Source organism: Corapipo altera, unplaced genomic scaffold (genome assembly GCF_003945725.1).
Source record: "Corapipo altera isolate COAL_440 unplaced genomic scaffold, ASM394572v1 71, whole genome shotgun sequence".
Lineage (NCBI taxonomy): Eukaryota > Metazoa > Chordata > Aves > Passeriformes > Pipridae > Corapipo > Corapipo altera.
The window spans coordinates 7,061,472-7,191,807 of NW_020884916.1; the positions used below are offsets into that span (position 1 = coordinate 7,061,472).

Genomic DNA, 130,336 nt, shown 5'->3' on the forward strand with positions numbered 1-130,336 from the left:
TCCATGGGATGGATCCCTCCATGTCCCCATGCAAAGCCAAGTGTCACCTGCAGGGACTTGGAGATCAGAGACAGGACAGGGAGAGGCTGGAGAAATACCCCAGGGTGGCTTCAGCACCAGCAACTCCTTCCCCTCACTTATCAAATTCTCTATTACACACAGGAAGGATTTTTGAACACCAATTCCTGGCATGCTGGAGAGTTTATCTATTTATAAGCCTGTTCTCAAGTGGCTGACAAAACAGGATGAAAAAAACAACCTCAGTGCAGTGAAACAAAATGATGAGATTAGAAATATATGTCCTACATGGTCCCTCTGAACCTTGTTTGGCAGAGGTGGGCAATGCCAGCTTTCCAACAGGAATGGCACCGCCACCTCTGCCACTTTCCTTTTCCTTGTGAAGTTCTTGCTTTATTTATTTGCTCAAAATGAAAAAAACTGGGGGGAAGCTAGAAATCCCAACCCCCTGCCAAGTGTTTTGTAGTTCCAGCACAAATTGCCTTTTACATGCAGAGGTGCATAGGGGAAAGGATAGAGAAAAGGTCAATTCTGCTGGAGGAAACCCCAAAAATGCTTTGAAGAGATGAAGGGGCTTTTCATTGTACACACAGTCCATGGAGGGGCAAAGTGCTGGGTGGATTTAGGGGAAAAGTGATGGGAAGGTTGGATAGGAGGTGTTTGTGTGGTTATGGCTCTAGCTCTGTCCCTGCCAGAACAATACAGTCTGCAAGATACAATGCCAAAACGGATTGGGTTGGAAAGGACCCTTAAAAGCTCATCTCATTCCACCCCCTGCCATGGGCAGGGACACTGTCATGGTTTGAGAGCTCCAAAATCCAATTCCCTAGTCCAAACCCCCTCCTACATCTCAACCTGGTGTGATATGGGTTTTCCAGACAACCACACGACTCAAAATGGGGGAAAGGGAATATATTACAATGACTGTACAAATAAATACTACAATACATTATATACAATCTTAATTATCTCTACCATGACATGAGTATTTACAATGGATCAAACCTCTTCTCCCCTCCAAATAAAAGTCCAGAAGGGAAGAAGGAAAGATCCTTCTTCAGAGCAACAATGTCTCTAAGGCAGCAGGCATCTACTCTCTTCTCATGCATGCAGCAGCCGTAGCTGGATCTCTGCCAGTACCCACGAGGGGGTATCCAAGCCCCCTCGGCCACTCGTCTTTCAAGCAAGGGTCTTCTTCCGTGGGCTACGTTCACCCAGACAAGGTCGTTTCACCATGTCATACCACGAAGCTCAAGGGTCTTCGTGACGGTCTGTATCTTCAGGGGATTCAAGCCCCTTTGCAGAGCTCCTGTGCTCTGCCTCAAGCAGCAGAGGGGCCAAGGTCACCTCCCTCCACATTCTTTCTCTGAGCTTTTTAGCTCCTCTCTGCAGTGCTGCTGCAGTTTTAGGACTTCCATTCAGTAGGAGTCCATCACCCCCACTTAAGAGGGGTCTCAAAGGGGTTTTGGGGGGTCTGGTTCAGTTCTTACCCCCCAAAACTCTCTCTCTGCTGCTGGCTCTCTCTCTCTATCTCTCTCCTTGCAGGAGTTCTTTCTGTGGTGCTGCATGCCTTTGTTGCTGCTTGGTCTTATCTGTTGGCTCTCTGCCGTTATTTCTTCGGTCAGTGCAGTCTCGCCGCTGCCGCTGCTGCTCAAGGTGAAGAAACATCCCCCAGCTCATAGCTACAGACACATAGTCCAGTTTAACACTGTTCCAAGTCTCTGTAGCCCCCAACTGGGGCTGGGGGGGGGGGGGATAGCTAGAGCCCCCAAGGGGCTCCGGGCCCCTCAGCTCGTGGTTTTCACAACATGGCTACTTCTTCTACTACAAACTACAACAACCTTCTCTTCTGTTCTGGTTGTGATATGTTTATATTTTGCAGAAGCGCTCATTGGGTAAAACTTCAAAACTTCAAGGGTCACCACCCCCTGGGGTTTTACCATTTTATAACTGCGGGGGAAAAACTGTTTCCCCCCACCACAGACACCTTCCACTAGACCAGCTTGCTCCAACCTGGCCTTGAACACATCCAGGGATGGGTCAGCCACAGCCTCTCTGGGAACCCGTGCCAGAGCCTCACCACCCTCACAGTAATAAAGAATAAATCTTAAAATTACTAAGAATTTAAAAGCTGCAATCAAAAAAAAACACCTGCCTAGAGCAGACAGAAAGCTGCCATGGACTTTCTGAGTGATGCAGTGTGTCTGAACATGGAGATACTAATTATTCCCATTAATGTCCTTCTTCAGCTCTTTAAAGTAATCACAAAACCGCTTCCATGTCCTCCAGAGCTCACTCCCCTCTTCTGCCAAAAGGATGCTGCACATCTGGGGCAGTATCCGTCTCTCTGCATGTGCTTGCAAACTCACAGAGTCAGCAAGATCCCTTGGGAAATTATGACCCCAGATCTGGGAGGAAAAGAACCTTCCCTGGTGCCACAGGATTCTGAGAGCTGCAACCAGGAGCAACACACAAGCCACTATCATGCACTGAGTGGCCACGGGGAAAATCCAGATATGTTGGTGCCTCCCATCAGGCTGGAAGGGTCAGGCTGCACTTCCACAGAGCTCCCTGGGGGCTCAGCTTTCCACCAGCCGGCAGAGCAATATGTTGTACCTTGTTTGTGTTTCTATAGAATTACCCTCCCTGCTGGCTCCCATCCTGGATCTACATCTCCATGAGGTTAATTTCAACATGAAAAATGGCCTCCTAGGAGTAACTGCGGTTGATTTAAAATAATAAAAATTAAAATATCAGGTTTGATGACTAATCCCAGGAGAGCGGCGTAAATTAGTGTGAACCAATCAGCCACAAAAGACCAGGGGAAAATTCCTGCTGGACCTCTCTCCTCAGTCCACTCCCTGGCTTCATTTTCCATTCCCAGATCCTTCCAGCCTGCAAACATATACAGTGTTGCCTCGGCAACTCAGAGACGAGATATATGTTCATGAAAAAATGAGACAATCTCTTTCCTCTGTGATTGCCTGGAAGGTGGAAAATGTAAACCTCTTCTAGTCTTAAAGCAATGTCAGCTTGGACCAGACACAGCCCAGTCTGCTCCTAAATGTGCCACCTCCTACATGAGCGTAAATTAATCTCCTCTTATGGGGATCCATCCCCAGACATCCTTGCTCCCTTATCCCATGGGATGCTCAGGACAGACAGACTCACCAAAAGATGTGCTTTGCCCAAAGGTGTTTTCTCTCTTGCACACACAAACTGGTTATTCCTCTGTCTTCCAGCAGCCCAGGTTCATTTATGAGCTCCTGTTTAAGAAGTAAACATGCTTCCAGTCTCATCTGCCCCAGGACTTTATTCAGATCGGCAGGGACACCATCCATGGGTGCCATGCCCCATCCACGTTATGCTCGGTCTTTGGAAAGATCCTACATCTCAGGACTTGTGTGTGCATGGAAGATCAGCAGGAGCTCAAAGCAGAGTACCTGAGCCGTATGGTATCTCATACCAGCTTTAAATCCTTCTCTGAGTTCCCATTGCTCTGCACAGCATCACTCTTTGTAGCCCATGGTGCCCTTCGCATCCAGCTGGGATCAGGTTGCCCTGCAACAACACAGGGATATGCATGGAGATCTCCCACAGCCATCCCCACCATCCCCTTCGCCTGCACAACTCCTCTTTGGAGCAGCATCTCTACTGCCAGAGGTTTTTCTCCCTTCTCCTTGTGCTGAATTAATCCCCATACTGGGAGTTCCATCTGCATTATTAGCGTTTTTCTCTCTCCAACCCTACACCCCAAGGACCTGCTTGACTCACAAGCAACGAAAACACTGGGTCTCACAAACTCCCCACTTGTCTTGGTTGCAAAAGAACACAATGACAAGCCCAATTCCCTCTCCTCCATCCTGGCACCAGTCTCCACTTCCCTACAAGCTCTGTTGTAAGCTGTGGCTATTGCTCCTTAACTCTGACGTTTTCCATCTGTAGTTAATCCATGAGTCCCCTCAATGGGTAGGAATCCTGCAGCACGTGCCTGATGGATTAAAACATGTACAACTTATTACAAATAACAAGAGGGCCCCAAAACAAGGAAAACAGATGGATGAAGAGGGACATTTGTGCATGTCATGGGTAAAACTGGCTTCCCTCCAGACTTTCACAGTCTACCAGCTAGGGCTGGGTCCATGAAGCCCTATTTCTTTTCTGCCCAGCCATACAACTTTAATTCAGCAGGAAGTCTGTGACATGGGAATGGGAAAGCCTGGGCAGGCAGTGCCACTACCTTGTGATGTCCAGCTGCTCAATAGTTCATGAGTTGGAGATATCCTTCTACAGGGGTGGCAGGAGGATGGGAGACACTTTCCTACTGCAAGTGAGGAGGAGGATGGACTGGTCAGGGACAGGGATTCAGGGGCTGCCATCATGGTGGAGCAATAAGAACTAAATTCCATTCACTACTCTACCATTCACTACTCTACTACAGCTGAGCTTCAGCGAAGGCTGGAGACTCTTGGGGAGCCATTCCTTCAACTCAGCCACTAAGTCTTTTGTCTGAAATGCCATAAAAAACCTTTAAATTTTGGCTTCCGCAAAAACGGCACAGGTTTTGCCACAGGTCTCAGCAGAGAAAAGAAATACCCCCTTGCTTCCAGTCTCATGAGCATCTCTTTCAATAAAATTCTTCGTCTGTCATATCACAGAATCCCAGAATGGTTTGGGTTGGAAGGGACCTCAAAGTTCATCTTGTTCCACTCCCCTGCCGTGGGCAGGGACACCTTCCACTAGACCAGGTTGCTCCAAGCCCCATCCAGCCTGGCCTTGAACACTTCCAGGGATGGGGCATCCAAAGCTTCTCTGGGCAATCTGTGCCAGGGCCTCAACACCCTCACAGTAAATTTGCCCCATCAAACAAAGGATGTGCCTGTTAAACTCCACCATTCCCTGTTCCGGGGACATAGCCAGATCCATCTCTGCACCACCTGATATTCAATAGCCTCATTTAATGTTGAAATTGTCATTTGCAAAACTAGGACAGCAGCATCACCACTCCCCTGAGCATCCGGAAACTTCCTTTGGGGGTGGCTTTGAAATGCAAAACTGGGATAACAGAGGACAGCAGATCATTACTTATGAAGACAAGGTGTAATACGCTTTGCCAGAGTGCAAAAAATATTTATATCCAAATGCAAAGTGTCTCTCAAATTTACAGTTCCCTGCATGCTCCAGAACCTGAGCTGGATTTGTGGGAATGGAATGAAGGTAAAGCAATTCCTGCCATTAAAATATACCAGTGCTGGGCTGCAGAGTAGATGAAGTGAAAAAAAAGGGTGGGAAAATGGGATTTGATCTGCTTTTTAAAGCAATAATAGTTTCACTGAAAAGCCTCACAATCTGTAACATGCTGGGTGGAGCAGGATTAGGATCATAACTAACTCCCAGAGAGGAAAAATTATGCCCTTTCACGCACTGGTAGCATGTTATCTTTAAAACCAAAAAAAAAAAAAAAAAAAAACAAACCTTCAAATATCCTCATTCTCCACCCAGGAGGATTGTTTTTAACTTGTTTTACAGGGATCATTCTTTTCTATGGATTCAACATGGCCTCCTTAGGGCTGGAATGCAGCAGCAGCAGAATCCTGCTGTAGGAGGGAATGGGTATTTATCCCATTGAAATGATCAGTTATTAGTGATAACAACCTCTGGAAGGGTAAACAAACACTGTTTTGGCAGCCTGGAGTAGATATGAAGGTCCAAGAGCATCTCCTACATTAGAAAATAGGGATGTGACTGGAGTGGGGATGTTGGGTCCTCCCAGCCCTGCTAGTTCCTTTCTCCCTCTATTTTTGATAACTAAGCATCCCAGGTTTCCACCACAAGACCTGTTCCACCTCTCAACCAGCCTAAAGATAAAGGCTTGAGATCCAAACCATAAACTCTACCCCAAAAGCAAGCAGTTTGCTTCTCCCAACAGGAGAAATGTCAGATTCCCAGTTGATCATGATAAAGTGGCTCCTATTTTCTCACTGGTAGCACTGGGGAAGGGCAGAGAAATTCATCCCTATGGATCCACGATTGGCAATACAGACCCAGTTAAAATGCAGGTGGAACTTCAGGTACCTGGGATGCATTTCCTTAAATTGGAATCTAGGCAGGAATCCAAGACTAACACCCTCCACCTCCCCTCTTGCAAGTAGTGCCAAGGGCTCTTTAACAACCACAGTGGTTGAGACCCAGGTTAATGTCTTATCCATAAGTTATTCAGTATTTCCTTTTAAAGACAAAATAGTTGGAATACCTCTCTTTCTCTCTTTAAATTGCAGTTGCGGCTGCTACAAAAAAAACCTCTCTGCACTATTTCCATATGTGGCACCAGGCTGGGAAGTGTCTGTTCCCTGGGAGTCCCACCTCTCAGATTTTATGGGAACTGCAGCATTATCGAGTTTATAGTGGCGTTAATACCCACAGAGATAAAAGCAGATCCTTGGTACCATCAGAGCTTGATGGGGCTGGGAAAAAGGATTTCCCAGACTGCTGGTCACATCTCTGTGTATCCCGGGGTAGGTTTCTGGGGCAGGCATATCTCCTGGTCCTTCCATGAGGGGATATCAGGAATGATGTCTAGGGGGAAACCTTGAGGAGTATGAGCTGCACTCTCTGTCCCAAACCAAAGCCTGAAGACCAGCCAGCTGTGAAAACCTAATTTTTATACCAAAACAATGCCATATAATCATGGAATCACATGATGATTTGAGTTGGGAGGGACCTTAAAGATCATCCAGTTCCAACCCCCTGCCATGAGCAGGGAACCTTCCACTAGACCTGGTTATTCATATATATGTCCTATATATAGTTAGTGACCTGAGTATGTCCTAGTCCAGTCCTCAACAACTTGGAAAACTGCCTGGATCCATCCAGCATCTCTAGCCTGCTCAGGAAATTACATCTTCTTCTCACAGCAAAGTTTGATTAACATTTTTCCCCCTTTCCTTCAAGTTTTTCAGCCCTTTGTTGAAAAAATGAACAGAGAAAAACCAAAAATATTTTGTTCTGGCATCAGAACTCATCTTGGGAAGCAAATTCCCGTGTAATGGATTGTTGCTTTAGACAGAGACAAATGGACCAGGCCAAGCACTGCAGTGCCTGGAGCAGATGGGGTTTGGCCAGAATGATGACGAAGGGAATCCTTTGCTAAGGCTTGAGGATGCAACCTAAAATCATGGTTCTCTGGTTCCCGAAGGGTAAGATTTTCCCAAATACCTCAGAGCCTTTAATCCTAGTGGGATTTAGGGTTTAGCAATTTGGAAACTTGTCCCAGGAATGATTTTCAAATATCACTGCAAGGCTTTGTGTGTGGACTAGTGTGGATTTAGGGACCCTCACCCTCCCTCCTGCAAGAATTATTTCGCATGGCTGCTCACAGGTACCATGAGCTGGATCTTCCTTAGATGGTCCCAGAGCTCCTGGCCCCTCTTTGATATTAGTAGCTAATGGATATGAAAATGTTACAGCTACCACAGAGGAGCTGGACAGGAGAAGCTTTCCATCCATCCACAGCACAGACAGCAACTGCATTTTTTGAATAGTTCAAGAGATAAGGCATTAGGAAGGGAAACAAATGACGTGGGGTTTGATGTCCTGTGCTGCATGTAATGCTATAAAAACTATATATATATCCATACATATGCATACACACACACAAAACAAAGGAGATCCCATACTCTGGAAAAAGTGCTCAGTAAATCCAGCTCACCTTTCAGCACTTGGTAAAAACATCGGGCACAAGGTCAGGCAAATTAGAGCAAATAGGACTTTACACAAATTCCTGTCTGGCTTTTTTCCCCCTTAAAAGAGACCTATTTTCTGGTCTTTCTAATATCATTGGTGTGAAGAGGAAAAAAATAACAAAAAATGGGTACTTTGAAGTGTCAATCTCCATGATTTTTAGGGACAGCCTCTGCCTAATCCCTGCCAGACACAGCAAAGGTCCTTTGGCATGAGCTTGGAGTTCAGCTTAACTGGAATGGCTGATAAGGAGTTGCAGAAGACTATCCCTGGGAAGGAGAGAGGGATGTTTTAATAATGGTAGTTCCTCTACAAGAGTTGTGGAATGTGGGTTTACAGGCTGCTCTCATTCCAGTACCAAGGAGCACAAACCTTCCCAGTGCACTTGGAGCGACTCAAAATAAACTCCCCACACTGTGATTTAAAACTGCTCCAGTTATTTCCAAGTCATAGCATCCCTCTGACAAAAGGTGGGGGTTGAGAGGAAAAAAAACTGTCCCAGAGCATAGTATTCCCATGAATTTTCATGAAACATGATCAAATGTTCATGCTGCTGCCCATTTTTCCTGCCTGCCCTGCAAGTGTTTCCAATCTCCAGCAATACATGATGGGTCTTCTCCATCTCCCCCTCCAGTGCAAAATTAATGCAGACATCCCCTCTCCCAGCAATTTGGCAGCACTAGGACATTTTGGAGACACTTGGTGCTTGTCCTTTTGTATCCTGCTCCAGTCTTGCTTTTCCTGGGATATGGGAAAGGTTGCCAACGGTGCAATGCAAACGTGACAGGGCTTCCCACTCCATCTTCCTCAACACTCTCAAAGAGAATTTTTCAAAGGCTCCTAAAAGCAAAACCACCCAAATCACAGCCAAAATCTTCACCATCATAAACCCTGCCATTTCAGCCAGCAAAAATACTCAGGAAAAGGGATGTAGAACACCAAAAAAACCCCACACAAGGAGTCATTTTCCCTCCTCTATTTTCACATTTCTTATCGGGAACAGCAGCGGCTGCAGAAGTGGAAAAGAAAAGCCTGGCCTAGAGCTCTTTGATGTGTTGGTAAGGGCTCCTAAACGTTCATTTGCATTTGGATTGAGGAGCTGGGTCACTTTGCAGTCTGTCGAGAAATATATTTTGGTTTTGTGAAAAATGTCAGAGAAAGAAAAAAAATGTTTCCTTTGATTTTTCTTTTTAAAAGATTTCAGACTTCCTTTGAAAAGAATCTGCCAGAACCTTGCAACAGGAGAAATATCCAGTTTGGGCATTTTTAACAGAAAACTTCCATTTGAAAATAGTATTTCCTCCTCCTCCCCCACCCCTCCACCCCCCTAGGATCCCTCTCATCTTGTCCTTCTCCTCCCTCTGCTTGAAAGGCAAATTGTTTCCATCTCCAGATCAGCGTGTGCTGAGTCCAGATTAATTCCTTCATTCCTGCCAGGTGCAGCTTTAGCTCTATTGCAGAAGCTTCTGGATCTAAAGGAAGATCCCCCTGAAAAATGTTTCATGATTCTAATCACTGCCAAAGGTACCTGTTGCTTTCCAAAGTCACCTCCCTCTTTTTTGTAGGCTGATAAAGACACAGATAATTATACACTGAAGGTGGCACATCCTGGGATAGGGTCAGGACTGATAGAACGGGGTTCTGAGTGAGGGTTAACGTGGGGCTGGCTGGCATGTTGTTCAATGTCAGCTGGCAGGGAGGTGGTAATTCACAGTTTAAGTTCAGCTAAAATGAATCTGTTGCTCCGCTCAGGAGGTTGGGTGCGAAATTGTCCAGCTCCCTTTCCACCTGACTCCAGCCAAGGATCTGAATATTCAAAGGATTTTGACTTGCAGATAATCTCACCCGGAGGCTGCTCTGTGCAGGACCTCTCTCCAGCCGCCTGTTTGACTTTTAACAACTAAGCATTGTTTCATCTCTATTGTCCTGTGGAACCCAAATTCAGATCCTGGCTTTATTAACCCAGAATGGTTTGGGTTGGGAAGGAACTGAAAGCTCATCTCATTCCACTCCCTGCCACGGGCAGGGACACCTTCCACTAGACCAGTTTGCTCCAAGCCCCGTCCAACCTGGCCTTGGACACTTCCAGGGATGGGACAGCCACAGCTTCTCTGGGCAATCTCTGCCAGGGCCTTAACTCCCTCACAGGGAAGAATTTCTCCCCAGTATTCCATCTAACCCTGCCCTCTGGCAGTGGGAAGTCTTTCCCCCTTGTCCTGTCACTATATAACCTTGTAAAAGGTATCATAGTGCCTGCAAGGGTTTAATCCACACAGGCAGGGCTGGAGAGGTGAAACACCTTCTCTGGTTCTTGCTTTGCTTCCATAGCCCAGGGATTCATGTGCTCCCTTCCCTGGACACCTGGCATTTACCTCCTCCCAGGTTGCTCCAGCATCTGAGCAGAGAGGACAAGGATAAAGCAGGGGTGAGACCAGGGCTGTTCCTCAGCTGTGCCACCTCTCCTTTCCCATCTGGAAGCACAGAGCCCTTCCCTGAAAAGGGCTTCCACATGAATGGCACCATTGAGCTGCCTGGTACCGAACACACCTCTGTCTCCAAATCACTACACAAACGATATTTTTTTTGGATGCCTCGAGTCACCAGTAAAAGTTTCCCTTGTTTTCATCTTCCCAGCAGCTCCTAGCCACAGTAGAATGCTCTTCTCCTGCCAGCCTAGACAGAAAAACAGGAAAGGCCAGGAAAATCACCCAAAATATGGGTGGCACAGCACTCACAGCCACCCCTCCACCAGCACACACGGGGTTTGCTGCACCACCAGAATATCGCTGATACCAGGAGACTGACAATGAGAAATAAAGTCAGGCGCACCTATCCTGGGTACACCTGTATGCCATTTTCCCCTGAATTCTCAAAGATCCATAAATAGCACAACTTCAGGCTGGTTTTGCAAACCATTCCAAAAGGAAACAATTTGGAGGAAGTAAAAATAGTTGCCTTGAATTTTTTCAGCCAAGTCAGGCACAGAGTTGGTTCCTCCATGGTTTTCCAGTTCCAAGGAGACTGCCACTTTGAAATCTTCACCTTTTAAATTTAGTTGAAAGAATGGGAATGGAAACAAAAAATCCCCTATGGACCAAAGCAAGTCTTGATTTGATAAGAAACCCTTCAGATTTTTTACTAGCTGAGAAAAATCAACAGAATTATTTGGACTGAGCCACAAGCACTTTCTTAATTATTAAGCTTTTAGGAGCTGTCTGCAAACCACAGAAACCATTATTCACACAGGTCAGGCCTTGTGTACCTGACCTGGGAAACCTTGCAGAAGGCAGAATTTAAGACTTCCTGAAAATTCTGTCAAGCCAAGGTTTTCCAGTGGGTCCTTAGAGTCAGCAGGCACTTGGGAAGAGAGCTTTAGCCTCCCTTAAAGAGGTGCAGATGCCACGAGGGGGTTGGTCTGGAGCTCATTCTGAGCAGAGGCTGAGCTTTAATGAGACGGCAGCATCAGCTGCAGTTTATAACACAATTTTTAATCTCTCTTCACGTTTGGGAATGTGGGAAGCACAGATGGGCTGGAGACTGAGATTTGCTCATCCCTGCGACGCATGACTTGGACATGGGTGTCACTTGCCCTTTGCATCCAAACCCGGGGTGTGGGAATTGGCAGGGAAGGAGGTGGAGCGGGGGAATTTGGGTGGACTCCAAAGGTGGATTGGCAGCTCAACAGGATTGACATCACCCCACTTCCCTGGGCTGGGCTGATTTAAAGCAGGCGTGGGGCTGAGTTGGCCTAGGGGCTAAGTCAGGGGATGCTGCCCAGAGGAAACCTGACTGGAATTACACCCCAGGGATTGGGGATGAAATGTTCCAACAGCCTCCAAACTAGCCCTGGAACAAGCAGAGACCCAGGAGGTAAATCCTAGAATCCCAAAATGGTTGGAAGGGACCTTAAAGCTCACCTAGTCAAACCCCTTAGAACACCTTCCATCAGCCCACGTTGCTCCAAGTCTCATCCAAAATATTTGGGAAATATCCAGAACTCCACTAGTTTAAAGGTAGCACCTATAACCAGGAGTAATTTTTAATTGCTATTAATTTTTTTAACTATTATTGCCTCTAAAGGGAGTTTGCCCAGTCAGAAAAGAAGTTAAAACATGGAACGGTGACCAAGCTGGATTTTCTTGGAGAAGTAAGAAAGGGAAGAGTTCATGACTATAATTTGAGAGCAGCTTTTCTGCTGAACATAAGAGGTTTGTGACCTCGATGGTTAAAGAAGGGGAAGGAAAACAAATAAAGCAGGAGAAACTTGCAGTTTGGGTCAAAAATAACTGATTCTTGGGAGAGTTTTCAGGAGAAAAAGCCACATAAAAATAAAACTGGGTCAACTTAATATTTTCACTGATTTAAACCAGCATTCTGTTTCACTTTGATTCATTATCTTAATTTGGTAGTTTATTCTTTTAATTTAGTAGAACATTTTATTCTCTTAATTTGCTCAATTCTTGAAAATCCCCTGTACAAAGAGAAAGGTCAAAAGGGTTTATTTTGAAAATGTCAAAGCAAAATATTTCTACATTTAAAAAAAAAAAAAGACCCCTTTCTGGCCAAAATGTACTTGCCAAATGAGACTGGAATTGGTGAGTCATTTCTCCACCACATTTTTTAGTGAATTTACTATTTGTCAGAAAGAAAAAAGCAAGGTTAAACCTTCCCCTAAAAAGAGCATGTATATGTTGGGTTCATATAAATGTATTTAGGAAGAAGAAAAGGGATTGGAAAGACCTTCCACTTACTGTGCATTTATTTCTGCATCTGTCCCTGCACAAATTGGGTGTAAAATAGAGGTGCAGAGATAAAATCCAGACATACTCACCACCACCCTCCTTTTCCCTTCCTACACATATTTCTGCATCAAGACCTGGAGAACCACAAAGCAATGCCATGGAGCAAAGTGATTTAAGTTATATAAGCCAAGAAATATGCTTTTAGGTTCATCTGAACTTTAGAGTGGGGCACAGTGGATGAGATTGTTCAGGAAGAAAAGGCACCAGTAGTGCTGGTGTCTCTCTTCCACCCATGAGCAGGATCTTAATTCTTATTTTTTTCCCCTCCTTTCCTTCACATTGCTCTGAGGTCCTTCTATTTTGGGGAATCTTTCTCCTCCCTTTAAATGGTTTTCAAGACTTCAGTAAAACCAGCACAGGTTGCCCAGAGAAGCTGGGGCTGCTCCATCCCTGGAAGTGTCCAAGGCCAGGTTGGAGCAACCTGGTCTAGCGGAAGGTGTCCCTGCCCATGGCAAGGGGTGGGACTGGATGAACTTTAAGGTTCCTTCCAACCCAAACCATTCTGGGATTCTGTGATTAAATCTAAATTAAAAGAAGACACACGGCAAGTCCTTCCAGGTTAGCTGCAAAGTGCCACACCTCGGTCCCTCCACTGGGGTGAAAGCGGTTTTTTGAAGGAGGAAAAAAATCATAGTGAAAACAACAACAAGGGTCCAATGAACAGTGTGGAAAATTTAAGCATCTCCAGCCTGTAGAGTTAATAAACCACAAATTTTCACACTTGTCATCCTTGAATGACTCTGAGCAGCTGCAGGGGATGAGATCGGCCCATGCTCCTGTGCACAGGAGAGCTGCAAATCCACACTCCAGTGTGTAAAATCCTGCTCCATTCCTATTCCCTGTATTCCCATTCCACTGCACGGCATTTCTGGGGAGACTCTGCTCCCATTCACCCCCCAGGAATAATCCACCCGTTTAAACCAGCCCTAAGTCTCATGGGATGAATGTGGCAAAGCTTCCAGTTCCCCAGGCTGGGATTTACCCCTGGGTTTTACAGGCACCAGTCCGAACCCTCCAGAAAGAAAATCACTGGGAGAATTCAACACTAAATGCAAGAGCTGTAAGTACCGTCTGATAATGTTGCACTGTCCTGGAGTTCCCAAGATCTCCTTTGCTCCATGTTTCTTCTACAGAACTTCCTCCCTTTAGGCTGAACTGCAAAAATCCCTGCTAGGACATCTTAAAAAATGTCGATTAAACCATTTTTCCAAGGGAAGATTGTGGTTTTTATTTAACTGAAGAAAGTTCCCCAAGAGCATTTGATTTCCTTAAAAGTGTTGGATTTGTTTCATAGGAAAACAAAAAGATTAAACCCTGAAAATTGAAAAATATCATTTTGATCAAGTTTTGGTCTCAAATACCTTTTTTTTTTTTTTTTCCTGTCAAGAGTCAACATTTCCCTTTTAAGCATGGACATTCTCATAAGAAAGGAACATCTTCCCTGGACAGGCAGCACCTTAACTTTGCATTCAGGCATCTCCGTAAGAGCAGAGACATATAAGATTATGGTTTTAATCTGTTTGGACAAGGATCCAAATGCAATTCTTGAGCATGGTCATGTTCATGAGACCACCAGAATGTGTCACAAGGACAGTTAGACTCCACAGATCTGCTCCAGAACGTTCCAGCAGTTGTGCTGTGTAAGGCAGCAACAAGAGGAACTCCCACAACCGTGTGGGGTGACATCAACATCTACCCCCAAACAGGCAGCTCTTTAAAGCTTCGTTGGGTTTATGCCACATTTTCTGCCTCAGATCAGACAGAAAACAGCTCAGTTCCTCGCAAAGGAGGAAGGACAAGACCTCTGTGCCTACAGAGGTGGGCACAGACCCCACACTGCTCTTCAGCTCTTCTGCTCTTGCCTCCACTAACCCACCATATAATATAAACACACACATCCTTCCTCCAAATCCCCCTTCCCAGTGCTCTGTTCAAGAACAGAAATCTATCTTCACTAAGACTGACTCAACCACCCACATTTGCAGGGTTAATGGCATGAAAAGCTTTAGATTCAGCTGTTCTGAAAAGAAATTTCCACCTCCCCCAGCTCAAGCAGCCCTCTGGTCTCCCCTGAATAATTCATGGCGTTTCTCAGAGTTGTCGGTTTTCTTCTTTCCATGGAGGTAGGCTCTGAATACACCTGCTTGTTTTTGATTTTTCTAATGAATAATCCTGAATTAGCCATGAAATGCTAAATGGCACCATGATCTCATCACGCATTAACCAAGCCTGAGACAAGCTTAGCAACAAGGCAAAACACAGCAGCCCAAGCTGGAGACCACTTCAGACAGGGATGGACTTTCCAAGTACATAACAAGGCAGGAAACAGGAATATCTTTTCTGGAGATAAGAACATCAGCACCAGAAGAGATCAAAGAGGTTGGCTGTGTTCCCCCCTCAACAAGCTGAATCAGAAATGTTTAAATCCCATTTTTCTCTTTATTCTTATTGTTTTCCCTTCTCCTCCTTGTTGCTCGTTCCCTTTCCCCCTTTTCTGCGGTGTCTGCTGCAGCAGAAAAATCTGTGGGATGAGGTTGACATTTTCAGTCAATGTCTTTGAGCAGAAACAGCCTCAATTTGAGGAAATTTTTTAGTTGAGAGAACGGGAAAATCCTGATCGCTGGTTGGTTGGGGGGTATTGAGGAAAAAGGCAATAAAACCATCTTTCTTCTCCCTTTCATTCCCCTATTTCAAAGGAAAGACAGCACAAGGGAAATCTGGGTAGGATTGGTGTGGGAGCATTTCATTTTGGCATGAGCAAAGCAGGGCTGGAGGGCTGGAGGAGGGACCTGCAGGTGCAGGACCATCATATTCCACCAGTGAGGAATCCAGCAGCTCCTTAATCCATCCAGCATCCCTGAGAGATGGGTGTTTGCAGATGAAAAAAGCAGGACACAGAGTCATGGAGTAAGTTTATACCAAAGCCAGGATTAGGATTCAGGAGGCCCTGGCACCCACAGTGGCCCTCTGCCCACCCAGCCTCAGCTTTCCTCTCCAAAGGCTTGGGGTTCCAACAGGAGCACCCCACCTCCTGCAGGGCATCAACCTCACCCCATCCTCCATCCCAGGAGATCCAACAAGGTACAAGGCAAACTGCTGCAATCCTGGCTGGAGAACATCAGCCTAGAGACGGTGGGTTTATGGGCTCTCCAAATCCCTCGCAGACACTCTCTTAATGTAAATAAAGTTGCTGGAGCCCTGGAGACTCCCAGTCCCCACTGGGTCTCTCCAGAGCAAGAGGCAAGTGAGATGCTCGTCAAGACACTTTTTCATAAAATCCCAGAATGCTTTGGGTTGGAAGGGAACTGAAAGATCCAGTTCCACTCCCTGCCAGGGGCAGGGACACCTCCCACTGTCCCACATTGCTCCAAGCCCCGTCCAACCTGGTCTTGGACACTTTCAGGGATGGGGCAGCCACAGCTTCTCTGGGCAACCTGTGCCAGGGCCTCACCACCCTTACAGGGAAGAACTTTTTCCTAAAATCCAGTCTAAACCTCCTCTCTGTCAGTTTGAAGTCATTTCTCCTTGTCCTGTCACCCTTGTCAATAATCTCTCTCTGTCTTTCCTGTCAGGTCCTGGAAGGCCACAATTAGGTCACCCTGAAGCTTCTCTTCTCCACGCTGAACAATCCCAACTCTCCCAGCCCTTCCTCCCAGCAGAGCTGCTCCAGCCCTCTGATCATCTTGGTGCCTCCTCTGGACTCGCTCCAGCAGCTCCATGTCCTTCCTGTGCAGGGCCCCCAGGGGTGGAGGCAGCACTGAAGGGGAGGGGGGCACTGAACCAGCAAAGCAACAGCACTGGGGAAACTGAGGCACACAGGGAGTCAGACTTCCCAAAACCAGGAGCAAACCTGGTGTAAGATCGGGTACTGCAATTATCCAAGGCTTCATTTAATCACAAGCCCCATTCTCCCCTCAGCCCAGGAGCCTGGTGTGCTTCATTCCCCTTTTGATCAAAGCCAGAGTGAGCTGTAAAACAAGGATGGTTTACTGTTATCTAATCATCAGCTTTCCAATCCTTAGACATGCTGGAGCCAAAGGTTTGAATCCCACCAGGATTCCCAATGTTGTTTCAGTTTAGGAAGTTCTCTTCTGAGGAGATATCTAAACTCCAGCTCTGTCCTGGGGAGATGTTTCCTCAGAGGGATCAGACAGGTAGAGAACTGCAGCCTGGCCCTAAATCATGTCTTTTTCTGCACTATTTGAGGTCCATAACCTCCATCCTCTGCTCAGACATCCTCATCCTCCAGGTCTGGATTCTGCAAAGTGCTTTGGGATGTTTACATGGGAAGAGGCTGCTAATTTAAGCAGGTCCTGATCCCAATATCCCATGCTCCATGTGCTGCCCCAATAGCTTGCACAATACTTCTTGATCAGGGAGAAATGGAGTGATAAATGCTAAAGTTGTCAGGAAAAAGTGACTATATGAAGAAAGACTTCAAGTAACTTCTGATGCTCAGCCTTCACAGTTAACCCCAAGTGTACCAGGAGACCCTCAGACCCATCCTACCCATTCTGGGCTGGGAATCCCACTTAGAGCTGGGAATCCCACTTAGAGCTGTGCTAACAAAGCCCAAGAAAATGCAGAAACTCTTCTTGCAGTGAACATGGCCCTAAAGGCATGAGCACACACAAAACATCCCACTCACAAGCCAGTTGTTCTCACTTCTCACTATTTTGGCCCCTGGCCTTATGGAGATACCCGAAGAAAAAACTTTAGGAGTGTGTTCACGCTTCAGGGCTTTGTCACACAGCCAAGCCCTGCCCTGGCATCCTTTGAGATGAGAAAGTGGCTGTAAATCCCCCTTTTTCCTACCTGCTCCCTCTTCAGAGCAGGGAGAAGGATTTTGTGGCACCCTGCCAGGGGTTCTGATCTCTTTGAAGCCTCCGGCTGATATTTCAAAGCCTCCCTAAGCTTCCATTGGTTCATAAGAAAATTGGAAGGGGGAAGAACCCAGCCATGAGGATGTTTTTATATATAATATTTATTTTATTATCTCAGAAGAGTCTAATGCCACGTCTACACAGCAAAACTGTTTAGGGATATCATTCCCTACTGAGGCTTTTCTGCTGGAGCCAAATATTTACCATGTGTGGAGCAAAGAGCTTGTAAATGCAGAGGTGGGAAGTTTGTTTTTCTTGAATAAGTTTTGAGGCAAATTGCCTTTAGCCTGGTTTGTGTGCAGAAAAGTCCACAAGAGGTAAGAGGTACTGGATTTAACATCCACATTTTGACTGGCGCTGAAGAGGTAAACACATAGATCCCCCACATTTTAGGCTACAGCAGGACAACCGCCCAATTTCAAGCACAGGAACCCAAGTAAATAAACTCCACTTCACCACAACACTAAGAATATCCTCAAAATCTAGTCTAAAACAGCAATACAAATAGCTTCAGCCCAAAATTACTTTTTTTTGTTGTTTTCAGTTCCCCCAGTCACATTTCATAGAATAACAGACCAGTTTGGGTTGGAAGGAACATTAGTCATCTCGTTTCATTCCCTGCCATGGGCAGGGACACCTTCCACTAGACCAGTTTGCTCCAAGCCCCGTCCAGCCTGGCCTTGGACACTTCCAGGGATGGGGCAGCCACAGCTTCCCTGGGCAACCTGTGCCAGGGCCTCACCAACCTCACAGGGAAGAATTTGTGCATATTTATCCTAAATTTCCCCTCTTTCAGTTTGAACCCATTTTTCCTTTCCTATCTCTCAAACACTGAAATATTGGGAAGAAACATTTCATACTTTCCAGCCAATTCGAAGCAATACTTTTTACTAAAACACACACAACCAGTTTCTCCATGAAGTGGAATATTCAGGGAACCAATTCAACAAATCCTTTTTGCTGGATCCTGTTCACCACTGGCAAGGAGCCAAGGGATTCAGGGAGGAATCTGGTTCATTTTGTCCCATTAGAAGATAGAGACGTTAGAAGGAACAGACAGAACCCCTTCACTGCCCAAATCTCTTCTCACAGCATCATCACTATGTCAAAGTGTCCTCAGAGCTGCCAAGAGAAATCAGAGCTCAGACAACGTCTGACATGTTGGGCTTGCTTAGCTCAATTAACAAGTATATCCTTCAGTACAATTTGTATTTAACACTGGAGGCACAGGCATCCAGTTATAGGAAGTAGAGGGAAATGAGAATGATGTGAATTCTCAAAAGTAAATTAAAAAAAAAATAGCTGGAATATCAATGAAGCAACAACATACAGGCACGTCAGCCCAGATGGTAAGAGAAACTGGAAGAGGGCAGAAAGGGCTGGCTAGGGATCCAGCTGGGATTTGGAGGATTACAAGGCACTGGGAGAGGAGCAGAGGGAGTTCAAAGGGTCCGGGTCAGAGGGACACACGACGTGGATTTAAGAGAACAGAGCTGATGAAAGTCCTGTGCTTTGGGCTTGGGGGAAGGTCTGATTCATACCAGCTCTGAGTCATTTTCCTAGGTCACCCTGAGGTCTCTGGAAGCAGGATGACCAGCAATCCTGGCATGCCTTTCTGTGCAGGGATCCAATCTGGATACAGGAGAGGTCTGAGCTTACCTGCATTGGGCCATCTCCAAAGTCAGCTCTGTCAAAACAAAGAGAGCGTTGGAGACACGACCCAAAAACTGCACAGCCAGAGAGATGAATTTATGGGCTGGATATCCTGGGAAGGACTGGATCTGATGGTTTCAGGCTTGAAAATCAGTTTGCAGGAGCAAGCACAAAATGTAAACTAACCTTTCTAGGAAAGGAAATTGCAGAGCTCAGCAGTCACAGGGAGGACGCAGGGATGGCAAAACAGCAGTGGACAGGATACAGTAAATAGCTTTCCAATGGCTTGGGAGTTTGTTGTAGGTCATCCTGAGATTCTTCCAGCTAAACCTCTGTGCTTAATGTACTTTAAATATTTGTGCCCAGGTGTTATTGCTATTTTACCATGGTTTTATCATCAGCTGATAAAGAGTGGGATTCCTTTTTGACATCCTTCACTCCTGCCTGCTCCTTTGGGTCCCAAAGCAATGACTAGTCCTTTGATTGTTTTCCATACTTACTGCTTACAAAACTCAAGGATAATGGGAGAGGTACCTGATCCCAGATTGCCAACCCAATACCACACAGCTCTGGGCATAAAATCCATCCCCATGATTTTGGTAGACAGGGGTCTAAAAAATCCTGCAAAAAAATCAAGTGCTGTTTATTGAAGAATTCAAGGAGCTCCAGCTCCCACAAAGAATTAAAACAGTGTGGAACAGGCTGTCTTCATGCAATACCCACCATGGAGACACGACAGGACCTAAATATTGCATTGCAACACCCTGCTATTGCAAGGGAATGAGCATTCCTTGGGATGCTACAGGGGAATAGAGGGGAAGAGGCTCTGTTCCATCCCATGGGCAGGACAGCAGGGTTAAAACCTCTCCCCTATCCCAAATTACTATTGCAAGCAAGGCTTAGGCAACATTGCAGAAACCTCAGCCAGTTCTCTTACCCTGCCCCAACATCCTCACTGAAATAGTGACTGGATAGTGAGGGATCACACTGGATCCCTCCTCCAAAGGACACTCCGGTGCCCCAGTACTGAAAGAAGCTCCACAGACAAACACAGATCCTAGGGCAGGACCAGACCATCAGGGAATGCATCCTTCCCCCCTCAATGACCTGCTCTTGCCTTAAAAAAAGCCAAATTCCAGTATATTCCATTACGCCATATAATATCAGCTTAAGGTTTCCAAGCATGCCTTTAATTTAAGCTTAATAAAGCTGTTATTGTCCACTCATTAATGAGTGCTTACTAAAACCATATTTATTGCACATGGTGCTGAGAGATCTCGCAGAGAGAGCCTGAGGCAGCAATCCCTCCCTCCACCCCATGGTGTTTAATGAGGGATCCATGTGGAATTCCCAGCAAACATGTTTCCAATAAGCACTTGTCTCAGCTGAAGTACTGTGCACATACCTGTGCATGCACCCACACAGGGTGCAAATGAAACGCAGATTTAGAAACTGTGTTTTCACAGCACCAATGTTGCTTTGGGACAGGATGAAAACATGTTACAGTGTTGCAACTAGCAAAAATCAGGGTTGTATGGATTAATATTTTAATTAAAGATGTTTAGTGGTGGTGGTGGGCAGCATTTAGACCCTCCTGCGTCCTCCCTGTTGGCCAAGAATTGCCCCCAGATCAAACACTGTGGCCACAACAGGCCTGAAAGTTAATCTTGAGGTTGAAAGGCTTGCTGAGATCCAGAGATAATATCAATGCCAGAGGAAAAGCCCTATGCTAACAGCAGGCCTTTTGCTTCCCATAGCCCAAGGATGAGGAATAATCTGCTACTGATGTGAGGCATCTCTCATTCTTATGAATAGAACTTCCAGAAAGCAAAAGCCTCCTGCATCCCAGAAATTGCATTTTCAATTCCATGTGTATAGACAGAGACTCCTGATTTTGGTACCCGATCCCAATTATTGAAATATCAAGAGTTTTAATCACACCGCAGATAAGGAAGGTACACAGAGGAGGGAGGTGGAGTTACCAGGAGTCTGTTGGAAAAAGGCATCTTACCTTGGCACCCATCCTCTGCTCTGTGAGCCATCAAAGGGAAATCAGTCCCCAACAGAACTGTTTGGGATGGGGATTCATAGTGAATTTTATGGGCACTCTGTGCCTGGAATGCCTTGGGATCCCCAGCCAAGCGAGCCACCACCTTATTGTGTGACAGGGGCATTTGTCCCTCTTTGGGATTATTTTCCCTATTAAACGTCTTGGATGCAGAAATGATTGACCCCCACCAGCAGCATTTCACCCACCTCCCCAGAGCCCCCCAACCCACTCCCCCAGGTTGGTTAGCTCAGTTCCATGAGCCTCACTGTGTGTGTCAGTAGGGGTTTTTTTGAGGTCTGATTTTTGGAGCATTCAAAAATTCTTCCCCTCCTTCCCTGCTCTTTTTTTCCCTCAGAGCAGCTTAGCCAGAGGTTGGGGGTAGGAGGGGAAGGAGGGGAAATGCTGCCAGAAAAGCTCCTAACAACCCTCTTCGGAGACAGGCTTTATACACTCAGCTGTCCCTTGTAAACTAAGCCCTGTGTGAGATTTTTTCCCAAACCTTTCAATCCCCCTCCTTGCCATCACCCCTCCTGCTTTACTCACGCTGCAAATATGCAGAAAAAAATACTTGGGGACAAGAATGTCCTTTTGTGCTGCAGGAGAAAGAGGGTAAGAAGAAAAATAAAACAACCAGGGCTACAAAGAGGCAGAGGGGGAGCATCAGAATTGCCTTGGCTATCCTTTCCTGGAGGGCTCCAGCAGATTTTGTGGATGGAGAAAAGTCCCTCTTCCACACTCAGGTGTTCCAGACCACAGAGTGGCGAAAAAACCACCACAGCAACTTTATCACTGGGATCTGTCAGTGGAAGTGACAGCATGGGGAGGTTGTGCTGGGATTGTTTTCCTGCATTCTGAGGGCTAGGGAGGTTCAAATATTACTTGAGCAGACATGGTCAAGCTCTACAAATGGAGCAATCCTTGGTGGGCATTACAGATCCTGAGATGGAGCTGGAAAGGGGGGTCCCATGTAAGGTGGGAGATGCTTTTTCATGGAAGCAGGGATGATTTTCTTGTGTTAACTGGGTGAGATCGCTCTTATTTTAGCTGGAGAAGGAACCCATCCCACTTGAATCCCTCTCCGAGGCTTCTGGTGCACGCAGGAAGGAAAGAACACAGCCACATCCCTGCAGGACCTGATGTGGCCCAAACCCTTTGGAAAATGGAAATATTAAGCACTTTCTGGTTTTGAGTAGTATTAATAAAAAAACAACAAGCAGGATTTGCTCTGTTGTGGCTAGAGAGGATGTGTCAGCACAGCAAGGCTCCGGGGCGAAGGACTCCTGGCTCCAGCTGGGACGGACTAGGTGCAGAAAAGAGGATCCTGGAAAAGCATGTCCCTGCTGACCAGATGTGTGTTCTCTGCACGCCTTGGAGAAGAAACTCCAGCTAATCCTAGCAAGCCAGGGAACTGCTGTCACTTCCCTGAAGCACTGGGAATGGCAGCAGGTGACCTGGAGCAGCAGGACCATGCCAGGAAGCTCCGTAGTAGGAAGTTGGCAGCACTAGGCATTACTCAGATCATCCTCAGCACATCCCCACAATGAGCTCAGGAACAGTTCAGGGCTGGGTGACATCGTCCTGGAAGCCATCACATCACAGGACGGCATTACCATTCTCAAAGCAGGTGGGAGCTCCACCCCTGGGTGCTGCTGTGCTTCGGCCTCGCTGATATCCCTGTGATGGATGAGCATCATGACTCCAGCACAGCCTGGGCCCCAAGCCTGGGATTTCATTCCCAGAGTTAATGGAAATATTATACACATGGAGCTGGCCCCTTCCCAAAGACAATCCTGCCTTGCAGAGGGAGTCACTCCTCACATTGCTCTGCTCTGCAGATGGATGCGCTGGAGGGGACAGAGGGAAGAGGGAGCCAAGAGCCGTTCATAGGGATGTGGCAAGGAGCACTTGTCTGTCCTCCTGGTGCAGGCTGTGTAAGGCAGGAGGCAGGAAAACAACCAGCCACCTCCTGCATCCCAGAAAGGCTCTTTTCAAGATGACTGTGCAAGGAGGAGCCCAGGGCTCACCCATCCATGACGTGCAAAAGCCATGGGACTCATCCCTTCCCTGGTTGTGCTGCGCTGAGCTGCCAACCAAGAGATAAAACCCCCAGGGTCAGAGGAGGTTTTGTTGGATATTAGGAAGTGGTTTTTCACCTAGAGGGTGGTTGGGCACTGAACAGGCTCCTTAGGGCAGTGGTCATGGCCCCAAGGCTGCCGGAGCTCAAGGAACATTTAGACAATGCTCTCAGGGACAGGGTGGGATTGTTGGAGTGTCCTGCGCAGGGCCAGGGGTTGGACTTGATGATCCCTGTAGGTCCAACTCAGGATATTCTATGAACATCCCATGAGTTTGAGATAAAATTCAAGACAGATGAGGTCAAGAAAGAGATTTCTGCCCTGGTGCCTGTGGCTGTTTTCAAACCCCATGCAATGCCCTGGCCTTCCATCCCTTTACAGAGTCCAAACCCAAGGAGGGTCTTGTTTTTATTAATATGTTTTACATCTTTTACAACCTCCCTGCCAGCTGGACAGCTGCACTCAGGGCAATTATATGCATCATCTAAACATCATCTAAAATGAAAGGGCTTCATTTAATTGAGTTATTTAAATGACACATTTGATGGAAAAAGCCAAGCAGACTTAGGATATTTAATGCTCATGTTAGTTTGCATGAGTACAAAACATTATCTGAGAGCCTTGGAAATGAAGGGCAAAACTTCTGGTGACTTCACAGGCTGTGGAGCAGATGTTGGCAAAGAAAGGATCAGGGAGATGATACAGGGAGCTGTCACCTGGAAAGAGCAGCAACACTGCCCTGCCAGAGGTTTCCAAAGGGAATTCTATTCTCCCTTTGGTCACCAGCCTGTGGTTTTTCCTCCCCTACAGAAATAGTCCTGCCACAAGTTTAAACTGGTTTTTTCTCCTGCTTTTCTCCTGATTTCCTCAGTGTGGAAAAGAAAGTAAAAAACGGTTTTAAAAAGTGAAAATTCCTTCCCTTCAGCAAACCCAAACCTGAAAGCGCATCTGTTGTTGAAAAACAAGAAAACTGGGATTTTGTACCAAAACCAAGAGGTGTAGTTCTGATTCTTTCAACTCCCTACTCAAATTTGGAAGCCTAAACTGGAGATTTTAAGCTTATTTTAGATGCATGACAGAAAATACTTCCAATTTCCTTACCTTCTAAAACACACACTCAGCAGGTGCCAAAGGCAGAGGAGGCACAGGGCACCGCAAGAGGGAAGGTACAGACTCAGGCAGCACAGCATTAAAAAACAAACAAACAAACAAACAAAAACAAACAAAAAACCCCCCCACAATTAAAAAAACCCAAACCAAAACAAACCCACTTTGCACAGACAAGTTGTATTTAAGTTTTTCAGGTCCATTCTGCTGGAATACAGATGCTGAAACAGCTCTAATCACTTTCTATGCAGAAAAAGAAGCTAAGAGCCAATTCCTAAATGCCATATTCAGTATTTTTCCACTGAAACACAGAGCGGCAACAGCAGACAAAAAGAAAAGAACACACAGAATTATCCTTGGAAAAAAGACGGGAAAGATACAGTGTTACATCTGTAACACTTAAATGGGGAACTACTGGGAAATTTTCAGGTTTCACAGACTGTGTAAAGTGTTTCAAAATATCTTTTTTCCCCAGTTTCTCAGGGAGAATGAGACATGAACCGTTCATTCTTTCCTAAATGCAGCCCAAAGTTATCACCATGAGTAATGCAGCATCTAAAACTCCAAGTGCTGGACCAAACCCTTTTCACCATGCATCAGAAGGCACCAGGAATCCCCCCGAAATGCCCCTCTCCCACAGCCCTTTACCCAGAGCAGGGAGAGTTCCAGTAGCAGCTCCATGGCTTTTCCCCGTGCCCCTTCCAGCCCAGGAGAGTGGCCAAAAATGTCATCCAGTGAGTCACCAGCCCTGGAAAGACTTGTGCTGCTAAGCCCAGCTCGTGGCTCTTCCAAGTGACACAACCACTCTGGCACTTGGCCTTCACTATCTCTTTAATCTGTGGATCTATAACCCCGTCCCTCTGCTCCATAGATCTCTCATCATGTCACACATACATCTTAGTCCCCAAAACTTTGGGATAAAACGGTCCATGGGGCTGAAGGAATAGAAACAGATGTGCCTCTTGAAGCTGAAGGAGCTGGTCTTAAATCTTGACACTTTATGAGGGCTTTGGAGGGGAAGAACCAAGTTAAGGAAGGCAATAAAAACCTCTTTCTTGTCAGGAGGGTAGTAGGGAGAGTAATGTCCTTGCAAATTCCTGGTCATGGGCAGCCTACAGCTGTGGGAATGGTCTTTAAAATAGGTAGGAAAGGTGTGGTGCTGAAGGCAGTGAGAGCAAGTGAAATGGGGAATATCCCATACAGGTAATCCCCACAGACAGGGAACTGTGTGGGCAGGGAAGGGATACAGGCACAGTGGCAGAGCCAGAGCTGACTCATGGGGTGCAAATATCCCCAGGAGTCGCCTATACCAGGGTGCATTTTGGTACCTGCTAGATTTGGATTTGGACTGGAAGCACAGATCAGTGAGAATGGGAATGACATTAAGACTCCTAGCATGCCACACAATCCCTGTATAAAGACATCCAGAGACAGATCCTTACCACTATATCTTTATTAAATTATGATTTTCATTACAAGGCCTGGAGTGACAGGACAAGGGGAATGGCCTTAAACTGAAGGAGGGAAGGTTTAAATTAGATATTAGGAAGAGATTCTTTACTATAAGGGTGGTGAGGTGTTGCCCAGAGACGCTGTGGCTGCCCCATCCCTGGAAGTGTCCATGGCCAGGTTGGACGGGGCTTGGAGAAATCTGGTCTTACTGGAAGGTGTCCCTATCCCTGACAGGAGGTGGAACTGGATGTTCTTTAAGATCCCTTCCAACCCTTCTGGGATTCTGTGATTATCCTCTAGCACATAGACCTGATTTGATGCTCTACCCCACCTGCTGTAGTCTCTAACCCCCCTCCCTGCCAGGACAATTCCCTGACTCCAGTTGTGCTGGATTTAACTTCAGCACTGGCTCTTCCCAGTCCATCTGTGAGAGCTCAGCATAATCTGTAAGGCCTGTGCGTTCACACGCAGCAGAGCTTTAAAGAGAAAATGTTTCCAGCAGATTCAGGCAAGTCCAACACATCATTTCTAAACCCAGCAGCATCCCAAGGAAAAATGCCCATGGCTGGACCTGCAGTGCAGGCTCTTTGGGAGGTCTGTGAGGAGGAAAAGAGCCCTGGAAAAAAATAAGTCTGAGAAATTTACTGAGTTTGGCTTGGTATGTGGGTGTGCATCAGAGCTGGGCAAATGAAGATCTCAGAAAAAGACTGGTTTGGCTCAAGCCAAAACAAACTTCTTCCAAAAACTGAATAAGGAAACCGAAAATCAGATCCACGAATAGCCTCAGTCCCTTCCCTGCTGTTTCCAAAACTCCACTTCTTTTGGTGAATTAACTTTTTGGACCTCCTACAATGAAACAGCCACTGCTGAATACCAACAGAGGAACCCAGAGCACATTCAAATAAACACTCTGCATGTGTATATTTGAATCTTTCAGTGTGCACTAAGTTTTGTGTAGGACTTATTTGTGTTTGTAAACTTTGAGATAAAGGTACTCTGAGAGTTTACTTTTATGTAACATCACACATCCAAATAAATCAGAGCACAAATCCCATACAGACCTGTTGACCTTTTTCCCTAATTTCATACATGAATATCCTCCTGCCCAAAACCACCAAGAACAAAGTAAATGGAGGAAACTGAACACCAACAACCTGGTTCACACAACACCAGGCTGCAAAAAGCTCAAGGATTCTGTCTACAAATCCAGCCAGAAGATTCCAAATATGATTGTGGGATTGGCAGCAGCAAGAGATTAATCACGTTTAATGATACTTAACATTCCCACCTCAAATTAATTTAGGTCTTCACGAACCATTTGATTTCAAAATGGGTGAAGGAAACTGGCAGCAAAATACACCACAAAAATGGGACTGTTGGGATCAGTTTAACCCGTCATTGAGTGTGATTCCTGCAGGACCCTGATGGGACATGGTTTGAGATGGAAGACGACCCAAGTAATCCCCAAATAGAGATGAGAGAACACAAAGTGTGTCCATCTTCACACCTTAAAAAGCAAACTCTGAACAGTCTGAGGTGCACTAGGGAAGAAGCACATCAAGGCCTCCAAATTTTCCACTCCACCACCCCCTGAAAACACAGATGTGACCAAAAGCATCCCAAAAATTGCATCCAGTTTCATTTCACCTGTCAGCAGCTAAATAGGGCTCTTATATTTTTGGTGTAACAACTGGTCCAAGACACATGCAGATCTATTTCAAGTGCTCCTTGCCAGTGAAAAGTGATTTCCACCATTTCCATCTCACCTAGGCTCCTCCCAGATCGTTTTCAGGGAAAACCCACAGGGTGGAGGCAATAATAACCTCCCTGAGCAAAGAGGATGCAAAGCTCTTCCTGCAGTCTACTCCCTTTCTGTTCAATACTGGAACAAGCAAAAACAAAGGACGCAGGGAAAAAAACAATAATCACAGTCCTCAAAAAAACTCCTCATAGAGTTTCTTTGTGATTTAAATGCATAGAAAATCATTTCTGTGGTTTCTTATTTTATCAAAACCATCCCACCTCCTACGTCAATAAAGGGCCATTACTGGCTACATGATATTTCTGGCTTGTAACCCAGCGTCTTGCCCATGTTTCTTTGCACTGGGATCAAAAATGTCTTGTCTGTGAAGAACCAGTCAAATAATCCGAGGTTTTAATAGTTGTTGGCAGCTCAGAGATTGGTGGTTTTTTCCTTTTCCTTCATGATTCCTTGTTGACTGGTACACATCTCTTGATTATCTCTTCTCTCCAGCAAAGCAACCCCCAATGAAAACCCATCTAGGACAAATCTCCATGAATTGCAGCAGGAGCCACAGGCATGGAAACCCACCTTGCAGGTATTTGAGGAGAGTGTCAGCAAGGAATACGACCAGGGACTTACCACATTCCTCGATTGCTTGGCAAACACCTTGAACCACACTCAATCCAGGGGCTGACCCTGTCTCAAGAGACCACTTCCTTCCTCTTGGATACACAAATCAAGAGTCATTTCCCACAAACAAATGGGATTACAGTAGTGTAGAACTGAACAAGCAGAGGGAATACAAGCCCTGCTGCATTCCCTGCTCTGGAGCTTGTTTTCTGACCACTTCAGCTCCGAGATGCAGCTCCGTAATGAGTTCCAGTGGTGTGTAGCAACAAAGAGGTTTTATTAATTGCACTGTAACTACCTCTGCACTCATGTTGCTTTCCCTAATGGCTTCTTGGTCTCTGGGAGCTGCTGATCTTGCATCTCTCCCTTCAGGCTCTTTGATATCCTGATCCATCTGATCCTCCTCAGCACCTTTCCCTACTGATTCCAATCCCTCCTATCGCCTTTGTAATTCTTTACCTCTGTGCATCCTCTGACTTTCAACCAAAGCCAAAATTGTCCTTGTCCAGCTGGGTCTCCCATTAGTTTTATTTTAATTTCATGTCCTGCTCACTCCTGCATGTGGAGATGAGGCGGATGCTTTGCTGTGGGGCTCCACACTCCTTACTTTGGGAAGCACCATAAGCAGGACCAGATTATAAATTACTTCTGATTGTTTTGAATCTGGAAGAAGGAAAAGCGATTCCCCCCTTGAATCCTAGTTTCGCTGCCTCAGTTTACAGTTTGAGGGAGAAATAAAGGCCCTTGTGCTATTTCACAGCTCTCCAGAGGCTCTTTCAGTGCTGCTTTTAGTGAAAACAGATGAGTTAAATACACAAGCCTCTTTGGGACACTGTCTCCAAACATCTTGGAAGTCAACATCCTTGAAGAAGCATCTAATTCCCTGAAAGGTGAGGCTATTCCTAATGAATCTCCCCAGGGGAGCTAGAAAAGGGAGGGGGAATTTTTGCACATGCAACTGAAAATCTTGGAGATGGCTTTTGGCTGGGCTATGCTAATAAATAAGGGCTAATTTCTGCAAGCATAACTCATGCTGGTGGGAGATAAGAAAAGAATGCAAGTTCCCTCTGAGACCAGCTTAGGAAAGAGTTATCCTGCAGGATCAGAGCAGGAATCATGGAGTCAATGGCAGAGGCCAGTCGCCAATAATAAATCCAACCTCAGCAAAGCAGACCCTGGATTGCGCATTTCCACCCAGCAGGAGAGCAAGAGGAATGCCAAGCTCTCCTCCTGGAGCAAGGGCTTGGTGTTTGCAACACAAACTCCATTTAAACAGCAGGCAGCTTATCTGGGATTGGAGGGGAATGCATTCCTCCAAGGTGAGGCAACAGGAGACAGCATCAGTCCTTCCAGAAGTGGTTTCAGTGCCACTCCTGTTCATGGAATCAGCAGGGAGTGGGGAGCTGGATCCAACTGGTTTCAAGCTGGACGGTGTCCCAAGCAGCCTAGCACTCTATGCACTCATGGAAAGAGAAGCAGACCTGGTTCTCTCTGCTCTTGCACAACTTCTGCTCCACCTGCTCCTCAGTTACTAAGGGATGGAGGTTCAACCGGCACCAGCATCACTGCTTAGTGACCCTCATATTTCTTCTGAAAAAAATCTCTCTTCTTTAGCTCTCTTAGTCAAGATGTTGAATTGATTCAAAGTATTGTCCACTTTGGATCTCAGTGATGCCAGGTAACCTTTATCCTGTCACCTGCATCATGCTATGGATGTACAATCCCCATTCCTGATCATTCAGTTGTTAAGAAACCTTGGATAATGTGAATTAACCTTCTTGCCCTTTTCTTCATGCTCTGGCTGCCTAAATTTTCCCATCAAACTTTCACCATGGATTCACAGAATCATGGAATGGTTTGGGTCAGAAGGGCATCTAATTCAACCTCCCTGCCATGGGCAGGGACACCTTCCACTAGATTTGTCTTGCATGATCATGCAGCTCTGACCTGCATGGCTGGTTTGTCCCACCTCACTTTTAACAAGGTAATTCTCAAACCCCTGGCTAAATCCTCTCCTGATACATATCCACGTGCCCAGGATACATCCTGTACGGAGAAATTAATTTTTAGTTGGCAATCCTGACCTAAATTCTATAATTCCAGCCTAACACTTGGGAAATGCTTAGTCTGTCCTGACCTTCACAAACCCAAATCTGAATTTTAAAGGAATTTAGATCTAATCCTGGGTACACACTCCAAAGGCTGCCAAATGCAAAACTGCATTCAGTCCACAGATGCAACAAAAGCCATTCTGCAGGACATTTCCCATTCCCTGTGCTTTTCCGCAGAACTTCTGTTCCCAGTCTCTGGGGGCTGCATATGCATCTCCCTCCTCACCTGCTGCAACATTTTTTTGTCAGGCAAGCCTTTGCTGCAGCAAGAAAAACGGACCAACAAAATTCCTAGTGTAGCCTCGTCCCTTCCTGAGGTTCAGGATACTCACAGAAGGGTTTGGGTTAGAAGGGAACCTAAAGCCCATCCAGTCCCACCCCCTGCCACGGGCAGGGACACCTTTCACTATCCCAGGTTGCTCCAAGATCTGTCTAACCCGGTCTTTGACACTTCCAGGGACAGGGCAGCCACAGCTTCTCTGGGCAGCCTGTGCCAGGGCCTCCCCACCCTCATAGGGAACAATTTCTTCCTAAAATTTATTCCTTTTTTGCTGTACATGGAAGATGTTTGTCTCAACTCCCTTGAGGATCCTGCCCAACATCTAGTAGGGCTTGTTGACACAAGACACTAGGGAAGAGCCATATTGCGTTGGCTTAATGGAATTAAATTTCTCTGTGGTGTTATGTTCAAGCCTTGATTCCCTGTGGGAAGCCGAGGGTATACACAGTCCTCTTGTCTGCTCTGACTCTCTTGGACTACCACCTTCCAAAAGATCTTCCTTTTGGCGCATGGAGACCAAGAGCTTCACGTACATAACACAGTGTCAGAGACACCAGGATACGTCAGAACAGTGTCAGTGGAGCAGTGGATCTTGTGCTAAGTCACATTCTCTCCCCATGTGGATCTTCTCTTTGATGGGAGCAGGATCAAGCAAAGCCAGAGAGACCAGAAATCCCAACTTAAAATGGAACACCTGCCTGTCAGGGATAACAACAAAAAGAGCTGCACCAGAGGACTCCCAGTTGTGCAGGGAGAGGAGGGCTGGGGGCTGAGTTTTCCTCCTGCTCCCTTAACCTGTCTGTACTGGAACAGAGGGAAAGGGACACCACATTCGTCTGAAAAGGGGGAGCTGAAGCCCACAGATCAAACCATGTTCCCAGAGAAATCTCCACCTGCTCTGTATTTATAGATGAGAAAAAGTCAAAAGAATGGATCTGTGGAGAAAACAGGGTAGGAAAATCAGATCTCAGCTATGCAACACTGCATTTTTCTGGGAGTATATTAAATAAAATATATATTAAACCAAAGCCACATTGTTGAAGTCCTAAGGGGCTAATCCAGTTTCCTATCTAATCCTGCATTTCCCCAGCACATCTTCTAACAGGGTCTCAGAGATGTGCTCTTAATAAACGGAAAAAAAAAAGTGGAAGAAATTCACAGCAATCATTTAATGTCTTAAAAATTACAAAGGAAAGTGAGACATTTGGGGCTTTGCTGGAGTTTTTACATACTGTTTTTTTACATACATGCTGTTGTGAGACCCAAATTGCCAAAGACAGGCAATTCTGCCACAGCAGGGACTGTGAAATCTGTTTCTGGAATAGGGATGCCTGTATTAATGACAGCTACAGCACCTACGAAGTGAACAGAGTTGCAGCATCAGCTTTCCCATTTATTGGCAGCCCCAGGCTCTGCTCCACACAATAACTGCTGCTCAGGAACAGGCATGCAGAAAGGGCTCATTTCAGTAGAAACCCCAATTTCAGAGTAGCAGGCTTTTCTGGGAAACTCAGCTCCCAGCAGTGACTCTCTGTGGCCAGATTTTGGAGGCCATCAGCCAGCACATCCCGGCTGATGGGAAAATCACCTGCATCTTGCATTGTGTGAGGCACATCCCTCAATAAGAGAGAGTAAGAGGAATAAACTCATGTGAGAAGAGAGTCACAGAATCCCAGAATGATTTGGGTTGGAAGGACCTTAAAGCCCATCTTATTCCAACCCCTACCATGGGCAGGGACACCTTCCATTATCCCAGGTTGCTCCAATCCCCGTCCAACCTGGCCTTGGACACTTCCAGGGATGGGGCAGCCACAATTTCTTGGGACACATACCACTTCACACATACCTTGGGCTCACTGGACTGCCTCCCCAGTTTCAAACCCACCTAGTTAATTCCAATGGGATGGTGCCAGTATGACTGAGAATCCGACTCAGCTCTTTACCTGGTTTCCAAGATCTCCAAAGTAATTTATTCCAAAGCCCATTTTCCCTATTCCCCACCCCATCGTAAAAAACCTGCAAACACCCAAAATTAAAAACCTGCTGGGAACACACTGGGATTTGTTGCCACAGAAGTGACAGACACATCACCAAATAACTATGCAAAGAGCTCTATTTTTAAACCTTCGCCTTGGCTACCTATTAGCTCTTTTCCTCCTGGGACAAGTCACAGAGATTCCTCAATCTGCAGACAGCAACAGCCCCAATTCCTGCCTTTTAACATTTACGATTTGTTTTCATCTCCAAGAGGGAGAACTTCTCCCCCTGGGCTCCATCCCAGGCCTGGCTGTGTTAGTTTTGGCCTGGTCCTGAGCTGTTTCATACTTGGCACTGGCAGGGATTTGTTCCACCAGCTGCTCAATAACAACACACCTGTAAGCAAAGCTGGGGTTGGGGGCTGCAGGGGAACCAGGCAGTGGGTTTAATTATTGCAGGGTGCCACGGTGATGTAGGCATGACCTCATGGTTTATTTTAGACTGATGAGCCAACACGATGAGCCCATGTTTGCTCAGCTGTCTGAGCTCCCTCCAGGAGACCTAACTAACCTCTGCTCCCAAGGTGGGCACCTGTATGCAGGAACTAGAGCCATTCACCCATCCTTAGAGAAGTTGCAACTATTCCCTGTTGATGGATAATCAATTTTCCTCTAGGCAAGTTTTAGTGAAAGTGGTTTGGGGGTTTGGTTTGGCTTTCCAAGCTGATGAAAAAAATTTAATTCTCACTTTTGGAAGTCTGGGCCTTACTCCGGCTGCCGACAGCAGGCCAGGAAGCTACAAACCCAAAGGCATCCACATAAAGACTGGGAAAACACCTCTATGGCAAGCTGAGGGCTTGGGCAGGAAAATATGAGGCACATTTACGTAATAATTATAACTCACACTTGCACAGGACCTTTCAGCAGGGGATTAAAAAGCACTTTGCGAACATTATCGACCACAACTCTGCTCTGAGGTAGGTATGAGTCCTCCTTTCTCTACAGGAAGAGCCAGGGCAGAGAGAGGTGATTTTCCAGCCCATATTTTGGGAAGGCAGCTGGCATGTTTGGAGGCCTTGGTGTTTGGATGCTAAATATGAAATCACACAGGCCTGGTGTCCCCACTGGATCCAGTGCCTGTGTTTCAGAGTTGACAGCTCAGCTTGTTGTGATCGGAATCCTCACAAACCTGCTTTAAAGTCATAGAACATCCTGAGCCAAAAGGGACCCACAAGGATCATGGAACCCTAGAGTGATCATGCTTGGAAGGGATCTTAAAGCCCATCTCATTCCATCCCCTGCCACGGGTAGGGACACCTTCCACTATCCCAGGTTGCTCCAAGCCCTGTTCAATCTGGCCTTGGACCCTTCCAGGGATGGGGCAGCCACAGCTTCTCTGAAATCAAGTCCAGCTTCTGGCCCTGCACAGGACTGCCACAAAAATCCTACTGTGTGTCTGTCTTGAGAAAGGTAACTAATGGGTTCATGTACTCAAGAGCAGCAGCCACTCTCACAAATAATAATATATAACAAACTCTAAAACTAGGATTAGAGCCCAGGAGTTTTAGTTACCAAGGCCTGATATAAATGCATTATCTCAACATTATTATTGTGTTAGCTAGAAGAAAAAGAACATGTTTTTTACATTCTTCATGCTTTAAGGAATAGTCAGAACCACTTTGGAGCACAGTTCACTCCATCCTCATTAATGTTTGAGTTTGCAAATAAGATTAATAGATTTTTCCCCAAAATTTAAATATGGAATTGAAAGATACAAGGCCACACTGAAGTCAAAAAGAATTTGTGATCAACTAGTAATGCTCTAGATCACCTCATAATGCTCTAGATCACCTCCTTCCTCTTCCCTTGAAAACAGGACATACTCAGGAGAAGGAAGAAACCAGGAGCTGCCAACACGAGATGCAGGAGTTGTGACCTTCCGAGCCACTTCCTAGATCCACAGTCACATCATGGCACCAGGCTTGGGAAAGGTCCGTTACAAGCCCCAGAGAGGGATTGTTTCCTGGAAACCTTGAAAGACCATAGGAAATCTTACCTTTACACACGTTATGGCAGGAAAAGAGGAAAGGTGGCCCAGAACTGGCTGCAAGGGTTAACTCACTAACCCTGCTCCAAACACAAACACATACAGAGCTCAATTACTCTATCCACATTTTAAAAGGACCATAAAACATATATTGCATTGGCAAGATAGTCAAAAGCACCCTTGGGATGTGTGCTCTGAACTGCTTAAAGAGGCTTTGCTTGAGTTGATTTTTATTTTTTGGTTGGGTTTGGTTTGTTTTTTGCTTTATCCAGCCCATGTGCAGCATTGTGAGGTATGTGCATAAACTCTGGGAGATTAAAGAGTTTCTGTCTCAGTGCTCTACCTACATAAACAGATCACAATGAACCAAAGGAATCAATTCCCCAAATATTCGAGGATCTGTCATTTATCTCCCACTGACTTTTAGCACAGCACATGCTCCCAAGTCTCTAAAGCTGTGCTTAAAGCAAGGTATGGACTCTCAATTCACCATTGGTTTCCAGAGCTTTGCTCTGGACCACTCCAGTCTCAGTGGTTTTCCCCAATTTCAGCCCAGCTCCTCAGGCATGCAATCTAGCCTTAAAATGTGGCTGCATTCAGAGGAGTAACTGTACAAAAGTGACACCTCATCACCACAAACATCTGCCCAACGTGTTCCTGGTGACTCACATTCACTCCACTTAGAGAGCAGAAACACAAACACATGTTTTTACTCCTCTGACCAACATGGTGCCAGTGGGAAAAGCCCAGGAGGGTCTCCTTTAGTTCCTGTTGTCATCACAAAACAACCATCTCTGCAGTCCACGTGGTAACAAAACAGCCTTCTTCCCACACAACACCCTCTGCTCTGACAGATTTCTTCAACAGGTAGGGAGAGGGAGGTTCTGGGGTACGAAAGGGGGGTTTTGAGATGGAGAACAGCCTGATGAAAGTGCTTTTCATATTCAAACACTGATGTCTGGAGAAAGAGGAGTCGCAAAGCTTCAAGTACTTTGTAATATCATAAATTTGCAGCCTCGAGGTGTCACCATTCGTGGTTTAATAGTGTTATTGCATTAGACTAAGTATGAATAAAATGGAAAGAGGCCTGGTTAGCTTTTGGAGCAGCTTTAATTGCCATTTGAGTGGGGAAACTGAGGCACAAGCCCACAATGAGCCCACTGTAATTTAGAAGGAGTTCAGAGCTCAATATACAAAATGTGTATATTGAGTGATGTCAAAATACAGAGCTAAACCTACACACAGGAGCTTCTGCTTGAGCAGAAGATGCAGCTGCTTCAGTTTAGGTGAAACAGAAGCACAGTCCACACCACCTGACAAAGCCATAGTCTCCTGCCCTGTGATGGAATTGAACTGATGCTTTCCCAAAACAGGCAGTGAATGATTCATGGGATCAGAAAGCAAGTTCTCCATCCCCTCAGTAACTTCAAAAGTACTCTCTGGGTAAAATGCAGCAACAAACATAGTTTTTGTAATAAAACAACTACTCCAATCTTGATCTACACCATGGACACCAACAAGAGCAGACTCTGAACACAATGCCTTTGATGAAGCTGGGAGAGCCACAAGAAAAATGGACTCAAATTCTGATTAGAACAATCCAGGTGTTTCTAAACCGCTCTTTACCACAAAACCAAGGGCTGAGCCCACAATTGCAGCAATACAGGTATTGCAGCTTGGGACCACGTTGCAGCCATGTCTCAGGAATTGCTTTGCTGACTGTTCACATTGCAGGGCCACAGCCAAGCAGGTGAGATTCCCATCCCTGGAAGTGTTCAAGGCCAGGTTGGATAGGGCTTGGAGCAACCTGGTCTAGTAGAAGGTGTCCCTGCCCATGGCAGGGGGTGAAACAAGATGAGTTTTAAGCTTCCTTCCAGGGCAAACCATTCCATGATTTGCAATTCTATGAGATACCCTCTGCTCAAGTTGAACTGAGTCATAGGAGCTTATTCATCATTAAAATGTACCCAAAGTGTCTGTTTCACTCCTAAGAAGATTTTATCTTAGAGTGCCAGGAACCGCAATATCACAGAAAAAGTCTTGAGAAAGGAGTTTTGTTTCAGCAAGATACTCAGGACTTGCAAAACCTCACAAAACAAACCTCATTCAGCAACAGGCGCATCCCGAACTCTGGTGAAAAGCAGCCTTCAAGTCACCCACTGGAGAACCAGCACTGCAGCATTTTGTCCCAGCTTATCACATCAGGTCAGGTATTATTTGGTAAGAGAAAAAACACCTCTGGTGCTCTAAAAACACTGGGTGAAGGCTCCAAGCACAGTACTGCCTTCCACACCCAGACACGGCATCACTGAAAAGCAAGTCAGAGCCAGGACCAGGCAGTTTTTCACACTGAAAAGGGCTGTACTTGGAACTCAGAGACACTCCTGACCTACACTTCATCTTCCTAATTTTTTACTCCCTCCACTTGCAGTAGAGGGTGGTCACAACCCCTGAGCTCTGATTATGCTTTGTCATCTATTTCCAGACCATTCCAGCCAGAAATGGCACAAAGGGCACAAGCTGATTGGGAAAAGCTGTTTCACAATGAAATGCAGATACAGGACAACTGGTCAATTCTGCCAGGGAGAGTTTATTTTGTTTTTTTCAAAACTAAACTAAAGCAGAAAAATGTGTGATTTTTATTGCTGGTGAAAGCAGCTGGATTTCCACTCAAAGGAAGCCCAGGACTGTGAAATGAGCTGGGGAGAACTGATTGCCTTATCTGATCAACTTTTGCAATATCCTCAATTTCTTCACCTCCACATCACAGCAGCAAGAACTCAGAATTACCTTTTTTAAGGATTTTACATTAGCTTGGTTGTAAATCAGAATATCTGACTTAAGAACACTTTAATTTTGACAATTCTTATTTCTCCCCTATGATTTTTCAGTAGAAAAAAAAACTCAGTTTCCTACAGGAATTTTCAAGGACTGACAAACATTTAACCAAAATCCCTCTGGAAGAGGTTAGTAACCAGCATGGTAGAGGAAGCCCCAGCAGGGGTTAGATCTTAAATTTCCATCTGCAGATGAGGACACCACGAAGAACAACTCACTCTTAGCTTAGATTGTCTTTCCACCTCTGATGCCGTAATGGTTTGTGGGATTACCCCAGAAGCTGTTAAAAAAGCCATCTGGATTTAAACACCCACCACCCAACCAAAAAACACATCAGCTAATACAGAATTTGGGAGAAATGGGGAAAAGGAAGGAAATTTGTGCACTGATAGTAAGGTGGTAGAGAAGATGAGGGAGGTGAGGTAAAGTACCTCTAAACCCAACACTTTATTTAAAGCATCAATGACTTCAGCCTAAGAGTCTGCAATAGCAGCTTCATCTGAGAGCTCTAAGTAATCATGGAATCATGGAATAGTTTGGGTTGGAAGGGATGTTAAATAACATCCCGTTCCACCCCCTGCCATGGCAGGGACAGCTTCCACTAGACCAGCTTGCTCCAAGCCCCATCCAACCTGGCCTTGGACACTTCCAGGGATGAGGCAGCCACAGTTTCTCTGGGCAACCTGAGCCAGGACCTCACCACCCTCACAGGGAAGAATTTCTTCCCAATATCCCATCCAACCCTGCCCTCTGGCAGCTGGAAGTCATTCCCCCTTGTCCTGTCACTCCAGGCCCTTGTCCAAGATCATGGCATGTGCCAGGAGTTTACTTGCCCTTCCATCACAGAGGGAAAAGAGCATCTAAACAAAGAAAAACCCTGTTCTATGGGAAAGAAAACATAAATGTTCTGCTGCTTTCAACACAAATCTTGCATGTCTCCATGGCAGGGTCTTTGTGGTCCCTTCTCCAACACCCCCAGGGTCAGTCAATGCAGGAGCACCAGCCAAGCATAGAGATCTATGGTTTCAAAGCAAACACAAAGCTGAGGTTGCTTGACACCATCAGACAATGTTCTCTCCATCATTTATCTTGGCCAGGGAAGGCCTTGCACGCTTGATTAATTTTGTTTGGGGGAGAAGCAGCGAACTCCAGGCCATGGTGCTCTGACAGGACATCACTGCTTAGCACGCGAGGAAGGTCCTCTCCAGAGAAGTCCCCAAAATTGCTTAACCATTCCCAGGTTCCACCAAACCTTTAGTGTCACTTGGTAAAAGTGCAAAGAATAGGGCTGGGAAAGATTTCAAGCAGTGCCAGTTCCAAAGAGCTCCAACCACAAAATAACTTCCCCGATCATGTACAAAAACAATCCTCTTGGAAAGCCTCCTGTGAGTATATACACTCATTTACACTCTGTTGTTATTGTTATACATGTTATTCTCTGTTGGTGATGAAATCCATATGTCTGCTTTTCCCTTCATTCTTTTTACGTTATTATCTGAGGCTTTGATTTATTTCCTGGCTTTCCAAATTGATTATGCAGAGCCATAAAGGAGGGAAAACATGATACTGGAGACCCAGAGACAAAGCCATAAGCAAAAACAAAGGGCAGAAAAAAGCATGATTGCAGTGCCAAGTCTCACACATCTGTAGTGAGGGAAAATATGGAGTTGTTCTCCAAAATAAGGCAGACAGGGATTTATTGGGAAACTACACTAAACTAAACTTCTTGGGCAAGGGTTAAGAAACTAAGGACTCAATCTTATAAACACTCAAGCACACATTTAAATTTATTTCAACATCAAAGCTGCCCATGGAAGGTGTGTTTGCAGGGCACGAGGTTGGTGTTCCAGTCATAAAAGGCCAAGGAAGCTGGGACAGAGAGGCAACAAGCAAGGATTAAAAACACCCAACAACCACAGCAAGCTGGCAAGGAGCTCTTGGCAGCTAAAATAATAAATAGTGAAAACCCCACAAACATTAAAACATTGTTATTATATATGCGAAGGATCCTCAATCTGTTTGTTTGCCATAGCAAAAACTGAGATGGTCTTGCTGTTGGGACCTTTGTTCCGCATCACCCCCTTACTGCACGTCCAAAGCCCTAGAGATGAGAAAACGTCTTTATTTGCCTACAACTTCTCACCCAAGAAGAGCAGGATGACAACAGAATCAGCACTGATATTCCCAGAGGGTTCTTCTCTTCCTTGATGTGTTGTTTCTGCTCTGACAGTGCCTGGTCCAGCATGCAGGTGGAGCAAAATGTGGTTTAACGATATAATGATAAATCAGTTTATGTCTTATCTACCTGGCAAAAGCCAAGTTGAACACTGGTTCTATTCCTCTTGCATCATTGGAAGATCACCTGCAATTCCCATCACAGCAGAAGAACATACATTTCCAGAAACCTCAGCCTCAGGGTACACGTTCACTGCAGTAAGGGCAGATCTAATCTCAAATATTCCTACAGGTACAACTGTGAGTCACCTCACCCTTTGAGGGGCCAGTTGCCATCTTCTGGAAAACCTCAGGAAAAAAATATGTTGTAGGAAGTTCAAAAATGTACATTTTAATGTTGAATTCCCACCTCCTTCTCTATGGCAGAGAGAAAAAGGGTTTTGTCAAAAAAGGGATTTTTCCCATAACTTCCTCTCTTTCAAGAGTTGCTGGAGTTGCAGCCAGTTCTATTCCAAAGCTCTTCAGTTTCCAGTACTAGTCTGGGAATATAATAAAAATAAGATTCTTTGGAAGAATTCTGGTATTTCTAACTCCTTAAAGAGCTGACTTTAGGACTTTAGCATGAAGAGCCATTAGTAGTTTTTCAAAAACTGTCAATGGGAGATAGAGCAGCACAGATTAAAAATGTCACTAGGAGCTTTGGAGAACAGTTTAGCTCCTGTTCCCTTCCCCAAGCTATTTCTTTCTCCATATTTCTCAGAGACAAATTACTAATTACTCTCAGAGAGGAGAGGGAGAAGGAGAGGGAGAGGGAGAGGGAGAGAAACCCTTCATAAATGTCTCTGCTGTTCAATGTCCACTTAAAGTGTGGTCTGACAGACTTTGGCTGAGGAGCTTGATCACTTCTTCAGCCACCTATTCCTCCCTTGGCTCAGCTATAAACACCTATCCAAAGCCAGATGTCCAAAAAACCAAATCTGACATACAAACCTTCTACTGATGGAAGTAGTGGGAACTACTCACTGTTCTGGCTGCTGGGAAGAATCCCTGTCCTTGTTTCTTTACCTCCTTTCAGGTTGATGTGAGGTCTCACCAGCTCCACATTGGGCTGTGGTGACCCTTTGGAAGAAGATGTGCATTAAAGGCAGGTTCTGTTGGTTTATCACACATCAGCAATTGCTTTTTCTGAGCCGCGCTGTTCCACCAACTCAAGCCAGCAAGTTCCATTTTCAATATTCAAGGCAGTTAAGGGATGAAGCACTCACAGCTCAGACTAGGGAACAGTCCTTCCTCCATTGCTCCCACTGGAAATGACCAGCAAACCAGTAGCGGTTGACAAGAGAAGGAAAGTCACATCACTGTGTTAAGGATTTCACCAATTTGTTTAGAAGTTCCTTCCCACATATATTCACACATAAAATCAAAGACAATTCATATGAATGATGTTATGGACCACATGCTTGCTCCATAACAAAAATAAAAGTGAAAGAAAGTGAAGCGGACCATGAAAAGAAATTAGGGGATTTTTAAAGTCAAAATTGTGTTTTCCTGGTATGATTGAAGTGATAATCCCTCAGCACTGCATTTCAGTAAAACCCAAGGCACGTTTGCTAGAGCAGCTGATCTCAGATAGTCTATGATATCAAGGGACCAGATCAGCACAAACTACAAGCAACAAGGAATGTGGGGCATTTTTATCCCCAACAACCATTAACTTCCTTCCTCCACTCTTGAACTGTCTGGGTTTTCAGCATTTGGTACCACATTCCACACTCGGAATTGGCAGGAAGATTGAAGGAGTATGCAGCCCTTGTCTTCACAGAGCATTGCAAAGGGATCATGTCACAGCCAATCCCTCCTCCCCCCCCCCCCCATCACTGATTATTAGAGAAAACTAAATTGCCTTGGAACCAGGAAAGTCCTTTTTTTTTTTTCCATCTTAATATCGTCTCCACTTACAATGTCCAGCGTAACACTAAACCTCTCTCTCCAGGAACACAGGCCCCACTGGGCATCTGAGCTCACCAGCCAAGAACTGTCCTACCAAGGTAGACAGAAATCCAGGATCTAGACTGGGACAGTGAGACTGCTTTGTTCTGATAAGACAGAGCAGAAGAAAGACAGAGCCTCTGGGATTTTCAAGAGTCAGTGAACCCTCACAGCTGGATGAGAGAGAGCAAACACAAGGCTCAGTCCTGAGACCTGAGGAGCTCTTGCAAGAGAGAACATCTTCCCTTGGAGAGCGCATCTGGTCCAGTAAACAGTAACTTGAGAGGGGCTGTGGTTACTGAGTGATGCCAGATAACACCCTCATACCATCACCAGGACCTAGACCCACCCTTCCCCAATCACTTTCCCAGAAATCCAACCTTTTTCCAGGCATTGTTTTATTTCTTGCAGAAAAGCTTGTTTGCTCTTTTCCTGTGTATAGCTTGTTGCAGAAAAGCTTGTTTGCTCTTTTCCTGCATATAGTTGGTTGCAGACACACTTCTGCACCCACACTGATGACCACTCACCCTCTGCTCCTCCATCAGCCATTGCCTTTTCCAAACTCCCTGAAAGACTCCCTGCAGCACCCCTTGACTTAAACGTCTACATGTACGAAGCACAGGGTACCAGCACCATTCAAGTTCACCAGTCCTTATCCAGGGAAGAACCATACACTCTCCATCCCTCGAAGTATTCAAGGCCAGGTTGGACAGGGCCTGGAGCAACCTGATCCAGTGGAAGGTGTCCTTGTCCATGGCAGATAGTTGGAACAACACAATCTTCAAGGTCCCTTAAAACCCATTCTGTGATTTTATGATTCTATAAAGACAAGCTCAGGATAAACAGAGGGAATCTATTAGCCCCTCATTGCAATGCAGAGGCATGAGAAGACATCAGTGACCCCAACTCAGCCCTGAGGTCTGTCCAGCCTGGGAATACCAGTAATTTTGGATGTTCTGTGGCTTCTTGCCACAAATGAGAGCAATCATGCTTCAGGGGCTGCGTTTTCTTCCCATATCGGAGCTGCTTGTGCACATTCTCAAACAAAGCATTACACCATGTGAAAAGAAGGCACAAGCCCTGCAAAGCCCATCCCACTGGCTAAAACAGGAAATATCTCCCATCATCTCAGCTAATCCTCCACCAATACAATAAGAAATTATGTCCAACAGCCTCCAAAAGATTATTAAGTGAAGAACAAAACCACTGCACTGCCCACCACGACAGAGCCAAAGGCAATAAAAGGGAAAAACACAAAGTGCAGCCAGTGGCTGGAAGGAGGAGGGGGTGAGGAGAAGCAGCAAACAGCCGGGAATGCCTCCAGCAAAGCCCCAGAGATGAAGCACATACAGAATCATGGAATAGGATCAGAGTGCTTTGGCTTGGAAGGGACGTTAAAGATCATCTTGTTCCACCCCCTGCCATGGGCAGGGACACCTTCCACTAGAACAGATGGCTTCAAACCCCACTCAACCTGGCCTTGAACACTGCCAGGGATGGGGATCCAAGATGTAACAGCTTCACCTCAGCTCCCCAGGAAACAATAGGTCTCCTTTTGCTGCTCCAGTGCATCTGTTTGGCTACAACAAAAGGGTACACAGGTCAGGGTTTGAGTTTAGGGCACATCCCAAAACCTGCCTCCAGCTATCACAGAGCTTCTAATAACAGGAGACATCGCCAACAAGGTCCTAATGTGCATCTCACCAAAAAAACTCTTTGCCCCCTTTTATCAGCACATTCAATTGACAGATGGGCTTTAGCCACAAAGATGTGACTTGAAAAGACATTTGCAAACGCTTTGCTGATAACATTCAGCAAACTGATGCTGCTTAGATATTTCAGCACTGGGATGTTAAAAGCTCTAGGTTACCTATAATAATCATAAAATCCCAGAATGGTTTGGCTTGGAAGGGACCTTAAAGCTCATCTCATTCCAACCCCTGCCATGGGCAGGCACACCTTCCACTATCCCCAGGTTGCTCCAAGCCCTGTCCAACCTGGCCTTGGACCCTTCTAGGGATGGGGCAGCCACAGCTTCTCTGGGCAGTCTCTTCCAAGGCCTCACCACCCTCACAGGAAAGAATTTCCTCCTGATATTGAACCTAAATTTCCCCTCTTTCAGTTTGAACCCATTCTTCCTTATCCTATCACTACAGTTCCTGATAAAATAATGACATATAAATAATAATCACACATAGCACAGTTAATGCATGCCAGCTCCTTTTAGGAGTAAGGCATTTGGATGCTCAGAACATAATTCCTGAAATATCTTCCCCTGCTCCTCTTCCTTGTGCTCAAGAAGGTCTGTGAACTTAAACACAGCATTTGGATGGACAGCACTGAGGGAAACTAGGCATCTGCTCCAATACCAGCCTCCAAAACACTGTTCCCAGGCTGAATAACTTGTTTTGAAAGGCACAATTCCTCAAGATATTTTTGTGGTTTTTAACAAGTGCATTTAAGGCAAATAGATTTAACTATTGCAAAAGCAGTGGAGAGGAGCCTCCTTCTCTTTGACTCCTCTTGGAGGAAGACTTCTACTTCTAGTGAAAGAGTTCACATATATGATCCCATCATGCCGTTGACACAGGAAATCTTAGTTTGCAGAATTTATCAGGAAGTTATTCTCCCCAAGAAGTTTTAGATTTGATTTATTTCTTTCCGTGTGACATAAAGACCTCTAATTTACTTCTTGAATTCCCATTTTCAGTTCAAAGCACTGTTTTGAAGTTTCATGTAGAAAACACCCATATTGTCAAGTCCACCCTTACAATTCAGATCTTCCATTTGACCTTCTCGACATCTTGCTCCATCCTTCCTAACAACCCTTGCCCACCATCTGCCCCCTCTCCCACCCTCACAGCCAAGGAAGCTCCTTAGCTGGCAGTGCTAAGTGATGCCAGACGATCCTTCAGCCTCACCCACCTGCACAGCTGTTGACAGGGAATATAAAAAACAGAACATTTTTCTGGGTCCTGCAGCTTGCAAACACCCCTAGATCCCCTTGCACACCTAATATTTCATCAGCACTTCTCTATCTATGCTGGTTTACACTTCTCTTCCTTTAATTCCTTCCAGCAATTCTTCCTTGGCCACAGAGCAGAATTTGAGTTTAGCTCCAAGCTGAGCTCTGCCCTTTGCCAAATCCCAACAGCTGAAGCCAGACTTAATCCCCTGTATAAACAGGCCTGGGAAACACAGAATTGGGTTTAATTTGTTGTTTGCTGACATTTTTGATAACCAACACAGGCACCCTGGAGGGCACAATCTCTCCTTGGTGAGCTTTTCACTGCTGTCTCAATTACAGGCAGGGATATTAATTGATCTCCTCACTTCAGGAAAATTGTTTGTGTGTGCTGGAACGCGCTGGTTTATAACTGCTTCACAACACCACCAGGTCTCTGTGTTCCTCTAAAACATCTGGGAACACCTATGGATCAGTTTGGGGTCAATGAAACAGGATAAAATCATGTTGAGAAATTAAGATATAAGTAAGTAAGTCTGCATGAACCCCACATGACATGTAGACACCTAAATCTGAGCTGACTCCCCCAGAAATCTTCACCCAACTAGACTGGAAGACAACCCAGTTTATTTTATTCCATCCCATTTTGCAGTCAGATGTTTGCAGAAACGCCTGGGGAGACGCAGGGACCAATTTTCTTGGAGCAAAATAAAAACCTGGCTCTCAATTCTAGCCCAGCCAAGCTCCTGTTGACTTCATCAATAAAGTTTGGTTGTTTCATTACAGTTCAGCATAACTCACGAATATTTGATAAAGGCTCTGACTGGGCCCCCTCGGTGGGACCACAATTATGCTAATAATGATAATAACAATAGAGGACATTCCCTCCCAAAGAGTTTGGAGCTGGGAGAGGCAGCCAGATAGGAACAGAGCAAAGGATTACCATTATCACTGCTTTCTGTGACTCAGAGGGGCTCACCCAGAAATCACACACAAATTGCAGGAGTGCTGGGAAGGAGCAATTCCCACACCTCCCATGTGTTTTACTTCAGCAGCTCCTCTCCCTCCATCTTCCCCCCCAGTGGCACCATCTAGGTTTGGAGACTAAAGCTGTCTTTTTGAGGGAAAAGTCCTGCAGCTGCTCACATTATCATCACATCCTCCAGTTTAATAAATCCCCCAGACTCTTGACATCAAAATCTGGTTTATGACAACTCTTAGCTCAGACATCTGAATTTCTGCCCACAGGACATTGCAAACTGTTCTACGACACGTCGTTAAAATCCTGTGGGACACTCAAGTGGTTGCACCAGAATTGAAACACCCAACACGTTCCACCAAAGGTGTTTGTCTTCAACATATTCAACAAATCCTTTAATAGAGTGACCTGTCCCAGATTTTGGGTATGTCTCAGTTTGAGACAATTTGGAGGGGCAGAGACCTCAAACGAAAGTCTCCTTCCTCCAATTCAATACCCTGCGTTCTCTCCCATAGAGAGAGAGAGAAAGAGAGAGACCAAACATGCCCGGATGTAACTGAAAAAACAACTCTTTGTCAAGAAGAATGCTAAACAACAATACTGATAAAACTGGGTTAAGCTAACCAGAAAAATTCCCAAGCTCCCGCCCCCCAGACCTGAAGGAGATGGCGGCTGGCCTCCCCTCACCCACTGAAACCCGGCAGAGTGGTTTGGAGGGTCAGTGCTGGAGTGAGGCTGCAGTTGGCAGTTGGAGCTGGGCTGCGACTGGAAGGACTCACAAGACACCCGCCAGATCCAGCGATGAGACCTGGTCGCTGCCACTCCGATGGTGGTTGTAGTCCTGATTCGCTAAGGTGGTGGGGGGGGGTAGTAGAAGTCCCGTGGAGTGAGGAAAGGAAACCCACAACCTACTAAGTGAAGTTCAAGTGTGGTCTTTTACTGAGCTCAGGGTAGGTGGGAGTGCATCTGGTGCCTCCCCTGGGGCGGGGAGTTCTTCCCTGGATGATTAATACTGGATCATGGGATATTTCAAGAGTCTTTGACACCTTCTAAGCACAGGTGGATTCAATATGGCCATCGGCAGAGGTTAATGTCTTCAGGCCATGTGTGTGAATTGTCCTGATGTCTTCCGAAGGGGAGTTATGACAGATGGGTCATTTGTGTAAGGACAAAGAAACTACCCAGCTCATAGCCTGAGCTGGCAGGTGTGCATGCCCTCTGAGCCATCAGCCTGCCAGTCTTTTCACACCACCTGTGGATATATTCTTCTCCTAGGAGAGTACCACCCTTAAGTCCCTCTCCACAGTCTAAATTTGTAGGCATAATCGGAGAAAAGAGAAAAGAAAAGGTGGATACCAGAGTCTTTGTGTAACCCAGGACAGGGTATTATATTCCAACCGTGAATTGCCAAATTTTCCACATGAGTAATACTGGGTAGGAGGCAAAGAGGGAAGGAACCTCCTCAGTTACAAAACCTGCCACAGGCTCCAAACTGGCAGAGTGAGGCATAGGATCCCAATTCCCAAGTCATCTGCTCTCTGAAAAGGTACGGAGAAAACTGGAGGGTGTGCAAATCCTGATGCTCTGGGTGCTACTGGCTAACCTCACTGCTTGGATCTGCTGAGAGTTCAAATCCCACTGAACTGTATCCTCACCTAAAAGCTTCTCGTACTGTTCAACAGAATAATTTTCTCCTGGTAGGTTTAAGAAGAGGGTGGTTCCCAGTGGAGGCTGCTTCCTATTAAACTGTGAGTTATTTCAGGACTTGCAACACTAAAAACAAGTTTACCTCTTGGGAATTGCTTTTGTTCCAAAGCCTGATGACTCCTCACAAAGAAGCTTTACCTATTTAAAGCTTCCAGAGGAATCACTGGAGAGAGGAACGGTGCCACCAGGCAGGGCACACCTTTGTTACTGTCCATCACTCCTGAAGGTGAGTCTAGAGAGAGATTAACATGCACGTGTTGCTGGCTCTGACACCGAAGTGAATATGCACGTATAGCACATTTGAAGACAGTCCCCCACCATCCCAGCACGGTTAATGTGGGGTCTGAAGGCTTGAGAGCCCTGTTTATACATCCCAGCAGGACACTAGCCCTGTTTATACATCCCAGCAGGATACTTATCTTCTTATTTGCAATACAAAAACCACATGAGACCCAAGCCTAGGTCAGCTTCAAACCTCCCCAGGCACAGTTGTTGGCTGGCCATTGTTTATTCTTCCTCTGTTTATGCACCTGGTGATTTATGTGCAAACCTTATCCATGACAAATCATATCCAGGGGTTTGTTCCCCACCCAGAAGGGAGGGGGTTTCTCTCCACTGCAGCAATCACCTCAAAAGCTCATCCCATCCTCCAGCAGCACCTTCCAGACTGGCAGCACTGACACATGTATTCCCTCTTCTACCATCCACAACCTCAGGGATTATGAAACACTTTGGGTTTGAGTGGGGTTTTTTTTCAGGCCTGGCAATATTTCACTTAATAAAGTTTGCTGTTTTGGCAGCCAACCATTAACAACTGTTCTGTGTCTGCTTTTCTCCTGCTCACATTTGCCTTTTCACAGCAGCCTCCAGACTCAAGTGCTTCCCAAGATAGGGAAAGGTCCACGACACAACGCCAACAACCTGTAAGTTGAAGATATACAAATTTACTCTTCTCCATCCTCATATCTGGCTACCCAGGAGGAAAGGCAATTAAATTACCTGGTGGAGAATAAATCACCAGAAATAGCCACTAGTCCTTGACACTGACTTGTTTTCCTCTGTGTCACAGCAAGTCCTTGAGTAAATATCAGGCAAAAAACTACATAATTCAAGGATTCAATTTCAGAAGAGTTTCTAGAGTGCCCACAAATAACACAGGGTACAGGGGTTGAGTTTCTTTGCACTGACACAGCCATATGTTTATTTACAAGATGATCACAGAGCAGATTGATGGGAATTGGGCTCTATTTATGCTGAACTTGCCCAAAATTTCTAACTCTGGATCTACTAAACAGGCTAAACCCTGAGGTAGCACATATTCCATTAACATGGGATCAGATAAGCCAACAGAAGCATGCATGGGAATTCTGGGTGTTTTTTATTCCCAAACAGCTCACCTGTTGCAATCTAAAGCTTAAAATCTCTGCACAGGTCTGCAGGAGTTGGTACATAGGCTAATTTTAAACTGTCTGAAACAGGGAAAGTCATCATTAGAGGAACCTGGGAGCCACCTCTGCTTATTATTCATGGTTATTGATCTCCTATTCTGTGCCCAGTTGCTTCTCACCTACCAAGACTGGCAAAAAAAGATCTCCCACATTGGATGCAGCACTTGAAGAGATTCAGAACATGACTGTGATAAAGCAGAAGTAACAACAGAAGTGACCCAGCAGCTCTTTCTCTGTGATACTTTTCCAAAACAATGCTCATTTTTAAACAACCACCCATATCCAGAGCACTCTCCCCTCTCACCACTTTGGCCAGACAGCATCACACACCAGTTAATATCCTACAGCCCATTTCTTGCAGGAATCACTGAATTTTCCATTAATAGAGGAAACCTAAACACCCACATTGTATCATTTTGCCCACTCCCTGTCTGTGGTCAATGATGTTCTGCTTTCCACTCCTGCAACCCTTCCCAGCACAGCCTGGGCAGGCTCAGATGTGCAGTGCCAGTTTCTCACTGGTCAGCCAAGCTCTTCACATCCATGTGGCAGCAATTAAAGGATGACCTCTGTTTGGCCTCTGTTCCTTTGCTCCCCTTCTCACCCTTTTATTTCCATGCTAGCAGCATCTCTCCAAGGAGAGTCTCTCTGAGTTTTCTCTCTGGCTACCCCTTCCACATATGCAGACGTTTTTTTGTGCCAGTAATCCCCACAAATCTCCCCTCAGTGCCATCCCAGTTGGCACTTTTCAAACCTCCTGCCTCCATCCGATCATCATCCTGCAGTGAACCAAGAGCCCTTTCTCCTGGGATCATACACATGGCCCATATCCCACCCTCGTATCTCCCAGAGGTTTCCTCTGGGAGGTTTCTATAGGACAAGGGCGAATGGGTTTACATTCTTCCCTATGAAGGTGGTGAGGCCCTGGCACAGAGAAGCTGTGGTTGCCCCATTCCTGGAAGTGCTCAAGGCCAGGCTGGATGGGCCTTGGACCAACCTGGTCTAGTAGAAGGTATCCCTGCCCATGGCAGGGGTTTGGAACAAGATGATCTTTAAGGTCTCTTCCAACCCGAACCAGTCTGGGAATTCTCTGATTCCTGAGCCTGGAGGTGGATACAGCCTTCATCCTCCCGCTATGCCACTGCAGAACAGCTTTCTTGCCCCTCTTTCCCTTTCTCCCTGCCCCTGGACTCTGTGCTATGTACAGTTCCTCATCTCATGGCAATGATTTTCCTGCCTGGAAACAGAAAATTTCTGCATCATTCCCCTTGGGACAAGGGTAACTCTACAAGAACAAATCCCCCCAACAACAGTATTGACTCAACACAAAAGCACAACCACACTTAGCCAAGGAGAACAGCTCCAAGGTATTCCAGCCACCAGAGCAGGCATTCTGTACTTAAGAGGAAGCCGTGGGATTTCTTTGTGTCACACAATGATGAAATCCAACAGTAACTAAGGAGGATGTTAAGCCACAGCCAGTAAATGAGGTCTTTTGAAATCAGCAAGCCCAGAGAACTCGTATTTGAGATTTAAAAGGGACCTGGCCAGAGAGTGCTCTGGATCAGTAATGTTGACTTTTAATAAGTCTTTGGAACACTGAAGGCTGGAAGAAAGCTTATGTTGTGTCAGAGTTTTAAGAGGATAGAAACAGGATGACCCACATAATTACCCACCTGTGACCCTGACTCCTATCCCAGGTGAAATAATGGAACAGCTGTACAAGAACTTCATTAATAAAGCATTAAGGGAGGGTAACAGCAAATGCCAACAGCTTGGGTTTATAGGAAGCAGATTTGTCACTAAGTTGAGAAACTGTTTTGGAGTTGAATATGTTCCTTAAGCGTGTGGGCTGGAGTAAAAAGAGCACAGAGCTTATACAATTTAAAGCCAGCTGAGGCCTTACAATGAGCTCAGCCTTCCTCTCCCTGTAGAAGGGCTACCAAAGCAGTTACAGAATCCCAGCAAGCCAGGAAATTGTGGGGTAAGGTGGGCAAGTGATCCTTGAGTCACCACATGCTATGGGAAGACACAATTGTATGGGGAAAAGAAAAGGAACAGCCGCAGCAGGAATTTCTCCTGTGTCAATCCCTGCTCTGGATTTCCTTGGCTCTATACTTCCATCACTGAGAAGCCCATTATCTTTAAATAGTTTTGTTTTCACTGCAACCTCAACATGACATTCATAAAAAGTTCATTTATTTTTATCCAAATTCATGAAGTGAAGCATGAGGATGAACATCAGGGATGCTTCTAGGTATACAAAGCTGTGATCCTCTGAAACAGCAGCAAGAGCTAGGACAGAACAATATTCATTGGTAAAGGACCAGGAAGTTCATTACACATCAGGAAGGGTTTCGGTTCTTGCCCAAGAGTAAGAGGAGAAATGTGGGGGGAAAAAACCTGCTGTTTGTGTCATCTTCTGGAGTGAAGCAATGAGTGATGAACAGCCAAAAATACTTAATGCTTTTGGGTTCCACTTTACCCAGAGGATGCACCTCATCCCCAGCAGCATCACAGCCCTGCTCAAGGCAGAGCAGCAGTCCCTGCCTGGGAGGTCAGTTATATTGTGACCTTCATGAAAAAGCCAGTTTTCCAACCCAGAAGCCAAAAATCTCCAGCCACAACCCAGTCATCTTCCCCCTTGATTTGCACCAGCTTGGGATTTCCTGCCAGCTCCAGGTGGGGCAGCAGGAAGTTGGGGAGAAAGGCCATTTTTCACTCTAACATTGCTAATGCACAGAATTCATGCTGGATATCATGTCCCCTGCCAGACGTGGGGCACCCTGGGCATTCCGGGGACAGAAAGAGGGGTGAGAGTTATTTCAAAATCCCCCTGATGGTCATTGATGAGCCTTTATGACTTCATCCCAGTAACTGTTCTGGTTTTGAGAGTCAAGAACAACATGAATTTTTCCATATCTTGTGGTTTTTGGAGGGTGTGAATGAATTTTCCTGCTGTGAGTTAGGTATCAGCACCCCGCCCAGCAGTGGTGAGGCCATTGAGCAATACAAAAACCCCTTGGTGGAGATGCGGCAGGCTCACCAGGATGACACATCAGGAGGTCCTAAGTGTTAAAAACCATCAAGAATTGCAGATACTTCTCATGGTCATGTTAAGTCTGCTCAGAGATGTTACCTAAACTCAGAACTTGCGGAAAATTACTTTACCTTCCCTTTCTACATTTGGTTTCATACCTTGTACACATTCATGAATACAAAATGCCAAAAGACAACGGACTTGCGCCCTTTCAGACCATCAGGAATGAAGTAACACCCCAAATCCCTCAGAAAAATAGCTTGTTGCTTTGTCAACAAGAAAAAAAAAGCCATTGTTGTCTCCCACCACCATGTTGTCTCTTCCTAAAGTTTTATTTCAGCAGGAGCTTTAAACTGAAGGACAGGAGTTGGACTTGATGGTCTTTGTGGGTCCAACTCAGGATATTCTGTGATTTTATGATGCTATGAACTGATCTTTGTGAGTTCTCAGGGTTGGAAGAAGCAGGGAGGGCACAGTGAAGGGTGGATCCCAAAGCCTGAATGCTTCCCAAAGGCAAACTTGTGACCATGGTGGTGAAGGCTACTTCACTCCAAAAACATCTCTGTTTTTCCATGTGTGCTTCTCTGCTAAAGCCCACAAAAAGATGTGGACCTGCTGAGGAGGCCATGGAGATACTCCAAAGGCTGGAGCCCCTCTGCTCTGGAGCCAGGTTGGGAGAGCTGGGGGTGTTCACATGGAGAAGGGAAGGCTCTGGGAGACCTGACGGCCCCTTCTAGGGCCTAAAGGGGTTCCAAGAGAGCCAGAGAGGGACTTTGGACAAGGGTCTGGAGGGACAGGACAAGGAGGAATGGCTTCCCACTGCCAGAGGGCAGGGTTAGATGGGATATTGGGAAGGAATTGTTGGCTGTGAGGATGGTGAGGCCACGGCACAGGTTGCCCAGAGAAGCTGTGGCTGCCCCATCCCTGGAGGTGTCCAAGGCCAGGTTGGATGGGGCTTGGAGCAAGCTGGTCTAGTGGAAGGTGTCCCTGCCATGGCAGAGGGTTGGAACTGGATAGTCTTTAAGGTCCCTTCCAGTCCAAACCATTCTATAATTCTACAAAAAACACACAAAAAGCCTCCATTTTACTCACTGGCCTTTTGAATCCAGTTCCTCCATGAAAAAGTGCAGGAAGAACAGGAAGAGGAGGAGAGACCTCATTTAAAACTATACAAGGGGAAATTGCAAAAAATTACCTAAACCTTTAGGACCATATTTATATTTTGATTTCATGTAATATTACTTCCTGGTTTCCAGCACATATTCTCTGGGCGTCCCCTATCAAATATCAGGCAGTATTAAATCACTGATCCCTGATCCCCGTAGCTCTCAGAAAAACATCTGTACTAATTTGTTGGTTTTCCTTAACACAAGGGCCAGCTGAACTCCTCCAGGGCTCAGCTAAGTGAGATCGCTGACAGATGCAGAATAGGAGTGCAAAGATTTTTCCTTTATTAAAAATAAGGTTCCACACTCCAAGCCCTGAGCTTGTCATTTGCCAAAGTGATGAAATGACACACGGCAACCTTGATCCAACACTGTTGTGGAGACAAAAACAGGGTCTTACCTAATGCAAATGATTCCTGACAGCACAGCCAAAATGACCCTGGCCAACAAGGTGAGGGGTCTGGCAGTGGGATGTGGCCCTTTTCTGCTCAGGGTCTCTGAAGTGTCTCAAAGTGAAAGAGTTATTTAAGTTCATCGACCTGGGAATGAAGCAGATCTGGCTCCTTGCTCACCACTTTGAGGAGCTTGACTCTATTGAGGACAAGTTTTGCTGCAGCAGCTCAGCACGAAGCTGCTTTAACAGGGACAGAAGTTCAGGTAGGGCAAAATCATCAAGGACTGGTGGAATAAACACCAAAGCCCCCAAGGGATGAACCAGCAACATCTTTGGTGTGCAGCTCCCAACACCTTCCAAGGCTTTTGCACATACAAGTTAAACTCATGGCACAGGCGTCCCAGGTAACCTACAGGAGCACATGGAATTAAGAGCAGCCTTCCCTTGAAACAGAGTAGTTTTCCTAAGAAAATTTTCCAAGTTCAGAGGAGTCCCAAGTAACAACACAAGACCTTGTTTTACTCCTTGTCTGGTGGGCTCTGTGATATGGACACTCCTCTTGTGCAGAACTTACACATGTCATACAAGATGAAGAGGTATCAGAGGACGCCCTTGAATTAATGGGAATATTATCTGAGTGCAATCCAGCTGCCAGGGAAAGACCTACTAGCATGAATAACCTCAGCCATGTGTTTCACCCCAAAAGACTCACCACAGAACTTGTCAGCACCATGTCTCAGCACAGGACTGACTCACACCCTGTGCCAGTGTTGGTGGTTCCCAGCAGTCATTTCCCTGCAGGAAATTCTCTCCCCAAGGATGACCCAGTGAAAATGCAGGAAACCCCACACACCCACATCCCTCCTGCAGCAGCCTGGGGATGAATCTCAGCCAGGGGCACTGGGCAGCCCATTGACAGGCTGTATCTGCTTCCAATAAACTTTTATAGCCTGTCAATGCGCTGAATCCTACGCAGTAAAATCGGTGTCAGAAAAAAGTCTTGCAGTGCCAGTGTCTTTTTATTTTTTTCCCTCTCTTTTTAATTTGAGAACAGCTGGGAGTGACTGATTCAGAGGCCAAGTTCATAAGATTATTTTTTTTGAGGGGGAGAAAAAAATGACTCTAAATTACAGTGGGAATTTTCAGAACCTCCTTCTGGGGAGAGGAGCCATTTTCAAAAATGACTTCATTTCCAGAGCTGGCTTTCCTCCCATTATTTGAACAAGCAAGGAAAAAAAGAGTTCAGAAAGTAGATGAAGGTTTCAAATTTGGCTTGACTGGTTTCAAATTTAACGGTCATAAACCAGCCTTTAGAATTCCAGGCAAATTTTAGGATGGTTTCTCTTATCAGGCTGCCAGTCCTGAACCTCAGCCCACTGAGCAGAGATGACCCTGCACAGCATTGCCCTCAGGAGACATTTGACACACAACCAAGGAACCTGAGGACCTTCAGCTGGCAGATCTGTGCATTTAGCCCTGCAAAGCTTTTCCTGGGCTTTTATAAGGTATAAGGTGTGAAAGCCTTGCTTTGCATCCCTTCCCTGGGATGCATTTTTGTGGCAGTCGTTAAGGGCCATATTTAGCCACTATAAATCCCTTTCAAGTCCCTGTCCCAGTGAAATGGGGAGCAGGGGACATTTAGGAACAATTCAGACTCCAGTAAAGCACCAGCGGGAGACACTGAGACCAAGGAGACTTTTGAGCAGTAAAATCTCTTTATTCCCAACTTTTAAAATGCAGATAACATTGTTTTCTTAACGAGCACATTAGAAGATAAATATCCTGCCAGTGGTTAATAGGCTCCTTGTCTCTCAGGATTTGCAGCCCAACTCCCAATCCCACCCGGGACTGTTTAGGGCAGTTTCCACCCTGGCTCACGGCTGTTTGTAATTCTTGGTTATCAGGAAAAGCTTTCCTTGGGAGGAGCAGGGCTTTGATAAAACTCCTACAAAAAGCTGTAAGCAGGAGGAATTTTCCTGGCTTGGATTGTCAGTCACCCCAAGATTTGCTGATCCATGAGCCTTGGAGGGAACTGTAAATTCCATGTCCCAGTGTGTGGCTGAGTGAGGGAGGTTCCCCACATAGGGTGCAAGCAGCTGGAGCTATAGACAGATGTTCCCCACAGCAGTGACTGACGGTTCTCTCCCCTAGATGTCAACTTTCACTAGAGTTTTAGAAAAGATAAGTCAGTAATGACTCTTGGCAGGGAGAACAACACCAAGAGCCGTTATGAAGAGCTGCTCTTTGCCAGAATAGCAGAATCCGTTAATTTTATTTATTTTGTTTCCATACTATATGTTGTCTCAGGGGTGGGTTGGGGGATGCATGGCGGGGAAGAACTGCTTTCCAAGTCTTCTAGACTAGATGTTAATGTCCAAGATGTGGTGGACTGGCTGCTGGAGTTCCACAGCTTCATCTCTTGATATCACATCCTCAATTTTAAAGTGGTTTTTTTTGGTTGTTTTTTTTTTTGGTTTGGTTTGGTTTTTTATTTCTGGTGAAAGCGGTGATTGACAGCTGTGTTTGAATGGCCACAGGAAAGAAGGAAAGCTGCTCTGCTCTGACAGAGGGACCAGCTGACTGACCGCACTGAAGGGGCTGATGGGTGGTATCTGTCCAGCCTGGTTTCCCACAGCATCCCACAGAGCAGCTCCTTGGAGAGCTCTGCCAACAGTCCTGCTGGCCATAAATCCAATTACGTAACATAATCAATACCTGTTCTCCAGGTGGCACTAGAAGGAGAGAAAGCAAAGACAACAAGCTGATGACAGAAACCTTACTCCTAATTTCTCATGACTTCAGGAGTCATTCATTCCTGCTTTCCTGCTTACCCTGGATGTCTCCTACCTCTTTGGACTTCAACATCTGCAGTATACAAAGGTTTGCGTGGCAGCAAATACCAGATTTTGATCCAAAATAAGTACATTTAAGTCAGCATTTCCCTTTGTAAGGAGCAGAAGAGTAGACACAGTGAAAGGGCACTGGAACTGCAGTGAAGAGAGCAGGGTTTGGGGAATCTGGGTTTAAACCTGTCCCATGTGACCTCTAAAAGGCCACACTTTCCCCCTCAGCCTCCCCATCTGCAGGGAGATCATGGAATTCCAGATTGCCAGCCTGCCCTACCAAGTGGTGAGAATTAACTGGTGCCTGTCCAGCTCATCGGGAGCCTGGGATGACAGGTAGTACAAAACTGCAAACCCTATTATGTCATCCCACCATCCCCTTGGCCAAAAACCTGCCTTTGCAGAAAAGATCCAGACACCAAACACGTTATTAAGTGAGGATGTCTGACAGTAGTTCAGCTATGTAGAGATGTTAAATAGCAATAATAATGAAACTCTATTCAGCATTTGAGGATGCTGTACATCTTCAAAGCACTTCACCAAAACATTAACTGATTATACCCAGAATAAATTGCTCACAGCTGTTGGAGATCCATGAGGTATTCAAAGAAATGGCTGGAACATCATCTATCCTGGATCATACAGAGGATGCATGTACTGCAGCGTAATCAAGAGCTCAAATGAAACAACTTGTAGGGAGTTCAGCTTTTAGTGCTCTTCTGTACACCTCAAAATATAGTTTATTGTTAGAGAAAGCAGCACAGACCTGAGCTCCCTCCTCTGAATGCAGAAGAAAAGTTGTGACAGAGCCAAAGCCTTTATTTAAAGTCCAATGTCATCCTGTGAAAACTCCTATTTCAACCTCATCTTTGCAGAAATAGCCCCATACCAGACAGCTTAAAGCATCTCTACAGTGTTGAGACACAACCAAGATTTGGCTCTTCTGTAATAAACACAGCAGACCCCTCCAACAACCCCTTCTGCACTTGTTTGCCTTAATTTGAGTGTGGATTTCACTACTGCGGTTCCACACTACGTCAAAGAATTAAGGCAGCCCCAACCAGTTCCCATTCATGGCTCATAAAAGCAACCCAGCTCAACTCTCCCATCCCAAACCATTCAGCTGGGAAAAAGCCCTTGCAGGTGCCCAGCAAAAAGCTCGAAGCTGCAAGTGCCAGGTACTACAAACACCCTCAAAAGAGCACCAGAGCACTTGGACCTTAAATAAACCCAGAAGGATTATTTCCACACACAATTGCTGGCTGGCTTTCCAACACTGGAGCAAGTTCCTGGGCTGTTCCTACCCAGACAGATGCCTGGAAAGACACAAGGAAGGACCTGGCATCTGCAATAGCCATTAAGGTATAGAAGAAGGTTTGTTCCCAGAGCTGCAGCCTCAGTTACAGGCACAGCTGGTCACTGCTCACTCCTGACCCACTTTGTGGTTTGCCCACATTCTCCCATGGTCCCTGAGGGCAGAGCTTGGAAGAAAACAAGCCTGGGAAGCCCAAAACCAACCACCTATTTAACACCACTTGACCACAGCATTAGGCTTGACCTGTTTAGTCTGTCTCTTCCAAAAGCAAGGCAGGTCACCCAGCACAGCAGCAACACCTGATCCCTGATCCCCTTGCAGCATGAACACCAAATTCCTGATGTCCTCACAGCAGAAGTACAGCAAATCAGGGCAGATGTGCTGTAAAATAACAGGAGAAAGGATGGAATATGCCCAAGGGTAAGGGTGAAGGGCACATAGATCATCACCCTTGGTAAAACCTGCAGCAACCAGAACAAAACTGAGAGCTCCACCAGAACTTAATTTTGGGGGATGAGGGCAGCAAAGGACAGAAAGACTTCAATGTTGCAGTGGAGAGATCAGGTGAGATGCAGTTCAGAAATAGGTCAGGACTAACACACAGGCCCAAAACAGGAGCTTTCCACATGCCAAAGGCCAAGATCAAGGCAGAGCAGCCAAACCTGCGTTTGCACAGGGAGCTTCTATTAGGCAACAGAGAAGCCAAGCCTTGCTGGGAAAGGGGAACACAAAGGAAGAGTGAAGACACACTGACACAGAGGAAAGCAAAGCAGCCCCTCATTTTCTTTAATATTAAAGCTCAGTGTGCAGGCTCTCACAGGAGTTTTGGTTTCAGCTTTCCCCACATTTGCAGGCCATGTCCTGCCACACATCATCACCATCTCCACAGAATCCTGAGGTGAATGCCTTAAAAATGGAAACCCCAGCATCCTCCAGGGATCCCTTGGAGACAGCAACCTAGCAAAGGATGAGCTATTTAAAAGCAGTAGCCTGTGATGCTTTGCCAAACCCTCCTCACCTGAAGAAAGCACCATAACATATTTCTTTGTTTGCCCCAGTTCACCCACTCAGAAGCAGTGGGGGGGTTTGTTTTGCAAACCACAATTTAGAAGGGGGTCTATGTTTTTGAGTGATTTAGGCTCTACAAGAAGGGAATCACACCCTTAGTGTGCTACAGCTTAACTTGGTCAATGTGGATTATTTTAAAGAAACTTTTAACACACAGCTCAAACCAATTTGAGATAGGGGCTCAAGGGCTTGAACATGAAATAGGGGCTGAAAAGGCCATCCCTACCCCATGCATGGCACAAAATATCCCCAGAAAATCACACCAGCTTGAGGTATCAGGTCTGATATCAAGGGACATTGCTACACTGGAAAACATGCTGCAAGGGGCACTGAGGATGTTGGTCCAAGACTCAGTTTCCTGTGCAGCTCTGTCACTCAGGATCTGCAGCATAAAACCTAAGGCACGCTGTCAGTAGGTTGCGTTCAAGTCTGAAAGCACAGCTTAAAGATCTCTGTGTCGGCCATCAGAGTGGGAAGAGCCAAGACCTACTGGGAATCAGCCCTGGAGTGTGCTGGCAGAGCTACACGAGAGCTCCCAGAGTGGGTATGAGCCATGCCCAGCACCCAGTGATGGTCAGAAAAAGGTAGATTTGAGGAGCTTCTTGTGGCCACCCCTCACCCCAAAGTGCCACAGGAGGGTTTGTGCACCAATAAGGGAGGAGAAACATGGAAGGGCAAAGCACACACACCACCTGCTCAGGATGTGCCTGCATCCAGGCAGCTCTGTCAGCCTCTCACAAAAAGCCACCACAAATATAGTTTCTCCCATCCAAGCCTCTCTCCTTCCCTTCTGAGCTCATTCATGGCTCAGGCTCCAGGACAGCTGCCAGGTTGCCAAGTCCCCCCAGAACCCGGAGCAACACAATCAGGATGATGGCAGGGCCAGCTGCTGGAAATCACTGCAAGATCCAAACAACTAAAGGCCATGCAGGGGAAAACAATAAACCACCAGAAAGCCCCTCACTCCTTTCCCTCTGCCTAGACATTGTGGGCTTGTTGTTACCACTATCCTTAAATGGCCAAATGAGCCCTGGCCAAATTGACAACTCATAATGAATTTTTAAAAATATTTTTAAAATACGCCGTGTGGGGATTGAATAGCCCAGGGAACAGGCAGTGGATTTTTTTCACATCTAAGTGATTGTTTGGAATGCAGCTCAGGTCAATAGAAGCGACCTTGACCGAGACCAGTGCCAGGTGACTCCAGTGTGAAATTCCCTCCTCCAGGCATCATCAGGAGTTTGTGGAATGGCAGAAAGGTGAGCTGTGTGCCTAAAGGATCTGCTAATCCTGGTTTAGCAGGGCTCATACATTTCCATATAGGCTCTGCTTGTAAGAGCTGCCCAACTCAGCAAGCTTAACTCAAAGGCAGAATCCCCTCCCTACGAGAGAAAAAAAAAATCGCTTTCTAACTACAGAATTACTGTCTCCTGCAACAAAACTGTGAAGTAATTTTAAAACTTTAAAATTTTGTTTAAATTAGAGCACATTAAAGCAAGCAACAACATCCCTGTGTAAATAATGGTAAGCACATGTCTTCCCATGGTGGTTTGCACAGTGGGCTACCAAATGTCCTCAGCTGACACCAAACATCAGCCAAGGGACATGGAGAGGATGGAGAGGAGAAGGATGCCTGCTCTCTGAACACATGGGGACCAGGAACAACATAGCTCAGTGAGGAAGATGGGATTTTGGGACACAAACCGCCACAGGACCCCCACTGACAGCAGCTGGGCTGGGACTCTGGCTTGTTCTTCCCAAAAAACAAGGGCAGGGGAGGTAGCCAACCAAAAATATTCATTTTAGTTCCAAAAGTATTGAGGATGCTCCTCATCAAGATGGGGGGAACAGAGGACAGGTTGCGATGGGCCTTGGATGCCATAAACACTGGTGTGCTGGTTTAAAGGTAAACCGGCAGGAGAAACGAACCCAACTCAAAAGAGATTATAAGTCAGAGTTACAATTTAATAACAATAATACAATAAATACAATTGTATGGACAAACAATTGGTTTTAACTCAAAAAACCCAGATGTATAACCCAGCACCCTGGGGAATGAACAGAGTGGTGTTCATTGGCCCCCATGCTGAGCCCCACGTGGTCCCCCTGAGTCCAAAGAAAGAGGGGAGGAAAACCTGCTGGTCGAGAGTGCTGGTCGCAGTCCAGTCAAGGGTGGTGGTTGCAGTCTGGTCGAGGTTCTGGTCCTCCTCTGGATCCAATGAATGGTCCCAAGACCCCAAGATTATATACCCTCAGGTTTGAGTGGGAATGCCCAGTACCTCCCCCAGGGTGGGGAGTTCCACAATGGGTGATTGTGAGTTGTGAGATATTTTTGGAATCCTTGATGGCCCGTTAGGAGACATGACCCCTCAGGCTGGGTGTGGAGGTGCTAATGACTCCCTGGAGGGGAGTTATCACACCTGAGTCATTGGTGTGAGGATAGGAACATCCTCCTATCTCAAGGGCTTTTTAAACACCCAGCTTATAGCCTGAGGGGTCAGGTGTCCTCTGGGCAGCTGCTACAAATGGTCTATTGTTAACAGTTCCTGGGAAATGACAGTTTGGGTTACACCCAGACAGTGATGAACTGGTCCCGGCTGCTCTGACTAGGACAACTGGTGATGGTGACAAAGGACAGCTGAGGAAGAGCAGCAGCACTCAGGCAGTTAAGAACATAATATTTTACCAGCATATCACCCTACTCCAGCTCCACAGCTTTCCAGGCAGGGCTTTCCAGCTCCTGTTTCCAGTAGGCAGGATGGGAACTTGCAGCTGACTTGAATTTGAAGCCAGAACTGCGGGATAATGTTGTTGTCCCCCTTTCCCTCTGCTCTCTGTCAGGGCTGTCCACAGTGGCAAAGCCACTCTTTCTACACCCCACTGCTTCCACGCCAGGGCACACAAGTCTGGGAATTTCCCCTCAAAATTTTAGGTGCCTCTGGGGGTGGGAAGGGGGCCAGACTAACCTACCACTCTGCACCACCAGCCCCACAGGTGCACAGATATATCCTGAGCAACAGGACACTTAGGAAAAGCCCACACACCCCCTCCATGCTGTGCCAGCTTCACAGAAATAGAGCCCCAGCCTCTGTTCAGCTTTGCTCCAAGCACATTGGATGAGGCAAAACCAAAGGTGCTGTTCCCCATTACAAACCTGGAAATAAGGAAAATAAACCAGAGGGGATACAGTTCTAGGCTGGGCTTGTCATCAATGTGCCTCCTGAGCCATTTTCCACCACTGTGTCCCCAGTGCACTGCAGTGTATATGTGCAGAGTGTTTCTCCAGCATTGAGTCCTCTCCGGTTTCACTCCCCTTTTAGGGCGGCACATTAACCTTAGTGTGTGGCCGTCCAAAACACCCTGTTCCTTGAGGGAGAGGAAGGATCTGCACCTTTGCTCTTCCAGAGACTCTTGTTTTTTCAGAGAAGCAATCACTGCATGTGTAGTCCAGCAAACCCGTGGGCTCCTACATCTCAGTACATTAACAGCTGACTAGCTCATTATTAGAGAGTCTGGTCCAGCTGAACTCCTCCCTTCCTGTCCTATGCCTTCCAGATAGAGGGAGAGTTCCCTATGGAGAAGTCTCTCACCTACAGCAAAGGAGAGCGAAGGGTTTGTCATTTTTGGTGGGAACATGATCCACTACAACCTCTCGTTGAAATTGCTTTTCTTCACCCAGCTTTCATCAGAAGCATCCTGACAGCTTGTTACCCTCATTGCATCCCACAAGCTCACCCCACTGTCTCCAGGTGCATGACAAGCCTGTTCCTGCCTAAACACCATTCCTGGGCAACTGGTTTCTTTCTCTTCCATTCCTTTATCCTCCAAGGCTTTGCTGTGTGCATGGAAGACAGGACAGATGTCCAGGCTGCTGCAGTCCGGGGTGCCCTGAGGGACAGGAATTGCAGGATGAGGTAAGGCAGGAGGAAGTGGGTGCTCAATGCTGAAGAGAAGGACAGCTGTGGCTGCTCCCAGGATCTGGAGCAAGTTAATTGATATATACCAGAGTTGGACCGGAAGAAAAGCTGGGCACTCACAGCCAAGAGAGCTGAACTGCTTTGGAAGAAGCCCTGGTCTTTGTTGGGCAATCTCTATGGAAGACACTCACTGTGCTCCAAGAGCAAAAGGCAAATTAGGGATAAGTAAACGCACACCCCCTCACTCAGTCATGCACAGCCCAAAACACAGCACAGCCCTCCAGCTTCCCACCTCCCAAAAAACAGCCTCCAACAGCCAGCCCACAGCTCATCCTGTGCAGTTGCCCCTGAGGAGCTCAGTGTGAGAAACAGCAAGATTCCAGCCTTTCCAGGGCTCGGGGAAGTCCAATGCACGCACCATCTTGTACAGCCAGTGCCTGACAGTCTTTGAGACCTCAGGGGAGGGTCAGCAGCAACTGGGACCTCAAGCGTTCTTTACAAGGCAACATTAAATACACAGCCAACTGCTCAGTAAATAGAAACTGCAAACCCTTTATTTGGAACATTTACAACAGTCAGCAATACAACCTTGCACTTCTTTGGACTCTTGCAGTTATAATTCAATAAAAGAAAACTCCAGTTGGTTCCCGCCACCCATAAGTTCAGCCAAATCCTACCCTGTCACACAAGCAGCAACTCAGACTCAGCCAGGACTTCCTCTGTTGCCATGTAGTAGCTCAGGATGCTCTGTTACAGAAAGGATCTGGAAACAGGGAAAAAAAAAGGTATAAGCCTTCAGAAAAATATAAAACACTCCTCCTTGCTGCTCCTCAAGCCTTTAATGTCCTCAGTCACTGCAAGCTTCTTTCTGCAAAGGGAACATCAAACACATCAAAACAGCTACTTTTCTCACCCCTTCCCTAGAAAACTCAGCCCCCGAGCCTCATTTATACAACTTCGTGCCCTCACGCACCTATGAGGACAGGTTAATTGGAGCCACAAGCTTAACCTCCTTCTCTCCTGCAGGTGGGACAGTTCAGTTTACTTTGTCCTCCTCCTCCTTGTTTCCCAAACAGTCAGAGATGGCCCAGGGAACTGTCTTTGAGATGCACTTTAAAGCCTTTGTGGGTGACTGATACTGGAAGATCTGGGAAGTCCTGTATTTTTCCACTTTATCTAAAATGCTTCATAAGGCTTAGAGAGAATTACCAAGCAAGAGAACTCCTCTGAGCCACATGTGCACCCAAACCACCTATACATTAAGCTTCCCTTTTTGCATGTGCTGACACATCCACAAAATTACAGATTTAATTAACAAACATCACTGCTGTGCCCTTCCAGATGATAGAAACCCTCTCTGTGTATGCACATGCAAAACCCTTGTGCACACCCTTGTGTGCAAATGATCTGTGCTCCATTTGTGTTTGGCTTGGCTGCACAGCCTGCACTCCGTGGGCTCAGCCAGGAGATATCCAGGCTAAGATAAACACCAGGCAGCTGCTGGGAGCCAGGGATACTTTGGTGATTAACAGCTGTGTGGGGTTTACAACAGAGCCCCCCAACCTCTATGAGCCCTCCAGAACAGCCTGTGTCATTTCAGCTTTCTGTTTGTCAGGAGAAGGCTGGGAGAGATCAGAGGAGGTTGTCTGTGAAAATCACAGGTGGGAAAACCTGATGAGGAGAAGCTGTTGCCTAAAATCCTGTCCCTTTCCTAGCACTCTGGCTTTGCCCAGCACCTCATGTGTAGCCACAACTGTGAATGTGATTATTTCAAGGTTACTTGAATCTATTAAGCTCTTTAGAAAGCGGCCAAAGGAGGGCAACAAGGATGGTCAAGGGCCTTGAGGGGAAGCAGTGTGAGGAGCAGCTGAGGGGCACTTCAGCTTTGAGGAGACTGAGGGGAGACCTCATTGCAGTTAAGTTTTCCATGGGAGGAGAAGAGGAGGGGCAGGCACTGAGCCTGTGGGGACCAGGGACAGGACCCCAGGGAATGGCCTGAAGTTCTGTCAGGGGAGGTTTAGGTTGGAGATTAGAAAAATTTCTTCCCCCAGAGGGTGGTTGGGCACTGACCAGGCTCCCCAGGGCAGTGGTCATGGCCCCAAGGCTGACAGAGCTCAAGGAGCATTTGGATGATACTCTAGGGCACAGGGTGTGACTCTTGGGAATGGTCCTGTGAAGGGACAAGAGTTGAATTCGATGATCCTTGTGGGTCCCTTCCAACTCAGCATATTCTGTGATTTTGTGAATCCATGAATGAATAGCAAAAAGCTTCTGGAGCAGCCTGTTCTCTCCTGGTTTAACATAATCAAATATTTCAGAAAAAGGTCCTGTAAGTGTTCCATTTGTGGCTCTTGACAAATGGGCTCTTCCAGTGCAGACAAGCAGCAAGTGACAGGCTTGTCCTGGAAGAGGAGAAGCTGGGAAAAGGAGATGGACCTGGACTTTAGAATAAGAATGGAGCTTATGGGGATATATGGGGAAGATATAGGGGGAATATATGGGAAAGAAAAAAAACAATATTATTACCCCTTCATACCCAGAAGGAACAGGATCATAGATTCCCAGAATGGTTTGTGTTGGAAGGGACCTTAAAGATAACATAGTTCCATCCCCCTGCCATGGGCAGGGACACTTTGCTCAAAGCCCCGTCCAACCTGGCCTTGGACACATCTTAGGCCTTGATGCCTAATGACTGTAGCTGATCATGTCCGAAGAGCACCAGGAAATTCCCAGTCTGACCTTGCCACAGCTAAGGCAGGACTGCTGAATGGAAACCCCTCCCAGCAGCCCAGGATGCCTTATGCACCATTCCAGAGCCAAAGATGTTTTGATGGATAAAAGGGGTGAGAAGTGAAAGTTGTTCACAATGCGACTGTAAAAACAAAGTCTGGGGATTAGTTAATAATGTCTGGCCTGAGAAAACACATCTCCCCATAAAGACCCTGGTTCAAATGAACTGGGGCTGTTATTAAAACCCACCATCTGTATGTCTGTTTTCCACTGGCTCTAGTGTGAATTTAAAGGGAGAAATAGTCCTCTCAATATCATTCTTCAAGGCACTTTGAAATCCAGATATGGCTGAAATATGCTGTGGCTTGGACTCATCCCTGCATCCCATTTATATTGAAACTAAATGTAGAGAGCTGCAAGCCCTCAAGCTTTTATCTAGGAAGCCTTTGTTGAAGGCAACAGCTCCTTGTCTTCAAAATGCTGAAGGATCTAGATCTGGATCTCTACTCCTCCTTTCCCTCTTCCCCACTCCCAGCTCTCTCCCTGCCTCACACCTGAAAAACCAGGTCTAGTACTAACCCACCTGAGCTCAGGGGGAGTGGAAGCCTCCCTGGCTTGGCTCAGGTTGCCCTTTCATGCCTGATTGCAGCTTATCAAGGACCAAGGTCTAATAATGGAAAAAGGAGAGCTTCCTCTGACAGCTTAACTGATGGGTGTAATTAGGGACTGGCCCAACAGCTTTTCATTAGTGCACAGCACAGCATACGCATTATTATGGCTGTTGTGGAGGAGTCCAGGAAAATGGCATCTCCCCCAGCCTGCAGGGAAAAGGGGAACAGAGAGGCATGGTACAACCACAATGCTCTCTGTCCTCTTAGGGATTCATAGCTGGCTATCAGGGTGTGTTTCCAGTGCATCCTGGGTACATCCAAGCACATTTTGGTTTCATTGCATATGGTACATTCTGAATTTTTTAAACTTCTGCAGCACCCTGGTCACCGGTGTCTGAGTCTCTGAGTCTGGAGTCTGTGCTTCCTTCTCTCCAGACACTTCCTTCTCTCTAGAAGAGCCTGACCCTCTCTTTCCTGAGCCCACAGGTTGCTGGTTTTGGCTGTGGTTCCCTCTCCACCCCTCTTGAGTGCTGAGATGTCCTCCCTCAGTTGTCGCTGCTGGGTACCTGAGGTGTCTGTATCACTTCCCCTGCTTTCCTTCCTGAAATATTATAAATATTTTCTTACATAGCAAAACACAGCCATACTAAGAAATGCACGACTTTTCTAGGTAGAAACAAAGTCCCTTGTCTCCCTTCCTCCCTCTGCCTTTCCAAGCAGAACCGGGTTCTCTCTCCTGTGTTTCAAACAAGATTTGGGATTTGTTAGTTTGATTCTGCAGCTTCAAGCTTTCTTACTCCTGGGCAATGTCTGCTCTTCTCGTGGCTGCTTTATAGAAGAACTTGTGATTCTAAATGGCAAAGTGAAGGAAAAGGAAGTAAGCTGGATATTGTGCCAGAATCACTCCTGGCACTCCTCCCATTTCTATTTTCCCTTACTTCATAAAGCTGGAATAAATCAAAGTGAGCAACACACCAGTGAACTGATGAAAGGGTAGCAGAATCAGCACTCTGGTCCCTTGTACTGGTATAAAAAAGGTGTACTCCCAGTTTGCCTGAACTACAAGTGGTGGGGAAGGAGAATAGCCCTGGAGTGTTTATTAGCAGTCATAACCTTAATCAAATAACACTCAAGGATATGTAAAGGAATCTGTTCCACTGCAGCCTCCCAAGCCAAATAAAGGAGTAAATGGGACTTCTATCAAAAATCTCTTTTAAAACTCATGCATGTTGGGCTCTTAAAAAAAAATAAATAATTTCTCCCAATGTCTTGTGGAACAGCCAAAGCTCCAGAGGAGCCACCCTGGATGAAGCCAGGGTGCCAAAGACTCAGGCTCTGTGGGAATCATCTCTAGCACTGGAGAGAAGTGATGGGCCAGGGTGATCCTGCCTGCTTGGAGGAGGATGTAGAGGATGAAAAGGATGCTCTCCAGAAACATCAAGGTCAGGTTGGACAGGGCTTGGAGCAACCTGTCCCTGCCGAAGGCAGGGTGTTGGAATGAGGTGATCTTTAAGGCCCCTTCCAGCCCAAAAAATTCCAGGATTCCATGATTATATGATCACTGGCCTTACAGGCATCTCCTAGCTCAGAGATCTCCATCTGCCCATTTCACTTTGCATGGCAGGAACCTCATTCACTCCCTCTCCCCATCTGTGGGGCTGCTTCAGTCAAGGTTTATATTATTATGTAGAATTACTTGGGGGAAAAAAAAGGAAAGAAAAGAAACAGACTCTGTGTAATAGAGGTACATGTAAATAATCACTGCCCTAATCCCCTCTGACAATGAAAGATATCCAACCAGAAAATATTCGAGCCTGTAACTCAACCTGAAATTTAAGCACAAGGAAGTCATGTCAAAAGGGGACTTGGGTTCCCATAAAAGCCTCTCTGCTTCCAGACCCTGGGCCCCTTAGCCAAAAAAACAGAGCAAACTTCCAGACATAACATCTGAGAAGTGCAGGCCTCACAAAGGGAGTCTCTAACCTCTGACAGAGAGACAACCACCAGGAAAACAAGTGGAACCAAAGGAAGCCTTTGAGCCCAGATAAAGGACCTGCCACAGAACAGGGGCACGGTTTCCATCAGAGATCAAGCAGGCAGTGGTACACTACCCCAGGAGAGCTGGTGAAAGCCTTCTCAGGGGAGTAATTCCAAACCAGACTGGATAAAGCCCTGGGGAAAATTTGTGGCTGGAGTCTGTTCTCCTTCACTTTTGTGCAACAGCCCTGAAGAATGACAGAAGAAACTGGCTTGGTGTAGGAAGAGGAGCCCCTGGGCAGAGAGAGGGGGATTAAATAACCTAATTGTGGTTTCAGTTCTCTAGCTCCATCACTTCTATCCCACTAAGGACACGCAGAGTGTGAGGCAGGGCTGAAAATCCTCCTGAAAGCAGCACATGTCACCTGGGGAGGGGAAGGCACCTCCATTGGAGAGATTGTGAGGACATCTCTGTGTGAGGACACCTGAGATGAACATCTCCTCTGCAGTCAGTGATGATACTAAAAAGAAGGATTATGGGCCAAATTTCAGGCTACTTTTAAGAGTAGAAGACCAGCCCACGACCCAGCCTTTGGTTTTTCAACAAAGGAAGAGAACCCCTAGGACAGCATCATCTTTTCCAGGACTGGCAGCCATACTGCTCCATTCCATGTCTCCACTCACTTTGCCTTGCCTGCCTGACCTCAGCAGCTTCTCATGGACTGCCAGAAACCTAGATCCTATTCTTCCAGCCATGAAGCACCTGCCCAGAGTGTTTCAGAATCCCCCCTTACAGCAATGTCCCACAGTCCATCAGAAAGATCCCTTGGGGGTGCAATTATTGCTCTAGAGGAACCCCAAACCTAAAAAAAGAAGAGCTGCCTCCATAGCACACACAGAAATTTTCCACCACAGTCAAGCCACAGGACTAGGGACTGGGAGGGGATGTGGGAACAGCATCATTCAATGAGAACAGGTAACTTAGAATCCCAGAATGGTTTGGATTGGAAGGGACCTTAAAGCTCATTTCATTCCAACCCCTGCCATGGGCAGGCACACCTTCCACTATCCCAGGTTGCTCCAAGCCCCACCCAACCCGGCCTTGGACACTTCCAGGGATGGGGCAGCCACAGCTTTTCTGGGCAATCTCTGCCAGGGCCTCACCACTCTCACAGGGAAGGACTTCCTCCTAATAGCTAAACTTGCTAATACCAGAACTTGTTAATACCAAATTTGCTCACCTTGGTTTCTCCTGTTATCTCAAATTTCATGGTCCCTGTTTAGCTCAGACCCCCACCAATGCAGGATGAGCTACTGGAGCACCAGCTTGTGCTCCCAGTGCCTCCATGGCCCTAACAGGTCCTGCATCTGTACTGCTGGCACACTGCACCCTCTGCCTACACAGAAAGCAGCATCACCCTGATGAAAAAGGAATGTCTAGAGGAAAGTGTTGGGAAAACAAGGAGCAGCCTGCAGAGAACAAAAGCTCCTCAACTGCAGGACTCCAGAGTGTGCCAGGAGCAGTGCTGGCTGCACTTCACCCCTCTTTATCCCAAGCCTCCAGACACAAGACTCCACTGGTGTTGAATTCCCACCGCATGTGACAGGATCTCTCCCTTGATACACCAGGAAGTCCCTCTCTGCTTGTTGGGAATTTTCCAATTTGATGGTTCCTCATCAGAAAATGCCGGTACACTGAAATCAAAGCCTGTGGTGGGAACGTACCAGTTGCAGGGAATCTTTCATGGGAAACTTTTCTTCAAGCCCAAGCTGGAGCTTCCCCCTTGAGAAGTGTGAGCAAGGGCTCTCTGCATCCCACATCCCCATCACCTGGCAGAGCTGGTGGTCCCCTGGGATGGGGACACCCCCACCCCTCTCTGTATTTCCTTCTCCTCCTCTCCCCACCCTAGGACCCTTCACTGTGAGGCTCACGGCTCTGCAGACTGATTTTATCCTTTATAGATGCTATAACCCCCAGGGACACAGACCCTTGACCCTGCAGGCAGGACGTTATTTCGGAACATGGGAAGTGCAGGGGGGATGTGAAGCCACACTTGTTTCTCTTCAAGATCACTTGTCCACCAGATTTTCCTGAGAAAAACTGAGCAGAGCCCTGAAGGAAACAGGCTCAAATCTGGGAGAAGTTCCCATCCAGGAGCTGGGCTCTGGCCTGCACAGAGCTTGCAGGATGCTGCGGTGGCAGGAGGTTCACGAGTGTCCCCTGTCAACAGTGGCTTTCCCTTTTCCCTCGCAGGATTTGCGGTGGCTGAGACAACAGCACCATCTTGTGCCTCTTGCTTGGTCTGGGGAAAGATTTTAGTGACAATCCCAAAGCTCCCTCTCGTGGATCCTGCAGCCAGCAGGTCACACCAGCCTAGATGTTCCTCTGCACATCCAAAGTTGAACATCAAGGCCAGGTTGGATCCCCATGGCAGGTGGTGGAACGAGATGAGGTTTAAGGTCCCTTCCAACCCAAACCATTCTGGGATTCCATGATCCCTTGAATTGGAAAGTTCAGAGCAGGTGTGAGGGCAAACCAGACCTTGCACTTTGCCTGCTCTCCAAATCAAAGTGAAGAAACTGCTCCTGGGCATGGCAGGATGTGGCATGTTCATGCCCTGATCAACCACAACACCTGAGGGCCACACAAGGACATTGTGCAGGCAAAGGTTTATCCTGTGGGTGGAGAAGTCTGTATCTGACAGCTCAAACCTGCCCCTGAGGATCACAGTACATTATTTTAGGAGCTACCAGGTGTCACTAATTTTGTTCCCCAAAAAAATCTGAAGGGCTTGGGTCCTTCTAGAGGTGTTTGAAGACAAGGGAGGTATCTCCACCCATGACCTGCAGAGCTGGGGCCCACAGGCACTCACGTGACAGGCAGCATAACTTAAACTGACAACTTTTTTGGAAGTTTAAGGTTGTTGTAGGAGGATGCTCCCTGCAAACACTGTCGGTGCCTGCCAGGCTTTCCACACCTCCAGGGTCAGAGCTGGCACTTTAACCGGATTCGGCGCAGCACCAGGGGTTATTTGCTCATACAAAAGTGTCCCTAGTCTTTCCCAAGTCATTTCTACCCCTACTGCAACCATTTTCTAATTTCACATCGTGACGAAATCAGGTCCTTCTGAAGTTTTTCTCCCAGAAGGATCAAGATTGCAAAATCTCTCAGTGCCATCCCATTTGCCAGTGCTTGTGCTGCACTCCAGGCTAAACACAGCTGCTGCCAAGCAGAAAAGATAAACTTTTTCTTAAGGACAATACAATCCACAGACCAAACATAAAGAGCTTTTAAAAGGGTATTAGTAGCTTTAGAGGGAACTTTAGCTCTGTGTTTGCCACCTGAGTGAAGCAATGACTGTAGCCCTGCTCTCTCATGCTGATCTCACACCATGATGTCTCAAGGTACCTGATGTGTCCTCCTCTCTCCCACCCACAGAATTTTCCTCTCAAGACACAATAAAGAAGTGCAGATTTCACACAGAATCACAGAATCACTGAACTTGGAAGAGACCTTCAAAGATCAAGTCCAAACACCAACCCAGCACCACCATAACCACCTCTAAACCATCAAGGGCCACATCCAGAAGCCTTTTGAAGACTTCCAGAGACTGATTCCATCACCTCTCTGGGCAACTTATTCCAAGTTCAGCCTTCCCCATGTCCCTCACCATGCACGCTGAACCTTCCAGGGAATATCAGGCCTGCCAGCCTTGTTGTTGTTCACTATCGATGAGATAATGTCTCTTAAATCTGGATCCCTGACACGAGAATGTCCAACCCCCTTTTGCCTGTGGCTGCGTTCCAGTTTCAGGACAGAAATGACCAGGAGAAATATGAGAAGTTAGTGACATTCTTGGCTTGGGAATCGTCAGCCTGGCGTGGAAAGGAATGTGATCAGAAAGAGACATTGCAGTGGTTATTTTCAAGGCCTTGCTGTGTGAAGCGCTTTCATCCATGCTGTTCTAAAGTGGCTTTTGGGCTCCAGGTGAACCTTAGGGGTAGAACAGGTTATTTTCTGTTTGGTCAAGAACAACCTTTAAAAAGGAATTGCGGCACATTGTGGCTATTTATACCCTGGATGCCGTTTTCCTCAAGATGGACAGGAATGTATCCTGCTTTTCCAGGCACGTGCTGGCGGGAATATTGCCAAGTAACATTGTGCCTGCCTTGAGGGATAGGGGGTGTTTCAGATGGGGCTGCTTTGGAGATGCACATGAATCTGGGATAAAGCTCCTGGAACATACAAGGATGTGTTTGAGCTGAAGTGTGTTGGGAGTGACAGCCATAAAAGCTAGTTTATTAGAATTCACTTGCACGGACAAAAGGAAAAGCTTAATGGAGCTTGATGGAGTGTCGGAAGCCCAGAGCAGCCTTGGTTCAATAAAAGCACATTGGCTTTTGAGATAGTGATGAAGTGCAGCCCTGGGAAGGCTCCTCACATGCTAGGAGAGCTCCAGGTGCTTTGTCTTCATCACTTTGTCACAAAAGGAGCAACAAGAAACAATATGCATCCTCTTAGCATTACTCAGTTGTTCCAATGGCAACTTCCTCTCCCAAGGCCGCATCCAGAGGAGCAGGTGAGGCGATCTGGGTGAGAAATAAAGCATATGCTGTTTGTGCTGGTGGCTGGAGCACGTGCATGGTGGTGGTGAGGGAGGAATACAAGAATTTTTATTGGCCTAATTACTCAAAAATGTGAGTGAAATTTGAAATCCCCACCGGCACAGGAGCACATGATTGTCACACAGACAAATTCTCCAGTGGCCCCGACTATACAGGAGGCAGATAAGCATCAGAGCATCTGTGGAGGAGACTACCCAGAGCTAATGCTCTAAAAGGGACTGCAAACATGAGCAAACTAGAGAATATGTTGCAGACAGAGCATCCAGCAGCATTTTTTGCAACAAACATCAGATGGAGGCCACTCGCTGGCAGCAAGAGGGGAGGTCAGGACCATGTGTCCTGCATGCTGTACCAGCCAGACATGGAGAGGATGAGCCCCCAACCTCATAACCTGATATTAATTAACACCAGCTCAGCTTCCACAGCTCTTTCTCCCCATCCTGTACTGCAAGAGCTCCCAAGGCACATAGGAATGGCGTTACTTATAGAATTCTAGAACAGTTTGGGTTGGAAGGGACCTTAAAGATCACTTCGTTCCACCCTCTGCCATGGTTAGGGACACCTTCCACCAGGCCAGGTAAGGGGAATTCTAGTCCTTCTAGTGAAATTCTAGTAGATTTCTCCAAGGGAAGCGGCTCATAGCTGCCCTCACATGGATGTCACCACCTCACAGCCATCAAGTGAAGCTATTAAATACCAAGCACTTCCCATGAGGCTGACATTTTTAATCCCCACTCTGCATTCTCTTTTCACACACTGGTGACTGGGGCCTTTCCCCACTGTGAGGGCTTTTCCCTTCTTCCCCATTTCTCCAGCCTTATTGCTCCCTCCCACTCACAGCTGAGAATTAAAAGACATAATAAGAGCCCTTGAACCGGACGGCGGGGTGGGGGGGTGAAAAAAAAAATCAGGTCCGTTGTTTGAGGCAGGGATTCATCTGCCTCTCCCTGTGGAGATGAAGAGGCCCTTTCACCCCAGCAACCAAAAGGCTGCAGCTGGATATGTGCTCACCAGTGTGGCTGTGGCTGGGAGCTGCCAGCCCGGGGGGCTGACAGCAGTGACATTTCTACCTCAGATTAGAGGGGATGGTGCAAAAACGCATTAGAGTTGCTGGGGAGACTGTCCCTTCATAAGGCTGCACGCCTTATGGGGTAGCTATGAAACGGGGCCACAGCGTGGCTTCAACCCTTTTTGTAGATTAAGGTTAATCAGAGCCTCACCAGCCCATCGTGCTCTCCCAGCAGAGTCCAGACCAGCTGGAGGTGGGAGACCAGTGCTTCCAATATCCCCACCCAGTGCCCCTGCTTTGTTCTCTGCTTCTGCCCAGTGACTTTCATTACAAATATCCTGTTATTATGGAGGGAGAGAGAGGGGGGAGAGGGCCCACACAAAGAGAAAGAAAAGGTTGCCTGCTAGAAACCCAGTAATTACAGGGCTTTGGCTTTCCTGGAGGAGGATTCATACTGATTCGACATGGCTGTGGTTCACACGTACGGCTCCCTCTGGGGGCAGGCTCCTGGTTTGATTTCATTATCACCTGCCAGGGGAACTTTTGCCCCAAAATGAGTTCCCAAAAGGGGATAGTTGCACTTTTATTAGTTGCTTTGAAAGCAGTTTTGCTGTTGCCCCCAGAAGCCTCCACATTCATTTGGCCACAGGATGGGAGAGCACAAGTGCCACGAGTTGGGCTGTCAGAGCAGCCTTGTTATGGTCAAAATGTATGGAAAAACTTCTTATAGAATCCCAGACTGGTTTGGGTTGGAAGGGACCTTCAAGATCATCTTGTTCCAGCCCCCTGCCATGGGCAGGGACACCTTCCATTAGATCAGGTTGCTCCAAGCCCTGTCCAACCCGGCCTTGGACACTTCCAGGGATGGGAATCCACATCTCTCTGGTCTGTTATTGATATGCAGTCACCACCTATTTTAGCAAAATCTGGTTGAATCCTTTCAAATCTCTCCTAACCCCACACATGTGAAGACTCTGTTCTCACATTGCTTATAAAGATAAGTCAAATCTCTGTTTGTCCTTTTACAAGGCAGGTAAAACATAACTCAGGTATAAATGTGTGCAGGTTAAGTCTCGCAGGACCCAAATTTGACCTTTCTGTATTCATTCTTAAGTGTTGTGTGACTTGTTTTAGTTCAAGTTCAGCACCCAGAACATTCAGTGTCAGGACTTCTGCACAGCTCTGGGTCAAGTACCAACCCCATTTTACACCTGGGTGAAACAATGGCTCAGATTAACCAGGCCAATTTCATGCTGGAAATCTGAAAAAATAACAACCCAAACTGCCTCTTCCCTGCTCAAAAAGCATGTTAGACACCCTCTCCCCCTCCCTAGTGCATCTTTACATATTGTACACAAACCTGAAAAGGGGTCTGTTTGGGGTAATTTTACACCATTCCTCTGGGAAATGTATTTCAGAGCTGGTTTTTCATCTCCCCTGCTGATTTGCCAACAACGCTAGGACATTTGTAGGACACCTCACAGCAGCAGGGCCGATGATGAGACAGAAAACTCAACAGGAAAGATGTTTCTGCCATTAGCACATGGACCTTTAGGCAAGTTACCTCAATCCTTTGTGGTTTTATGATGTGCGCAAGACAAGAACCAGCACATCAATTCCCTGCAGTCTCAGAGGGGAGTACAGTCATTGGATGACAAATACTAAGAAACCTCCTGTCATGGACAGTGCCCCAAAATTCCAGAAGTCACTTCAATCCCTGTAAGCTCACGAACTCCACATGTACCTGTGTGCTTCCAGGTGTCCGGATCCATTAGTCTTGGAATGAATGCAAAGTGCAGAGTTGGACTGAAGTTTGGGTTTCAGGCAACTCCAATCCGCTACTAAAAAATCGTAGAATGGTTTGGGTTGGAAGGGATGTTAAAGCCCATCTCATTCCACTCCCTGCCATGGGCAGGGACACCTTCCCCTAGACCAAGGTGGAGGTCGCTTCAAGTCCTGTCCCAGCTGGCCTTGGACACTTCCAGGCATGGGGCAGCCACAGCTTCTCTGAGCAACCTGTGCCACGGCCTTACCACCCTCAAGAGGGAAGAATTTCTTCCCTCTATCCAATCTAAATCTACCCTTCTTCGGCTTAAGACCAATCCCCCTTGTCCTTTCCCTATCCTTGTAAAAAGCCCCTCTTCAGTCTTCTTCTAAAATCACTTAGGTGAGCATTGGAACTGAGTCCCAGGTTTACAGTTTGGCTCCTCGTAAAGACAGGTCCACTCACAAAACTCAGCCCCAAGCTCAGCATTTGGTTTCCAAACATGCTGAACATTGCTTTGGTTCTCTCTCTTAATTCCCATCATCTTTCTCTTCCTCTCTTTATTTACTTCTTAATTTCCCTGGGTCTTAATTTCCTGTCCCTTGAGCCCTCCTGCGCCCAATCCCTGCCTACATGAGATTGACTCCACAGCTTTTCCCTCTTCGGGGAAAGGTCAGGGATGAAGGTTGGTGTGGGGAGAAGAAAGGCAGGAGCAGACAGAGAGGGAGCTGTCATAAAGGTCTGGCTGTGAAGCCTCTCTGAGAGAATGCCACTTGGGGAGGCTGTAACAGCTTTAGTCTGCAATACAGGGGGATTAAAAGACTAGTTCTCACAGGACAAAAAGGAACGGAAGGAGCAGAACAAGGGCAGAATGAAGCTGCAAGGGGAGGAAGGGAGAAAGTTAAAGAGCTCAGCTCTAAAGAGCATCGGGGTTTAAAGAGCTCCAGTTGGAGCGTAAAAAATGTGAAGTGGCCTGCACAGAAAAGGGGCTTTGGCCAATGGCTCTGCTTTGCTTTTTCACACTAAGCACACACACTTCAGGCTGCTTCAATCAAGGTAATTTGGGATGTTTGGCTTTGTTCATTTTCAGGGGCAAAGGAGTAGGAGGGGGCAGCAGAAGGCTAATGAGGCTCCACCAGATGTGACACTCGAAAGGAACAGTGGCCATTCTGTGTTTTAAATAGCGGCTTATGGCTTTGATCCTCACCCCTCCTGTCCCTCAAACCCCCCTTCTCCTTGAGGGCCACAGAAGAGTGAAGGGGTCTGGGAACAGGAAGGAAGTATGTGGAATTGTGGAACACCCTCCTCAAGTGCTGCTTGAGCAGCCTTTTCACCCCTCCACGAGGCCTGGAGATGGAGAGTGTGACTGAAAAGGTAAGGAAAGAAGGAGACTTGAAATGCTTTCCAAAAGAAAAGAAAAAAACCCAAAACCTCAATGCATCAATTGCAGGAAATGTAAAGGCCAAAGTGCCACCAACATGGACAAGCAGCTGCACTCCAACAGGGAAACCTGACACTCCAAAACCTCTTGGAGCATTGCTCAGGTATTGCAGGAAATGGGGCTTCTTAGGGCTCGGTAACCTAAAACCAAGGACTGCTTTGCCAGATTAGCAAGGTTTGGACATGTCCAATATGCTTGTGAATAATACAGTATATTCTTCTCAAAAGACAGGAGGATTTTTCCAGTTTAGTCTTCAAAAACCTTTGAAGCAATGGCAGCAGAGGAAGGTGAGACACCACCCATGAGTCCAGAGTTCCTCCCATGAACACACGCCCGAGCCTAAGGCACTCAGAGAGTAGAGAAGCAGGTTTCCAGCAGCCACAGGACTGTAAACATGTTCTCTCATCTTTGATGTGATCCAGCTTCACAGGCTTCCAAGCCAGGAGAGATGCTTCAGGCAGTCGAATGTCTAAGGCAGGTTTTCCAGGCTATTTCAGCAGCTCAGCAGAGCTGGGGGCTGGTGGTGCTCTGTGCACAAATTCTACTCAAAGGGGAAAAAGGAAAGACTTTGTAACATAATAAGCAACTTCCAGACAGGAATTAGAGTGCAGCACATCCAGCAGAGACAGGGGCTCGAGTGGCATTAAGGTAGGAGGAATATAATTACCTGACCTGGACTGTGGCCAGGATAATGGTATTAATTTATTTCAACAAAGTCACAAGTGCCAAACCCTGGATTTTACATTTAAACCCAGATAATAGCAAATCACAGCACCCTGATTCTATTCTTCCAACTTCTGGCTGGAAGGGACAGTCTTCCTGATAGGTTTTCATCCCTAATGCCTACCTTAAGAGCTCACCCTCAGCTTCATTTGGGAAGATCAATGCCATCCCAGTAGCTATGGATCTCCAAGGCAATCCCTGCACCGTGTAGGACAGAGGAACATCTTCCCAGTCCCCACAAATCTCCTGCAGGAGGTAAAGCCACACTCGGTGTCAAATTCAGCCCCAAGTTCGATCTGGTATTAATTATCCCTGCTCTGATGAGATAAATGCTTAATCCTCTGGCTGTTGACACTGGAAATGGCCCAATCCACCCTGGGGTGGATATTATCCCAGGGAACTAGGCTTCAGCCACGATCATGTGCCATACAAATGTTCACTAGCTTGCAGGGAATGGATTCCATGGGGTGAACAGGATCCTTCTGTGGCACAGCTAATCCACAATAATACATGACCCAAGCATTGATTGTATCAGGTTTTTCTTCCTCCATTTTTTTCCTTCAACATAATATTTCAAATTTCACATGGAATTTCTCCTTTTCAGACATTCCCTACCTCCTTAGAGCTTACCAGCTTTCCTGCTCCAAAGGGAACTTCCCAAGCTCCACTGCCCAAGGGATGTGGAGATGGGTCTGCACAATCCCTGCTTCTCTGGGAGTCTTTCTCTGTCTTCCAGGAGAAAGGCAATAGATCTCCACATGGCTTCCCTGGTTTCACATTCCCTGGCAAGGCTAAACCAAGGAGTTTGTGTTGCAGGGAGAAAGCAGAAATGCTGATGCTGCCAGAGGTGGGACACTGTCCTGATTCCTGATGAAGCTGTTAAGGACTGTGGTCTTTCCCATGTCTGAGCATGTGTGTGCCAGGAAGGAAAACCACTGTGTGCCAGGAAGAAAAACCACTGTCCCACACCCACTGTCACCTGTCCTGCATTTTGTGACACCTGGGAGATGCTTGTCCCCACCTTCCCACTGCCACCCAGCCTTTCTGGCTTCTCCCCTACTTGCTCTTCTCTTCACAAGGGCTGCCTTAGAGACAGTTGCTGATCAAAGGCAAATTTCAAACCCAGACAAAGAAATAAGTTTGAAATAAAATATCACTGCACACAGGTACTTGGGAGTGCAGGTTTGCTTCCCATTCAACAACAAAACAGGTTTTCAAGACAATTCTACACAGATTCAAACAGCAGCACCATAAACAGCTGATAGGAAGGGTTGAATACAGGAAATACAATGGGGAGTCAGTGCATGGTGGGACTTTTCCCCCTATAGACACTCTTAAATAACCAAGCTTTGTCTCTGGACTTTTGCCTTTGCCATCGTTGTGCTCAATTTAATCCCAAAATTACAGTAAGGCAAAGAACTAGCAGGAGAAAAAAGCTGATCTTTTTACTGGATTTTTTTATTCCTTAACAACAAGATCCAGAGAGGGGCTATTTGCTCCTGGGCAACTTCACCTCAGCTGTGAGACCAGACCAAGGAGGGAATGGGAGATTGAAGCCCAGCCAGTGAGAGCATGAGAAAGGGCTCAGCCTAAACGAGACAAGAAAGGGGGTTCTGGAGATTAAAACAAAGATCTTGCAATCCAAACTCCTAGGTCTGTTTCCAACTCCAATACTGACTTCAAAGTGCATGTAAGTAAATCTACTTCATCTCTCTCTACCCCAGCTCCTCCCATGTAAATAAACGCAGAGGGGGATGTTGCTGCTGGTACAACCCCAAATCATGGCTACACCATCCCAGCAAAGCATCAGCTCCCAAACTGGCAGTACCCATAAATTATTTCCTGAATGTTCAGTCATTTGCATAATTGCAGAGATGAGGTTTAACGGCAGGGATAACTTGGGCTTCCTGGCAAAGGGGAAGCATCAGCTCATTCTTCCAGTGCCATATCCAGTGTGTGTAAGGACTGTGCTAGACTTTTGCCCTGACCTGGAGCTGGCAGTGCATAATTTACAGTCCTTAATTTAATCCTTAATATTATCCCTAATTAATGACAGACCAGGGTCCTGGAACTCCAAACCATACAATTAATTAGGAAGCAATAGCAAACAAGCACAACAAGAGCATCTGGGAAGGCACCAAGCACAACAGGGCTCTGCTGCATCATCCCTGGCCAATGGCTCCTGTTCCCACTCCTGACAGCTGGTGCAGTAAATGGAAGCAACAGAGAAAGAAGGGAAACGAGCCTAGCAGTGAAAGACAGGGTGAAGCAGCTGCTCTCCAAGTAGGTATTTGAGGATATATTTGAGCCCTCCTTCCCAATAATCTCTGCTTTGGGACTATCCCAAAGCATTCTCCAACTCTTTGCCTAATACACTTTACACCTCCCTCCTTTTCCAAGCAAGTGGCCAATCTACCATCTCCAAAGTGTTACTGCTGAGAAACGGCTCTGATAAAGTGATGCAAAACTGCTTTGCTTCATTATATTGGATTTTGCCTAATCTTGCCATGTCCTTAGAGCTCCCTAAAAATATATTTGCAGACAGCAAGCCAATCCCTTCCTGTATTTTCACAAAACGCACAGAAGCAGGAAGCAGCTCACACTGCTGTGGGTCCATTATTAAGCAGCTCTTCTGGGAAGAGCAGAACAGGCACACTGGAGTTGCATTGCCTTCCCTCCAAATGTGCCATGGAGCATACAGCTCCAAGGAACAGCAGGCAGTCTCTTCCCACCTGATACTCCATGATTCTATGAGATGAAACGCCTCATGTAGTACTGTAACAGACAGTAGCTGTGATCCTGCATGATTCCCTCTCCTTTGATCGGTAGAGAATGCCTTGATCAGCCACAGATCATATTTCTCCCAGAAATACACCAAAAAAGGTCATCAATCCAGTCTGTTGGTGCATTTCTGTCCTTTTGTACTGAGACCTGAGCAGCATTAGCTCACAAACCACTCAAGTCTTGGACAACCTGGGGAAGCAGCTGCCAAATCCATGTCCATTCTGTGCCAGGTAGGACATGGTGATCTGACGAGCTTCCCAGAGCCCTCTGCACAGAACTATTGCACAGGAAACCAAAGCAGGTGACACACAATCAACACCAGAGCTCAGCTGGTACTCTCAAGCCCTTTGCTGTGATCTGACCCACTGGCTGTTCATCCCGGACTCCAACATGTTCCCTCCTCTTCCAGAGCTTCCCGTGACAAGCACTTTTGTGTGGGAGCTGATTTCCTTGCTGTGTCACACATGGGTCAATTTCTTTCCTCCTGTGCCTTCCAGGTGACAGCCCCAGGGACTAAAAGGTGACTCAGAAAGGGAATCCTACAGTCTAGCCAAGCTGCCATTCCTCCTTAGCCTGAGGAGAGTTCTCTTTCCCAGGATCACAGTCCACCTGCATCCTACTGATCAGGCAGATGATGAAGAACTAGACCATGTCAGAGCAGTGGCAGTGGGAAGCAGCTGATCTTTGTCACTAAGGCAGGACAGCAGCTTTGATTCCTGCACTGCTCTCACCTCCCAGGTATTTGGGCAGCTGGACACCGACTCAGGACTATCACCACATCTCCACACTCCATTCCCTCCCCATCTTCCTTCTAGTAACACCAACTGGGCATTGCAGGCACAAGGCAGGATGATTAGAGAGCAGGGACAGCATTTCCCCTCCCTTCACCTTCCTGCAGGAACAACAAGATCCCATCACATCAAGTCTCTCTGTGCCAGTGCTAGATGAAGCCTGATGCCACAAAAGCAAATCTTATGTGCTATCTCTGCCTTCAGATGTTACAGTTGTTCAGAAATATGGGGCAAGACTATAGGGTTTGTGAGCAGTAGCCTGAATATCCTTCTCCAACTGCTCAGGCATCTTCATTCCAGGCTCTCCATCAGGTCAGCAATGGAACAGATACACAGTAGATGTTCAGTCCCTGACACTGGGTTTAATCCACCACCTGGCCGGAAGAGAGAAGCCTGGAAGTAGCTTCCTTTAGCACTGGCTGGAAATATTCTGTACAAGAAGCTCCCAGACATGGTTAGTAAACACTGAAAATCAAATCACTCCGTGCCTGTGGCTGCTTCTCTCCCCCACTGCTGGCTCAACCAGTCCTAGCTAAAGTGCTTTGTCCAGTCCACCACAGGCAGATGGTGCCGCAGCTGCAGCCTTGGGCTCCTCACTGGAGCCCTTCAGGACCAAGAACTCCAGTAGAATGTCCAAGAGGCAGAAAACCAGGTGCCTGAAAGAGAGAGAAGACAAAGCTTAGGCTGGTCAGGGCACCGGAGGCAGAGCTCACATGAGGAAGGTGTGTTCTGACTGCCATCAGGGTAAAGAGGAATGATCTCAGACCCTGGAAGAAATGTTTTAAAGGATGATTCAGCTTTTATTCCACCTCCCCCAAACCAGCAGGTGTTGAAGCTGCTGAGCAGCACAGAAAACACAAACACACCTCCTGGAGGGAGGTGGCACATGTGTTTCACAGGATCACTGAGGTTGGAAAAGACCTCTGGGATCATCGAGTCCAACCTTTGACTGAACACCACCTTGAGCACTGAGTGCCATGTCCAGTCATTTCCTAAACCAGGAATGGGGACTTCAGCACATCCCCAGCCAGCCCCTTCCAATGTTTAACAACCCATTCAGTGAAGAAATTCCTCCTGATGTCCAGTCTGACCCTCATTTCTCTGCAGTCCATTACCAAACCCTTGCTTTCCAAACTCATAGTGCTGGGCATAGACAAAAATACCCCCCTACATGGATCTGCAGCTCCTCCAAAAACAAACTAAACTAGGATTTGTCTTACTTCCCTGACATCCCCTAACTAAGCAGGCCCAACAACATAATTAATGACTCAATAACCTCCAGCCAGACCAAGGTCCTGGACACACACCCTCATCACAAACAAGCCAGATGCCCTCTAACACTGCAAGTCTGGGATAATGAGCCGGATAAGCTTCACGCCAAGCAGCTGGAAGCAGGAATTGCATGGCAAAGCCCTGAGCACAGCTCACAGATCCCATCAGAGGCCATCAGGGTAAAGACTAAAATCCACATACCTGTTTATCACAGGCTGGCTCAGGGACTCCTGCACCAGGTTCCAACTCATCCGACACTTGCTGGTCCCAAGGATTTCTTGGATCACATCTGTAAACAGACAGTGCTTTAGGAACTGCACATTTCCACAGGTCAGTTTTCTCCCGGTGGGTGCTAAATTGCAGCTTGTGATGGTGCTCTGAGCTCGAGGCATCTCATGCCCAGCATCACCATGACAGGGAACACCCAGGGACAGGACAGACTGCCAGGAAAGGGTTCCAGGCTGGAAGGGCACATACTGGCAGAGCTTTTTGATTACCAAAGGATAGTGAGGGCCCCTTACACTGCAGCAAGAAGTTAAAAGTTCAGACTGCACTCACATGGATTAGCCAGCAGGTGCTTTAATGCCTAAGGTCCCCAAGTCAAACTTCAAGAGAGGGAAATCCAGTGCAGCTGGGCTCAGGATTTCAGTCCAGTGGAAAAGCCGCAGGCTTTGCCTAGTGACTCTTCTCTGCCATGGGACCCTTTGGCAGCAGGTGGGAGCACAGTGTGCCTCTGGTTTTCCTAAGCCCTGCCTTCAGTGAGGTGGCTTGGCAGGAACTGCATCACCACTCTAAGCATGGAATTGCGGCCAGTCTCCATGTGGGAATCACCAAGACACCCATCCTTCCTCTCCGAGCTGTGCTGCTCCCCAAATACTTACGCAAACTATCCAGAACCGGGAAACTGATTTTTGCTTGCAGGAAACCATTCAAACTTCAAGGGTCATGAACCTTTCCTAGTGCCTTGGCACAAGCAAACTCCATCTCAGTGTTTAACCACATTTCCACAGATTCCAGTGCACTGGAGGGTTCTCCAGCCACTTTTCTTTCCCAAGGGCAACTGACAAGTCCCTGGGACACACTTACTAGGCAAAATCCCCATGAGGCTCTGCAGGGCCTGATCTGCTGTTGCCTTCTTCTGCTCCTCTGTCCTGGGGGGTTTAGGCACTGCTGGTAAAACTCCTCCGGGCCAGATGGATTCCTGGAGCAACTGGAGGTACTGGACCCAACGCTGGGTGCAGGTCAGGTTAAACATCTGCACTTCCAGCCACCTGTGAGCACAGGGAGACAGAGAAAGGTTAGGAAAAGTCAGGCTTGGGACCAAGTCAGGCTATTTCTGCCCATCAGGGGCCCTGGAAGGGTTAAATCAGCTTGCTGCGTTCGCTAACATGCGGTTTTCAAGTCTGCACAGCAAATATTTTCTTAAGTATTAATCAGTTGAGTTTCCCATGCACCAGAAGTAGGATATGATCCCTTTGTTATGGACAAACACGTGTGTAAAGTCACAGGGGAAAAGCGAAGGCCATAAAAAGCTCCATCATCCTGCTAATCACAGGAATTCAAGTGAATCACTGATTCCTAACTGGCCTGAAGCTCATCAGTTATCTCCATGCACAAGCCAATACAGAGATGGAAAAACTGGTGTTTTAACTAAAAACAACACCCAGGAAAGACTGGAAGGACATAAGCATGTTCTGGCAGCCACTGTTCCTCTCATCAGTCCCTCTGCCACCAAGACAGTCAAGGATGTCTTGCCTGGAGACCAAAACAAGGTCCAAGGATGGCAAGTCATGAATATCCTACTGCTTTGCTCTCCTCTTGGCCCTCTGCTTTCCTACTCTTCACACCTGCTCCATCTACTGATGGCAAGCAATGGAATCATAGAATCACAGAATGGTTTAGTTTCGGGACCTTAAAGACCATCTTGTTCCACCCCCAGCCATGGGCAGGGACACCTTCCACTAAACCACATTCCTCCAAGCCCAACCTGGCCTTGAACACTTCCAGGGATGGGGCAGTCATAGCTTCTGGGAGCAACCTGTGCCAGGGTCTCACCACCCTTATAGTAAAGAATTTTTTCGTTCTCATCCAAAATCCAACAGAATTGCTGGTGGGCCCTCCTGCTGGGTCAGGACTGTGTCCTTTATACACTAACAACCTGCAGACCCTGAAATGCTGCTCCACAAAATAGGTTGGAGGCATTTGCAGCTGCACCGGGTTTGTCCCCACCAGACAAGTGCTGGGAGAGTTTCTAAATCAACCATATGGACCCTCTTTCCTGGACGTGAAATCCCTTCCAATGTAACAGCAAAAGCCAGAGCTGTCAGTCAGAACCTGCCACTGCCTGAAATCTTTCCTCTCAGAATTAGGAGAGGCTATGGATGAATCCCTGATACCACAGGGTTTCCCTGTGGTCCCCTGGTTTAGCAGGATTTGGCGATGAGGGCCCAGTGCCACTGTCCTTGTCGGCAGGAGGCTTTGGAGCAAAGACGGGAATACCGGCACAGTGCTGGGGTAGGGAAAAGGCTTGTGATTTTGCCAGTACTTCAAGATTTCCAGAGCAGAGGAGTTGGCCAGCAGGGCCAGGAGACCCATTCCTCTTGGCAGCTGGTGTTCATGCTTGCAATTCTGTCACCACTATTCCCCAGCAGCTCCCAGTCCATTCAAGAGCACAGGTCCTGCCAAGGCAAACTTTATTTAACCTGCGCTCTGCCAGACTGTCTGCATTCTTCCCAGGCGAGCCATTCAGGCCAAGGGTGTCTTTACTTGGGCTAATGTGAGTGGAGAGTCGGGAATAGCAGCACCTAAAGGTAACCAGGGCAAAGGAAGCAGGTTGTCATCAGGGACAGTGCGGCAACGTGACGTTCCCTTCGTCAGCAGGAAATGAGGTGCCAAGCTGCAAGTCTTGAGGGACGAACACCCAAGAAATGTCCATTAAAAATCTGAAAAGGAGCCTTGGTGCAGCAGGAAGGCCTGGTATTCTCAGATTAAGGTCCTACTGGAGCATGGGCAATGATTCCGGTAATCCCACTAATGGGAAGACACATTCTTTATGCTCAGCCTCACCAGGGACCACACATACTGATGTTGCTACAAGATAATGCCAGAGATCTGAAGCTTCCACCTGTCTTAAAGGACGAAGTGTCCCAGTCCTGCCTGGGAAAGGCCATGTTGGAAATACAATTAAAATTGTTTTAATCTCCAGCCATCAGCAGATTTTAACACTCTGGATCGTGTTAAGCCCTCCAGCCATTCCTAACCAAATCAAAGTGTTAAACTGCAACTTTCCCAAGGCCAAGAGCTTTCATTAACATAGTTTTTTATTAACATGTTTTTCTACACAGCCTGCTTTCCTGGCTGAGAAAACATGTGACAAGCAACAGAAATTCAGAGCCTTGGGGAGAGAGCTGCAAACAACCTGCACCAAGGAGATCAGATTGAACATTGACTTGAACCTCAATACAGCAATAGCCACTTTCCAGCGTTAAAAAGGTTGCAGAATGCAAAGAATGAGCTTTCTTTTCCTTAGAAACATTCCTAAAACGGCAAAAAATCAAGAAAACACTGAGCAGAGAGAAAGCTGAACCTAAAGACAGCACATGTTTCCAGACAGCTCAAGGGCAAGCTGAGAACTGATAAATGCTGGAAGGTCCCACACAAACAACATCACATTTTCAGCCCATTTATTTCCATAAAACCACCACAATTAGGCATCGAGACCTATAAGTAACGCCAATAAATCTCATCATATGTGCACATACTGTGATTAGGTGAGTGCTCACAGGTCTTGCATCCCACAGTTGTGAAACACCATTGATGGATTTTCTTCCTTAGTCTGGCAGCTCACTGCCTTCCACTTTGGGAAGCAAAGGGCAGGATCTGGGAATGGCTCCATGGGTCTTGCACCAATAAATGCCACAGCTCCATGCAAGTTCCTGAGAAGAGGTCAACTTGCCCCATCACATGGTGCTCAGACAACTGACGAAGAATCACCCAAACACACAAGTATACAATAAAAGAAGGAATTAAACAGGAAAAGGGACAAGAAAGAAGGAGAAAACAAAGCTGGGTGCACATGACACAAAGACTAACGCAACTCTGCTCTGGGTCCCCTTTTGCTAGTCTACCAGGGTGTGGAGCCATTCCAAAAGAACCGGGAGGAGAACTGTCCAGACTGGTCCATCTGGCTCTAAATCCTCCCTGGGAGAGCAGTTGATGCTCTCAGATACTTCAAAAGAAAATATACAAACCTGCCACAAAGAGTTTTCCAACCTCTGCTCAACCTGAATGTGTTAAAGTCACCACTGACACCCATTTGGAGGGAATAACATTTCATTTGCACAACATGCACAGGGGGAGCACCAGGAGCATTTAAACTGTGAGAAGCAAAATAATTCACAGAATCACGGAATATCATGAATTGCAAGGGACCCACAAGGATCATCAAGTCCAGCTCCTGGCCTTGCACAGGATACTCCAAGAATCCCACCTCAACTCCCACTATTGTTGTTGCAGCTCAGGGAGGGTCACACAAATGTTATTGAAAATTCCTACCTGAGTAAACCCCAGAAAATGGCAAACTGATTTTTCCACCAGGCAGACTTGCTGCACCAGGATGGGGATTAACAGCACAGGAACTCCAAAGATTTACTGGTTCAAAGCTGACCTTTGCCAGCAGGTCACAGATGATTTTTTGTGCTGTTAAAGGCCTGAGCATTTGAGATCCATGTGCCACATTGAAAGCACACACATGCTGATCCCAGGTAGAAATAAATCCACCAAGAAACACAAATAGACCTATCTTTTTTTATTTTTGGGTGGCTGATGGGTTACTATTTCCATTCTGCTATTTCATGAAGAAATAGCCTTAATAAGAAAGACAGAAAAAACACACCTATCACTGAGTCATCTCCTTACACTTCAGCTGAGACCAGAAATAGATAAAGTGACCTCCTGGGCTCAGACATTTGAATGCTTTGATAATGCCCAGTGCAAAGAGACAGATTCCAAAGGCTATGGGGTCCTGGAAGATAATCTGGAGGTGCATAACTTGCCCATGTTGTAAGGGACCTCTGTTGGAAATAGCTGCTGGTGGGGGAATGAAATGGTTGCTAAAAAAGAGCCAAATTAATGCCGTGGCTTAAGATGGAACTCCAAAGTCAGCTGAAGGGATCCATTAAGACTGGAACACTGGAATGAAAAACAAGGCCTGGCGGGGACAGACCTGGGCCTTCCTTCAGCACCTTGATGCAACAAAGGCTGCTAAGAAGGAGCAGCCTATGGAAAAGGCAGACTGGGAGTCAGGGACAGGCAAGACATGGCATCTGGGATCAGTTTTACCTGGCTGGATGCACTCACTGAAGTGGACTATCCAGATGGTTCACCTGCAGATGGAGGGAGCTCAGCAAAGAAAGGTTGGATAGGTTGGATTTGCTTAGTCTGAAAAATAAAGATGGACCAGGAATGGCCAAAGACATACAGTACTCCAAATTTACTAGAAGCTGGTCAAACTCTGCTTTTCTCATCCATCAAGGTGAGGATAAGAACTGAGATCACTTGAGCGAAGGAACAGTGAAGTCAAATTTGCTGATTATAATTAAAATCTGAAGCTATAGCAATTATGATTTCCCCGAAACTGGGGATTTTAAGGATTTAGACAAACACAAACTGGAGACCACATTAGGAAGAAGATAAAATGAGAGAGCCCCTCTGCATTAGCTGTATAAATACAAACAGCTCCATAAATATACATGAGTTGAGTGTAAGAGTAGGAAGTCCTGCTCAACATTGACCACCTTCCACCCCAGAACAAGGCCCCCCCCTTTCCCTGAGGAATTCAGCATGGCTATCCAGGAGCTCAAAAAAGGTCCATGAGAGTAAGGTAGTGAAAACGATTGAAGAAAAAGACAACATCTGGAAACCACAAGTCATGCAAACATGACTCTTCCTGAAATCAAGAAAGGTTGGTGCTTAAATCACCAGACCAAATCGCAGAATATCCAAATTCTTCCCCAAACTGTGCCTTGAACCACAAGAATATCCTTGACTCAAGAGGAGCAACATTTCAATGCTGTGACTGCAAAACCTTTCTGAGCAAAGCCTGTAAAAATGAAGCAGCAGCTGCAGTGGGCACAGTTAAAATTGAGAAACATAAATGGAGACTTTTTGCCCCCAGGCTCAGCTTTGAGCACCTGCTACCTGAGCCTAAATACACCTTCTCCAGACAGCCACAAGCAGAGATGTGCAGCAGGCTCAGCTCAACACCTTCAAAGCAACCCCACACTTGTCCAGGTAAACCCTGCACCAAGGAAGGAAACAGGAAAGAAAAGAAAAATTCCTCCATAAATCTAAGAACACAAAGCATCCTGAGTCTTTTTAAACTTCTGGTCAATGACACATGATGCGCAAAGTGAACTATCCTTCTTTTCTTACGAGAAGAGTTCCTCTCCTGCTGCCCTCTCCTGTAACTGCGGTTACAGTTGTGAACAGCCCATCCTATACTCAGCTGAACACAGAGTGATGAAGTGTTTGAGTAGGAGGCCGAGTGCTTTCCCTCAAACCGGGTGTCTTGCCAGGCTCCCTCTCCCCATTTCTGCACTGAGGGAAGCAAAAAACAAACCCAGCTGCAGGAAGTTCACACTAGTGGCATCTGCATCCATCATTCCTTAATCAGAATTACCCAGGCCAGACGTCCTGGGCAGAGGGATTTTCCTACCTGCAGAAGCCCTGGGAGATGTGGGTGTGCAGGACATCTTATTGTGGGGCAGAGAGGAGAAAAAACACATCGTTCCCTACACTAAGGAACCATTTACCCCCTGTAAGCATGAAACCACACCTCGGTGCTGGGATTTCTCTGCCATTTTATGTGTTGCTCTCTCAAAATGCACCTGCTGCTAAAAGAAATCATGGAAACACACAGGACTCCAATGTCTTCACCCAAACTGCTCTGGTTTTGCTTTTATCCACTAGGATCTCCCTATGATGCTTTGGGGCTCAGGGAAGGGGGGGGAAAGTATGTGGTTAAAAAAAATCCAAACCTCTTTGATTTTTCACAAAGCATCCTGGCTTTTGATAAGATCTTCATCAAGCATTTATTGAGCCAATTAAGCTCTCAGTGGTGCCCCAGGGAGAGGCCAGGCTGTCTCAGCCAGGCCTTGCTCAGAGCAATTGCTTCATTAGCCCATTTCAGAATGAAAATACATAAAGCTACTAATAACCCTTCAAAAACCAGGGCAAATCAAAACCGACAAGGACACATTAATTTCTCTCCATCCTTTTCTTCTTTGCTCTGTCTGAAATAGGAATTTGTTGTGGTTTTTTAAATCTAGAAAAAAAGTTGGCACATGCAAACTGTTGAAACAGAATCCGAGTTAAAATAATGTTGCAATTGTTATCAAAGCACAGAGTGCTTGCTTCATTCTAGTGGCTGTTTTTGGAAGAATGCTGCTTCTAGAAGAGGGAAAAAAATTTTGTTTGGGACAGAGATTCGAAGCCAGATCCAAAATTTCCAGGTGGTTGGAGACAGCTGAATTGAGGCCCACTTCCAAGTTGATTTGTATTTACTTTACATATACACATGAAGACACACACAGTCCTGAAATCGCTGTTCCTGACATACCACAGGCCTGTGATTCCTGCTACTACTTACAACGCAAATAGCCAGATCCAGAGAGGAAGATTAAAATGCCATGAGGTTGGTTCCCCTATTTACTAGGTCTGGTGCTGATTTTTTGGCTTGGTTTTTAGGGACAAGGACTTTGCTGCCACGAACCTGGGCCTGCCAGCACAGCCCCTCCACGTGCAGTCCTCCCCAACACGCCCAAATCAACTCCCCCTGGTAACAACCAGAAGAATTAGTGGATTTAGTTGCTCCAGTTGCATTCATATTGCAGTTCTGGCTGCTTGTTTCTGCCACCAAAACTCTGAGATGCTGCCCAAGGCTGGAGTGGGAAGCTACTGCTCCACAAAGCCAAAGGAAAGTGGGACAAGCCACAGCTTTAGCATAAACCTTCCTGGCTTCTCCTGGCACCTGCAGAGCATAAGTCAACCCTTGGCTTTAATGCCTTTTAAAGATAATGCAGGGAGGAAAGAGGCAGCCTCCACAGGGAACGTCTGTCCACACAGAACCATATCCCACCCCAGGGCACCACCTCTGCTGGGTGACATGTATAGCCCAGCTTTGGGTTGATCCTCACTCCAGCACCAAGATGAGGCCTGGGGCACCATCTTGGCTGTCAAATGTGGCCCCTGCATGGCTCCAGGGCTGGGCAGAATTCCCTGACATGGGCATTGTGCTCCCAGCACTCCCATCCCACAAGTGCTGCCCGAGCACACAGGCTGACTCAGGGACATCGAAGAGGGTCAGACACTGGCAGCACTTTGGAGTCAAGAGGATCAAGGCAGCTGCCAAGGGTCTTTGTGCCAGTTCTTTTGGCACAGAGATCAAGGAGGAAGAAGAGAAAATCAGATAAAAAGCACGTAGCAGGCAGCTCCCTGAAGCTACAGAGCTCACTGACTTAACAGCGGTAGCTGCGCAAGTGTCTGTGACACCTGAGCTGACAGTGACAGGCCAGAAGAGCCCCAAAGCCAAGGTGACAGCAAGAACTTGCAAGAATGCTCTCAAAAGCCTTATGGTCACCTGCAGTCAGTCTCAAAGCATCCCTGGCTGTCCACCTACAGCTCACAAGGACTGAAACTTCACCTCCCCAAACCCGCCCGCTTGAGGGATGAGGGGACAGGGGACAAAGCCTGGAGCAACAGTGGAATCACCCAAAGCAAAGAACAGAGCCAAGCAGTGGTGAGTTCCTGGGTAAGGCAGAGATGATTTGCATTTATTTTAAGTCACGTCAGTGGAACATGACACTATCAAAGCTGTCTGAGTAGTTCTACATGCTCCTTTCAGAAACAGGCACTTCCGAGCCCAGCATGGCCTCTGTGCCCCAGCCCCGCTCAGGTTTCAGGGGACAGACATCCAGGGTGAGCCAAGACACTTTACCTCACTCAGTGGTTTGCACTCTATGGCTTTCTGTTGTGCTGCACAGGAAAGAGCTAGGAAAAGCTTACAGACCTGTATCTGCACCTCAAAGACTCCCAGATCCATCCTTGGGATGCTGGCAGTCTGCTGCGGCTCCTGTCTGGAAAGTGGAGCAGAAGGAGCAGGGGAGCAGCAAGCTGGTGACTGTCCCTTGGCTCCACTGCTGTCCCGAGCTCCTTGTGGCACTGGCAGATCCCTGACCCAGTGGGGCCAGATGAGGACAGGGTGTGGGGTCACAGCCACAGCATGGTTTGCGTGCTCGTCATGTATTTTTAACACCTCTTTGACTCACAAGGCTCTAAAAACCACCCGGATTCTCCAAATGCTTTTGAGTTCTTCCACCAAACACCCCCAGAGCCCAGAATACCCCCATGTAGTCCACTTTGCAAACAGGTTCCTGTTGCAGCTTTCCAAGGGAAGAGAGGAGATGTGCCTTTCCAGCCTGTGGGAGGGGAGCAAGAGCTGGACAGGGGAAGGGAGCGGAGCTGGAAAGGGGCGGTAGGTTTGTTTACAGGCACAGATCCAGCACACAGAGAGAGGCTGTTGGAAGCAGTCCTTGGCCCCAGGGTCATTCCCACCCCTCAGCCCATCCGCCTCCCCTCCACCCGCCTCTCCTTTCGGCTCCTAAAAACGATCCCTCCCTGTTACATAACGGGATAAGCGGATTGGGCCTCGCACACACGGCCTCCCTTTACTTAACAATACCTTTTTCGGTCATGGAGCCTTCCTCTCCCCCTGCCATCCACCTGACACTCAGGGGAGATGGATAGTGCCTGGCTCCAGCTATTCCAGCTACGGAAGGAGGGGAAAGAGGAGTCTGGTGGGATGCTCCATGCAGAGAACGGTGAACAGAGCAGGTAGGGAGATCCCAGAATGGACACCGTGGTCACAGCAATCACTTGATGTCACTGTGAAAAAGACCCCAAGGGAGAGGGGGATTGGCTCTTGGGAGAAACTGGTTCTTGTTCTTGGTATGCTTTTTGTTGGTTTGCAGGTATTTCTATCACTCTGCACTGAATGTGCCTCATGCCAGAGCAGAATCATCTTGCAGCTGCAAGGAGGCAGCAGGAGCAGCACCTACTCACCAAATACAAACTGGCAGAGGAGCACCTAGCAGCAATCCCCTTCCTAACACTCAAAACACTTCCAGGGCACCTCCTTTCTGCCCCATACCACCTCACTCACTGACAGGAACAGGGAAGGACCATCTCTTGAAGGGATGATGCCCACATCTACTTTTTCCCCTGCAGCAATCCATGAGCAACACCATCCTCCTGGCAACAGGTCAGTTCCCACTGTGCAAGTCCCCTCCCTGTCTCCTTCACATCAGACCTGTGGACTGTTGACTGTCCCAGAACAAGAGCAGAGTCAACCTCAACATGTGGATTTCAGCATGGACATAGGGTTTGTTCAAGGGGTTGTATTTGCACCCTGTCCTGATGGTGACACGGAGAAGCCACCATATCACCTCCAGGCAAAGCTCTGCCTGCAGTGGGTTTACCCACACCTGCTGAAGCAGAGCAGCTACAAACACACTCCCTTCACTCTGCTCCACCAGCACAACTCGCAGAGCTCCTGCACCTTTCAGAGCCAGGCATGTGTTGTGTGTATCCCAGCTTTCTAGTGGAAAATACCAATGCCACACGTGGGTGCTGCAGGTTCCCTGGGTGAGCAGGACACAGTTTAACAGGAGGTGATGACGTGCCTGTTCAAGCTCTCATACCTCTCTGCTTACACACAGGGATTGGGTTCCAGTTCATTTCCCAAGAGACCAGATTCCATTTTGGAAAAATGGCAGCAACACCCACCTCCTGCCGCCCAAGGGAACAGACCCAGGAGTGAAAGCAGCAGTGCCTGACCTCAAAGCACTTTGGCAACCTCTACTAAGTGCAGTTTAAGTTACCAGCTCAGTTATAATGTGCTGCCCTGCACTTTCTGATGCCAACTCTGGATGCCTGCAAGAGCGGGAAAAGCTCTGCTCCAAGATTCTCCCAAGCCCAAGTCCTTCAGGGCTCTAAAGAACCATATCCTCAGTTAGTGATAGCCACCAACCTACACCAGAAAACAGGAATGCTCTGTTTGTGTGTCTTGGCCTAGAGCCTTACCACCCAGAGGCACTGGCCCAGGACAGCTTGGCAAGTCCATCCTAGTTGGAAAGGAAGCCTGTTCTCACTCCATGTGCATGTCCCTGTCCCAGGCACAGGCACTGCTGGCCCAGGGAAGAGCAGGGAGTGCAGCAGTGAGAGCAGAGGCCCTGGCAGGCCACACTCTGAGCTGTTTTTGACAAGTTGCTGTTCCCTCGGCCTGTTTACTCTCCTTTTGTAGATAGAACAAGCTGAGCCACTGAGCAGTGAGACCACGAGGCCGGTTCTCTCCGGAGAGCCAAGGAGCTGGGCACTGTTGCCTTTTCATGAGGCAAGACTCCCATTCCCAGGGCTGGATCCTTCCTTTCCCTGTTATTAAGGGATAGCAAGCTGCCTGCTACAGTTGCATCCTTGCTCACAGGGAAAACAGCTCCTAGTGCAAATCTCCAAGAGGTTTCTTTTACACAGCATCTTCTTTATAGAACCTTGTTTGATGCTCAGAAAACATTTACCCACACTCAGGCATGAGCTCCATTTAAGACTGTGACTCCAAAGGGAATTTACCCTCCCAGAGCTGCCAGGTTGCTCATTCAGGCCTTACCTTTGAACAAGGGTCCCAAAGAGCAGGTTGAAGACCTTCTGAATGTTCTCTGTACACAGCCAGCTCCAGTGATCCACTAGCACCAGGCGAAGCACATCCAGGGCCAGATCAGCTAAAGCTGTCTCAGAGTCTGCCAGGAGGAAGAGGAGGGTCAGATGAAGAAACCAACTCAGTGCCTGAGCAAACCTGGTGAAAAGCATCATCCCAAACTCACTCTTTCCTCCAAGTCTGGCATTTTGTGCCACACACAGATGACCCGCTGCAGCTCAGTCAGTCTGGGGAGCCTGCCCTTACCACTCTTTCACTTCTACTTCCATACAAGTAGCCTTAATCGCCCCACAAAGGGCCACACCAAACCAGAATGTAGTTGCTCCGAGGGCTCAGTTCCTTCTCAGTTGAAGAGAGGATGACAATGTGCCCAAAACAGGTGAGAATGAAAGTAGTCACTGTAGCTAGAGAAAGGTACACTGCTGAAGACTATTTTCCTGGTCTTCCCCATCACTTTCCCCTCTTCCAAGAGTTTTCCAGGCACAAGGCTCCAGTGGGTGGCTGCTTTCTCATCTGTTTTTGGCACACTGCCATCCCTATATGTGGACTGATATTTGATAAACCCTCTGTTTCACTGAGAAGGAACTGAGCCCAAAAAGGGGAGAAAGCAGGCAGTGACTGCAGTCAGCAAAAGCTACACTGCTGAGGACTATTTTCCTGGTCTTCAGGAAAATTTTCCACTCTTCCGAGAGTTTCCCAGGCACAAGGCTCCAGATGGTGGCTGCAGGCTGCCATCGTGTGGCCGATCCCAATCTCTGCAGGAAGGGGGATAAACCACATCTGGATAAACCAGATGTATGTTAAAACACAAACCCATACACGTCCTCACATATCCCTGCTGACATAAGCCTGGGACAGCACAACCTCTCTCTGATCCTCAGGAGCACATCAAAAGCTTCAGTGTAAACACCTTCTACTTGCTGGAGAATTACTTTTGGCCCCAAAGCAGTTGAGGTGTTGTCCTGAACAGGCTCATTAATGTGCCACAAACCTGCCTGGGGCAGCCACTCCTAGGCCAGTGCCCCGACCTGAGCCTAATGTCAGGTTGGCCAGGTGAGATCAGGTGCAGCAGCTTTTCCTAATTTGGATTCCCTGATGCCTCATCTTCCAACCACTCCGCCTACAGAGAATTTACACACACAACCTACTGCTGAAAATAAAGGGAAGAGGGATTCTGGACCTTCTCCTTCCCTCCTCTTTCTCTCCCCACTGCGTATGTGCAGGACTAATTAACTCCAGGCCACTTCACTTGGAAAAGACAGGGCACTTGGCCCTCTTGCTCTGGGCCACGTCTAAGCTATTCCTCACTTGCTTTGCCCTCTGAGATTTGACTTCCCAGTGCAGAGCCAGAAGCAGGCTGTCCAGTTTCCCCATAACCTCAGAGGGACCATCCTCAGCAAGCTCCGTTTATTCCTGGAGCATTCAAGTCCTCTTCCTCAGAGAGATGCTGGCCAACCTCTTCCCAGAAGTCACTCCATGAGCAGACAGGGACACAGGCTGCGTTTTTATCCAGCTGCTCCAGACGTTTGTTCCCCTCACCCTGCCAGCCCAGCCTGAAACATCCCAGACCTGCAGGCATTTGCCATCAATGACGTTCCATCTCCCTCAGAGTTCAGGGAACTTGGTGCACAGCCCTGGCCTCCAATTCCAGTCCTGCCTCCCCAAAACCATGTGTTCCAAGATTATAGGCAAAGCTGGTAGCACAAGCTGAGTTTCAGACCACCAGACCCATCCTGTCACAAGCACATGTCAGAGCTTGCCCAACTTGAAACACTGGAAAGAAATTTTGGGGAAGTTCCAGTTGATACAGCTCAGCAATTCCAAGAAAAAGATTAGAGAACATATTTTCACTTGTGTTCAAGATAATCTTGTAACTGTTTTGAGAAGCTGTGGCACCGCACCCCTGTGCTTCAAAGGAGAGATCTAGAATCAGAAAGGGAACATCATTCCTTGAACTGGGATTACATTTTTGCTACTCCCATCAAATCTATCCAAACTTGATCTCAAAAGGTCCTTTTATAGTGCATGGACATATCAAGGCTAATTTGAGACTACCAAGAAACTGTAATTTGGTCATTTTTCAGTTTCGAGGAGCTTGATTTTATAACATTGTCAGTTTAAGCACTGTGTCCTTAAAAATCTTATTTGTGCAGTGACTGTGCTGAGTCTGCAAAGGTGAAGATCCAAGAGGAGCCAAGACCCAATTTGCTTTCAACAAAGCCCAGAGCAATCACAGGACTGGAAAAACTCAGTCTGCTTTCCCTTCAATCAAGGGCAAGAAGAACAGGTCCTGAAAACCCTGTAAATTGATTGGAGCTGTTGTGGTCCCAAGGGAGAGAAATTAAAGCAGTAACAGAGGGGCTGAGCTCACCAGAGTCCGTGTCCAGATGCGTCCCATCCACATTCTCCTGCACAGAGCTTCCCTTAGGCTCTCTGCCTCCCTCGCCTTCAGGAGCTTTGCTAGGGATTGCTTCCAGCAGCTTCTCCTGCTTCTGGATGAAGGATTCCATAGCAGCCAGTGACAGGGTGCCAGAGACCTACAAAAGCCATGCTGTATTAGTACCACACAGGCCTGGATCCCACTGATCAGACAACCACCCATCTCCTTGTCTGCACTTGGTGTAGCCAACAACACATCCAGGCTTGCTTACTGTCCACCTGGCACATGGGAATAAGGCTGCAGCAACCACAACCCTCGTGCACGTGGATTATTCTAAGCCAGCATCCAACCAGGGCAATGATTGGGATCGTGAAAGGATTCCAGGAGGGATATGAACTTACAGCGCTGCCCTCCCTGATGGAGTACACTATCCTGTCATGAGCTTCACTCACACTCAGCACTGGAGTGATTTTACTAGATGAGAACCTCAGCCTGGACCTGAAAAGCAGAGACATGGTACAGTCAGTTTTCTCTGCAAGTTGTGAGTGATGAGTTTTCCAGCCTCCACCAAGACCGAGGACCAGCCTCAGCCAAGACCCAGGACCAGTTATCTTTGCCCAGTGCCACATCCAAGCTAGAAAGCCTGATTAGACCTAAAGTGGTTCAAAACCAGCACCTGTGCCCAGGATAATTAAGAGGTAGCAGTAAAACCAGGTAAAAAAAGCATTACAGCATTTTTCCTGACCTACACCTGAGCCAAGGCTTTCCAACATTCCACACACAGACAGGTGTGTTACACGGAAGCCGACAGGCAGATGTAGGCAGATGTCAGTAAGGTGTGAACATTCCAGCATACTGAGGGAAGTGTTCAGAAAAGCCTCTGAGATGAAACATACTCAGCAGGATTGTGAAATCCAATCATAAAGACACACAGAAAGGAGAGTATGAAAGGATGCTCAGGATTATGGGACAAATCATAAAATAATGTGTCTATCATTAAGGAATGTCCTTTTCAGCCAAGATGGTTCCAAACTTGTACTTTTTTGGTTTGCCTTTTTGTTCAAAGCAGTTTTTTCCAGCAAAACATCACTTATTTAGGAAGAAAAAGCACTATTTGTGCAAAAACCTTCCCTTCTTCAGTGAGAGAAGATCACTAATGAGCACAATGAGGTTTGGCACTGCCAGCAGCACCAATAAACACTTGGCGAGCAACACACATGCAATGACATTCAATATTACTCCTAAATAAACATTCAAATGTGTTTTTTGCAAGGCCACTGTGTGGAACACATAGGAGAGGCAGGAGGGAACCTTCAGGTAGATAATTTATAGCTGCATTTTCCAGTTACTCATGACATATATGCGTCATGCACATGTTTAAGATTTAAAAGGAATTCCCCGGGAGCAACAGCGTCTCTGCTGGCAAATGGCAGCACATGACAGATCCCCTGGGAAGAAAACCACCTTCTGTGGAAACCTGAGCATTCCTGGGAAATCCTTTGGATAACAGCAAGGGAAGAAGAAAGTAATTTGGTTAAAGTACAGCAACACATAAAGCACCAGGTCAGTTCTTCCCCACAGTGGGCTTAGTTTATGCATTAATTCCTTATTCTGCAAAGCTGGAGAAGCCCTTACTTGGTCGCCTTCTTCCCATCTGTCTGGGACTTTCCATCCACTTCAGACTCACTCAGATCCTCCGTGGGGCTCTGGGGCTCTGACCTGGGGAATGCCGTCTTCAGAGTGTCCACAATAGCATTGACAACGATCTGCAAGGCCAGCAGTGCCATTAATTACTGAATAGATCCTTACTCCTTAAAGATATTAAGAGTTTTCAAATTTGCACTGTATTTTCTATTAAACCCCAGGTTCTTTGAGATGGGGTCTGACCCTTCCCAGCTTTATGGCTTTCTGAGCAAGCTGAGCCCAGCTACAGAACATTGGAGTTTTTTGGCTCCTCATAGACGCTGAAGCCTAAGAGAGATGTCCAGGTGGAAGGGGCTCAGGTAACCAGTCTCCTGCTTTCCTACCTTGTCTATCCTGGAGACAACAAAGGGCTTCTTGACAAATGCGATCCTGGCGTCTGTGTTGAGGGCAAGAAATTCCTGCACCTCCTCGCTGTTGGCAATTTCAGGGACTGCACACAATTGCTGCAAGGAGAGATGGAAATTTAGGGCTTTCTGGAGTCAACTCCCAGCTTGATCATGTAACGTAGAAGAGATCTGATGTCACATCTGCTTTTAGCTCACAGGGGCACACAAATATCTCACCTTTAAGAAGGATTCCAGCAGACTTTTCCTGGCTTCCACTTTATCACTGTCCATGTTTCCAAAGGGGAGATCAGGGAACAGTTTCTTTGGGCCTTTGATGTCTACAAAGGAAATAAAGCCATGAGCAAGTTCGAGAAAACTGGAAAAAAATTAATCTTAATTTAAAAGATTTTAAAATCCAAGATTAAAAATTAAGATTTTAAAATCTAAGTACAGATTTTAGTCTGTATTAAAACCTTAATGCTCTCATAGTTGAGACTATTACCACACACTGCCCAAGGCAAGACACCCCTCAAACCAGGGCTGTTGAATCAGACCTTCAATCCATACGGAATCTGTGTTCTGCTGGATTTCACATCTTCCGTGCCTTCAAGTTAAAAGCAGCCAGAACACCAGTCTAGCACAAGGACTCTAAATTGCTCCAAGAGCCCAAATATTCTCAACAAAGCAGTTTTGTAGTCAATCTGTCAGAACCAAGGAATTATGTTGGAACATGCTAAACTCCATGGAGCTTTATATAGAAGTAGCATTAGAAGAAATACTGTTTTCTTCCTAAAAAAAGCTCATGTTTGACACATATTTCTATTTTCTTCTATGCAAACAAGATTCTTTCAGACACCAGTGTTTCCACTGTTAAGGTGCAAAGCTACAAAACTGGGTGTTGTGATCAAAAAAAAAAGAATATTTTAAAACACTGGAATTTGCTGCCAAAAGAGATAAACCCTCCAGCCAGCTCTGCACAAAACAACAGAGATGTGGGCACAGGCAGGGCAGAAAACCCTCAGAGCTGAGGAGCATGGAATGGGATGAGAGGGAGAGGATTTACTCCAAGAGTTAATGCAGGCACTGACTTTTGAGGAACTTGCGGAGCTCCGGTTTCTCCTCCAGCCGGGTCTGCAGGTTGAGGAACTCCCGGTAGCGGCGGTTCACGGTGTGATAAGCCACCTGCTGTAGGCTCCCTGTACCCTCACCCTCCAAGACTGTCTCATACTGAGGGGGAAGGCAACAGGAACAATTCCTTACACATTATGAAAACAATCCCAATGCGCTGCTGGCCCCACAATTCCCAGAACCCTTCCATCCTCGCATTAACCCTTCCCTGAAGATGAAGGAACCCATCCCAATGGAACAACTGGCAAAAACAGAACACAAAAGACTCTACCAGCCTCATGTGACCCTTGGTTAAAAGTAGGAACTCCTATCCCACACCCTGTGCCTGATATTCCCTCACTGCCAGACAAAATTTGTTGTGGAGACACTCACAGAGCAAATCCTCACCTCTAAACACCAACCAGTGCTCCAGTCAGGGTAGGGATTTGGGAAAAGAGGTGAGTGCCAGGGGAGCCCTTACCTTGACAGTGTACAGGGTATATGGGTGGAAGCCAGTCCCACTGTGCTCCCGGGCAGTGATGGTCCCAGTTATCCGCAGGTTCTGGATCACGACCGGACCGTCAGGGCTGCTCAGGGGCTCAAAGCTGAAGGTGCTCATGGAAGCTGTTGGGGAGGATGAGAGCAGGGGCAGGGACTGCCCGGCCTCTGGGGGGATATGTGGTAGGCCCTCTGCTGCCCCCAGATCTCTCCCCAGGACAGAGGGTTTCTGCGAGGAGAACTTCCTGGGGACTGCTGGGTTTTCCTCCTCCTTCTCCACCACCGGCTCAATCTGGATGTCAGGGCAGGAGCTCAAGGCAGAGGTGGAAAGCAGCCCAACATCTGAGCTGGGGGCAGGGCCCTCCTCCAGGTCTCCCGTTCCATCTTCCAAAGAGGCCAGGCCCTCCGCCACAGAGGGGTCCTGGGGGGGCTCATCAAGGAGCTCCCCAGTGGGGGATGGTGCCAGCAGGTCCGTGTCCTGGCCCACACTGGGCGTGGAGGATTCCAGCTCCAAACCCTCGCAGGGGAAGAGGGATCCCAGGGCTTGAGGGCGCAGGAAAGGCTCCTCTGTGTGGCACGACCTCCCTGTCTCCTCTCCCTCCTCGCCAGCAGTCCCTGCCTCTCTCCTGAGCCCCTCCACAGTCCTCGGGGAGGGAGGTAGCCCGGCAGGAGCCATATCCATCTGTGCTGGGAAGGGCAAGGAATCTGGCACTGGGGGTGCAGTGTGGGGTTTCCCACCGCGGGGCTTCTTGGAGAACATCCCAATGAGCAGCAGATTGATCCAGTCGGGATCAGACATCTTCCTGACGGCCGGCAGCAGCACATTGCAGGCCACCAGCTCCACCACCACGAAGCGTCCCGTCCGCGTTTCCAGGTGTGGCCATGGCACCAACGCCTGCAGCAGCGTCTCCACGGCCGCGCGGGCACATCCCACCTCGGCCGCGGGGCTGAGCAGGGCAGGATGCGGCCCTGCCAGCCGGCTGTACTCCCGCCACAGCGTCCCACCGCCTTTGGGGTCGTCCCTCAGGGCGTCCCGTGCCCGCAGGAAGCTCTGGAGATGTTGCCCGCAGAGCAGAAGCAGGCGGCGGGCCAGGGCTCGGCGGTCCACCTGCGCCATGCGCCGCCGCAGCTCTGCAGCCAGGCCCACCATGGCCCTCTCCACCTCGGCCTCGAAGGCCGGCTCCCTGCTCACCGTGCGGTACCACGAGGCCACGAAATCCCGCACCACCTTACGGATGGTGCTGGCGATCTCCCGCTCCAGCCGCGCCTCGTCCGCGGGGCAGCCGGGCGGGGCCCGCAGGGAGCTCACGAAGCGCTCCAGGCGCAGCCGGCGGCCGCGGGGAACCAGGGCCGGGGGGCCCAGCCAGCCCCCCAGCACCGCCAAGGCCCCGCACAGCAGCCCCAGCGCCCGCAGGTCCAGCAGCAGCTGCAGGGCCAGCAGCCAGCCCAGCGCGAGCACCAGGGCCAGCAGCGGCCGGCGGGACCCCGAGTGGCCCTGGCCCGGCATGGTGGGCTGCTAAGCGCCAAACACCCGGGCTGGTCAACGAGAGATAGGGCTTGGCACAGCCCGTACCGACTCTCGTCAGGGACCCCCCCAGCCCGGGCTCCTTGAGGGGGTACTGGGGCTCAACTGAGCAGGACGCTCAGCAGGCACTGGAGTTCGTCAGGGAGCCCCAGCCCGGGCTCTTCACTGGGGCTCATGGAACACAACAGTCCAGGTTCCCTGACTGGGTACCAGGGCTCAGCCACCCGGGACCCTCACTGGGGCTTGTCATGGACCCCCAGACCCGTCCCTTCACCGGACCCCGGAGCTCCTCAGGCCCCCACCGCCCAGGCCCCTTCAGCCGGTACCGACAACATAAAACCCCGCAGCCCCGGCGCTGCCGAGCCGACACCGCCACATCGAGACCCCCGGCCCCGACTCACCGCCCCAGGCCCACAGGCGGCACCGCCCGCTACTTCCGCTTCCGTCCCGGCGCTCCCCACAGCGCCCCCTGGCGGCGCGGAGGACTCACGGGAGTCGTTGAGATTTAAAAATGAAAAATTGAAAAAAAATAATTTTTAAGACTTCGCAGCAGCGCGAAATAAGTTTCTACCTCCACATGTTATATTTTAGATGCGTTATGAAAAGTGTAAAAACGCAATCAATTCATCTTTTATTTATCCTTATTGTTATTATTCATATGGATGAGAAATAAAATTTAAAAATTAAATTTATTTAATTCATTAAAATTTATTATGAATGTGTTAAAACTAAAATAAAGGAAACCCGAAAACTATTATCAACCTCATAAAAAAAACTATTATTCAGCTAAAACTTATTAAAACTAAATAAAGGAAAATAATGTCTTTTTCTACTATTGCTGGAAGAGTTTTGGGAAGGTGTTACTGCAAATTTTGATTGTTCTTAATGATGATGTTTGTGTTTGGTGCTGAGAAACTCCTTGGCTACAACTTAAACAAACCTGTCAGGGATTTTCTGCTTCTTCTCTGTGTGTGGTTGTAGCTCTTGGGTTTGTATTTAGAGCAAAAAATAAACTACAAACGGGAGGGATAAGTTGCTCCGGCCCATGGGACTGGGGATTGGATGGGATCTGGGAGCTACAGGTAACTGGGATGGGGAGCAGGATGTGAAATTGCTCATTTGTAGTAGAGAATTTTGCAATGCTATAATAATTGCCCCAAATATGTAATTTTTGAGAGTGTCTTTTAGCTGTATGTGATAAACTGAGAGAATGATTCGAGCTAATTAAGAGAAAACAGTGTAAGGTCAATATGACCTGGAGAGAGAAAAGAAAAACAAATTGTAAAACTTAATTGGGCCCCTATGAAAAGAAAAAAGACAAGTTACCTCCCTTTTACCCTGTGTAGGATTTATAGTGAGAGAATTTTGTTTAGTTAGCTAGATAATAGCACCTTTCTTAAAATTTATAACTTTGCATAGATAACAAGCAAACATCTGTTGAATGTATGACCTAACAATGTGTAATGTTTATACTTATGTATCTAACATGTTTATACTCATGTGCCTAACAATGTGTAATGTTTATACTTATGTATAATGAATATTCATGTAGTAGCTGGAAATAAATGTGGAACAACTGTCTTCTTTGGGTGTGACAGGTGTTGGGAGTTGTTGGACCCCTCCCTGATCACCCAGCGCTGAATTTGCTTTTATCATATAATAAATTCTGATTGGAAATTGCCCGATTGGGTTTCTATTTGTCACACTGTATGTGAGTGGTACAGAAGGATAAGGTAGCAAAGAAAACTTTGTTTAATAAAAACCTTATTTTTGAATCAAAACCTTTGCATTTGAATCAAAGGTTTCCTGGTCTTTTTTTCCCAAAGGGTGGTGTTTTTAGGCTTTCAAAGGGGTTCTTTGCACCCTGAATCCTCTGGGAAGCAGAGCTGTGATGCTGGTGTGGTACATCCCTGAAATTCCTGCACATCCAAGGGTGGGTTTGGGTGCTGGAGCTGCTTATGTGCAGGTTGTGCTGTGCCCCTCATGGTCTGGGTGCTGCTGCCCCTATTTTAGTGTATTAGGGTGTAAATACTTATGTTAGACAAGCCCCAGTACCTGGTATCATGTGCCAGGTGGGTATGAATAAACGCTGAAGCAGGTTTGGGGTTTTTTTGGAAGCAAAATGTATCTTATCAACTGTTTCTGCCTCCAAGGTTTGCTCCAAAATATACATGGAGAAGGGAGAGCTTGAATTTTTGGGGTTACAAAGCTGGGCAGCAGAGCCTGGTTTATCCTGCTCCAGGATTAAGCCTCCAAGAGATTTAAAACCTTCTTTTCTGCTAGATCTCACTGTGCTGATCACGCTGTAGTTAAAACATTGTGCCTCAGTTTCCCTTCACCTCCAGCCTTTTCCAGATGTTTCCCTTCACTCTTTGAGAGACATTTTGGACTTGCTATGAGTTTTTGATTGGCTGAGCAGCCTTACCTGTATAACAGGGTACCAGAGCTGGAGAATGCTGACCTGCCAGAGTAATGCCAAGACTTTTTAATCATGATGCCAGAGGTGACAAACATCCCTGTCCCTCCAGTGGCTTTTATATTGAAGGTGGGAGGGGGCAGAGGGGTCCTTGCGCAGGTAGTAACGCTTCTGTGCTGCATAACTGCAGAAAAAGGGACCCACTGGCAGCTGTTGCCCCTGAGCTTAGCTGAGAAGTGAGGACAATTAAGAGTTGAATTTATAATAGGTATAAATCAGGAATCTGAAAGCTTGTTCTTCATGGAGAAATGCATAACGGCACAAGAAGCAAGCAGCCTCCCTGATATTGGGAGCCCTTTGCCCCAGTGAAGAAAGCCCATAGCCTGGGTGTCTCAGGTGCAGTTGGTGGGCCTCCCATGGCACTCCACGGGCAGCAAGACCTTTCTGTCCTGGCCCCTTTTACCTGGGAGGAATCTTAATCCATATTCAATTTTGGGAGGTAGACTAGCAATTTGGGCAAGAACCACTAATTAACACCTAATTAAGCATAACAATCATTCACATATCTGAATCAGCTAATCAATACCTAATTACACACAGTAATGAATCACATATGCAAACTAGGCACCTAAGGTAAGGGAGGCAGCAGGCAATGCAAGGCAAGGGAGGGATCAGTAAGGGAAGAAAAAAAAAAGGGGTAGGCAAGTTGAGGCAGAGAATGGCTATGAAAGGCAAGGCAAGGAAGGGAGAGGTGGGCAGAGAGAGGCAAGGTAAGGTGAGGCAAGGCAGTGAAGAGGAAGGCCATTCCCTTAAGAGTTGGACTTGACAGTCCTTGTTAGTCCCTTCCAGCTCAGACTATTCTGTGAAATGTGTGAAGGCGAGAGGTATGCAAGACGAGGAGAGGAAGGGGTGGGCAAGACAAGGCAAGTCAAAGGAGGGGAAGACAAGGCAAGACCAGACCAAGCAAGCAAGGGGTAGGCAAGACAGCAAGGCAGGGGATGGGTGTGCAAGGCAATTCAAGGCAAGGAAAGGGAGCAGAAGGTAAGGCAAGTCATGAGAGGGGCAAGTAAGGCAAGGCAACACAGGAGCAGGTAATGCAAGGCTTGCAAAACAAGGTCGGTAGAGGTGGTCAAAGAAAGGCAAAGTAAGGTAGGGGAGAGGAATGCAGGGTAAGGCAAGGTATGGGTAGGCCAAGCAAGGAGAGGTAGTGGAGTGTCCCAGCTGGCCCACCAACTGCACCACAAAGCCAAAGCTTCCAGACTTTCTTTCCTGGGGATAAGGGCTGTTGTTTGCTTTTTCCAGCCCTGCACTGAAACTGCCATTCCTCCCAGACAAAATTCCAGAGGGACCAAGATTTTTCCCAGACAAAAGATGCCAGTACAGAAAGGTCTTGCTGCCCATGGAGTGCCCAGGCTGGCCCACCAACTGCACCACAAAGCCAAAGCTTCCAGGCTTTCTTTCCTGGGAATAAGGGCTGTTGTTTGCTTTTCTCAGCCCTGCGCTCAAACTGCCAGCCTGACTCCCAAAATTGCATACTGACGAAGATTCCTCCCACACCAAAGGTGCCACACCAGAAAGCTCTTGCTGCCCCTGGAATGCCCAGGCTGGCTTACCAACTGCACCAGAAAGCCAAAGCTTCCAGGCTTTCTTTCCTGGGGCTTGACAAGTTGTCAAAGTACTACTTAATGAAATTATCCCCAAGTTCAAAGTACCTGACATCATCTCCTCGGACCGAGGACCACATTTTATAACTAAAGAATAAGTAGCATTCTGCAAATTGATTGGCAATTACATACTACATATCGACCACAGGCAAGTGGTCAAGTCCAGTCCCCTCTCATACAGTCAGGTTCTTCTAACACAACCCTTCTTGAGGTGTATGTGCGGAGATTCCTCCCTTGGCTGGGGATGCCCCCCAAGGTCACTCCTCGAGGTTGAGAGAAAGAGATCTCCCCATGAACATTGGTATGGATGAGTTACATGAGACCTCTACTTAATAATTATTTCTTTTCACTAGCTTTAATAAAACTGCTTCAATAATTTCTTTGTTACAGTGCGCAGTACTACTTTATGCTATATTATACTCTACTAGTAGATTTTTAGTGTTTATATTGTGTAGTAAGTAGTTTTGATTAAAATCTGTCTGGTTATTTGTGGGGGGAGCATGTCTAAGGTACAAGGGAATGTACCAGGGCGAGAGTGCCCGAGGGAGCATGCGCCGATATAGACAACCCTATTGGTCAAGGAAGTCACATGGCTTTAAGGGATAAAAGCAGTGCCGAATTTGAAATAAACCTCTTTGTTTTACCACCTCACGAAGAGCGTATATATTCTTTATTACATAAAGACACGTGCACCCTACACATTTGTATAAAATAAATTATTCTTTTTATATAAATATTCTCATTTTGCCAATAATTAAAACCTGCGGGACAAAAGTTGTTCAGTCATACCTCTATAATTCCTTAAGTTTAAACCATTATATAATCTGAGGCTATAATTGCATTTAGCTGCACCTAGACTCTCTGAGAAGGGGTTTAGAAAGCAAGGGAATCCTTTCTGTGCCTTGAAAATCACCAGCAAGGCTTTACTTTTTAATAACTTTGTCTAAGCTTTCCACTCCCACTGTTGACACCCCTCATGCCCCAGTCTATACAACACAGACAAGGCTGCCCCATCCCAGGTGCAGAATCTGGCCCTTGCCCTTGTTAAACTTCACACAGTTGGTGATTGCCCATCTCTCTAATTTGTTGAGGTTTCCCTGCAGAGCCTCTCTGCCCTTGCCAGAGTCGACAGCTCCTCCCAATTTAGTGTCATCGGCAAACTTAGTGTTCCTTTGAGTCCTGTGTCCAAGTCATTTATGAAGATGTTGAAGAGAACTAGGCTGAACATGGAGCCCTGTAGAGCCTCACTAGTGGCTCATCACCAGCCTGATGTCACCCCAGTGACTATAACAACTCCGCCAGTTGCTCACCCATCATGGTTATCCAGCTGTATGCTGGATGTTTTGTCTAGAAGGATAGTGTGTGAGAGGGTATCAAGACAGATATCATTTAAGAAAATATCTAAGGAAAAGAAAAAAAGAGAAAGAAAGGATAAGAGTAGATAGTGGAGAGGAAGGCTATCACCACCTTTGGATCCAGCAACTAGACTTCATTGTTGCAATTTGGATGTCTGTTGGTCCAAGTGATGGTCGCATGCCTCAATCCCTCCAAGGCGGGGGAAGCCCATGAAGCAAAATTTAATGGGTTCAGGTGGGAACACCCAGCTACTTTCCCTGGGGATGGGTGCAACACTAATGGATCATGCACAGTCCTCTGGTGGAAGGCCCCCGAAATTAGTTTGGGAGTGCTTCAATGTTCGTTGGTGGTCGCAGATGCCGTCTGTCCCATAACTTGGGGTGATCTTTGTTTGACTGGTGATATGTGTATGAGCAATTGCTTCCTTTCGTACCATTTGACACAGTGGGAACATTTGTCCACTTGCGTTAACCAGGATGTGCTAACCAGACCTAACCTCTCCCAGGCCTGGAATTACTGCCTTCCTGTCACAAATTCCTCCCTTCTGTGCTTATCTCAACTTCCCACTGTAGAGGCTTATCTTACAGCAAGTTCCTTCTGCAGCCGTAACAGTGTTTGAGATGGGCACCTGTGCTCTTTAACTCCTTACAGTTAGTCAGCAACCTTCACCAAAAGCTGCGCACATGCAGAATGCTACCTGTTAGATAAATACAATGATGTTTACAAAGCCCAGTAATACAAAGGCAGCCATTAGCCTTCATTTCTGAAATCAGCTCTTGCTGGGTGGTATCTCCCATCTTACACAGTTTATTTCTTAATTTATTATGAAAAGCAGCATGTAATAAGCCATCCTGACACGTATTTATTGGGTGCTCTTCACAGCACTGATGCTGTTGTTAAATTGCTTCCTAGGCACCAAACTGTTCACAATCAATATTTTCAAACTGCAAACTTGAAAGCCCTTCAGCTCAATATTAAGTGTATGTTGTAATATATTCTTATTGTGATAGAAGGTAAACTTCGGTAGAAAGAGAACTGCTGCAAACTAGAGTATATAGAGTATATTCTGACACTGTTTCAAGCTTCTTTTTAATACAGAACCATTTGGATGTAGCCTTTTTAAAAATTATTAGTAATATAAATAATTGCATATAGCACCAAATAAAGAACGAAGCATGCCAAGGGGTAAACTGAAATAATTTCTTTGGGCTGTATAACTTGCAGTGTTTGCTATTTGCATAATAGGAAAACAACAGCACTTTTATATAGAACAGTGCATACTGTTTTTTGCACTTGCTGGACAGTGCAGGAGTAGCAATGAGCTACAAGTACAAGCCCAGCTCCATCCTGCCTAAAAGTTCTTTCACCTTGATCACTCAGGGATTCAGTCTGCAATTCATCAAATACTAGCTGTTGATTTTTTTAAAAAGATTGCTTTCTGTGAAAAGACAGATCCTCAATACCTTATGCTGCAACAGAAGGTCAGCGGTTGGGATATAGAGAAAGAAGTTTACTTCTCTTCAATCATCTGTTATTGTGCTTCAGGAAAGCCAGGCAACAGGCCCACTAATAATACACTGCAGCTGCCAGGCCAAGAGACAAGCAGGATCTTTAACAACACACAGTGCTGCACATAACAGCCATTAGCACCGACTTCCCAGTGTGACCCAGCAGGCATAACTGCATCTGCAGCAGAGAGGTTTTCATTAGCACCACCTAGGATATTAGGGTATTTAAAGACACTTGTGTTTTCAACATTTCATTCTGGATGAGAGAGGATGTTGCATGCAAAGTTTATTACCAAGTTTAATGAATTCCATAAAATGTCATTAACATTTTGTTCCTTGATTTCATTAGATGTTCAAATCTTCCTATTTCAATAGAACCTATGAACCCCTTGCAGAGACCAAGAGGGCCAGCATTGGAAAGATTAGCATAACAAGCTTTTTATTCTCTACTACTACACTGTGCAAGTGACTTTTCATACATAGCCTGATGTTGAAAGTTCTTTTATTGATTGAACCCTCCGTCTGCTCAGAATTATGCCTCTGGTCAAGGATGTGACTGGAGCCAGAGGTCTCAAAGACCAGCACACTACTCTTCCAGAGTCTCCACAGACACGTTAAGTGCTGTAGGCATAAACCCACAGTACAGCAGTTTCAAAGGGCTGTATTACCTGGTCAAACCAATGCAAAAGTTACTTCAAGCTGAAAACGGAGCACTGCTGCAGCTGAAGCCTGTGGACACACAATGGTAGATCTCAGGGGAGGATCACACCTACACCACAGTCAGCACATTTTAGGCCAATGTACCTATATACCACTATGTGAATCCACTAAATCTGCAAAGTTCTTCATATATAATTTCTTCTGCACCTGTAGTGGAATTAGTTCAACAGCTAAACTGCTTCAGATGTAAACAGCCTGGCTGTTTGTGGTCTTTTTGGTTTTATTATTTGTTAAATACATTTTTTGAGCTGACTCAAATCTGAAAACAAAATCTTGCATGAAGGCTTGTGTGCTGCTTTAAAAGTAAACTGGCGGGAGAAATGAACCCAACTCAAGAGAGATTACAAGTCAGTTACAATTTACTAAAAAGATTACAATAAATACAATGATACAGAAAAAACTGGTTTTAACCCACAAAGACAGATGTATAACTGCACCCTGGGACAAGAACAGAACGGTGTTTGTCAACCCCTGTGCTGAGCACCATGTGGCCCCCCTGGGTGCAAAGTAAAAGGAAATTAAATCCTGTTGGTCCAGATGATGGTCACAGTCCTGTTGATGTAATGATCACATGTAGGGTGCACGTGTCTTTATGTAATAAAGAATATACACACTCTTCGTGAGGTGGTAAAACAAAAAGTTTCATTTCAAATTCGGCACTGCTTTTATCCCTTAAAACCATGTGACTTCCTTGACCAATAGGGTTGTCTATATCGGCGCATGCTCCCTCAGGCACTCTTGCCCTGGTACATTCCCTCGTACCTTAGACACATCCCCTACATCACCCCCCTCTTAATTATTTAAGGAGGTCATGAAAACAGTGCAAAAACAACAGTGCAAATAATCAGAACAGTACATTGTAAACCACCAAAGCTCGCAACGACCCAGCACATCGCTTGCTTTGGCCTCTTATACTTCTATTGTAAACCTTTTAAAAGTTTCTTTTATTCCTAAAGGGTAATGCAACTTGGAGAAATAACTTTATTAACCTAGGGGCCTTAGCCCAACTGTGTATAAACTTATAACTTTTATTAATCTGAGGGTTTTTAAATAACTGGGGAGTTCAACTTTATTTAAAAAACAGGCTAAGCTTAGCAAAACTAAATTATCTTAAAGTGACCTTGTGGTGGAGGTAATGTTATTTTGTGAATTGTTTCGTGTCTTAATATTTGTCCAGTCAAACAGCTTTCTTATTCATTCACTCTCTCATTCACCGACGGCTGTCTTACACTCACACATGCACAGATACTTTGCAGACTGCTTTTCACCACATTGGTCATCCCTTAATGTAAACCTGAAACATAAACATAACTCTTTTATAACTTCTGCATTACTCTGGTTCCTGCTGCTGTGATTGTGTACCTAAATAGGGTTTTACACACCTGGAAGGAATCCACTGAAGTTTTTTCCCTGTAGCCACACAGGCATAGCCTCTCCCCCAAGTCACAAGATCTAGGGGTCCCGTCCGCTGTCCCGAAATCAAATCTTTAACCATGACCAGTGGTCTGGGAGAGGCAGACGCCTGAGGTCTATGTTGCCTTTCATATTTACTTCTTTCAGCACTGTCACAATTTAAAAAACTGATAACATATGTGGCTTTCCACAGACGCTTTTGCGGGCTATACAGGTTCCCCCCTTTTTTCTGTCTAACTAACATTTCTTTCAGTGTGCGGTGTGCTCTTTCTACAATTACCTGTCTGGTTGGTGAGTGTGGGATTCTTGTGACTTGAAATTCCCCAATCTGACAGGAAATCTCTCACCTTTTCTGAGATGAATGCTGGTCCGTTATCAGTCTTTATTTGTTTTGGGGTACCAAGGGTAGCAAAACAACTGAGCCAGTGTCTTATTACATCCTTGGCTTTCTCTCCCATGTGTGCTGTGGCAGTTATGTATTGTGAATGTGTGTCTACAGTTACATGTATATATTTCAATGTGCCAGATTCGGAGATGTGTGTGATATCTGTTTGCCAGATTTCATTTGCCATTAACCCTCTGGGGTTAACGCCTTCCTGAGATGGCATGGGTGTGATTTTCTGACAGTCTGGGCATGCCATGATAATGTTTCGAGCTTGATTAATCGTTATTTTGAATTGTCTCTTTAGAGAACGTACATTCCGATGAAAAAATGAATGGGACAATTTTGCTTACTCTAGGACTCTGGATATGGTGTTAAACATTGCTGGTTTGTCAGCCTCCCAGTTCCCGTCAGCTATTGGTCCTGGCATGTCAGTGTGAGATCTCGTGTGCATTATGTAGAAATCAAACCTTCTGTGATTGATAAGAACCCAAATAGAACACATTTCAAATAACAGATGAGGATTACAGACATCTCGAAGAAACGAACATTCTAGACGTGAGACTAACCCTGCAGCATAACAAGAGTCAGTAACAATATTAACCGGTTGTTCAGAAAATTTCCCCAAGGCAATACGAATGGCAGCCAGTTCCAGAACCTGCACAGAGCCTTGGTTTATGGTCTGTACCTCTCGTTCCCATTGTCCTGTATTAGGGTTTACCCAGGTCACTGCAGCTTTTCGTGTTTTTCCAGATGCCTCTGTAAAGACCGTGAGGCCTTTCACTGGTTCATTTTTGCATCTGGTAATGGCTTTTAAAGGTAAATTACTGATTTCTGCCCACAATCTGTGTGTAGGGAGATGAACTGAAATGTCACCATCAAAGCTTGCCAAGGCAGCTTGGAATCCTGCGTCCTCAGCCAGCATCCAATCCAAGTTGTCCTTCGTAGCTGGGATGTAGATGATGGCAGGATCCCTTCCGTCTAGTTCCTGCAGTTGTCCTCTGCCTTTAATGACAAGCTTAGTAAACATTTTGTTAATGGTCCACACAGTTTTAGGTGGTGTGTGGGGCAGAAAGAGCCGCTCCAGAATTAGCAGTGGCTCTTTCTCAGTCTGATCCCACTGAAACAAGACTGCAAATGGCTGGTACCTGCTGGGAACTAAGGTTAGGCAGATTTGCAATTCAGGAATTCTCCTCCTGCCCTGTCTATTCTCTATTGCCTTGGCACAAATGTTTAACACCTGCTTTGCCTCTGCTGTCAGAGACCTGTTAGACGTTAGGCTGGAGTCCCCCCCTTAGCAGCACAAATAGAGGGTGTAGCTCCTCTGTGGTTATACCTAAAATAGGCCTTAACCAAGTGATGGCTCCCAGGAGTTTTTGCAACTCATGTAAAGTTAAAGTGTCTTTTACCTCGAGCTGCAGTGGCTGTGGGGAAATTTCCTGCTGCGTGATCCTCCATCCAAGGTAAGTCCACCAGGGCTGCGATCGCTGGATTTTCTCTGGCGCAACCTGCAACCCCACTTCTTGGACAGCATCAGTTAGAGCAGCAACAGCAATTTGCAGTTTATGTTCTGTGGCCATGCTAATTAAAATATCATCCATGTAGTGATAGACGATAGCAGAGGGAAAACGCTTTCTGGTGGGATGAATAGCGTTTGCCACTACTGTTTGACATATTGTAGGACTATTTTTCATCCCCTGAGGAAGGACAAGCCAGTGATACCTTTGCATGGGCTGTGCATTGTTCAAGGCCGGGATGGAAAAGGCAAACCTTGGCACATCCTTGGGGTGTAGGAAGATGTTAAAGAAACAGTCCTTTAAATCAATTATTATTAGCGGCCAATTTGCTGGGAGCATAGCAGGTGAAGGCAGTCCTAACTGCAAATTGGTTCTATGACTGCGTTTACTGCCCTTAAGTCCTGCAGCATCCTCCATTTTCCACTTTTTTTGGGAATGCAAAACACGGGAGTATTCCAGGGACTGTTTGTTGGCACAATATGTCCTGCTTCTAACTGTTCTTTTACAAACTCTCTTAAATGTTCAAGCCGTTCCCTTTTCACAGGCCATTGGTCTACCCAGACCGGCTGGTCACTTTTCCAGACTAGCTTAATTGGTGCTTGGGACGGCTGACCAATGGCCCCTATTGAAAAACCTGGCTGCCTGCAGGAGGAATCTGCATGACAGTGCCAAACTGCCCGAGAACGTCCCTCCCCCACAGTGTACAAGGAATTGGAGCAACAAAAGGAGCTATTTTAGCTATTTGTCCCTCTGGTCCCAAGACAGTGAGTACTTGGGCACTTTGTCTGGGTCTTTGTGTGCCTCCCACCCCCTGAATGGTTGCAGCTGGGCAAACAGTGGGCCAGTCAAACGGCCATTTGGAGTCCATTAAAATGGAAACATCGGCTCCTGAATCCACAAGGCCTGTAAATCTGTGCCCATTAACTTGGCATGTCATGACTGGCTGTGTGGCTGTGATGGCTGCTGCCCAGTAAACCTGTGGGTGTCCTGTGCTATCAAAGGCCCCTGAACCCCGCTCCCTCTCCCCCTCCCCCATAGGCGACGCATTGTAGAAGGGGATTAGTTGAGCGATTTTCTGTCCCTTTGGAATGAAACAGGGGGGTGAAGGGGTCCAGACCATTATTAGAATCTCACTATGAGAATCTGAGTCTATCACTCCAGACAGCACAAATAGAACCATTCTGGTAGTGGAGGACCTTCCAATCAGCAGTGCGTGTACCCCTGGGCTAAGGGGACCCCAACGCCCAGTTGGGATTAGTACTACCTCTGTGGAAGTTATGAAGACTGAGTCCTGGTTGGATAAGTCCAGCCCAGCGCTGGCTGAGGTGGAGGGGCACAAAGCGCTGGCTGACGTGGGGGGGCACAAATTGCCAGCCTGTTCCCTTGTGTCGCATTTGTTTGCTGCATTGGGGCATGCGACAACGTCCCTCGCCTCCAGTTTTTTGGCACCCTCCTTGCTTTTGGGTGCTTGCGGGGTGCCACTGCTAAGGGTCTCCTAGGACAATCTCTTTGAAAGTGGTCGGGGGCACCACAGATGTAACAACCACTTCTGGGTCTGGCTTCTTCCTGTGTTCTTAATTGGGCATTCAGTGCTACTGCTAACAAGTCAGTCTGATGTGCCACTGAGCCAACCCCTCGACAGGTACGAACCAGTCCTGCAATGCTACAGCTCTCCCTTTTAGGAAGGGCCTGTAGAGCTCTTTTACAGTCAGGGTTCACGTTCTCGAAAGCCAGTTGCCTGTTAAGTATTTCTCTGGCTTCCTCGTTTTCAATCTGCCTATCTAAGGCAGATTGCAGCCGATCCAAGAATTGGGTGTATGGTTCTGTTGGGCCTTGTATTATTTTTGTAAATGATAAATTGGTGTCTCGGTCTGATGTGGGTAATTTCCTCATAGCCTATATTCCATGTTTAGCTATTACCTCATATACTTCCCTATTGTACCCAGTTTGAGAGTCTATTGAACGGTAATTACCCTCCCCAGTGAGTTGATGTGCTGTTACACCTGCCTGTGGGTCATTGGCATAAGCAGAGCAATTCTCCCTAAAATCAGTCAGCCACACGTTGTACTGCATGTTAGTAAGACTTATTTTTAGTAGGGTCCTCCAATCGTGTGGCATAAAAATGTAGGTGAAACTCAGTGTCTCTAAAAAGGCAAGGGTGTTAGGTGAGGACACGCCAGTTTCCCTTATTAGTTTCTCAATTCTTTTGTTAGTTCGTGTGGTAAAGGTTGGAATCGACGGTTCTGACGCGGGCCAATAACAACAGGGCATGCGTTGACTACTTGCAAGTCTCCTACTCATAATGCCTCCTCCCAACACAAGCCCCACCTATCAACCGATCCCTCCCCGTTTGCTACCTCGCTCCCTCCCAACAGAACCATCCTGGATTCCTCCTCCTCATCCCCCCATTCCTCCCCCCCTGTGGTCCCAGTAAACCCGGTTCCGTGTGGGGGGTAGTGGTGGGTGGTGGAGGCGGCAAGGGGGCGAGGTTACCTCCCCCCTCGTGCCTATGCGTGGGGCGGGGCGGTGCCGGGGCTGGAAGAGATGGATCAGTTTCCGGTCCATGTGGCGGGCAAGATGGTGGCACACATGCCGGGGCACATGGCTGGCGATCATCCGCGGTGCGGGGTGGCAAATATGCTGGGTTACCTCCCCCATCGCTATTACGGAGCCCTCTGCGCTGGTCACGTGGGCTGGGATCTCGCATCACAGGTCCCGTCCCCTCTCACCGACCTGTGTCCCCTTGGTTCCTGGTTCCTGACCCGAAACTTAAGTCACGAACAGCTCTTCTCCCTCCCCTCGCTGGACTTTGTGCGTTTGAGTTCCTACGCCTAAAAGTCGGGCTGTTGCCAGCAGTGTGAGTGGGGGTTGTGTGTTGGCGTTGGATGCATGTGTTGTCCATTTGTGTGCTCTGCTTAGTGCAGACATTATGACTTGCCAGGTTGGAAAGGGATTGTTATCTTGGGGGTCTCCCCCCTGGGCTTTCAGTTTTATAAGGTTTCCTATTTTGTCCCATATATCTATATGAAGAGCTTCAACTAATGGCAGTTCAGGGACAGCTGCCTTAATAAAGCGTACAACCTCTGTTAGTTCGGCCCTCATGGCTTGTATGTGATATGGTTTTAGCAGGATAGCCAGTGCATCTGTGTCTTTTGATATTTCAGTGGAGAAAAAGTTTCCTATTTTACCTTTAAGTCTCGGCTGGAAACCCTTTGTCTATTTGCTGGCTGCTCTCAGTTCTTGGTCAGCTGGGTCCACGTGGTTAGGCTGCGGCGTCTCGGCGTTGGTGGCGGCAGCGCAGTTTCTCGGCGGCGGCGGCAGGGCTCCTTGGCGCGGGGCGTCTGCGGCACAGGGCGTCTGCGGCACGGGTAGCAGTTGCAAACAGCTGGCGGCAGCTGGCGGCGGCAGCAAATGGCTCTCGGCGGCGGCTGGCAGTGGCTGGCGGCGGCCAGATGCGGCTGCAAGCAACAGCGGCTGTGGGCACGGCGAGCAAGCATGGGCGGGGGCTGCGACAGCACAGAGCTGCAGCTGTTTCACTTCAGTGGATGCTGGACCCCGGTCCGCTGTCTTTGGCTGCCTGCTGTTCCGATCTCTTGGCTTCTTTTCTTCTTTCTTCTTTTCTTCTTGTTCCTGTGCACTTCTCCTAATATTTTTTTGAGCTCACTAAACTAAGATTGCATTTCTCAGACGCTGCTGAGACAACGGCTTAAAGACGTCTATGTTTTTTTCGGTGAAAGATCCCCGCATCGGATTAATCAATGCAATAACCGGAATCTACCGATAAATTTCCTGATTCAGGATAAGCTAAACTGACCTAATAAAGGTTCAAGCCCCAGGTATGGGCGCCACATGTAGGGTGCACGTGTCTTTATGTAATAAAGAATATACATGCTCTTTGTGAGGTGGTAAAACAAAGGTTTATTTCAAATTCGGCACTGCTTTTATCCATTAAAGCCATGTGACTTCCTTGACCAATAGGGTTGTCTATATCGGCGCATGCTCCCTCGGGCACTCTCGCCCTGGTACATTCCCTTGTACCTTAGACACGCCCCCTACAATCACAGTCTTGTCGAGAGTGGCAGCCACAGTCCTGTTGGAGTTCTGATCCTCCTCAGGATCCTACGAGCGGTACCAGAAATCCCAAAATCCGAAGTTTATATATGCTCAAATTCAGGTGGGAACGCCCAGTACCTCCCCTGAGACGGCGAGTTTCAAAATCGGTGATTTAAATCTGTGAGTCATGGGATATTTTTGGACTCTTTGATGGTGTGGGTGTTGCAGCTGCCAGTTATGCTACCCCACTGTGGCCCATTAGCAGAGATGACCCTTCAGGCTTCATGTGAAGGTGTTAATGCCTTTCTGGAGGGGAGTTATCACAGTTGAGTCATTGGTGTGAAAACAAAAGAACACTCCCCTGCCTCTGGGGGTCTCTTTACCACCCAACTTGTAGCCTGATGTGGCAGGTGTGCCCTTGGCAGCTATTACCTGGCATTTATTACCAGTCCATCAGACATGGCATAGAGGGTGTAGAATACAGTTTCAGTTATAACCCTATAGTGATAAACTGGTACCAGCCCCTGTAACTAGGAGAGTTTATCACCAGTATTTGTGATATTTTCTTAAAAACTATTAATCCATAAAAATAATTCTGAATTACAGTGTAAAAAAACATAGCATCACCATCTGTGATAGATAAAGTCATTAAAATATTTCACACATTCAAAGGAAGGGAAAAAAGAGAGGTTTCTTTCACTTCTCAACCTGAGTAAATTATGATAGATATTAAAATAATTATGTGATCCTTATTTCTATTACTGCCATTATGGAACTTTTTCTTCAAATACAGATTATGCCCAACTTAAACAAGAAGAAACATTTCCTGGGAAGAAAACATCAGAGAAATTGGCTGAAGTTTTAACTCACTGGCAGGTGAGAGAACAGGATCAAAGCAGGAATTTCCATGGAAAACACTTGTAGTCATGACTAAAAGCAAAAAAAAAAAAAACCAAACCAAAAAAACCCCAAAACAGACAAATGAAAAAACCCAACCCCAAACCAGATCTCTAAAAGGATTGTAAATCAGAGCACCAACTTCTCCTTTCATGCCAAATCAACCTCCCCCTCAGATTGAGGGATTTGATAATCTGAGCAAAAGGACATCTTGGTTGTCTTATCACCCACCCGAGAGCCCTGCTGTACTTTTGCACCCTGCACAGCTCCAGTTAGAGCAGTCTAAGGTCGGTGGGACATGCACTTTTCTCTTCCTTAACAGATGTAAGGGAAAGCTGGTTCTTTGCATACAAGGAACAAATTAAAAACAATCAATACTCATTACAATTAAGCACTTTATCTACCCTGCCCAGTGGCATGAGATAGGTTTTCCTATAAAACCTTCTTACCATATAAATTCTCTGCAGGGGTACAATTGCACTAATAAAAAAATCATTAAAAGAAATGTCTTCAGCAGACAGCTTTCTTGGCTTTCTCACATTATATTACTGAAAATTCAATAAGAAGCAAGGGCTTCATTAACGAACTAATGAACTGGAAAGGGAAACACATACATAGGTTGATATGAAGTGTAAGCTGCTGCTAAGAGATGAAGTTTGCCAGTTCAAACACAAGGACTGAGAATAATAAAATTATTGTTCATGTTTTACCTGGAAGGCAGCAACCAAAACATTTTGTACACAGACAAAATTGAGTGTAAATTTAAACCATTCTTTATTTATGGCAAAGTCTTCTCCATTAAAATGTAGACACTTGCACGTAAATTTTTAATTTCCCTACCATCCTCCTTCAATATCTCAAAACTGAAATATCCATTTTAGAATTCTAACAGAATGAACATCTCATACAATTTCAATGATATTGAAAATGAAAAGTTTTTATATTGTGCAAGCACAATATATGATGCGGTATTTTTAGTGTGACATAACACTGCGGCAAACAAGGTAGAAAAAGCGTAACCAGTTGTGATGATTCACTTCAAGCCAGGAAAAGAAACCAAAAGGAATTGCTTTTTGTGATTCCATCTCATGCTTCTGCTCTCATCAGAAAAAAATGCCAACTTTAATTCCCACACAGAAAACAGAACGGAAAAGTCTGCATTACTGCGCTTCCATGCACATAAGGCAGTTGATTTAAGCTGAAAAAATGGTTTTTTCACAAAGAGCTTCAGAAGGAAGAGTAAAAGTAACTTACTTCAGTTTTTGGTCTGTAGAAACTGCATTCCCCTCCTGAACATGGAGCAACAGACTGCTCTGAAAGAATAAAAATCCTACCAAAAAGATGCTTCACATAATTTTATTTGGCATGGGCAGATTTGGATTTTTTTTTTGCTAATTTTGCTGTTGTTAAGAAACACACAGGGGAGCTCTTTGATCTCTGTAATGCATTGTTTGATATTAGCGTATCAGTGCACCAGAGAAAAGATGCACGTTGATAAAATTGTACCATGACAACTGTTTGCATAAAGTATTTCTTTGCCTGGCTCCTCTGTGCCTTTTCAAGCTCAGAGTCCTTCCTCCTCCTTGGTCCCTTATGCAACTTCATTCTTTATTTTCTAATACAGCAATGTCTTTACAGCATAGTCTGTCATGTAGAGTCCATATGACTTTGACTTTGGCTGGCTTGGAAACCTGTGCCAGTTAACATGGAGTTCCACCGTAAAGAGGGAAAACCAGAAAGGTTACCAGTAAGTGCATTGCTAGGCCTGGACAATTTGCATCCTAATAAGTGTTACAATTGTGCTACATTATGAAATGGAAGATGTTTGTGATACCAGATGATCAAATCAAGTAGTGTATCAGTAGTCCATTGATAGCTATTTATCAGTATTTGAAGCAAAAACCAGTGAGAATACCAAGGGACATTGCTGTGTATAAGTGGAGAATACGAGACCCTTGCAAAACAGGGTTTGCAGGGAGAAAGGCTTAGAAAATGCCCAACCACAAGTTTTCAGTCCTTATTTTCCTGATAATTTCTTTCTTTTTTTAAAAAGGAGACCTGTGCATTATCTTATTTAAAAAAAAAAAAGTTTTGCGTGAAAGACATAGGCTGCCATTAGCTCTCTTTCCCACTAGGTCCTAAAGGCAAGGTCCCTTGTCATGACAGGAGCAATCTGACTGTCAACTACTTGGTGCTTTCCTAATACTGTATACAGGTATTTGTTGCCAAGAGGTTACCATAAACATTTGTCATAGCGTGCTAATGAAATACATGTTTAACTTGCTTAGAGATATCTTTTTATAAAGTAGGATGGGGGGTTGAAAATCTGGGCTACATTATAGCACTGCTCCAGTCTTACAGACGGAAATAGACAAGAACACTGACTACAGAATACAGATAAAACCGAGAAAACCCGTGGAGAACACTAAGAAAAGTATCTCAAAGTTCTAGTCCAGTTTCATAAAGAAAAGTGTAAGAATTAAGCTAAAACTAAAAATGCTTAGAGAAATAATTAAGAGGAAGTCTTAATGAGAACAATGTCACACAACCTCCTTCAGAAATTCACTTTCTACTGATTTTCTGCTTCCCAAGTGATCTCCACATCAGACTCTAAGGAGCGAATAGTTGTTTTGATGCAAGAAGATAACTGGACCCCTCCAGCAGTTCCGTACACAGACATGGTGCTTATTTATTCAAGTGTACATAGCTAATGCCTTGTAGTAAAGTTGTGATAAATACATGACAAACTAGATTGTCTAAAAACAAGGGATGTTGGGCCTTAAAAGAGGGTGTCAGAAGTGGACCCTTGGAAAATAACTGCTTTTAGATGGGATACAATATTTGGAAAAAGTTGTTATAGTTTTTTTCTTACTCTTTTGACCTGAACTGTACATTGGGAATCTTCAGAATGAAAAGGGTGCTCAACCTGGAAGAACAGCTATATTTTAGTTTTTTATAGCCTAATTCATTTTATTTGCTTTCAGAACTAATATGTTTCATCTTAGCTTTAGCCCAGAGAGGATCATTTGATACAAAGAAGTTGAGAACTTGTCATTTTTGTGCTATGCAAGGAGAGAAACTTTTTTCCCATTTCTCAAATTTTAGTTTCATTTTTATCAGTTAGCTGATAAAGGGTAGCATGGAGCTAAATTATAGCTTAACAACTGGAGGAGAAAGAGGTGAAAAGGTGTAATAGGTGGAAAAGGTACACTTAGGTACTTCAGCACTCTTCTGTAAGAAGCAAAATCTGTAAACCTTTCTGTTTAGAGCAAGACAGAATTTAGCGTGTACATCAGAATATGGCAGTAAGTGGCAGGCAGTCAAAGATACTTTAGGCCACCTTCACCACTTCATATAGCTTAATGTATCCTGGCTAGAGGGCAAAGAGAGATTTGACTAAACTTCAGGCTCTGCCAGCTGTGGATCCTGAAAGCAGCACTTGTTAAGTTCATGAGAAAAGGAATCCAATACCTACACGTTTTGCTCAACAGGAGCTTTTTTTGTATGCTATTCTTCAGATTTCCTCCACATCCACATCTTGAAAGCACCAATAAGGGCTGCAAATCTAAAGTTCATTTTATACTACCACTATGTGAGACACATGCCAAACTATTCCACACTTATTTTTTAAAAGGCAAAGGGTGTTTGTGGTAGTTAGTTTGTTCTTTAATAAAGTAAGCATTTATAAGACCTTGTAACACAGTATTCTTTAAACGTACCTGAATGTTTTTCCTTTAAACCTAGGGAACAAAGTCTTTGTTAAAAATAAAACAGCAAATCCCCTGCATATAAATTAAAGAATGTCTTGCCCAGCATGAGCACAGCTTACTGCATCCTCTTCTACAGCTCCTCACTGGGCTTCTGTGACTATTTTCACCTAATTTGGAATGTTTAAACCAACCCAAAGGATCATGAATTTGCTGCAAAAATTTTGCTTAAGTTTTATAATTTTAAAATGCAATTCACCAGTTTATTTCATCTCAGGAAACACCCACTGTTATTCACAATAATCTAGAAACTCCTCTGAAATATCATATTTCTTCTCTTTCTAAGATATTTAACAAATGTTCTGCAGTGGAGCCACATGAAATTACTTACCTAAAGAGAGAACTGGTTTTAAAACTTTGCCTGACATCTGTCTCTCAAAACTTATAATGGTGGATAGAAGATATTAAAATACTATAAAGGGGTGAAGACTTAAAAAAATTTTAAATTTCTTTTCAAATGTAAATCCAAAATTCTTGTACTTTGGAGAGTTTTAAGAACTAGTTTGTATTCAGGTTATTGACCTTAGCATAGAAAATTAATTATTTGGTCATTGTCAGATAAATCATTTTTATAAGAACTTAGTCTTCAACTATCTAAAGGCTGATTTTAGCTGGGCTGAAGACAAAACTGTGAGCATGCGAGAAATGCCAGGCTTTGCCATTAGGCCTGCTTGGTCCTACAGCTATTGACCAGTCATTTTACAAAATTACTCACAGCTATTTATTATTTATGTAAATCACTGTGAATACACAGAACAACTTTCTTGGAGAGGAGATCAAAAACCACAAGACAGACACACTGCATGTCAGATTCATTGCTGAATTAACTCCTCTGAAAGGAGGAGTTAATTGTCCAGATGACCATATATCCTCCTAAACACCTCACCTAGTAGAATAAAACAATAAATATGCATTAGGACTGTCCTTTGAGCTCCATGATGAAGAGACAAATAACTATAAAAGCAAAAGGGGCGGGTGCTTCTCTGAGGGATGTTCATTTGCATGAATAGTAGCAAACAGTTTCTGGCTCACAGGATGAGTTGTTTGCCAAGTCACAGTCATTAAAAAAAAAAAAAAGACTGTCATACAGAGGTCCTGAGCAGCAAAGCTCACTATAGATTCTAAGACAACTTGTTCAAAAGAACTTATCCTGAAAATTGATTATCATTCAAGTGGGGTTTATTGCAGTTGCCATAGGTAAGACTTTTGCTCTTGGTATTGAGTCAAGTGCAAAGCAAGTATTGCTGCATAATTGAAAAATATGGCCTTCTGTAGTGGGTTGGTTTCTTGGATTTTTTAGGCCTTCCTTAGCAATAGGGTCAGAATCTAAGGAAGTATTCCATATCATCCCTTTCCGTAACACAACATATAAAAAGGCGCAGATAAGAGAGTTCACTCCCTTCGCTCTTCCAGTGGCTGAAGACAACAAGTCCCTCTTGCAGATGGTTTTGTTTGTATAGGCCAAAGCCTGCCTGCTGTGACCTGTCGTTATCTCCAGTCTCTCCGGGAGGCGTGGGGGGAGTTCACCGCTGCCTTGCACAGCTCTGCTGTCCCACTCAGGGAAGTATTTAATTCGTTTTTATATTTATTCACTAGCTCTCTATGGAAGGTGTATATTTAGAAGATATTTGGGTTTAGTTCTTTTATCCCTGTTTCCCCCTCCCTTTTCCCCCTCGGGAGCTCGCTATTGTGTATAATATATTCAAATTGTATATATAATTGTAAATATATGTAATACATATATATATTTGATAGAATCCTGTTTCGTTTGGACTTCTTTCAGGTTTTTTTCCTGTGGTTCATTTTTTTTCCCTTACTTGGGGAGAACAGGAGGGGAGAGAAGACAGCTTGGACTCGGTGGGAGAGCCAGGCCAAACTGATACACTTTCCATAATATTATCTTTCTTCCGTTTCTGATTCCTTGTAAATGGATTTATGCCCCAACTAGTAAAATTCAATAGGATTTAGCCAGTGACAAAATAAACAAATACCAAAATGAACTTTCTCAGTTAGCTTTTACTATTTTATGCCTGACAAGGGACTTCTGGCATATGTAAACTAACAAAGAGAAACCACAAGAACTTTTGCTTGACGTTTTGGTCTATAGGAGTTATTCCAGGCTCTCATTTTTGCAAAGGAAGATTACTACAATAAAAAAAACCAAAACCACAGGTTGTTTCTCCCGTTATCTGAGGTTATGCAGCCTGCAGGCGATGTGCTATGAAAAATCCAAACTAAACCATAACAGAAGATATCAAATGCATTCTGTCCTTCCTTGCATATATTGCATCGCAATTTTCATACTACAGTATTGTCACGCACTGAGTGTATAGCAAAACTGAGAGAGTCTGAAGATGGATTATGCTTCTACAAAAGCATTTAAAAAATGCTAAATTAGCCTCTGTAAGACAGAGAGCATCTGGCAGCAGAGAGCGTCTGAAAAAAAACAGATAAACAGAAGCTTTGAGTGGGCTTCAGCTCTCCACACCCCATCCTTGCTTTGAAGAATTAATTCCTACAGATCTAGATTACCATATCCCCCTTACACTCTGATTTGCTGTACTCCATCCAAAACAATTCCTGATTTAAGTAACATCGCCTTACTTTTGCTATTAGTTGCATTACAGGTAGACACAATAGTATTTAGTAAGCATTTAAAGCTTAATTTTCCTCTCCCCCAACTTTCTAAAAAATAAAAACAAACAAACAAACAAACAGATATTGTTAAAAAAAAAATCTTAGCTCTGTTCTCTCTTTTCCTTGCTTTAAAGAAGTTTCTTAGTATATTAGAGTTGTAAAATAAGTTATCATTTCTTCCTCTTATAAAGACTAATGCACAGTTTGTTTATCACAGTTGGCTTCAAAAGACAGTCTGTGGTCTTGATGTTTTACATCACTATGGAATACCGTGAATATGTTCAGCTTGTAATGGTAATTTTGCAGAAGTAATGTTCATAAAGCAAATGCTTCTCCTGTTTTCCTGTATTTATGAGACAACAAATCTCACAAAAAGCAGAATTATTTCTAAGATGAAGACAGGGCACAGTATAAGGTATTAACTCATAAATACAAATGCCAGCCCCTGACGCAAACAACACTTCTTCCAGTTTCTGTAGTGATTAACATCACTACAAATGCAACCTTTTGACAACTGAAAGGACTATGGTTATCACAGCTCACCATGCTGCCAATTCAGTAACAATCACTGCAACATCCTGACTTACCAGATCTGCAGCATGGATTACATTTATGGAATGTTTTTATTTATTGAATCACAAATTTCTTCTCATGAAACAAGCAATAAGATTCCTTTCAAGGCATCAGCATAAACACACAACTCAACAATTTGAGAAGCTTGCAAACATTTTCAAAGTAAAGTCAAAAACTCCTCAACATTTAGGAATTTCCCTAAAACACATAACAAAGAGCTTCTACTCCTTATATTCATAGAATGTGTCAGGTAGGGATAAAAAAAAAATCAAAACATCACAGCAAACCGAATTTAAGTAGGAAATTGAGAATTCTATTTTACTTTTTATACTTTCATCAACTTCAAGCTTAATTATGTTCCCTCCGGTTTTGTGTTCGGAAATGTGCTTTTCCTTTTTGTTGGTCTCTTAGACTGAATCCAGATCGTTCTTATTTAGTTTCTATTACAGCCCACTGCAGTTTTACTACTTCAGTGTGGTATGAAAAGAGTCATATTTTTTTTAGTATTAGAATATGCATTTTGATGTAGAACATCTCATGCTTATTCCTCTAAAGTAACATGTTTATCTCTACCAGAAAGTAAATTATAAAAATCTCACACTTTGTGTTTCCAGTTTATTCCAGGAACACTGTGCAACTGTTGAAATCCTGGTGAACTATCAGAGGCTGATGATTATGAAAATGTCATTAGTATTAATAATGCTAACCACAAAGAGTTTTGAATGTAAAAGGCAAAAAACAGACTACTGCTACAAACTGCTATGAACGATTTCACTATTCTTTGAAAGACAAAGGACCTATTGTATTTGTAATTTACTCTGTTTATTCTCACTAAAGCAGAGACTCAGATTGCTAAGTGACTTAACTATTCACAAGCATGAGTTGATGGTTAGTGTACATATCTCAATAGATGACCTATTCAGATCTCATGATTTTCCTCCCATCACACAGTAAGATTAGGAATTAAGAGAGTGGGAATGTGTTGCTTAACTAAATACAAAGCTTGGTGCATTCCCCTGGACTTCCCTAGAGGACATTTGATTGCTACTAGAGGCAAGATCACAGAGCCCACAGTCCTCTTTCATAAGCACCACTAGGACTGCATACAAATCATGAAAATTGCTGTCTATTTGTCAGGTAGTGGGAAGAGTGAAAAACACATTTTAGGAGCACTTATTTCACTGGAATTTCCCCCCAGCATCACTCTCCATTATTATCTTTCCAACTGAACATACCAAAACACTTAAAGAATTATATTCTCAGTAGTATGGTTTTCTCTGGTGCCTATTATTAATTCAACGCAGAAAGAATCATGCCTGGCGGAATATACCATATAAGGAGTCTTTCTGCTGTGCCTTCTGCAACCGGACATGCCTGTCTCATATTGGCCTTTTCAGCCACCAACGCACTTGCAACAAACGTGGGTAGAGCCCTTCCCAAATCTTCGTTCGCGAAGCCCAGCCATGATGATTATTAATTTCATTGGTAGTCAACACACACTTCTAATTTAGACTGGATAATGTTCCCGATATTATTGTGAATTGTTGCCTTAATAACAAAGCTCATTGTGCTGAGGCATACAACATTTTGGTAATAAAATCCAAAGATAAGAAAGTATACAAAAAATAAATGGCATTTACACCAAAATTCTGAGGGTATAGACAAAAAACAAACAAAAAACCCCACCAAAACCCACAAACCACAGAACATACCACCCTCAACAGCAGATCATGTGGAAATATAGTTAATTCAAAGATATTTTTAAACTGTATTTTTTTGATGAAGACCGACATCTGTATTGCAAGGTCTGGAAACATCACAGAACAATTTCAGGCAAAGTATTGCATTACTTACACTGTTTTCAAGTGATTTTCTTTGCAAGTAAGGCTGGATCCACAGAGCTAAATAGGTAAATCACTTCTTTTGATTTTTATCTAGAAGTCCAGTCCTGCAAATCACCCTGCACGCACTCATCCAGTGGATATTTTAAAAGTGTAATAGCCCTAAGTCCATCAAGAAGAGAAAATGACCCAGTCTCATTACAAGAAAAGCTACCAGAGGGACAGAGAAAGGTAGACCAGTCCCACATAATCACTGCATCAATCACAAATGCGTTCCAAGTCTTCACCACTGCCATATAACCACCTCTGTAAACTGGAGCAATTTCAGCAGAACAGCTTCACTCAATCATAGAATCAGTTGGGTTGGAAAGGACCTCTGAGGTCATCAAGTCCAACCCTTGACCCAACCTCATCGTGGTTCCCAGCCCATGGCACTGATGCCACATCCAGTCTCATCTTAAAAACCTCCAGGGATGCAGAATCCACCACTTCCCTGGGCAGCCCATTCCAATGTCTGAATACCCTCTCTGCAAAGAATTTCTTCCTAATATCCAACCTAAACCTCCCCTGGCAGAGCTTAAGACCGAGCCCTCTTGTCTTACTGATAGCTGCCTGGAACACACTCACCCCTACCTGGCCTAGTTCCACAGATGACTTTCGTTACTGAAGTGGGCTTTCTAGGATTCAGATTTAAACTAAAGCACCAAGAATCTTTGTTTGGAGTTCACATGATTTTCCTCACATTTACTGGCAGCTTTGTCATACCTATTCATAGCTAGGTGGAAGAAGCAGACAAGTCCAGAGTTTGAGAGTCTCCATGTCATCTACTTTTTTACAGAGATTTAGCCTTTTACACACTTCATAACCAGAGTTAGGAAAGCAGTTTCAGGGTAAGATGGTTGGCATTCCACTGATTCAAAAACACCATACTCCCTTTACAATGGATGAATTTGTAAATTACATCTTCCATTACCCAGTTTAAATGCGACTCTTGCTGAAATTATACAGAAACAATCTGATCTTCTAGCTACAAGCATTTACAAATGGCAAAACAGCATCAAATCATACTACATAAACAAAGTATTAGAAAAATATCATCCGTTATTGCTCATCTGAAAGAGAAATTTACCTAAAAGTTGAAGGTGCCATGTCAAAATTTCAAAGGCAAGCAAGTTGAATACTTATTCTTTGGTAGATTTAAGTGATATGGGCAATTTTCAGAGTGCAGTAAATTAAAACTATATTAATTTTGGCTAGATGTAATTATGTGTATTATATAACAAGGTTTTATTTTTACACTCTCAAAACTCTATTTTGACTTCACAGGATGAGCACCTCATCAAGTCTGTGGTAGCAATTCCTCTCACACTCTGTAATGTAAGGCTACTGAACAAAGTCTCCCATTTAGAAAAGAAAGCATTAATCACTTATTTTAAACATCAGACTACTTTGCTTCTAGTTATCAGCATTAAATGTACTCCACCCACGTGCCCTGCAAGCCAAATGTTGTGAAACGGCCATTACAAAGAATGAAATTAAAAGCTAGAGCCATCTGAGAAGTGAAAGTCAAATTATATATGCATGTTATTGGTTTTTAGTAAAGCTGTGAAAGAAGTTGGTCATGAATATTTATTCCAGTTACATCACAAGCTTAAATGCTGCTGTAGTTAAAACTTTCCCATGCCTGCTTTCCATTACATTATCATTTATGAGCTTTACTATTCATACTAAAACAACAAAACCAAAGGTCCAATAACAGGAATCCCACAAATACCATCATAAAGAAGTCAGAACAGAAGTTCATTTGCAGCCCTAACAATAGGATTCATGGTCAGGAAACTACTTAGCTTTACCAGGCACCCAGCATGGAGCAGAAACACCACTGCAAGTTTTGTTGCTAGCATGAAGGTAATCAACACAAAGACACCCTGTAGACAAGAAATAATTAATAAAAATATATACAGAATATAGCTTAAAAAACCCAGACCTGACTTGCAGCTCAAGACTGGTTTCTGAGAACAGGAAACACAGACAAGTGCTACCTTATTGTCACCCTTTATTATTGTGCTACTGAAGATAAAACCACACATTAAAATCACATTTCATGTGCTAATTTAAGCTAATTTTAGGATGATGCTACTACCCACTTATGTCAAGCCATCTTCAAAAGTTATCCATCTACACTTCAATTTGATCATTAGAAGGTTCATTAGGTCAAAATATATTGCAGCATGTTCATTTTGCACAATTTGAATTGACAAAATCTATGTAGCAAATTAGCGTATCTATATCGCTACAGTGTGGGTATAAATGCCACACTATAAATGGATAACTTTTGAAAATGGCTTGACTTAAGTGGGTAGTAGCATCATCCTAAAATGCTCATTTGCCAATAGCATGCTTCCTGTCTGGCCTAATGGTTATGGGGAGGAAAAAAAAAGGAAAAAAAAAGCAACCAAAATCAATCAAAACCACCCACCCACACAATAAGATTCTTGTAAGTTGTTCTAATGCTATAGAATCTGATTACTTTATTGCTTTTTTGAAATGGCTTTTTCATTTGAAAATCTGCAGATTAAACTATCAGTTACGCAAAAAAAAATTAATAATATTTTCTCTAAAGAAACTGCCTATTACTATAGGTCCGAATACAGACCTAGACAGTTAAACTGATATGCTCTGCATTTTTCAAACATATTCCACGGAAATATCACAGTTGTTATACCTAATATCACTACTTTAGATGCCAGAAGAGAACATGGTTTGTCCACTGATAAGATATCTAACTACACCCAAGATTCCACAGTATTCCAGGCTATCAGACAGAAACACACACAAATGCTTATTGCAAAATGCCATTTAAAAAAAGCTTCCTGAAGAATTTCCCAAAGGATAAGGAAAATTTTTCTTTTTTTTTTTTCTGAACAAGTAACACTACATACTTATCTTTTGGGGCTACACCATTGCAAACAATTAAGTTTTTAATACATTTCTAGCAGCCGCATGTTTGCAAAGGCATTAGTTTCTGGAAGCAGAGGTTTATAAAAGGTTGTAAGAGGGAGCCTAGAGCATTATCACTTTCTCTCATTACCAGTTCTTAAAATCTGTCTTGCTTCTGATGACAGACAGAAGTGCAATGCATGTACATATGTTCAGATTGCTTAAGCAGTACGGCCTTTGTGGAAAAGATAGCTTTATTTGCAGTTCATTTTTTAGACACAAACAGGTGCAATATACCAAACAGAGGTGTATTTTACTTAGTAGTTCAAAGATGGATCAATACAGAGAAAATATAACTAGATATGTTGGTATTTTAAAAAGAAAAACAAAAACCACCCTTCCCACCAGTCATCTAATGAAATCAGGGAACTTCACTGGTGTTATGGGTTATAAATCTGAGAGAGGAATTTTCCCTTCCCCTGCTTTCCCTGTAAGAGAAAACAGATTTCGAAGGGGGAAGGGAGTTGATTAGCCTTACAAAAGAACTGACTGATCTGTTTAATAGGCCATTAACTGCTGGAGTTAGGGGGGATGTTTTGGGCAGATGGGGGAGGACAGGGGAGACGGCAGAGTGCTCGGGCCAGGACAGGGATGGGGACGGTTTTCAGGCATTTCTAGAGGAAAGTCTGGGAGCCAGCTCTCTTTCCTGTTTTTTTTTCGTCCTGGTGAGACTTGACTATCGGTCCTGCACCGCCAGTGTCTTGTGATTCCCGCCGGGGCCGACAAGTCTTTGCTGCTTCTTTTCATCGGAGAGGTCTGTGCTTGCTGGGAGAAAAGAGGGGAGAGCCTTGGAACACTACCATCTGGGAACAGTGAGTCCTCTTGGGGGGTGAACCTTTTTTTTCCTCACCCCTTCCCTCCGTTGAGGAAAAGGGACCCCCCTATTTCCCTCTCGGTTTCTCCTGCGGGCCGGGACTGCTCCCTCCAGACCGGGACCGCTCCCTCCAGACCGGGACCGCTCCCTCCAGACCGGGACTGCTCCCTCCAGACCCCTCTGCCCACGTGGTGCTGCCGGAGCACAACAGCGCCCCCTGCTGACCACGACAGGGTACTGCAGATCCTACAGCGATCCCACAGCGCCCCTTGCTGACCACGACGGGTACTGCAGATCCTACAGCTTCAGCGATCCCACAGCGCCCCCTGC

At 46.0% G+C, this 130,336-nt stretch overlaps 1 protein-coding gene across 4 annotated transcripts; it reads right to left on the reverse strand.

Annotated features, from left to right (window-relative positions):
- Positions 1–62,951: 62,951 nt before the first annotated feature.
- SNX19 (sorting nexin 19) lies at positions 62,952–119,483 on the reverse strand. Of its 4 annotated transcripts, XM_027655575.1 has the most exons (13): positions 119,479–119,483; positions 115,815–115,819; positions 99,907–101,439; positions 99,407–99,545; positions 98,556–98,656; positions 98,316–98,435; positions 97,924–98,054; positions 96,690–96,786; positions 96,280–96,445; positions 93,861–93,990; positions 83,228–83,412; positions 82,343–82,430; positions 78,732–81,525 (listed from the first exon to the last, which is right to left on the reverse strand). In XM_027655575.1, the coding sequence occupies exons 3-13, from the start codon at positions 101,428–101,430 to the stop codon at positions 81,402–81,404; spliced, it is 2,805 nt and encodes a 934-aa protein (XP_027511376.1). In that variant the 5' UTR covers positions 101,431–101,439; positions 115,815–115,819; positions 119,479–119,483; the 3' UTR covers positions 78,732–81,401. The 4 variants fall into 4 exon arrangements, with proteins under 4 accessions (XP_027511377.1, XP_027511376.1, XP_027511375.1 ...); XM_027655576.1 differs by lacking the exons at positions 115,815–115,819; positions 119,479–119,483 and adding an exon at positions 62,952–63,175 and having other exon boundaries at positions 81,358–81,525; positions 99,907–101,895; XM_027655574.1 differs by lacking the exons at positions 115,815–115,819; positions 119,479–119,483 and having other exon boundaries at positions 99,907–101,895.
- Positions 119,484–130,336: the final 10,853 nt, after the last annotated feature.

Excerpts from the sequence above, each read along its gene's own strand:
- SNX19 (XM_027655576.1), bottom strand. The coding sequence starts at position 101,430 with ATGCCGGGCCAGGGCCACTCGGGGTCCCGCCGGCCGCTGCTGGCCCTG. Across the intron at positions 98,657-99,406 it reads GCTCCGCAAGTTCCTCAAAA|ACATCAAAGGCCCAAAGAAA; the intron begins GTCAGTGCCTGC and ends TTTCCTTTGTAG. Across the intron at positions 81,526-82,342 it reads AGCCAGCCTGTGATAAACAG|GCACCTGGTTTTCTGCCTCT; the intron begins GTATGTGGATTT and ends TCTCTCTTTCAG.